This window comes from Carcharodon carcharias, chromosome 10 (assembly GCF_017639515.1).
Source record: "Carcharodon carcharias isolate sCarCar2 chromosome 10, sCarCar2.pri, whole genome shotgun sequence".
In the NCBI taxonomy this organism is placed as follows: Eukaryota; Metazoa; Chordata; class Chondrichthyes; order Lamniformes; family Lamnidae; genus Carcharodon; species Carcharodon carcharias.
The window spans coordinates 40,261,569-40,405,747 of NC_054476.1; the positions used below are offsets into that span (position 1 = coordinate 40,261,569).

Sequence of the window (144,179 nt, forward strand, 5' to 3'; positions counted from 1 at the left end):
TAATATAATTCTGCATTCTGATCCTATTTGAATCTTGCCTTTGCTTTGTCTGTCTCCTAATTTTGCTTACTACTTTTCCACTTCCTATTACCAGTTTTGCTTCCCTGCAATCTGAGCTCCCTTTCAGATTCCTACACCCCTGCTCATCTAGTCTAAACCCTCCCCAACAACAATAGCAAATATCCCAGCGAGGGTATTAGTCGCAGTCCTGCGAAATTGCAACCCATCCATCTTGAACAGGTACCACCTGCCCCAGAACCGATCCCAATGCCTCAGAAATCTGATGCTGCCCTCCTACACCATGTGTTTAATTGCACAAATCTGTTAGCAGGTAGGGCTGGGAGTAACCCTGAGGTTGCTACTTTTGATTTCTTGCTTTTGGACCACTGAGTCTGCTCTGCCATTCAATAAGTTCAATAAGATCACAGCCGATCTGAGAATGGCATTAAGTCAGTGCTTTCCACTGGGACCCCATTTCGAGGCTTCGAGATTGCCATGAGCCCTCAGTGGGAGTTGTGAGAAGAGGTTACAGAGGTTTAAATCTTCACATGTCTTTAAAAACTTACCTTTTCAGTTCTTGTTTTTGGAGCAGTGATCAGGTCTCAATCATTAGCCACTGAGGCCGCACCCACCATTTAAAAAAAAAGGGGATTTAAAAGAGGCCTGTTGAGATTCATCTGATGCTCCACAGCAGCACTTATGACCCTAGAATTTCCTCCCAGTTGGGAAGCTCTACCTTAACTCCACTTTTCTTCCTGACCCTCTTAACCCTTACACATTACCTTGTAAATCAACAATCTGTCTAGCTCAGCCATGGATATATTCAACTCAGCCTCCACTGCCCTCCAGGCAGCAAATTCCAAAATGGGAGACAAGAAATGAGTTATTTGCCAACAAATTCCCAGCCTCTGACCTCCTTTGGGAAGTCAGAGTATTTTTATGGCTGGACCAGTTCAGTTTCTGGTCAATGGCAATCATCAGGATGTTGATAGTGGGGGATTCAATGATGGTAATACCATTGAACGTCATGGGGAGATGGTTAGACTCTGTCTTGTTGGAGATGGTCATATCCTGGCACTTATATGGCATGAATGTTACTTGCCACTTATCAGCCCAAGCCTGTATGTTGTCCAGGTCTTGCTGCTTATGGACACGGGCTGCTGCTGTATCTGAGGAGTCATTAATGGTACTAAATACTGTGCAATCATCAGCAAGCATTCCCGCTTCTGATGGATGGAGGGTTATTAATGAAGCAACTGAAGATGGTACATCCTAAGATATTAACCTGAGGAACTCCTGTCACAATGTCCTGGGGTTGAGAGGATTGGCCTCCAACAACCAAATAGATTTCCTTTGTGCTTTATATGACTCCAACCAGTGGAAAGTTTTCCCCCTGATTTCCAGTGACTCCAGTTTTGTTAGGGCTCGTTGACACCACACTCAGTTGATGTCAAGGGCAGTCACTCTCGCCTCACCTCAAGTTCAAGGGGAGGGGGAGCAGGAGAGGGGGTGTCAATTTATTCTGAAACAGGAAACCAGATGCCAATCTTTTACTTAATACAAGATTTATTCACTGAATACAAGATAAAAAGTGTCTGCCTCCGCCTTAGCCAACACTCGGTGTCCCAGAAGACTTACTTTATACAGTTTAAAAGAAACCAATGAGAATGAAACAAATAATTAAAACAAATGATCAACACCTTAAAAGAATAGTCTTTATTATTTCAACAGAACATATAAAACTTTAACAGAAAATTGTCAAATTAAAATTTCACTTTGGGAGTTTTGATGCTCTCCAGCAAACCACACTGCCCCCTGCCCCACCCCCCAACTTCTGCTGCCACCCAGCAGACACCATGTGCACCATCTCCAAATACCCCAGGTATGGATGCAACCACGGAAGAAAGACAGGCATTCAGGATAAACAATACCCTCAACTGTCCACTGCCTAGACCTGTTCATGGACACCTTGGCCAGTCCCAAAGGTAGACTAATGAGGAGGTCCTCTAATCTGGCTGCCAACCCCACTCCCTTCGTGTGCACTGCGTGGCCAAAATCACATGTGTGGGACTAAAAGTGCAACCAAAGATTGAGAAGCAGCGCCTTTGGATAATGAAAAACCTCTGCCCTCAACATAAACATGGAACACAGATTTCAGAAGGCTGCAGAAAACACAGGCAGCCTGGGAATTTGTGAACCGATATAACTTTCTATCGTACAGGACTGTCACATGCAACATCCTCCATGCCAAATCCCTGTGAATCTCTCCCACTCCCCGAGAGTCTCATCCGCTCACCCAGACTCTCCCATTTACCACTTTCCTGCCCAACACTCCGACTTGCCGCTTCCCTGCCCAACTGTCCCACTCACAGCCCCTCTTGCACCCTTCTTCCCTCTAGCCACCTCTCTCGAATTCTCGCTTACAGGATGTGGGGGGTGCGGCCTGTGGGGAGTAAGCTTGCACAAGGGAGTTAGCCTGTGCAAGGCTAGTAGAAAAAGCTAGTCTATTTCATATTTTAAAATGTATTTTAAAAGTTATTTCATTTGCAAATGTAGGAATTTAGCAAAGTACTGAACAGTATTTCAGCTGACTGAGTATAATGTTTTAATGTTCCTTTCAGACAACAATAGTCCTACAGAACCTGACTACAGTTTTTACATTGGTTGCAATAGGAAAATCTTATTCACTTGAAGTTGTTTCACTTAAAGTTGCACTTTTCAGGAATGCATCTACAAATTTGAGAGGAATTACTGTATATCTACATTGCCACATCACTTCTTACTGCACTGCCTGTTTACCAAATTACATTATATATAATTATACATATATATTCTACCTCTCATGAAAGTGATGAGAGAAATTATGCATGATGCAAACTCCAGAATGTGTATCAAAAGTGTGATACATTTTGTAACTCTGGGAACCACTAGACATAACACAATTAAATTAAGTACCACTTAATTTGTAGGAGGGCTTCAGTTATTTTCAATGTTCATTCACAGACTGTAAGTGTCACCAAGAAGGCATGTATTCATTGCCTTGATGTGTTGGTGGTGGGCATTCTTACTGAACTACTACAATACCACTTAATGGTTTAGGCCATTTCAGATGGCACTTACAGGACTCACACTGGGACAGGATTTCTTCACTGAAGGATTCGGTAAGTATTTTTACAACATTCATGGTCATTTTTGTCCATACTGGCTTTTTTAGTACAATATATATTTTTTAAAAACTACTGAAAATAGCCTGAACTTATTTTGTTTGAAACTAAAAAATGGCACCACAGAAAGACAGTGGGCGGGGCTGGACTCGTAGACAAGAAAAAATATCCGTTTCCACACAAATAGACATATTGTTAATCACAAGGACTCACTATAGTATACACATGCAAACGTTCTAAAACTGCTTGTTTAAAGTATTCAATTCCCGAGAAGAATTATATGGAAAATACTTCTGGTGGGGTTTAAGACTCCATTTTATCAATCAGGTTTTCTTTTTTAATTACACAATTCACACGGGAGAACTCAGCACCGGTCAGTTTATTTACTTGTCGGAGAGCCACACCACACTGTGAGCAGAGCCCATACCAAGAATGAGCGCCCCCCAGCCCAAACCCCCGACTGACGATGGTTTATTTCGAGCACATTTGCTGCAGCCATTTCGCGAAATAAGAAAAGACAACTTCACTTTCGATTTCGCATTCTTAGTGATCACGTGGCCAATTAGAAGACCTGCTGCAAACATTTCCGCACTGCTTATATGTTTCAATACTGTCGCCTCTTCGCAATGGCAACCATAACATGTTCCTGTGATACTACATGAAGAACAAGCTGGTTTTAGACCAGGATGAAATATGATAGATCAATTGCTTATCAAACAGATTTTGGAGAAATTTATAAAATGCAATGTTAATTATTACAACAACTTGATAGATTTTAAGCAACAACAACATAGCGCCTTTAACTGAATAAAACAACCCAAGTTGCTTCACAGGAGTACTATCAAAAAAAGTCTGACACAACTACGTAAGGAGGCTTAGATGTAAAAATTGGTCCAAGGGTTTTAAGGAGACCTTACATGGTGCAAGCTGATAGGAGATAAGGAATGTCCTAAGGATGTATGGTCAGGCTGATAGAAAATGTATTGCACCAGTGAAGCTCAATGCAAACTGGAGGAACAGCATCTCATCTTCCGACTAGGCACTTTACGGCGTTCCGGACTGAATATTGAGTTCAACAATTTTAGATCATGAACTCTCTCCTCCATCCCCACCCCCTTTCCGATCTCCTTTTTTCCAAATATTTATATAGATTTTTCTTTTCCCACCTATTTCCGTTATTTTTAAATGTATTTCCATCCATTGTTTTATCTCTGCCTTTTAGCCTATTTCAATCGCTTCCCCCCACCCCACCCCCACTAGGGCTATCTGTACCTTTATTATCACATTCCTTAGATAATATCACCAGTTTGAACACCTCTTTGTCCTTTTGTCTATGACATCTTTTGGTTATCTCTACCTATCACTGGCCCTCTATCCAGCTCCACCTGTCCCACCCACCCCCCCTTAAACCAGCTTATATTTTACCTTTTTTCTATTTTTCCTTAGTTCTGTTGAAGAGTCATATGGACTTGAAACGTTAACTGTGTTCCTCTTCACAGATGCTGTCAGACCTGCTGCGTTTTTCCAGGTATTTTTGTTTTTGCTTTGGATTTCCAGCATCCACAGTTTTTTGCTTTTATTTTATAGAAAATGTATGTAACAAGTCACTGATTCTTCTCAGCGTGTATATGATTGTAAAGGAATTTATGTCAAGCTTTCACAAGCTTTGGTGTGAGTAGCTTCATCTTTGGGAGGTATGCAGATGAAATTGCCCAGTGTTGGTTTTGAAGTCTGATGCAAATAATTAATCATTTTCTTACCTACTTTTTAAAAACACATCATTTTTATTGTGTTTTATGTGCTTGTCCATCTGCGTATGTGTAAAAGAAATAAAAGGTTCGTGGCCACTGCTGCTGCTAAATTTACTTGGGCCTTCATCAAGGTTCATTACTGGATCCCTGGAGAAAGCTAGGTGACAGTGGAATGTGGTTCGCAGGTTGGGGTCACCGGCAAGGGGAGTTGGGTGTGGTCAGAGGAAAGGGCAAGGGGGTGGCTGGCAAGAGGCACACCTCTTCCCAAAGCCAGGACCCTCGATCAGGCACTGAGTGCCTCTGAACGAGGGACTGAGCCTCCTCCACAAGGCTTTTGGTGGGTTCGCTTGTTGGCCTCCCATATGGTGAGACCCCGCTCACTGTTTGGTATTAATTGGGGAGAGGCAGAAGGCTCTCCAACCAGCACCCTCCCGCCCGATCAAACAGCGCCTCTCGGCTCAGAACACAACTTGGTGGGGAGAGTGTGGAGGGAGGTGGACGTTAAATTCTGCACGTTAACTCTGTTTCTCTGCACAGATGCTGGTTGAGATACTGTGTGTTTCCAGCATTTTCTGTTTTTACTTCAGATTTCCAGCACCTGCAGTATTTTGCTTTTGGATTTATATCGTGGCTGTAATGTAATAAAACATCTCAGGATGCTTCACAGGGACAGATGAATGGAGTTTGAGGCCAGGACTGAAGACAATGGATTTGGTTTTCCCAACATTCAAGTGGAGCAAATTTCTGCTCTGCCTCGAGAACCAGAGGTACAGAATTAAGATAATTGGCAAAAGAAGCAATGGCAACATAAAGGAAAACTTTTTCACACAGTGATTGGTTAGAACCTGGATTGAACTGTTTGAGAGTGTGATGGAGGCAGAGTCAACTAAGATTTTCAAAAGAAGATTGGATCATTATCTGAAAAGAAGAAATATGCAGAGCTGCAGAGTGGCAGCTGGTGAACCGTTCCTTCAGAGGGCCTATGATGGACTGAATGTTCTCCTTCTGTGTTATCACCTTTCTACATTTCTATTTAATGCGCAGAATATATTTAACATTTACAAAGCTGGTCAACACCTCTCTACCTTTTAAACAGTGATAGGATTTCAGGCTGATTATTTGTCGATTCTCAGGGTAAAGAATAGAAAAAGCCAAATATGTGACCATTTAGAACAGACTAAAACTTAAAAGTATCCACTTTGAAATTCAGTATTGCTTTAATAACTCTTGCATATAATAACCTAGAGAATGATTTCCTTCAGAAAAATTAGCTCAGCCAACTGAGTGACTGGGCTGATTTACAGAGTTAATACTGATTCTCGAGAACCGCCTAGTTCCCATTTGATGTTGTCCTGAAATATCACTAAGAAAAAAGGCAGAAGTTGCATACAGGAACAACCCTTAAAGGGCTACAATCCGAACTTAAACAGATACAGCCATTTAAAGGACATGAATGTAATGTACAATGTGATCTTTTGCTACCAAAATGGAACTATGTGCCTTTAAGGATGCATCCACGCTATAATTGTAATGTTGCGTCACGTGGTTTCGACTGATCCAATTACCCTGACATTAGAGCAAAGAAGTAGATTCACACTGCTTCACTTCAAATTCAATTTGTCTCTTGACAACCAATTTACTCTCTAAGGAGTTGCTTTTGAGTACCTTCACCTTGCCATCAAAACCTCCCAGCTGAGGAAAGAGTGCTAACACTGAGCTAATAATAATAAATGATTTAAAATAAATTGTACAAAATAGCCAGTAAGGTCAGCCAATGAAGATCAGTCCTCAGCTTCTTGAGCAGCAGCAGAAAGTAGTGTTTCATGGCGAGATAACAGCTAGATTGACAGTCAGCAGAGTAATTTGGTGCATTTGAGATCTCTTGACATTCCTAAGTCCAACATGATCTTATGGTAGAAGAATGTTGCGTTCTTACACTTGATGTTTTGCTATGGACTTGGATTTTCTGTAGAAAGAAAGCAAAATTCAATTATTGCTCTCGAATAATTTAATTTTAGCATCCAAAGAATGTCACACCATTCAATGAAAAAGTGGGTAGTTGATTGAGTAATTTATATAGCCAATTATCGTTGTGCAAGTAGCCTGGGCATGAAGCATGAATGCTGTGACCACCATTCGTGCAAGTAAACAAACTCCATGCAGATTTCTCATGTTGGTGAATGTTTTACGTTGTAGGCCAAGAAAATAAATAGGGCAAATATTAGGGATGTATTGACTTAATTCAAAAGAATGAAATTCTAAAGATCTTGATTTATTTGTTCATGGGATGTGGATGTCACTGGCAAGACTAGTATTTATTGTCCATCCCTAATTGCCCTCAAGAAAATAGTGGTGAGTCACCACTTTGAACCGCTGAACCATTTAGTATAGGTACACTAAGAGTGTTGTTAGGTAGGGAGTTCCAAGATTTTAGCTCAGTTGCAGTTAAGGAACAGTGATTTTAGTTCCAAGTCAGCATGGTGTGTGACTTGGCAGGGAACATGCAGGTGGTGGTGTTGCCATGAGTCTGCAGTCCTTGTTCTTATAGGTGGTAGAGGTCATGGGTTTAGAAGGGGCCATCAAAGGAGCCTCAGTGAACTACTGCAGTGCATCTTGTAGATGGTAAACACTGCTGCCACTGTGCACTGAGAGTGAAGGAAGTGAATGTTTAAGGTGGTGGCTGAGATGCCAATCACTTGGATGCTTTGTCCTGGATGCTGTCAAGTTTCTTGAATGTTGTTGGAGCTGCACTGATTCAGGCAAGTGGAGACTATTCTGTTTAAATATATTACCAATAATATTCAATTACATTGATCAATTTTATTTGTATAATTAACTGAGTGATTGATCTTCAGTTTACATTTTGGTTTCAACATCCCAGGATTTTCAATAACATATTTCACCAACGTGCTCCAAACCTTCACTATTTACAATTTCAGTGAAAATCATTTCTGTTTTAACACATTACCCATTTAGTATGTTCATTATCCACTCTGTGTTCAGTTTTACTTTGTTTACTGCAGCTTTATTTACTACTGTAGACATACCTTCTTTTTCATTGGGAGCTTTAAGGCTATTTTCTTCTCCTTTGTCTTTTGGTTCTCCCATACTTGACTTGGAACCTGCATTAATGCGAAAGAAGGAGAACTGAAAATAGTGCAAACATGGTATGAAAGACAACAGAATTTAACTCTGATATGGATGATATAATTCATCGTGTATCATCTAATCCATTTGAGAAAAATTTATACCAGAAAACTGAATTTTAAACAGCATATTTGATAGTATCTATTCATTTATAAAATGAATTAACTAAAACGACCTTGTTAAAGAAAATACTGTTCTGTTCAAAGTGTTGCCTCTTTTCATAGAGGAAAGTCTTACCATAAATTTCTGTGACATTTTTCAAAGCACCAATGTTTTACCCATAGAGAGATACCAAGGTAGAGTCTTCCTCCACGTTAGGCCAATCCACCAACATGAATTATTAGAAGTATTTTAGAGCAGTGTGCAAACAAAACAAGAGAGGGAATACGTGTTCATATGTATTATTTCAAACTGGTATAAGAGCTTCTTTGAAACTGCTCAAGCTCAAGTAACCATTCGACAGATGGAGGATGAAAATGTTCCAGCTCGTATCAAGTTCCCCTGTGATCCAAAGGCTTTTTAACACCAAGTGGACATGTTTGAGGTTTTTGGCCTCCCTGATTACAAAGGAGCCACTCAAAGAAATAAGTGATGCACCCATAATTAATGGAGCTCCCTAACAGGCTGGGAAAGTATTCTTGAGAGTCTCCATGCCAGAAATAAAACTGATCTTTTCTAAATAGCATACTCAAAAAAAAATTCCCATGACACTATTGTTTCCTTGATATAAATCTAAATAATTTGAACTAAAAGTACCCCCCAGACTGCCCTTTGTTATATAGTGTAGAGTTGCATCACAGTACCCCTTTCCTGCATCTCTTTGACTTTAATTAAATAGCAAAGTATTTTCATTTGTCTAGAGACTTACTTTCTCTACTAATTTCAACTTCAGTTTCCCAATTATATTTTTCTTGCAACTCATCTTGCCTGAGGTGATTATTGGTGACTTGCATTGTTTCCTCAGTATTGCTTTCTTCTCCTGTGCAGGTTTTCTCTGCTTCTGCGTCAAAACAAAGTGAACAGCAGTGTAAACAGTGTGCACCCCATTGTGTAAAGACGAAGAAAGAACAGCAACAATTTTGTTGACCAATGTTGGAAGAAAAGACGTGTTCAACAGGACAAAACGTCACTTCATCAAACAAATACAATGACTTGCATTTATATAGCATTTTTAAAGTAGTAAAATGTCCTAAAGTGCTTCACAAGAGACTTGATAATCAAAATCTGACATCGAGCCACAGTAAACAAGATAGGTTTTAAGAAGCATCTTAAAAGGAAAAGAGATAGAGGCAAAGAGGTTTATGGAGGGAATTCTGGACTTTAGGGCCTAGGCAGCTGAAGGCACACCCCTCAATGGTGCAGCAATTAAAACGGGGGATATGCAAGACCCGAGATTGGAGGAGTGCAGAGATCTTAAAGACTCATGGGGCTATAAGAGGTTACAGACATAAGGAAAGGGTGTGGCCACTGAGGATTTGGAACCAAGGTTGAGAATTTTAAAATTAAGGTATTGCTAGGCTGGGAGCCAATGTAGAAGCAAGCACAGGGGCAATGGCAAACTGGGACTTGGTGAGGATTAGGATGAGGGAAGAGTTTTGCATGAGCTCAAGATTCTGGAGGCTGGAAGATAGGAAGCCAGCTAGAAGGTGCACTGGAATAATCAACCCAATAGGCAACAAAAGCATGGATGAGCTTCAGCTGCAGATGAGCTGAGGTAGGAGCACATTTGGGCAATGTTACAGAAGTGAAAGTAGATGGTCTTGGTGATGAAGCAGATATGTGATTGGAAGTTCCTTTGGTGTCAAATGCAATACTAAAGTTGTGAACAGTCTGATTTAGCCTGAGACAGTCACCAGAGAAATAGATGAAGGTGATGGCTAGGAAACAGGCGTCACAATTTTAAGTTGGGGAAAATTTCTGTTCATCCAGCACTGGCCAAACAGTGTAACAAAGCAGAGACAGTAGATGGGTGGAGAATGGTGGCGATTTCTAGCTGAGTGGCATGAGTGTACATGTAGAATGATGTGTCTTTGGATGAAGATTCTGAGGGGTAGCATGCACAGGAGAGATAGCAGGATAAAGATAGATCCTTGGCGAACTCCAGAAGTAACAGTATGGAAGCAAGAATAGAAGCTATTTTAGGTAACTCTCTAGCTATAACTGGATAGATAAGAATGAAGCCAGGTAAGGGCAGTTCCATTTAGGTAAATGATAGAGCAGAGACTATGGAGGAGGAGACTGTGGAGGAGGATAGTGTGTCCAACTATTTCAAAGGCTGAAGACAGGTCAAGAAGGATGAGGAAGGATAGTTCATCTTTGTCACAGTCATACGGATATTATTTGTGACTCAATTTCTGTGACAAAAATGTCTAAGAGCTTCTTGCAAATGTTCTTGAAGGCGAGGGTTAAGGAGGAAGGGGAAGGTTGTTTAAGAAGCCTGTTTGAAGTGAAGAGAACCCAGAGGTTATCTTTGCATTCTGGGTGATCCTGGAATAGAGCGCATTTTGTGCAGAGGAGAGCAAGACCTTATAGCGCTTTACATGGTCCAATTAGATCTGATGATTAATTGTTGAACCAGATGTCCATCATACCAATCGGCACCCTTAGGACTTAAGGGAGCAAAGGTGAGGGACACATCATGGGGGAGATAGAGTAATAGTTTTACTGGGGATAAAGACTCAAAGGTTGAGATGAGGGTAAGATTGAGAAGATTGTTAGTTGCAGAAATGTCATAATGAATGGAGCGTCGAAGGCTAGACAGATGTAAATTTGAAAATGCAGTTGGAAGTGACTTGAGGCAGGCAGAAAGAAGGATGGAAAGGGGGGGGCGATGTGAGTGGAGTAGGATACGATGAAATGATCAGAAATGGAATGATCTGTGATTGGCAAGATAAGAGTGGTGAAGGCGAGAGGTGGCTGTGAATGTGGGTAGGGCGGTTTATATTGGAGGATTAGGTGGCAATGAACTCAAGAGGGGAGCGAGAGCATAACAAGTTGAAATTAAAGTTCAAATCACCAAAGGTGAGAAGCTGCTCGATGGAAAAACTGATGGAGGAAAGCAGTGAGCATGTCACTGAGAAATAAGGCATGGTGCTTAGGCAGATAGCATGGAAAGTGGATTTTAAATGAAAGGTGAGAGGGTTGGTACAAGGTGAGATGCTCAAAAGAGCAGAACTTGCCAGAGGAGTACAGGTACAGACCAAGATGTGAATTTGTTGTGACTAGAGGCGGAATTGTCCCAGATTTGCTCTCAAGGTGGTAGCAACCAAGTAAAATGATGTTTTACCTGCCAGCCATGAGGTTGGGTTTTCACCCCAAACCCACCTCATTATTTATGTATTCTTGGCAAATGTGCCATGTCGAGCACGGGACGGGGGGTGAATGAATCTCATTTATCCGCCTGCCATCACCTCGCCGCTTCATCACACCAGGCACCATATTTAAAGTCCAGCTGTGTGCACCAGATCTCAGAGCTTCCAGCCCACACTGCTTCAGGGAAGATGTCCATGAAAGGCAAGAAGACTGCAGCCCCCAGGTTTAGCGATACATCACCAGAACGCCTTTTGGATGCACGGAGGCCTGCTGGGGTGTCCTCTACCTGCACTCTGGCCACAAAATGGGCAGCAGTGCATCCAATCAGGCTTGGGGGGAGTTGGTGGCAGGTCAGTGTCAACGCCCTTCAGAGGAGGACAGCCACCCAGTGTCACAAGAGGATGAATGATCTCCTCCGTTCCACCAGGGAAAGTCACTCTTTTCATCACTCTCAACTCACAAACACATCACACATCCACAGGGATCTCACTCATTAATAGTTCAAGTGACATCACCATTCACCCTCTCATATTCACTGTCATTATTCTCATCCCATCCATTGGATCACTCACCACCCACACATGCCAGGCATACTCATTATCTGGCTTGGCAGGCATCCTGCTTACACTCTCTCCATCTCTATTCCTGCAGGACAAACTGACACACAACAAGACTGAGAGGTCACAGACTGGTGGAGGAAAGTCTGAAATCAAAGTCCTCGTGGACTTTGAAAACAGAGCCATCCAGCGGGCCGGCGATGATCTAGACCGATCCTGTGCTGATGGTTAGGTCAGCGATGCTCTACCAAATAAGGATCCACCAATGCAACATCCATCAGACAACCAGGCTGTGAGTGATGTGTCCTGTTTCACAGGCCACTGCTATGCATTAATTATCTCCCCTTGCTTCCTCAGGCACATCTGGGAAACAGCCGATGGAGCCCATCATTCAGGGCTTGCAAACAAGCCCCAAAAAAACCTCTTAAGAGGGATCTGGAGGCACCCTCCCTGAAGTCCCGGAACAGAGCTCACCCACACCTTCCACCAACGCAGAGAGACACACCTCAGTGGGACCAAGCTTTAGAATAGCCTCGGGATCACAGACTGGTGAGCACAATGCACTGTCTGATCCACTGCAGGCTGCAGCAGGGACTTCCCAGTTGTCTGGCACTCGGAGGACTGCTGGAGGCTGGAAATTTACTAAGTCCGAGTCAGATGACGAGCCTCTGGTCTAGATCATATCACAGTTGCTGGAGCTGCAAAAGTAAAGTAAGCTTGGAAACATCAGGAAGGGACGTCCGCTGCATTCCTCAGATTGCAAGGCATGATGGAAGAGTCCATCTGCCTTAACTCTGACGCGATAGCACCGGCATGCCAATGCACCGAGGTCAACACTGGTAGGATGGCGGCCACCTCTGCTGTGTACCAAGACATAACGGCAGGGCTAGGAAAGTTAAGAAGAATTAGTTTCACAGCCTGGGCATGGGTACTAATCACTTGTACATACTGTTAACTATTGTCATTAAACTCCCAAGAATGTCTTTCTGCCTATGGCTCCTTGTTTTGATGAGCAGAGTTCATGTCACTCAGATGTGAAACCTTTCTGCACAAGATAAAGGCAGGTGGCCTTGGTACAGGACATCACTCCTGCACTGCTGCGCAGGCTTAACTCCATTGGTGATGCCATATTTGGCCTCCAACAGTGTGTACGTAAGAGGGGTGGCAGGCAGCTCGATCTCACTCCAACTACCCCTTCTGCTCATGGAGTCAGCCAGGGGCCCTTGGGAACCCATTGGGAGGAGGATCAGCAGGTGCACACCCTGGGGCCATCCATCCAGGTGACTTTAGGAGTGTCCAGCCCATCCAAATCCCATCTTCCTGTGACCTCAGCAGTTCCAGCTCCATCTCCACAGGTCGAGGAGGGTGCCACTGCCACACAGCAGGACCCTGAAAGCAGGCTGGGCCCCTCCAGGTCTCAGCCCTCCAGGGGCCACCCGCCAAGGTCTTCACAGACAGGGCATTGCAGTCAGCAGGCTGCCTCCACCTCTGCTGTGTACCAAGACATAACGGCAGGGCTAGGAAAGTTAAGAAGAATTAGTTTCACAGCCTGGGCATGGGTACTAATCACTTGTACATACTGTTAACTATTGTCATTAAACTCCCAAGAATGTCTTTCTGCCTATGGCTCCTTGTTTTGATGAGCAGAGTTCATGTCACTCAGATGTGAAACCTTTCTGCACAAGATAAAGGCAGGTGTTTCAGTCCAGGGCCTCTTCCCTCTGCTTTGTGCAGCCTTCAGACCAAAGTGATGGTCAGGCCTCACACTCCCTGGGCACATTACTGATGCCTGCACCTCAATGGTGCTTATCATTGCTGCCAGAATGTAATGGGCAAGCACCACAGAGTTCCATCATTCTCTCTGTGTGCTCTCAGCACCTTTTGGGATGGGGCTGGCCCCCATCTCTTCAGCATCTGTGACCAGTGATGCTGTGCTCCTGAAGGGCTGAAGTGTTGAAGGCAGACAGAGGATCCGATGCTTCTAAAGTTTCATGGCTGTGTCTCTATGATATGACCCTGATCACAGAGCGCAAGCGAGCTGCCCTCGGTCAGACAGAATTCAGACATTCTCAGAGGCTATGTGAAAACCTATGGCGTGTCTTCACTACATGTTGTCGTCATCCTGCACAAATTTAGCAGCTATGATGGCCACCCGAGCCTCGTCTAGCCAATGCAAGGGCCTCATCCCCGTCATCGTCACCTTTTGAGGACCTCTGCACCCTCATGCCCATCGGCGTTCTCATCTGAGGAGACCTCCAGCTCTTCCAACTCCTCCTCAGCCAACTCCTCTCCCCATTGCAGTGCTAGGTTGTAAAGGGTGCAGCAGGCGATGATGATGCATGACACCCTGTGGACTATATTGCAGGGCTCCATCAGACTGGTCCAGCCACCCAAACCTCATCTTCAGCATCCCTATGGTCTGCTCCACCAAGTTATGAGTTGCAGCATGAGCCTCATTATATCTTGGCTCTGCTGCAGTCTGAGCCCGCCGCACGGGTGTCATCAGCCATGTCGTCTGTGGGTAGCGTCGTCCCCGAGGAACATGCGTGTACTAAGAACCTGTCCTGGCTAAGATGAAGGCCCCTTAACGCTTCCCAGAGAGTGCTGGCCACCACTTGGATGGCCAAAGATTAGTGCTCTGTATGGTTGCCCAAGACCCCACCCACCTCCACCCCAATCCACCTGACCAATTGGTGGCAGCTTTGCTCATTGGACTGCAAGCTGTGCTCTCAGCTCAGGCGCAGGTATTCTTCTAACCCGCAATGCAAGGCTGCACTGTTAGCTTGATCCCTTAGGGAGACTGTCCCAAACTGGGATGCTGACATGGCAAGAGGCTGTTAGCAACTTCACTAATGACTGCTCCATGGCCAGCTTTAGCAAGGAGATTGTACAATGTGTGCAGTCGTCCAACTGTTCTGCAGTCCGTGCTGGAGGACATGAAAAACTCTGGAGCACTTGGTGGCACTTTGATGCCTCTGTGTTTCATGAGTGGGCAGATAAGCTAGAAGCCCAACTCCAATCATATCAATGGCTGCGCTTGAACTGTCTTAGTTGCAGAGGAATGGTTACTTTATATAAAGTGTCCCTAATGCATGGCCACTTCCCTAACCCCCATTCCGAGGGCTTGTGCATTTATATTCAACCGCAAGGCCCACCACCCCCCGCCCTTTGACAAGTCGTTTCAATTGCAAGACAGCCCTTGACCACCAACCCCACCCCCCCCACTAACACGCCCCAAGCTTGGTCCAACAGGTGACCCTGGCGAGCGCTACACATTGTTGCTGTGAACTGGCCTCTGAGTTCCCCTCAAAGTGCAACCCACCAAGTGCATACCTTTTATATGCTGTTGTGAAACACGTTGACGTGCTTTCCTGCCAACATGGACGGATGACCCAGCGGGTCACGCCTCACCATATGCGGAGAATTTTACTCTCGTCAGGTGGGCACGCTCCCAACCCATACGAACGTAAAATGACACGTGATGACATCGGGCAAGCATCCTGACGTCATTGCGCACTCACACAATATTTTGGTCGACGGACACACACGGGAGTCAGCTGCCCTATGTTTCCAATTCATATTGGCCTGCCTCCTTGCCTTGCCCCAAGCTTAATGCCCCTCAAGCTATATAACCGATTGTGTCTCTCTCTAACAGAGGTCCCTGTAGTCCTTTTTGACTACAGCTAATTATTATTCCCAAACCTCCTTTTCAGAAAGGTTGTTGAAGTGCACTTAAGGGCAGATGGAAAAGACACAGAGTGTGAATTTCAGTTGTATTGACTCCAGAATGGTATCCTCGGCGTGTGCACACTTCTGGTGTTAGCAATGTTGGTCGCCATTTTGGTGAGGATGCTGGTATGTACGCAGGAAGCATTAACTAGAAGTGTGCAGGGTTAGAAGATTGTGAGATCAATCAGCATGTAACACTCTCGCTTAACCTGAACACATATTCAACAGCAGGAAGGACCTTTCACTGGTGCTCTTTACAGAGATTATCAATGGTTTTCATGTTAGTCACTTATTGATTCTACTGGCTCTTGATGCAAGTGTTGGATGGTTTTCACTGTTGTTTAATGTTGCTGAAGACAACAAAAAATGGGATAGAAGATGCTGAAGGATGTTGTCCTGATTTCAAGAATTACAGAACAAACTACTTACTCCCAGACATGAGTGCAGTGGTTTTATCCTCTTTGGACTACAGCATGAGAGGAGAATGAGTAGAGGCAGCACAGCCCTGGGAAAGGGAGGAAGAGGAGGGGAGAAGAGCTCTCAAAAGGAGGCAAAATCCACCCAGAATGTTCAGAGAGAAATTTTTCTACCTTAACCTCAGCAAGGAACTGCATTGTCAGATGCCTTCACTCAGGAGGTTCTTATTGAAATCTGCTACTTGCTACAGCTACAACTGCAGCCTCAGAGCAGGGCATGGATGGCATTGCCAGTGGCTGTAACAATGACCACAGTCATGAATGTTTTTACCTTTGACTCTTTCCTTGCTGAAACAGTTGGTATTTTCAACATAGCTCAGCTTGTCATTCACTGTCGCGTGAAAGAGTTCACTGAGGTCCTGTATTGCAAGAGAGCTGAATACATTTAATTCCCTCTTTCCAGAGAGAAGCAGGTGGAGCGAACATGCAGTCTTGTGAGGATGCAGGGTTCCCCAGGGTGTCGGGTGCATTGACTGCATGCACACCACTTTGCTGTCATCACAGGTTGACTCTGAGACGTGCCACAACCTGAAGGGATTCCATTCCCTCGACTTCCAATTGGCGTGCAACAACATACGGTGTATCATGCAGATAAATGCCAGGTATCCTGGCAGTAGTTTATTCTGTCAGTCCGCTGTGCCATCTGCATTTGAGCCACCATGACAAGGGAAAAAGTGGCTATTTGATGCAAGGGCGAAATGCTGGTCACATTGATCCTGACTCTGGTGCGAAACCCATGTACATGTAGTCAGCATACATATAACAAAAGCCATGCTGCAACACAAAATGTGATAGAGGAGACCACTGGGGTGCTTATACAGCACTTCTGCCTGGGCCACTCTGTAGGAACCCTGCAATACTCAGCAGAGCGGGTGTAACAATTTGCCATGGTCTGCTTCATATTACACAACCTCACCATCATGAAGGAACATCACTTCCACCAGCTATACGACAACCAACTGACGAGGAGGAGGAGGAAGAGAAGTCAGTGGAAGAAGAGTCCGAGGAAGGGAGGAGGCAACCAACATAGCCCTTTCTAACTGGGCTGTCCATGATCAACTCACCTCACTGTGGTACCAGTGACTGCTACCCCAATTCCCCATTCACTAACAGTCCCACACTTCACCTGGCTTCTGTTACTGACTTTTACAAGTCCTTGTGGCCATCTTGCTAAAATATAAGCCATCACAAAACTAACATGTCAAACTAAATTTATAAACTGATCCATGCCATATTGCATACAAAAGTCAATTATTCACCCTTTTGCATTTCCTTCATGCCTGTCTTCCATGTAACTTTGCTTGCCCTAGTCTTCCTAGGCAGTGATTCAGCATAGCCAGTGGAAGGATATAGACCTGTAGTGAGAGGGACTGCAGGTACTGCCAGACCTGCTGAGTTTTTCCAGCATTTTCTGTTTTTATTTCAGATTTCCAGCATCCACAGCATTTTGCTTTTGTGACTGATAGAGATTGTTGGTAAGGGAGTAATGGGGACGTGGTGCATCGAGCAGTGCGCGAGGCTAGTGGAGCAGATTGCACTGGAAGCAACAAATGCAGATTAATTACACATTGTGAAACCCACGCCCATTTTCAATCCCTGTCCAATTTTACCGTAATTGTTTTCACTTCAAATCAGAATGGGTTCTTTAGTGACATTGCAGGTGATACAATTGTTTGATTAAATATTGGGCAGGACAGGCACAGTCCAGAGCAGAAGGTGCTCACATTGCTTATTGTAGTGACTAGCATCACTGTACCCACAAGAATATCTAAGGCAGACCTGCACTTGTGCCACAGTATTCTTTTGATCAAATGCTGAAAATAGAGGAAACAGAATTGTAAATGGAAAGCTACAGTACAGGAAGAGGTATTTCACCCATCATGTCTGTGCCAACTTTTTACTGAGGCAATGCTGGGCAAAGACAAACCACTGCAGTACTTTGCCAAGCATAAACATGCACCAATCCAATAGAATTCCATGGTTGGCAATGCCCTCTTATGGTATTGTATCCGAAGGAGGAGAAAGATACACACTCAAGCAGATTTCCTGTGACATTGCTCACGGATGTCTATCTGAGCCTCATGGTTGGGTTGGTGTCTTAGCTGTCACACCAGGATTAAGGGTTTCATTGGCCTTTTTATGTCTCATGTTTGTGACATCTGACTATAAGCATGTCATTGATAATAAAGGTGGTTATCATTGGCCAATTAAAAGGCAGTAGGAAAAATGTGAAATAGAAACTACATAAATCTGCAGAACAGAAGGAGGGACAGCCAATAATACACTTAGAAATTAATATCTACCGACTCTATTCATGTGAGTTTGTAGATACTAAATCCTTCATGTAGTCCCTAATTCCTTAAACTGTCAGTGCGACCAGTACTAACCACTACACCTGCTAAAACAGGCATTTTTGAGTCACTGGGCAGCATCCCACAGCGTATGCTGTAAGCATAAGAACAGGAGCAATAGGAGCAGGAATAGACCATGCAGCCCATTGAAACTGCTCCACCATGCGAGCTCTACTCAAGTTGACTTAGTTCTCTTTGTTCCATTAGTCAGCTGATGAACCATTGTTCGAGCCTCTTTGAGTGAGTGCTTTAATGTTGTTGGAAGCTTTGTAAATCCGGTTTGGGCCCACAGTGAACAGAAAATTCACTTGTAGATCAACCCTATGGGATCATAGACATTACTGTGTAGATACACACAATATTCTCTGCTTCAATGTTTACTGGACAGTTCTTACTGTCATATAATGAGAGCTCCTGAGGAAAATGATGCTCAGCAAACTAATGGCAAATGGAGTGTATTCACTGAGGCTTATCTACAGGGTCTTCAGTTAACTATTTGGCTCAGTTCATAGCATTTCTGCATACAATCCAGGTGACACTTCATTACTCTACTGAGGGAGTACTACAAAGTTGAAGATGTCAATTTCTAAAACCTTCATTAAACTATGGAGCCATCTGATTGCTTAGGTAGATGTAAGCGATCCCTTGGCATTATTACAAAGATGAAAAAGACAGTTATATTGAAAATTATTTCCCCTTCAACCAACACCACCAAAAAAGCCTAGAATAAACTAGCATTCTTTGTACCTGTTATTGGTGGGACAATATTGTGCATAACACTTGCCCCAGTACATGCGCAATTCTGTCACTCCAGGTTCTCTTCTGTGATGCTGTATCAAATTTTCACACTTCGAATCTTTATAATGAAAAGTTTGGAAAACCTCTCTCGCATTGACATCCACACTGAGATTATTTGTAAATTCATTCTATTAGAATATATGACTGAGCTCACTGATAAGAATGGGAATTATGTACTTGGCATAAGTATTTACCTCTTTCAACATGACAAATCATCTTCTCAACTGTTTGGCCACCATCATCTTCAGCTTCTTTTAGTTTTGGTGGCCCTTAAATAACAATGCAGACAAAATACATTAGCCAGCACACAAACTGACCTGAACCAATAACATTTGAATCCTGAATATGATTTTTTTTTGTAAGCAGATCATTCTAGATTTTTGCTTACTTCCTTCCACTAAGAATTTTTGATAATACTCCAACAAAACATTTGTCTCAACTCTTTCACTGCCCAATTATAAAGAAGCAGAACCAAACATCTGGTTATTGTGAATACTCAAGTCAAAACTGTCATAATAGTTATTAGTAGTTAGTTTCCAGCTGTTCAGTTATGTTTAATCTGTTTTATTGTGGAGAATGTCACTTGAAAGCTTGTTATTTTTTAAAGCAACAATATTAGCAGTGGAAACAGGGAGATAACAATTAGGTAGTTTCTTTAAACACAAACAGAGATTTATAATGAGATGGTTTAAGAGCTGCAGCAATATACACCATAATGAAGCCAGTAAATGTTAGTTAAAGTGATTGTCAGAGGATAATATCAATCCAAGCTTGAATTGTGATTCCTTGTTCAGAAATAATTTTTTTCCACAATTGTGAACAATGACCTAAGGCTGCAGCAGAAAAATAAGGAAGTGTTTCACTCACTCATTTAACTGATAGTTAGCTTGACTCCATGTGTCATGTGTATTTTGTATCACGTTACAAGTAAGGCTACAATGATCAGGAACAATTTCCATGATAGAGATGCAAGGGAACGGAGAATGACACAAATGGAGAGAATGTGTCACATTTCACAAAGTCTGCAAACGCTTTGTGGAACATTGTGATTGTGATGAAACCTCCACCCAGGGATGAATGCTACGTCAAATCCACTTCAGATTAATTCATGTTATTATATTGTTATTCATTTATAACAATACATAGGCCAGAATATTGCCTATGCATCCCGATGTCATTCGGCATCATTTTGATAGTGCGAATATTGCCGTCACCGTGTGGGGAGGGACCCAACACGCCATCGTGTAAAATGACGCGAGATGACGTTGGCATCATTTTGATATTGCTTTCAGTGTGCGCACGCTGGAGACACCTGCGTGCCCGCCGAACTGTCAAAGGCCTATTAAGGCCATTAAGAAAAAAAATGTACCTCATTAGCAACACTGCCTGTCCAACCTTAAGGTTGGTGGGCAGGTGAAGAGTCCAAGTGGCCTTCGCGCTTTCCAGGAAATCTCATCCACGGGCGGGGTGAGGCTTCCTGAAGGTTTTATAAAATTAGTAAATAGGTTTGGTAAACTTGACAAACATGTCCCAGCTCATGTGACACTGTCACATGAGGGGACATGCTTAAATAATTTTTTACTTGAATTTTAAAAAACTTTTATTGTCTATTCAATCACCCCGAGGCAGCTCTGTGCCTCAGGGAGATTGCTGCTCAAGCCTTGACTCTCCCTCCTCCCCTCCCCCACCTGCACAGATAGTGCTGAGTGCTACGGAACGCATATTACGTTGGCCGGGCCTTAATTGGCCCACCCATGTAAAATGGCAGCATGCAGCCAATCGCGGGCGGCAATCGGCTCCGCGCCCGCTCCTGCCCAGCCTGCCTGACATAGGTTACATTTAGTTTTTAGTTATTGCATTCATGTTCACGTGGAAGCAGACATCCTGTGACATTGCTTGTCTCATTTGGCTTCAGATTTGGTTAGAACCTAGTCATGAATCCAGGATTCAGGATTTCATTGGCCCCTTTGTCTTAAGTTTGTGGTACCTGTCTAGTTGCTGGGCATGCCATATATATGTAATCAACATTGGCTGGCTAAAAGACAGTATGACAAACTATAAAATATAAATGGCTCCAATCTACAGAACCACATCAAGAGAAGCCAAATAGCATTCATCCCTAGATGGAGGTTTCATCAAAATCACAATAATCCACAAAGTGCTTGCAGATCAGTCTTTGTGAAATTGTGGCACCATTTCTCTGCCTGTGTCATTCCCCATTCTCCTGCTTCTTTTCCCATGTTTTTGTTAGATAATAATGCTTACATGTGGTCATCAGTTTTGTAAACTGGTATTGAGATCAGTAATATTTACTACACATGCTGCAGTGGGCATATTTGAGACCCTGCACATGATCCCGCAGAGCATTAATGCAAAGTTGCAAAAGGGCTCTCAGCTCCATGATTCCTGCAGTCCTCATAGACTCATAGACGTTGACAGCATTGAAGGGGGCCATTCGGCCAATCATGTCCGCATTGGTCAGCAAAGATCTGACTACACTAATCCCATTTTTCAGCACTTGACCCATAGCCCTGGAGGCTATGGCAATGCAAGTGAATATCTAAATACTTCTTAAATATTACGAGAGTTTCTGACTCAACCACCCTTTCAGGCAGTGAGTTCCTGGCTCCCACCACCCTCTGGATGAAAACATTTCTCCTCTTAGCCTTCTACTTCTTGCTTGAAATCTATGGCCCCTGGTTATTGACCCCTCTACTAATGGAAAAAGTGCCTTCCTATCTATCCTGTCTATGTCCATCATAATCTTATACACCTTTATCAGGTCCCCTCTCAACCTTTGCTGCCCCAAGGAAAACAACTCCAGCCTATCCAATCTTTCCTCACACAGCTCAGATCCTCCAGCTCAGGTAGCAGCCTGGTAAATCTCCTCCGCACCCTCTCCAGTGCAATATGATTACCAGAACTGCACGCACTACTCTAGCTGTGGCCCATCCAGCGTTTTATACAGTTCCAGCATAACTTCCCTGCTCTTGTATTGTTTGCCTCAGCTAATAAAGGCAAGTATTCCATATGCCTTCTTAACCACCTTATCTACCTGCCTTGCCACCTTCAGGGATCTGTGGATATGCAGACCAAGGCCCCCAGATCTTCAGTACTTTCCAGGATCCTATTATTCACAGCGTAATCCCTTGCCTTGTTAGCCCTCCCCAGAGGGCTTCACCTCACACTTCTCTGAATTGAATTCCATTTGCCACTGCTCTGCCCGAACTGACCAGTCTGCTGATATCCTCCTGCAGTTTACAGCTTTCCTCCTATTTACCACTGTACCAATTTTCATGTCATCTGCGAACTTCTTGATCATGCTCCCTACATTTAAGTCCAAATCATTTATGTACACCACAAACAGCAAGAGCCCCAGCACCGAGCCCTGCGTAGCCCCACTGAAACAGACTTCCAGTCACAGAAACATCCTCCTACCATCACCCTCTGCTTCCTGCCTCTCAGCCAATTTTGGATCCAATGTGCCACTTTGCCTTGGATCCCATGGGCTCTTACTTTCTTGACTAGTCTGCCATGAGGGACCTTATCAAAAACCTTGCTAAAGGCTATGTAGACCACTTCAAATGCATTATCCTCATCAACACCCCTGGTTACATCCTCAAAAAATTCAATCAAATTTATCAAACATGGCCTTCCCTCAACAAATCCATGCTGACTATGCCTGATTAATCTGTGTCTGTCCAAGTATTCTGTCCCTCAGAATTCTTTCGAGTAACTTCCCACCACTGAGGTTAGACTGATGGCCTTTAATTTCCTGGTCTATCCCTTCCTCCCTTTTTTAATAATGGGACAACATTAGCAGTCCTCCAGTACTCAGGCATCTCACTTATGGCCAGAGAGGATTTGAAAATTACTACCAGGGCCCCTGATATCTCTCCCCTTGCCTCCCTGAACAGCCTGCGACACATCTCATTTGGTCCTGCAGATTTATCCACTTTTAAGACCATTAAACTCGTTAGTACCTCCTCTCTCTCAATGTTAATTTCCTCTAATATTTCACAGTCCTCTGCCCTGATGTCTCTACCTGTTTTGTCCTTTTCCATTGTGAAGACCAAAGCAAAGTATTCATTGAGAAATGTACCCACTTCTTCTGGGTCCACAGACACATTACCTCTGTGGCCCCTAATTGGCTTACTTTTTTCCTGGTTATTCTCTTGCTCATTATATATTTAAAAAAACCCTTTGGGTTTTCCTTTATTCTACCCACCAATGCTTTCTCATGCACTTGCTTAGCTTTCCTAATTTCCTTTTTAAGTCCCCCCACACCCTGCACTTTTTAAACTTGTCTAGGGGCTCAATACAGCAGAGTCCTCAGTATCCGCCATAAGCTTCTCTTTTTTTTAATCCTAACGTTCGTGTCCCTTGACATCCAGGGTTCTCCTGACTTGGTCCCCCCCTCCTTAGCTTTAAGGGAACATATTTGCCTTGTACTCTTGCTATTTCCTCCTTGAATGCCTCCCACTGCTCTGACACAGTTTCATTTGCAAATAGTTGCTCCCGGTCCACTTGGGCCAAATCGTATTTCATCTTAGTAAAATTAGCCTTTCCCCAGTTTATAATTTTTATTCCCGACCCAACCTTACCCTTTTCCATGACTATCCTAAATTTAACTGAGTTATGGTCACTAACCCCTACTGTTAAGCTCTCCCCACCTACCCAGGTTCATTTCCAAATATTAGGTCCAGAACTGCCCCCTCCCTTGTTGGGCTTTCTATGTACTGGCTAAAAGGTTCTCCTGGATGCAACTTAAGAATTTTGCTCCCTCCCTTCCTTGCACATTAAAACTATCCCAGTTAATATTTGGGTATATAAAATCCCCTACTATTACTGCCTTATTATTCTTACACTTCTCTGAAATATGATTACAGATTTGATCCCTTATCTCTGCCTCACTATCTGGGGCCTATTGTGCACATCCAACATGTTTGTCCCTTTTGCGTTTTTTATTTCTACCCATGTGACCTCATTTAATGATCATTCCAAGATATCATCCCTTCTCACTGCTGTAATTGATTCCTTAATCAATATTGCAACACCACCCCCTCTTCTATTCCAATCTCTATCTCATCTGAATACCCTATAACCAGGAATGTTGAGCTGCCAATCCTGCCCTTCTTTTAGCCAAGTCTCGTTAAAAACTATGATATTATACACCTATGTGCCTATCTGTGCCCTCAGCTCATCTTATTCCTCAGGCTCCTCACAATAAAATATGTTCCATTTAGCCTTGTTAAACTCACTTTCCCTGCTTTCCAGACTCACTTACTAGCGTTTTAATTTCGAATTCCATCTCAGCTTCTCTCCCCTCTGAACTCCTTTTCAGGATACCATCCCCCTGCCAATTTAGTTTAAATCCACCCCAACAGCATTAGCAAACCTCCCCGCGAGGATGTTGGTCCCGTTTCTGTTCAGATGTAACCAGTCCAATTTGTATAGGTCCCACCTCCCCCAGAAACAGTCCCAATGACCCAGGAATCTAAAGCCCTCCCTCCTGCACTCTCTCTCCTGCCACACATTCATCTGCTCTATCCTTCTATTCCTATATTCACTGCTGCGTGGCACCAGGAGTAATCCAAAGATTACTACCTTTGAAGTCCTGCTTTTCAATTTCCTACCTAACTCCCTAAAGTCTGCCTGCAGGACCTCATTACTTTTTCTTCCTATGTCATTGGTCCCAACATGGGCCATGACCTCTGGCTGTTCACCCTCCCCCTTCAGAATGTCCTGTAGCCGTTCCGTGACATCCTTGACCCTGGCACCCGGAAGGCAACTTACCATCCTGGCGTCACGTCCACGGCCGCAGAAGCGCCTGTCTACATCCCTCACTAACGAATCCGCTACCACTATTGCCCTTCCACACTTCTTCCTCCCCCCGAGCAGCTGGACCACCCACAGTGCCATGGCCTTGGCTCTGGTTGGCCCCCACAGAGGAATCGTTACTCTCACCATTTCCCAAGGCTGAAAAACGGCTTGCGGACGAGATGCACTTAAGGGATTCCCTCACTACCTGCCTGGTCCCCTTCTTCTCTCTGGCCGTCACCCATTCCCTCTCTGCTTGCACATTTTAAGCTATGGGGTGACAACATCCTGAAACGTGCTATCCACAAACCTCTTAGCCTCGTAATGCACCTCTGCAATACGCCCCCAGCTGCTGCTCAAGCTCTAAAACCCAGAGCTCGAGTGGCTGCAGTAGGAGGCAGCTCCTGCACACATGGTCACCCAGATCACCTGGAGCGTCTAGGATTTCCCACATAACGCAGGATGTGCAAATCACGGGACTGAGCTCCCAAGACATATCTTAACTAAATAGAATATGGAGTCCTGCTTTTATTTTACCCTTATTCCTACTTGAGTACAGACTAGCTGCTAGGTTCTCTAGATTGACTAGATTCTCTAGGTGCTGCTGACTGCCTGTTCCAGGATCCTCCTCTCGCACTATCCACTAGGTGCTGCTGACTGCCTGTTCCAGGGTCCTCCTCTTGCACTCTCCACTAGGTGCTGCTGACTGCCTGTCCCAGGTCCTCTTCTCGCATTCTCCTCTCCTGATATAAGACAGATCAGGTGGAGGCAGGGTCATTGAATGCTTTTAAGGCAGAGATAGATAGATTCTTGACTAACAAGGGAGTCAAAGGTTATCAGGGCTCGGCAGGAGTGTGGAGTTGGGGCTAAGATCAGATCAGCCATGATGTTATTGAATGATGGAACAGGCTCAAGGGGCTGAATGGCCTACTCCTCCTAATTCCTTTGCTAGTATGTATCACTTCTGAAGAAATCATTACACTGTGGTTCCATGTATCAGATCTGTGCAGAACTTGACACATTTCATCATAACATCAAAGGAATATAACATTTCAAATTATCTTTACGTTGGTGTCATGATTTCCAGCCGAAGGTTTTCACCATCATGAATACATTGCTGTGTGATGTACAAAATATAGAAATTATTGCTGTGACTTTCAGTACTGTGCTTTTTGTTCAGCTTCCTCAGTAGACTTCTGTTTAACTTCAATGATTAACCCAGCAGCATCATCCTTGGATATGTCACGACAGAGTGTGGAACACGGAATGTGGAAAGGCTTATCAGATATACGTTCTGGCACATCAGCACTGAAGGAATTATCATTTTCACACAAATCTGATACATTTGTGAAGGGAATAGATACATCCTGTGGACCTAGCAATTCTGGAATTTCCGCTGGAAATTCCCAATGAAATATCTTCTTTGCTTCCTGCTCCCCTTTCCTCTTCACGGATGTAACAACATTACCACCTCTCAACTGAACACAATAACTTCCCAACTCAAACTGGTTTGCTCACCATCTATAATTTCAAATGGTTTCTTGACATCACTAATTGTAGGTGGAACTACAAAACAAAAAAAATTAACATAAATCTCACGTTCTGACTTCCTCCTTTGCAATCTTGTTTAGACACAAATTAAATATTGAATTGACAGCAACATATATTGAACAATTAGATTATGATTAATTGGTCCTCTTTTGCTGCTGATTCTCTTTCTCTAAACTGCATGCGAGCTGTGCTCACATTGAGTGCTCTAAGTTCCCAACTGATAATTTATAACCTGATGAAACATTGTTTGAGCCTCTTTGAGTTTGAGGTTTGACATTACTCACTTGCTGGCAGCTTTGTAAGTAATGCTGGTTTGAGCCTGCAGGATTAGTGAACTAAAGGTTCACTTATAAATCAAACTTATGGAAATCAAAGGATTTCCTGTGTAGATACACACAAAGTGCTCTGCATTAATGTTGAGGCATCAGGATGGCCACACACTTAATGTTATTTGGTATGAAATTCTGAGGTGATTTCATACTCAGTAGTTATGTCAGGGCAAGTGGAACATATTCAGCATTGTGAGAATTTTCCTTAAATTTGTCACCGAGGCCTATATCTAGTTGGTAGTATTCTTGATTTTGGCTCATAGGATTTAGGGTTCAAGCTTCACTCCATGACTTGAGCACACAATTCAGCTGCCACTTGATTAATCTAATGAGTACTGCATAGTCGAAGGTCCCAATTTCTAAAACCTGCAATTAAACTAACATGAAATCTGCCTGCTTAAATGGCTGAAAAAGATGCCATGACACTATTTCAAGAACAGGCCGTTCTCTGCTCCTCCAAACAAGGCCGGAAAAAACTAATATTTATTTTATTCATTTTGGTGAGACAGTGCTGTGCATAACATGTTACTTTCTCCAGTACATCTACAATTCTGTTACACCTTGGAATCTCTTCTTACTTGCTAAACCATGTTTTGAAACTTTGGCCTGGATTTTCACGGAAGAGCTAGGGAGGTTGAATGCAGAAACTTCTTGACTCAGCAGACCCCATCTCCTTTAAATAGGTCACCAGCCATCAAATCTTTTTTCCGGGAAGGCAAGGGTGGGATGGATTCGGCCTGCCGCCTCCCGATCAGCCCCAAGGCGGCAATGGAGGCAGGAGGATGGCAAGGCAACCAGGCTGAAAGTTTTACACGTACTTACTGATACATCGACCCAGTTGTAGTAATGAGTGTCAGGCCCTCAAAGCTTACCCCTCATCCTCTGACATCTTCACCCACGTCACATGCCTTCCATGCTCCATAATACTTCACATACTGTTCAGGTCCCCTCATAACCCCATTCCCTCACATTATCACATACCCCCTCATTTACCCAATGCCCTCTCCACGCATCCCCCGCCCCCCCCCCCCCCCCCCCCCCCACCCTTCCCCCCCCAAGTATCCCCCATGTGCACTCACCCAGTATCCACTATGGACAGACTTCAGGAGCCATATCTTTGAAATGGACATGGAAAAAAAACTTCCACCAATCTAATAGAGTTCTCACGCAAACACACTTCATACTGAAAACTACACTCATTCAAAAAAAAACCATTCATAAAAAGTTAATTCCACTCAGGCACTTAACCTGTTGTAAAAACAAGCATCTATTCAGTAACCACATCAGAGACAGATAATCCTTTCATACCCTCTTAATACTGTCAGTAAAACTGCCTACGCAGCCCACTGCTGAGATATGTGGCAAGAATAAAGCAGCCCACTTGACTGACACCCCATCAACTACCTTAAACATTCACCACCTCGACAACCAATGCATAGTGGCAGCAGTGTGCACCATACATAAGATGCAATGTAACAATTTGCCAAACCTCCTTCAACAGCACCTTGCAAACCTGCAACCTCTATCACATATAGAAAGACAAGGGGAGAAGACACATGGCAATACCACCACCTGCAAATTCTCCTCCTAGCCACACACCATCCTGATTTGGAATGATACCGCCGTTCCTTCACTGTTGCTGGATCGAAATCCTGGAACATACTTCCTAACAGGGTTGTGGGCGGACCCACATCACATCAACTGCAGCAGTTCAAGAGGGCGGCTCACCACCACCTTCTCAAAGGCAACTAGAGATGGGCAACAAATGCTGGTCTTGCCAGAATTTAGGGTTTCATTGGCTCCTCTCTGTCACAAGTTTGTGGCATCTGATTGGTCGCTAAGTAAGCAATTAATAAATATATGCACATCATGAGGTAGTTAAAAGGCATTGTGGCAAAATGTAAGAAACAAGCTACTCAAATCTACAGGTCAGCAATTGGAAACATCAAGGACTACATGTAGAAATTAATATCTAATAACTCCACTTTGGTGTTTTTGGCAAATATTGGGCCGAATCTTCCAAGGAGTGGCAATCATCGTCAGATTGCCACTGCTCCTATTTTTTTGCACTTAAGGTGGAGCTCTGCAGTTCTGACCCAGGCTTCCAAACTGAGGCTGTTCAGCAATATGGAACGTACCTGTTCACGGAATCCTTCCTTGTACTGAAGGGTCGTTCAGAAAAGCCGAGCCACATCCCCCTTTCACAACACTAGCTACCATATTTTATTAAGCCTTCATGCACTAACACAGTGAAAAGCTTTGGGACATTTAAATAGCCTTTGGTGTGTGAGTGAAGGAGTGTGAGGAGTAGTAGGTGCTAGGGTGGCTGGTGGCAAGTTGTGGGTGGCAGGGTAGCAGATGGAAGACTGGTAGGTGGCAGGGTGGCAAGATGGGTAAATCTGTGTTGGTTTGGGTCAGGGAAAGTTGGAGGCCGGTGGGTGGGGTGGGGGGTGGGGAAGTCAGAGAATCAGGTGGGGGTTCAGAGGCTTAGAAGGGGTTGGGGTCAAGGTGCAGTTGGAAGGTCAGAGTGAAGTTGGGGGTGGAGGGGGTGGTGTCTGTTGTATGGTTACTCAGGTATTAGACTACAATTTTTCTGTTTTATATTTCCTGGGTGACTATCCAGGTAAGTAAGTCGTAACCCTCCAAAGTCTCCGACTCCAGCTCAGAATTGGAGATTTTTTTTTGAGAAATTCCCGTGGAGTCCTTAGACCATCCAGAGACTGGAAGACCTGGCCCATTATATTCCATATGTCACCTTTCTTAAACTGCTGCTGAGACCAGTAATAATTTCCACACCTGCTGTAGTGGACACATTTGAGGCTCTGCATAGGGTCCTACAAAATATTGATGTAAAGTGGCTTCCTGTTCAGTGATCACTACAGTGCTGATGTAAGACTGCAAATCACTCCTGACCAAAGTGTTTCCGCACTTCAATATAGGAATCGATGCAAGATTTGCCAAACTTTACTATAATTTCAAACTACCTTTAAGTTGGTGCCATGATTTCCAGCTGAAGGTTTTTACCATTGTAGTGCAGGTTTCATGTGATATGCAAATTGCAGCAATTACCTGCTGTGACTTGCAGTACTGTGCTTTTAGTCCAGACTTCCTCAGTAGAATTCTGTTTAATTTCAATAATTAATTCAGCAGCATCATCCTTGGATATATCAGGACACAGTGAAATGGAGCAGGGAATGCACAAAGACGCATCAGATGTACGTTGTAATTCTGGCACCTCAGCACTGAAAGAATCAACTTTCTCACATAAATCTGATAAACTTGTGATGGGAAAAGATAATGTCTGTGGTCCTGAAAATTTCTTTGCTGGCATTTCCCAGTGAAATAACTTCTTGGCTTCCTGCTCCGCTTTCCTCTTCACAGATGTTCAAATGCGCACCACCTCTGGACTGAACACAGTAACTTCCCAACTCTGATTTCATGCAGCTTCTTGATATCACTAATTGTAGGTGGAACTACAAAACAATTCATGCGATATTAACTTTTTGTTCCAACTTCCTCCTTCGCATTCTTGTTTAGAGACAAATTACAAACTGAACTGACAGCAACATTTATTGAACAATTAGATAATGATTAATTGGTTCTCATTTGCTGCTGTCTCGTTTTCTCTAAAGTGTATGTGAGCTGTGCTTGAATTGACTTAGTTCCCTTTGTTCCAAAATAGTTCATTGAGAAGCTGATGAGCTGCTGTTTGAGGCTCTTCAAGTGAGTGGTTTCACATTATTCACTTGGTGGCGGCTTCGTAAGTAGCCTGCAGAATTAGTGAACTGAGATTCACACAAAGTGCTCTTTGTGAACTGAACTAAGGATATCAGGATGGCCAGACAGTTCTTACCATTATATGGTGAGACACCCTGGTATAATTCGGTACTCAGCAACCCACAATGTAATGGTGACAGTGTATTCGCCATTGTGACTACTTAAACAAAATTTCTTAAAATGTAGACCCATGACAGTAGCACCTTCAAAATAGCATTTATCATCATTGTTACAAATTTTCTTTGAATAGAAGCATCAGCTAAATTATTATAATAATGTTTAACAATATAATATTCAAATTCAGCCATTGCATTAAACCAGTGGGTGAATTGAACGTTTCTGTCTTTGCTCTGAAAAACTAAATTAAGTTGATTTTTATGTGACTCTGCCCACAACTGATTTTGTCAATGTATGAATGGCTCTTTACACGAAAAGGTTCCCCACCCCTGCCTTAAATCAAAGTAGCCAAAAAGCTTAAAATAAACAAGCATTCTTTTTATAATAAAATGTAGCAAATGCTGGAAACATTAAGCAGGTCAGGCAGCAACTGTGCAGAGGAACAGAATTAATGTTTTAGACCGATGACCTTTCATTAGAACAGATGAAGTAAGGATGAGAACAGATGATGATCCAACAGAGGGCGGTAGTGAGAAGTCACTGAAGCATTCTGGGAGAGGTCACCACGGACACTGCGACTCAGAAGGAGATCGAGGAGAAGGATACTTGCACTCAACAGGAGGAAGAGCATCCAACAGAGGGCAGTATTGAGAAGTGACTGAAGCAGTCTGGGAGAACTCACCGCAGACACCGTGTCTCAGAAGGGGATCGAGGAGGACCCACTGTCAAAGAACAGAATAGCTCCAAACATTACATTGCTGTAGTGTTTCCATTCCTCCCTCCTCCTCTAACTGAAAAAAAAGGGAGGGAGAGGCAGTACTTTCAGGAGTGCACCAGACTTGCGAGGGACGCTCTTCTGAAAGTGGATTTTAAAAAAAGCAGCTGAGTGGTGAGTAAATCCTGGTGAGTATTTTTTTCAATCTACTAAAGTTATTCATTGCTTAAAACTGAGGTAGGAGCTTAAAAAAAAGTATAGAGTAGTACTGTGCACGTATAATTGGTCAGGAAACAAGGTTCCTGGCTAACATAAAGAAGGCCCTGAGCTAGCATATTTTTTAAGGGATTAACTAGCTTAGTCGAGAGGGACATCTTGACAGGATATCTCAGACCTGTGATATGCTCCTCCTGCAGGATGTGGGAAATGAGGGACGCTTCCAGCGACCATGTGTGCGGAAGGTGTGTCCAAATGCAGCTTCTAGCTAACCGGATTTCAGAGCTGGAGCTGCAGGTGGACTCATCGTGGAGCATCCGCGATGCTGAGCAAGTTGTGGATAGCACGATTAGCGAGGTGGTCACACCACAGGTGAAGATTACACAGGCAGAAAGGTAATAGGTGACCATCAGGAAGAGTAAAAGACTCAGGAAGGTAGTGCAGGATCCCCTGTGGTCATCCCCCTCTCTAACAGATATACCGCTTTGGATACTGTTGGGGGGGATGGCCTCTCAGGGGAAAGCAGCAACAGCCAAGTTCACGGCACCGCTCAGAGGGGGGGGGGGAGGAAAACAAGTGGCAGGGCTATAGTGATAGGGAATTCAATAGTTAGGGGCACAGACAGACGCTTCTGTGGCCATAAACGTGAATCAAGGGTGGTATGTTGCCTCCCTGGTGCCAGGGTCCGGGATGTCACGGAGCAGATGCAGGACATTCTGGGGAGGGAAGGTAAGCAGTCAGTGGTGGTGATACACATCGGTACCAACGACATAGGTAAAATAAGGGATGAGGACCTGCAAGCTCAGCACAGGGATTTAGGAGATAAATTAAAATGCAGGACCTCAAATGTAGTAATCTCAGGATTACTCCCAGTTCCACGTGCTAGCGAGAGCAGAAATAAGAGGATAGACCAAATGAACAGAGATGGTGTAGCCTGAGGGATTCATATTCTTGAGGCACTGGGACTGGTTCTGGGGAAGGTGGGACCTGTACAAACCGGACGGGCTGCACCCAGGCAGAGCTGGGACCAATGTCCTTGTGGGGGCTTTTGCTAGTTCTGTTGGGAAGTATTTAAATTAATGTGGTGGGGGATGGAATCTCAGGAGTAGGATCAGTTGGATCAGATTCAGATCAGAAAAATTGAGGTAGAACATTAGCTAGGGACGTTGTGATAGACATGGAGTTACAGGAGAAGCAAAGTTTAAGAAGGGTCCAGCAAGGGAAATTTATGGGGTTAAACTGTTTATACTTCAATGCAAGGAGTATTACAAACAAGGTAGATGAGTTAACAGCATAGGTAGACACATGGCAGCAGGATGTCATTACTATAATGGAGACCTGGCTAAAGGAGGGACAAAACTGGCAGCTAAATATCCTGGTTAATACAGTCTTCAGACACGATAGAGTAGGAGATAAAAAAGGAGGGGAGGTAGCACTAATGGTTAAAGAATCAATTCCAGTTGTGAGAAGGGATGATATACTAAATGGGTCAACAAAGGAGGCTTTATGGATTGAGCTTAGAAATAAGAAAGGAGCAGTCATACTACTGGGAGTATACTACAGACCCCCAAATAGTGAAAGGGAGATAGAAGAACAAATATGTAGGCAAATTTTTGCCTGCAAGAACAAGAGGGCAATAATAGGAGGAGACTCCAACTATCCTACTATCAACTGGGATTCAAGCAATATAAGGGACACTGAGGGAGAAAAATTCATGCAGTGTGTCCAGGAAAATATTTTCAACCAATTAGTGACAAACTCAATGAGTGGAGGTGCAATTCTAGACTTAGTCTTGAGGAACGAAGAAGGGCAAGTGGGTGAAGTGACAGTTGACGACCATATCGGGGACAGTGATCACAATTCAGTTAGATTTAGCATTACCATGGAAAAGGACAGAGAAAAGGCAGGAGTAAAAGTCTTGAACTGGGGGAAGGCAAATTTTGCAGAAATGAGAAGGGACTTGGCTGAGGTTGACTGGACAGCACTGCTGGAGGATAAAACAGTGGAAAACCAGTGGGAAGCACTAAAAAGTGAGATCCTAATTGTACAAACTAGACATGTCCCCAAGAAAATAAGAGTGGTACTGCCAAATCTAGACCCCCCTGGTTGTCTAGAGGAATACAGGGGAAGATAAAACCTAAAAAGAAAGTATATGATAGGCACAAAGAACTAAGCACTGCAGATAGCCTAGATGACTATAGGAAGTGCGGGGACAAAGTGAAAAAGGAAATAAGGAAATCAAAGAGAGGGCATGAGAAAAGATTAGCAAGTAAAGTTAAAGATAACCCAAAGATGTTTTACCAATACATTAATGCTAAAAGGTTAGTTAAGGAAAAAGTGGGACCTATCAGAGATGAAGATGGAAATTTGTGTGTAGAAGCAGAGGCTGTGGAAAGGGTTTAGAATGAATATTTTGTCTCCACGTTTACAAAGGAAAGGGAGGATGTAGATACAGTAGTCCAGGGGGAACACTGCGAGATATTGGATGGGATAGTCATAAAAAGAGAGGAAGTACTTGAAGGGTTGAAATCCTTGAAAATTGATAAGTCACCAGGGCCAGTATTGTTTCTGAGGCTGCTGAAGGAAGTCAGGGAGGAGATAGCAGAAGCTCTGAGGATGATTTTCCAATCTTCTCTAGATACAGGGGAGGTACCGGAGGACTGGAGAAATGCAAACGTAGTTCCATTGTTTAAAAAGGGATCAAAGGAAATGCCAAACAATTATAGGCCAGTTAGTCTTACATCGGTGATGAGCAAATTAGTAGAATCAATCCTGAGAGAAAGGATTAACTGTCATGTGGATAGGCATGGATTAGTCAGGGATGGTCAGCATGGATTTGTTAAAGGAAGGTCTTGCCTCAAAAATTTGATTGAATTCTTTGAGGAAGTGATAAGAAGGATTGATGAAGGTAGTGCAGCGGATGTTGTGTATATGGATTTTAGCAAGGCATTTGACAAGTTCCCACATGGCAGATTGGTCAGGAAAGTAAAAGCCTATGGGATTCAGGGTAATGTGGCAAACTGGATAAAAGGTTGGCTTTGTAACAGGAAACAAAGGGTTATGGTCGACGGATGCCTTTGCAAATGGAAAGTTGTCTCAAGTGGTGTTCCACAGGGCTTGGTGTTGGGACCCTTGCTGTTTGTGTTATATATTAGCGATTTGGACGTGAATGTGGGGGGCATGATTGGGAAATTTGCAGATGACTTAAAGATTGGCCGAGTAGCGGATAGTGTAGAGGATAGACATAATCTCCAAAATGATATAGATGGGGTTGGTGGAGTGGGCAGTAAAGTGGCAGATGGATTTTAACATAGAGAAGTGTGGGGTCATACATTTAGGGAGGTCAAACAGTTACAGGGATTACAAAATAAATGGGAATATACTAAGAGGGGTAGATGAAGTTAGAGATCTTGGTGTACAAGTACACAGATCCCTGAAGGCAGCAGTTCAAGTAGACAAGGTTGCAAAGGAGGCATATGGAATTCCCTCCTTCATTAGCAGAGGTATAGAATATAAAAGTAAGGATATAATGTTGGAATTATAAAAAACACTGGTGAGGCCACAACTGGAGTATTGTGTGCAGTTCTGGTCACCACATTACAGGAAGGATGTAATAGCTCTGGAGAGAGTGCAGAGGAGGTTTACAAGAATGTTGCCAGGGTTAGAAAAGTGTAGCTACAAGGAGAGATTAGATAGGTTGGGGTTATTTTCCTTAGAACAAAGAAAGCTGAGAGGAGACTTGATTGAGGTGTACAAAATTATGAGGAGAATAGATAGAGTGGACAGGATAAAATTGTTTCCCTTGATGGAGAATTCTAGAACCAGGGGACATAGATTCCAGATAAGTGGCAGAAGGTGTAGGGGGGACATGAGAAAGAACTTTTTTACGCAGAGGGTAGTAGGCGTCTGGAATTCGATGCCAAAGTTGGTGGCAGAGGCAGAAACTTTAAGCTCTTTTAAAAAGTATCTGGATCTGCACCTAAAGTGCTGTAAGCTGCAGGACTATGGGCCGGTGCAGGAACGTGGGATTAGAAAGTGCACCTGGGTGTCCTTGGGCTGACGTGGACAAGATGGACTGAATGGCCTCCTTCTGTACTGTTCCTTTTCTATGGTTCTAAGTATCACAACCTGAAATGTTAACTCTGTTTCTCTCTTCACAGTTGCTGCCTGACCTGCTGAGATTTTCCAGCAATTACTGTTTTTATTTCAGATTTCTAGCATCTGCAGTACTTTGCTTTTGGATTTGCACTCTTTTTACCTGTTATTGGTGGGACAATGCTGTGCATAACATGAACATTTCCCTCAGTACACCTGCAATTCTGTCACTGTCCTAGATTCTCTTCCACGATACTCTACCAACTTTTCAGACTTTATAAAGATTCAATGAAAAGTTTGGAAAGCCCCTCTTCCATTGAAATCCAGGCTGAGATTATTTGTGCTTTTATTTAAGAGAATATATACTGAGTGCCGAGTGATAAGAATGGAAGTTATGTACTTGGCATAAATATTTACCTCTTATATTGTGAGGAATCATCTCAACAACGGCACTACCAGTATCATCGTCACAAAAGTCACTTTCTTTAGACTTTGGTTGTCCTTAACCACAATGCAGAAAAAAATATATCAGCAGGCACACAAACTGACAGGCTTTGGGAGTCAGCAGGTAAGTTACTCGCCGCAGGCTTCCTGGCCTCCGACCTGTTCTTCTAGCCACAGTATTTACATGACTTGTCCAGTTCAATTTCCGGTCAATAGTAACCCCCAGGATGTTGATAGAGGGGTATTCAGTGATGGTAATGCCATTGAATGTTATGGGGCAATGGTTAGATTCTCTCTTATTGGAGATGGTCATTGCCTGGCACTTGTATGGCACAAATGTTACTTGCCTCTTGTCAGCCCAAGCCTGGATATTATTCAGGTCTTGCTGCATTTGGACATGGACTGCTTCAGTACTTGAGGAGTCGTGAATAGTGCTGAACATTGTGCAATCATCAGTGAACATCCCCACTTCTGACCTTATGATGGAAGGAAGGTCATTGATGAAGCAACTAAAGATGGTTGGGATAGGACAGTACCCTGAGGAACCCCTGTAATGTTGTCCTGGAGCTGAGATGATTGGCCTCCAACGACCACAACCATCATCCTTTGTGTGAAGTATGACTCAAAACCGGTGGAGAGCTTTCCCCCTAATTTCCATTGACTCCAGTTTTGTATTATGATCCCAGCTGATTTTACACTTGGACAAGCCTGATCCCAGGGTGGAACCCAGCTTAATAGATTCTAACTTTTATTTGTTTCTTTAGATACATGGAGAGCTACTGAACACAGTCACAGGAGTCAGCTGATGAACTTTTAACAAAAGAATAAAACATTTAGTCAACAAGGAAAGATGAACTATATTACAATACTCCTTCATCCACAGCTATACCTTTTCAGCTATATACAGATTTCTAAGCATAACACATTACAGAAACTATCTTATACTTTAATGTCCACAGTCCATGGAAACCTATGACAACCTGTGGACAGACACACCCCACTCTGAAACCAAGTGACCGATACCACCTCAACCAGATGCTATGAATCTTTCCTCACACCACGAGCCAAGTGGTCTCACTGCACTCTCTCTTTCACACGAGGGTTTCCAATCTACACTTTCCAAGACCTCACCTCGAAATCTCCCCCCCAACTGACGCTTTCTCTCAGATGCCTTCCACAAGGATTCACCTCCAAAGTTTCAAACTCTCCTCCTGATGTTCCTCTTCTCTGGGTTATCACATGCCTTCAAACTGTCTTCCACACACTGTCTTTCACCAACCCAGCCATCAACAGTACCACTGCTTCACATGCCCAGAGCAAAGAGTTACAGGCCTTCAGTTGTCTCTTTGGATCTCTTGCCTCTTGCAAGCTGTTGTCTTTTAATCTGCTTTCTGCGGTTTTTGTCATTTTGAATCTGAAGCTTGAAGCCTTCCTCTTTGCCTCTCACTCTTAAACTTCACTTAACAGGACCTTTTCCAGGTTCTTCTCCTTCCTTTAGACTAGAAGTCCTGCTTGGGACTTTCCCCCATTTCATGCCCCTGGATTTTGATGTCTTTTCTTTAGCTTGGGACTGGCTATCTGTCCCTTTTAGGTGGCTTCTCCTTGGCAGTTGTCTTCAAAACCAACTCAACTCCAACAGCTTCCAAAACAAACTGCTGTTTTTCTTCTTCTGTGTGTGTCTGGGAGGGATCTGCCTCTCAAAACCCCTGTTGCTAGGCAATAGCACTTTCTTTTTGTACTTCTGGTTTTTTGACTTACCTTACAATTGTAAAACTCATTAGCAATGCTTTTAAAATTAAGCTAAAACTCAATTTGACCTTTCTTAACACACTGAGACAGAAATACAAATCAAACAAACTTGAAAGCTAAAATTCATTCCTAACACCCAAAAAATACAAGTATAACTTACTTAAACTAACTCTAATTCCTAACACTTGATAGGGCTTCTTGATGCCATACTTGGTCAAATGCTGCCTTGCTGTCAAGGGCAGTCACTCTCACCTCCCCTTGGGAGTTCAGCTCTTTTGCCAAGTTTGCCCAAGGTTGTAATGAGGTCAGGAGTTGAGTGATCCTGACAGAACCCAAACTGAGCATCAGTGAGCAGGTTATTGCTAAGCAAGTCCACTTGATAGCGCTGTTGATGAACCCTTCCATCACTTTGCAATGATTAAAAGCAACTGATGACGTGGTAATTGACCGGATTGGATTTGTTCTGCTTTGTGTACAGGACCTACCTAGGCAATTTTCAAAGTTGCTGTGTAAATGCGAGTGTTATAACTGTATTGGAACAGCTTGGCTAGGGGCGCGGCAAGGTCTGGATCACAAGCCTTCAGCACTATTGCTGGAATATTGTCAGCTTTTGCAGTATCCAGTGCCTTCAGCTATTTCTTGATATCTCGTGGAGTGAATCAAATTGGCTGAAGACTGGCATCTGTGATGCTGGGTACCTCCAGAGGAGGCTGAGATGGATCATCCACTTGGCACTCCTGGCAGAAGATTGTTGCAAACGCTTCAGCCTTATCTTGTGCACAGATGTGTTGGGCTCCTCCATCGTTGAGGATGGGGATATTTGTGCAGTACCTCCTCCAGTGAGTTGTTTAGTTGCCCACTGGCATTCACGACTGGATATGGTAGGACTGCAGAGCTTAGATTTGATCTGTTGGTTATGGGAGTGCTTAGCTCTATCTATTGCATGCTGCTTATGTTGTTTGGCATGCAAGTAGTCCTGTGTCGTAGCTTCACTGTCATTGACTGAGGGAGAGTGCTGCATTGTTGAAGGTGCAAACTTCTAAAACATGCATTAAACTGAGGACCTACCTGACTGCACAGGTAGAAGTAACGGGTCCCTTTACACTATTACAAGGATGAACAGGGTGCTCGCTGGTGAAAGTGAAAATGCGTCTCTCTCAATAAACACCACCAAAAAAGCCCAGAATAAACTAGCGTTCTTTTTAATCATTATCGGTCGGACAATGCAGTGCATAACACATTGGGTGGAATCTTCTGCTCCAGGGCTAAATCAGGTAGCAGGAGCAGGAAGCCAAAATGATTTCCGATGGAGAGCGGGGCAGATGAACAGGTGCACTTATGCGTTGTTCAATTCATGAAATATGCAGACACAAGGTCCACGTTGAGTCTTGTGGGGGATGGGCAGGGAGTTGCCCATCCCACCGTCATGTCCATATTTAAAAGGCAATGATATTTAAACGGGTCAATGATTTCATCTGCTCTGCGGGCTGAAGAGCTGGCAGGGAGGACAGAGACTGAGACTGTGCCTGTGCCGAATGCGTGGTCGACCTCTCCCAACTATCCGAGTGAGGAAACATCCATTATTCAGAAAATTTTGGAAAATCAGGATGATTGATGCAGGCAATATTTGAGCCAATCCAGACTGTCACTCATTCTCTCTTTTCTCCATTCCAGCTGCCACCAGGAAGAGGGGGAGGCCACCGTCCTCCACAGTAGAAAGCCCCAGAGCCCAGGCCACCTCTGAGGTGGAAGAAGAGGATTTCACACCTTTAGAGCCGTCAGAGCATTCACCTGCACCCTTCACCAGTGCAGGAACAGGCTCATAGCTATAGTGTAGGCTTGGGGTCATACACTGGTGGTCACCTCAGGTGTCCACAGCAGGCAGAGGCAGTAACAGCCAAGGTCTCTGGCACTTGGAGGACTGCTGGAGACCAGGCCCCTGCAAAGTCTGAGTCAGATGATGAAGCTCAGCAAATCGGTCCTAGGTCAGATGTTGGAGATTCAAAGAAATGCAGGGGAACGTCAGGCAGGTGTCAGAGACCCTCAATGGAATAGCAAGAGAGGTTGAGAAGTCTGATCGTGTGCTCTCTCATGTTGTGGCTCTGGTAAGCGAGCACATGGAAGTCTCCATGGGAAGGTTAGTGGGCACATTGGAAACCCAGGTCCAGTAGAATGCACAGTTTCTGCCAGATATGCACGTGGACTCACACACCATCACTCTAGCAATGGGTGCATTTCAGCAGTGGCTAGGTGAGGGCGGGGGTTGGTGGGGGCAGGGCCCTTGACCTTTCTCCCAATGCCCTTTCTCTCAAGGAGTTAGTAAGGGGCTATCAGGCACAAAACAGAGGAACAGCATCAGTCGGACACCCAGGGCCATCCACCCAAGACAGTCCAAGGGTGTCCGGCCGTTCCAAATCCCCTTGGCCTGAGACCCCAACAACTCCAGTTGGTCAGGCAGAGGAGGGCGACCTGCCCCACAGCAGGTATGTATGGGTGACTTAACGTTACTCAGTTGGTGGCAGCTTCATAATTAAGGCGACCCTTAGCAGACCAGGGCCCTCCAGAGGACACCGACTAAATTCATCCCAGACAACAGGGCATAGCTGTCAGCAGGCGCCTGCACTTCTGCTGTGGTTGTCAGGGATTCACCCAGACCTAGTGGTATCATAAGAAAAATTAAAAAGTTCTGAATGCACATGAATGGCATGGGTGTACAATCATTTTATATAATTTGAGCACTTGTAAATATATGTTAACTTGCACTGTAGAAGTTTCCTGAATTCCTTCTTGCTGTTAGTTGCTTTAATGTTCACATGCACTCCACCCCTTTCAGGTGAAGGGCATCCTGGGAGATCTATGATGAGTGTTCCTCCCCTTAATACATGCCTGCACTTGGAGACATCATTCTTTGAGCAGGAGATGAGAACCATGTGCAAGAAGCCTCTCTCTCATATTATTCCACTAGCCCCCACTGCCCTCTGACTCTATTGAGAGAACTTTGTCTTGTCATAATGGAAAAACTAAGCAGAAGCCCTTGTCAGGCATGACCATTCATGCAGGAGGATAGAGGTTTGCAGCTGAGAGTTGGCTGCCATTCACCAGCATGCCCTTTGTAGGCATCCCCTTCTTTCTCCCCCTTCATCACTATCTCTGACTGCAGCCAATGGCAAATGGCTGAGAGTGAATGGCAGCTCTACAGCTTGCTGCAATCTCAATGTTATGAGAGCCCTCTGGACCAGACATGCTACTGTGTGGGCTTCAGCCGATAGTCCCCTTCAATGACCCATCTGATGAGCATGACAGCTGCCAAACACACACCCTGACCCTCCCTCCCATCCCTTCTTGCCATCAGCGCCCTCAGTTCTACCCCCAGAACATTGTCATCGACACTACTGACCACACCCTATAACACACTGTTCCCACTCCCTGCTCACTCCACCCACTTTGTAGCCTTCCACTGCCCCTCCTGCAGACTGACAACACCTTCATCTCTTCCAATCCCGCTTCATGCCCTCAACATCCCCTTCCTGTGCCTTCCACAAATTCTTTCCATGCGTACCATCTGTGATGGCAGCTCCCGTCACCCAAGAGAAGACTGGTCCTCCTCAATGGGGAAGGCAGCATCGTGTGCCTGCTAAGTTCTGGAAGTCACCCTCACAGGGCACTTGCCACGTTAGTTCAGTCATGAAACAGAATAGTATTAATTCCCGCTAACAGGGTGGTGGATTTGATGGGGGTGCAAGATTCTATTCATTTGGTCTGGTAATTTGCATTCTTGAGATGCAAAATGGGTTCCTGACGTTCACCAGCAGGAAAGTCGACCCACCATTTACCTGCCACGAAAGGTCGGGTGAACAAGATTCCAACCTGATCTCCCGATGTCGGAGAGCTGATCTTTGGACTCTCGCCACATCTTCTGCCCCCACGATTCTCCCCGGTGGTGGGAGGGGACAATTCTACCCAATGACTTTCTCCAGTATACCTGAAATTTTGACACTTTCCAACATTGTCTTCTAAACCAACTTTCCAACGATTTTATAATCCAGATTTAAAGTTTCAAAAGTTGTTCTCCCTTTGAAATCCATCCCAAGACTATCTGTATGCTTTTTTTAATAGACTTTTTGCTCCAGCAGATGTAGTGAACCGAAAGTTGATTTGGAAATCAAAGCTATGGGAATCATAGACTTCATTGTGTAGATACACACAAAGTGCTCTGCTTTAATGTTTACTGGGTTGAGTAGATCAGGATGGTCAGACAGTTCTAAGGTATAAGTTAAGAAATCCAGAAGTAATTTGGTACTCAGTAGACTATAATGTAATGCTGATGTGTAATACAAACCTATTAATTATACATATGAACTTATGGGGCAGAATTTTACGCTTGGCGTGTGGGATCAGAAGGGGCGGTCAGGAATCCGAATGACACCTGAGATTGGCAGCGCTCTGCCAATTAAGAGATCCTATTCTGATACTATCAAGATCTAAGAGTTCATTCAAGGACAGCATCTCAAAAGTTATAACCTGTGGATTATTTCCCAAGCCACATACAAATCGGCATTGGGATAAATAAAGTAGGGAGGTGAACACATTGTTGAATGGGTGGTGTGGGATAGAGGGCTTCTTGAAGGACATCTGGAGTCGCTTCAGAGCATGAGCCAGTTTCCTGGATCATATGTTCCTGGAGGTGGACAACTCATAGGCAGTAAGAGTTCAGGATAGTAGATGGGTGACCATCCAGAAGAATAGAATGGGAGAGGAAGTGCAGGCCTCTTCAGGGTATGTGCCACTCTGAAACTGGTACTCATCATTGGAGACTGCTGGGCAGCAATACCCTGAAAGAGTGCACTCCAGACCATGGCACCAATGGGCAAAGGATTGCATGGGGGGAACAACAGAATTTAGCAATGCAGTATAGGCGATTACATAGTTACGCAGGCAGACAAACGTTTCTGTTACCCTCATCTTGAGTTCCACATAGTGTGGGGTATTGGAACTAGATCTCAACAAGACTGGGACCAATGTCCTTGGGGGAAGGCTCTGTATCTTGGATAGGGAGGGCTCAAACATAATTGTGGGGGATAATGTGGGAGAGGAGCAGTGGGGAGTGTTGGCCACTAGAATTTCAAAGTAGAAAGGTGGAATAAAGGAGTGACAGTGTTGGATAGTACTGGAAAAGGAAATAGTAACATATTAGATAAGAGCAAGCTAAGAAGGACTATGAGGAACACAAAGATAGCTTGACAATGCATATATGTAAAGACACAAAGTATGGTGAAGAAGCTTTGTGAGCCACAAGCAAAATATCCGTGTGAGAACTTGATGTAGTGGCAATAATGGAAGCGTGACTTTAAAAAAATGAAAACTGGAGACTCAATGTTCACAGATCCAAAGTGGTCAGAAGAGATAGGGAAGGAATAAAGGAAGTTGGGTGGCAGTACTGATTAGAGAAGAGATTACAATGTTGGAAAGAAAGATTGTCCTTGAGAGGGTAAGCACAGAATTCAGTTGATTGGAGTTGCGAAGGAAAAAGTGTATGGCCTCCAAATAGTGAGTGAGATGGAGGGGCAATTCTGGAGGAAAATCTTATAGCTGTGTAAGAACTGTAGAATTGTTATATTGGGGTACTTTTGTTACACAAATATTCACAGGGGTATTGTTAGAGTAAAGGGTAAGGAGGGGGAGGACTTTTTGAAATGTGTCCAAGAGAATTTCCATGATTAGTATGTTTTTGGACCATTTAGAAATGAGGCATTGCTGGATCTGATGTTGGGGAATGAGGTTGGCCAATTCGATCAGACATCTGTGGGGGAGCAATTGCATAAGTGTGATCATTATATCATAAGTAATGGAAAAGAGCAAGGAACAATCTAATTTGGAACTTCTGATTTGGAAGAGGGCTAACTTCAATGGGATGAGAGGGGATTTTGACAAGGTAAAATGGAACCAAAGTTTGACAAAAAAAACGTAACTGCAACAGAACAATGGATTTTTTTAAAGGATGAGGTATCAGCTAGATATACTCCAACAAAAAGGAAAGGCAGGGGAAACAAACCAGGGCTTCTTGGATGGCCAGAGCAATAGAGAATATGATGAAACAAAAAAATAGGGTGTATGATGCATATCAGCTGAATTCCTCAAGTGAGAACCAGGCTAAATAAAATAAGCTGAGAAGAGAAATGAAGAGGTAAATAAGATTCACAAAGAGAGAACATGAGAATAGAATGGCAATTAACATGTACAATGACCCCAAAATTTTCTACATTATGTAAATAGTAAACAGGAAGAAGTGGGGTGGGGCCTTTTCGGGACAGAAGGGTGAATATACACTTAAAGGTGGAGGGCAAAGGCTAGGATACTTAATGAGTACTTTGTTTTGGGGTTTACTAAAGAAGAGGATGCTGAGTTAATGAGTGTGGTGAAAATTGATGGGTGGACATACTGGAAAGGCTGGCTGTGTTTAGAATGGATAGGGCGCTTGGTCTGGATGTCTTCAATCCCAGGTTATCGAAGGGAAGTGAAAATAGCAGAAGGGTTTGCCATAAGCTTCAAATCATCCTCAATGCAGACAAGGTGCTAGAGGATTGGAAAGCGGCAAATGTGACACCCTTGTTGAATGAAGGATGTAATGAGTAACCGCAGTCAGTCAGTTTGCATGTCAGTCAGCTCTGCTTTAATATTTACTGGGTTGAGTATATCAGGATGGCTGGGCAGTTCTTAGTTACATGATGAGAAATCCTGAAATAATTTGGTATTCAGCAGCCTCTAATGTAATGCTCAATGGGGTGTGTCACGCTCACGCTGTACAAACCTATTAATTAGAAATATGAACTTATGAAGTATGAATTGAAATGGACATTTCCCTGTAACACAAATGGAGCGAGAGGTCAACTAACCTTTTTCCTTGTCAATACTCACGGAACTGTAAGAAAACTGAACTAACTTTCATGTTTGGGGAAGGCTTGATCAAGTCAATAATCTTACTGTGATGATGACTATATTTCTCCAATCAAGTAAAAACACTGGGTTCACAATACGGTTGCAGCCTCTAGGACTTCACACTTGGAATCTAGAAACAACGGGGGTGCCATTTGGGACCGGAGATCTCCAGACAAAGTCAACAGACCTCTTGCTGGTCCGTCAAATTTTCCATCCCACCTGCAATGATTCCTACAGTTGACGGGACTGGAAAATCCTGCCCAATTGTCGTGAAAAGCTCTATTTTATCAAGATAATATGTGGATGAATTATATTTGGACTTCATTGTCTGATCTATGGCGGAGACAAGGTTTCTGATAAGGTTTTAATAAGCCATATTCTGGTCAGATAGGCAGATACATCTATGCCAATGAGGAGAAAAAACCTTGCCTAAGAACACCTGCTCTTAAGCCACATGTAGGCAGAGAATGAAGCTGACCTTGAACCCTACCTGAGGATCCATACCAGACCTCCATTGTTACTTGGTTTGAGTATAAGAGAAATTTGCTACCGGAAACATAAAACCACAGCAGATCCATCTGTAGAAACTGCCAGAGCTTTTCTTCAGTGTATAAAAAGGATCACAGACCTAGATCGTTTTAAGTCTTCACCCCAGGGAAAGAAAGTGTAACAAAGAACTCTTGAAATCCCAAGAAAAAAATCGCACGCTACTTTTGTAATCGCAATCTTTTCCTGAGGGTGTGTATAACTGTGACTGTGAGCGGGAGTGTAATTCTGCATATTGGAGTGTTGAACAATAAACATTGATCTTGTTTTTAAAACTTACAAAAACCTGTCTCTTGTCCGTTCTCAGGAGTTAAAACCATTTTTTAAACACATTGTTATTGGTCAGTGGATAGGTGAAGGAAAAAGGGAGTCCTGCTTATCATCTCTCCCCTGTCCATTATATGTGTATTTACAATTGTGAATATTTTATTTAAACTTGGCACTAATGCCAATAGCTATAAGGCCATCAGTTACCCAGTTAGTTCAATTTCCTCAATTCTTGAATTGCACAATTTTAATGATTCAGAACTAAAAATCTGTATTTCGTGAATATTCAAATGAAAACTGAAATAATTATTATCACTGGTTAGTTTCCACCTGTTCCGTTATGTTCAATCTGTCTTATTTGCACTAAAGAAGCAGAACATCATCTTAAAATGTGTTCTTCTTTAAAGTAACATTGAAAGCAGCAGAGGTCAGGAGATAACAGTCAGGGTAGATTATTCAAACTAAAATAGCAATTTGTAACAAAGAGGTTTAAGAATTGCAGCAATGTTCCACATGATGAAGCCAGTAAGACTGTCAGGGGATGAAGTCAATCCACATAAATTGCAATGGGCTTGGCCTAAATAGCCAAGTGGTTATGGTACTGGGCTTGTAACCCCAAGATCAAGAGTTCAAATCTCACAATGGCAAACTATGAAACAATGTAACTTCATCTGAAACAGATGGAAACAGGTTTACTCAAAAGAGTATCAAGAGTTCAAATCTCACAATGGCAAACTATGAAACAATGTAACTTCATCTGAAACAGATGGAAACAGGTTTGTACTTGAAAGAGTTACAATTCAAAAAGAACCACATAAATTGCGATGCCTTGTTAAGACATCATTAACTTTTGCCACAGTTGTGAACAATAACCTCAGGGTGGAGAACAGCAGAAATATCAGAACCAGTGTTTTACTTTCTCACTGAACTGATAGTTAGCTTGACTGCATGTATTATGGATGTTTTGTGTTAAATTACAAGGCTGTCAACAACAATCAGGAATAATTTCTACAGACAGAGAAGCAAGGCAATGGGAAATGACACAAATGGAGAGAAGATGTCAGAATTTAAGTCTGACCTGCAAACACTTTGTGGAACATCATGAGTATGATGAAACCTCCATTCATGGATGAATGCTATGAGGAATCAACTACAGTTTCGTTCAGGATTCATGCTTAGTCATGACATATATGTAAGCACACAATCAGATTGCTCATCCTAGTCTGGGTCTAGGTTTGTTAAGGATTCTAGAGGTGGCACCAGGATTCAGGATTTAATTTGTTCTTTTCTGTCTCAGGTTTGTGGCATTTAAATTGCTAAGCAAGCCATTGATAAATATCTGTTTATCAATGACCAGTTGACAAATTGGTACTGACTACTGACTTCTGTAATAATTATAGTGATGCCTATAGTACCAATATAAAAGAACAAATCACTTCTGACCAAATTATTACACTGTTGCTTGATAAATCATATCTATGCAGGAATTGCTAAATGGAAGGGAAATACCATTCCAAACTCTCTCTAAGTTGGTGTCATGATTTCCAGCTGAAGTTTTTCATAATCATATGTCCCATAAGTTTGTGTGATGTACAAAATGTAGAAATTACCTGCAATGACCTTCAGTACTGTGCTTTTAGAAGAAGTTTCCTCACTGGTGTCCTGTTTAACTTCAATAATTAACTCAGCACCATCATCCTTGGATACATCAGGACACAATGTAACAGAGCAGGGAATGCGGCCACTGTCAGATGTATGTTGCAATTCTGGCACCTCAGCACTGAAGGAATCATCTTTCTTGCTTAAATCTGAAAGATCCTTGAGCAGGACAGTTAGTCTCTTTGGTCCTGAGAAATTTTCTGCTGGCATTTCCCAGTGAAATAACTTCCTTGCTTTCTGCTCCCCTTTCCTCTTCACGGATGTAACAATGTTCACCATTCCTGGACTGAACAAGTTAACTTCCCAACTCAAATTGGTTTTCTCGCCAGCTATAATTTCATCCGGTTTCTGAATATCACTAATTGAAAGTGGAGCTAGAAAAAAAAAGGCATTAATATGATATAAACTCATATATTCTCTCCATGCATTCTTGTTTTGATACAAATTACAAACTGAACTGATAGCAGCATTAATTGAACATTAGATAATGATTAAAAATTGGTTCTCATTTGCTGCTGTGTCACTTTTCTAATGAGCATGTGAGCTGTGTTCAAATTGACTTAGTTCCAAAATAGTTTACTAATGGGCTGATGAACCACTGTTCAAGCATATTTGTATGAGTGACTTAACGTTACTCATTTGGTGGCAGCTTCATAATTAATGCTGATTTGAGCCTGCAGGATTTGTGAACTACAGATCAACCCTATGGGAATGATAGGCTTTACTGTGTCGATACACACAAAGTGCTGCTTTGGACATATGGTCAGACACTGCTTAGTGTGAGATGATAAGAAATCCTGAGGAAATTTGGCACTCAGTAGCCTATGATGTGATGGTGAGTGGAGTGTATTCACCATTGTGACTACTTTGTTTAAGCCTGTCACCAAGAGCTATCCACAGAGTCTTCAGTTATCCAGTTGGTTCAATTGGTTGAATTTTTGCTTTTCGGTCCCAGATTGTCGAACTAGATTCAATTCATGACTTGAGCTTGGAATCCAGGTGAAACGTCAGTGTTCTCCTGTTCTTCTATTCATTCATGTGGTGTGGGCATTGCTGGCTAGGCCAGAAATTAGTGCCCATCCCTAATTGCCCTAAAGAAGGTGGGGGTGAGCTGCATACATGAAGAGCTACACTCTATCTGATGTAGATACCACACCCACAGTGCTGTTAGGGAGGGAATTCCAGGATTTTTGACCCAATGACAGTGAAGGAACGGTGATGTATTTCCAAGTCAGGATGGTGTGTGACTTGTAGGGGAACTTCCAGGTGATGGTGTTCCCATCTGTCCGCTGCCCTTGTCCTTCTAGATTGTAGCGGTCGTGGGTTTTGATGGTGCTGCCTAAGGAACCGTGGTGAATTTCTACAATGCATCTTGTAGATGGTACACACTGATGCCACTGTGCGTCGGTGATGGAGGGACTGAATGTTGGGATGGGGTACCAATCAAGTGGGTTGCTTTGTGCTGGATGTTGTTGGAGCTGCACTCATCCAGGCAAGTGGAGAGTATTCCATCACAGTTCTGACTTGTGCCAGGCTTTGGGAGTCAGCAGGTGAGTTATTTGCCACAGGATTCCTTGCCTCTGACCTGCTCTTGTAGCCACAGTACTTATATGGCTAGTCCAGTTCAATTTCTGCTCAACGGTAATCGCCAGGATGTTGAAAGTGGGGGATTCAGCGATTGTAATGCCATTGAATGTTAAGGGGCAAAGGTTAGATTCTCTCTTGTTGGAGATGTTCATTGCCTGTCACTTGTATGTGGTACGCCTGACATGAATGTTACTTGCCACTTGTCAGCCAAAACCTGGATATTGTCCAAGCCTTGCTGCATTTGGACATGGACTGCTTCAGTATCTGAGGAGTTGCAAATAGTGCTGAACATTGTGCAATCATCAGCGAACATCCCCACTTCTGACCTTATGATGGAAGGAAGTTCATTGAAACAGCTAAAGATGGTTGGGAAACCTTTTCCATGGCCATAGCACTACCCTGAGGAACCCCTGCAGTGATGTCCTGGAGCTGCGATGATTGGCTTCCAACAACCACAACCATCTTCCTTTGTGTGAGGTATGACTATAAACCAGTGGGGAGCTTTCCCCCTAATTTCCATTGACTCCAGTTTTGTGTTATGGTCCCAGCTGAGTTTACCCCTGGACGAGCCTGATGTCAGGGTGGAACCCAGCTTGATAGATCCTAACTTTTATTTGTTTGTTTGGATATGTGGAGAGTAGCTACTGAACACAGTCACGGGAGTCAGCTGATGAACTTTTAACAAAAGAATAAAATGCTTATTCAACAAGGAGAGAACTATATTACAATACTCCTTCACCCATAGCTATATACAGATTTGTAAAGATAACACAAGTTACAAAAGCTATCTTATACTTTAATGTCCATAGTAAATACACAGTCCATGTAAATCTATGGTGACCTGTGGCCAGACGCACCCCACTCTGAAACCAAGTGACCGACATCACCCAAAACAGATACTATGGAACTTTCATCAACTGCCCCAGATGCTTGTCACACTGTGAGACAACTGGTCTCACTGCATCTTTCACACGAGAGTTTCCAATCTCCACTTTCCAGGAGCTCACCTCGGAATCTTTTCCCAAACCGATGCTTTCTCTCAGACGCCTTCCACAAGGTTCACCTCCAGGATTTCAAACTCTCCTGATGTTCTTCTTCCCTGGGTTATCACACGCCATCAACACTGTCACTGCTTCACATGGCCACAGCAAAGATTTACAGACCTTCAGTTGTCTTTTTGGACCTCTTGCCTCTTGCAAGCTGTTCTCGCTTTTAATCTGCTTTCTGCAGCTTTTGTCACTTTGAATCTGAAGCTTGGGACCTTTCTCTCTGCCTCTCACTCTTAACTTCACTTAAGAGGACCTTTTCCAGGTTCTTGTCCTTCCTTTTGACTAAAATGTCTGATTAGGACTTTCACAGAATCACACAGTGCAGAAGAGGCCCTTCGGCCCTTTGAGTCTGCACTGATGCATGAGAAACACCTGACCTACCTATCTAATCTCATTTACCAGGACTTGGCCCATAGCCTTGAATGTTATGACATGCCAAGTGCTCATTCAGGTACTTTTTAAAGGATGTGAGGCAACCCGCCTCCACCACCCTCCCAGGCAGTGCATTCCGGATCATCACCACCCTCTGGGTAAAAACGTTTTTCCTCACATCCCCCATAAACCTCCTGCCCCTCACCTTGAACTTATGTCCCCTCGTGACTGACCCTTCAACTAAGGGGAACAGCTGCTCCCTATCCACCCTGTCCACGCCCCTCATAATCTTGTACACCTCGATCTGGTCGCCCCTCAGTCTACGCTGCTCCGATGAAAACAACCCAAGTCTATCCGACCTCTCTTCATAACTTAAATGTTTCATCCCAGGCTACGTCCTGGTGAGTCTCCTCTGCACCTCCTACAGTGCAATCACATCCTTCCTATAATGTGACGACCAGAACTGCACACAGTACTCCAGCTGTGGCCTCACCAAGGTTCTATACAACTCCAACATGACCTCTCTACTTTTGTAATCTATGCCACGATTGACAAAGGCAAGTGTCCCATATGGCTTTCTCAGCACCCCACTAACATGCCCCTCCACCTGCAGAGATCTATGGACACACACGCCAAGGTCCCTTTGTTCCTCAGAACTTCCTAGTGTCATGCCGTTCATTGAATACTTCCTTGTTAATTTGCTCCTTCCTAAGTGTATCACCTCACACTTTTCAGGGTTAATGTCCCCTGTTTCACTCCCCTGGATTTTGGTGTCTTTTCTTTAGCTTGAGACTTGCTATCTGTCCTTTTTGCTCCAGTCTCTATCTGGGAGCTACTTTCAACCAATCTTAGCTTGAGACTGGCTATCTGTCCCTTTTAGGTGGCTTCTCTTTGGCAGCTGTATTCAAAACCAGCTCAACTCCAACAGCTTCCCAAACAAATTGCTTTTTTTCTTCTTCTGTGTGTGTCTGTGGGAGGGATCTGCCTCTCTAGACCCCTGTTGCTTGGCAATGGAATTTTTTTTCTACTTCTGTTTTTTTAATTAATAATTTAGCTTACAGTTGTAAAATTCTCCTCAGAAATGCAAGCACATTTTCAGGTGGAGCTAAAACTCAATTTGAATTTTCTTAACACACCCATATGGAAATGCAAATCAAATAAACTTTAAAGCTAAAACTCATTCCTCATACCCAAAAAATACAAATATAACTTACTTAAACTAACTCTAATTCCTAACACTTGCTTGGGCTCCTTGATGCCATACTTGGTCAAATTCTGCCTTGCTGTCAAGGGCAGTCACTTTCACCTCACCTCTGGAGTTCAGCTCTTATGTCCATGTTTGAACCAAGGTTGTAATGAGGTCAGGAGCTGAGTGATCCTGACAAAACCCAAACTGAGCATCAAGTTCACTTGATAGCATTGTTGATGAACCCTTCCATCACTTTGTGATGATTAAGAGCACACTGATGGTGTGGTAATTGACTGGATTGGTTTTGTTCTGCTTTGTGTACAGGACATACTTAGGAAATTTTCCACATTGCTGTGTAAATGCCAGTGTTGTAACTGTATTGGAATAACTGGGCTAGTGGGCAGCAAGTTCTGAAGCACAAGTCTTCAGTACTATTGCTGGAATATTGTCAGCTTTTGCAGTATCCAGTGCCTTCAGCCATTTCTTGATATCACGTGGAGTGAATCTAATTGGCTGAAGACTGGCATCTGTGATGCTGGGGGCTTCCGGAGGAGTCCAAGATGGATCATCCACTTGGCACTCCTGGCTGAAGATTGTTGTAAACGCTTCAATCTTATCTTTTGCACTGATGCGCTGGGCTCCTCCATCAGTGAGGATGGGGATATTTGTGGAGCTGTTGTTTAATTGTCCACCACCATTCACGACTGGATGTGGCAGGACTGCAGAGCTTAGATCTGATTTGTTGGCTACGGGATTGCTTAGTTCTGTCTATCGCATGCTACTTATGTTGTTTGGCATGCAAGTAGTCCTGTGTTGTAGCTTCACCAGGTTAAAACCTCATTTTTAGGTAAGATTGGTGTTGCTCCTGGCATGCCCAATGCTGCTCCTGACAAGCCCTCCTGCACTCTTCATTGAACCAGGGTTGATTCCCTTGCTTGGTGCTAATGGTAGAGTGGGAGATATGCCAGGCCACGAGGCTACAGACTGTGGTTGAGTACAATTCTGCTGCTGCTGAAGGCTCACAGTGCCTCATGGATGCCCTGCGGGGGCAGGGCCCTTGACCTTTCTCCAGATGCCCTTTCTCTCAAGGAGTCGGTGAGGGGCTGTCAGGCACAAAACAGAGGAGCAGTATCAGTCGGACACCCTGGGCCATCCAACCAAGACAGTCCAAGGGTGTGCGGCCATTCCAAATCCCCTCGGCCTGAGACCCCATCAACTCCAATTAGTCAGGCAGAGTAGGATGACCTGCCCCACAGCAGATGACCTTTAGCAGGACAGGGCCCTTCAGGCCTCCGCGCTCCAGAGCACACCAACTCAAGTCATCCCAGATAACAGCGTATAGCTGTCAGCAGGCTGCCTGCACTTCTGATGCAGTTGTCAGGGATTCACCCAGATGTAGTGGTTGCAAAAGAAAAATTAAAAAGTTATGAATGCACACTAGTGGCATGGGTGTATAATCATCGTATATAATTTGAGGATTTGTAAATATATGTTAACTTGCACTGTAGAAGTTTCCTGAATTCCTTCTTGCTGTTAGTTGCTTTAATGTTCACATGCACTCCACCCCTTTCAGGTGAAGGGCATCCTGGGAGATCTATGTTGAGTGTTCCTCCCCTTAATACTTGCCTATGCTTGGAGACATCGTTCTTTGATCAGAGGAATGAGAGCCATGTGCAAAAAGCCTCCCTCTCACATTATTCCACTAGCCCCCACTGCCCTTGAGATTCTGTTGAGAGAACTTTGTCTTGTCATAATGGAAAAACTAACCATAAGCCCTTGACAGGCATCTCCATTCACCCAGGAGGATAGAGGTTTGCAGCTGCGAGTTGACTGTCAGTCACCAGCATGCCCTTTGTAGGCATCCCCTTCTTTCTCTCCCTTCATCACTAGCTCTGACTGCAGCTGATGGCAAATGGCTGAGTGTGAATGGCAGCTCTGCAGCTTTCTGCGATCTCAATGTTATGAGAGCCCTCTGGGCCAGACATGCTACTGTGTGGGCCTCACCAGATAGTGAGGATTTCAAATGACCATAACTCTCATAGTTTTTCCATGATTTTTTGGGTGTTCCTTTCATTGTCCAGTTGTGCTGACCTTGACCTCCATCCAGCTGAGGAGAGCCTCTTCCCACCTGAATGTTTTGCAATTGGACATTGAGAGCATTGTCTTGCTATTAAGCTGCCTTTCTGTAGTGTTGGTTCAGGTTACTTTTCATACCCAGTCAACCACCTTTTACCCTCCCCCTGTCATCCTCTGACTTCCCCCCATCACCATCGACCCCCACAACGTAAATTTCACTCTCCCCTCTGTAACCCTTCAACCTCCCCATTACCCTGGACCCTATCATTATCAGTCGTCACATTCCTTTCCTCCCGGCAGAGCCTACACCCATTACTGCACCCATGCCCATTTGCCCACTCCCCTTTTTGGTGCCAGCTTTCTTGTCCCCTTCAATGACCCTACTGATGAGCACGACACCCGCCAAACACACACCCTGACCCTCCCACCCATCCCTTCTTGTCATCAGCACCCTCAGGTCTACCCCCAGAACATTGTCATCAACGCTACTGACCACACCCTATAACACACTGTTCCCCACTCCCTGCTCACTCCACCCACTTTGTAGTCTTCCACTGCCCCTCCTGCAGACTGACAACACCTTCATCTCTTCCAATCCCGCTTCATGCCCCCAACATCCCCTTCCTGTGCCTTCCACAACTTCTTTCCATGCGTACCATCTGTGATGGCGGCTCCCGTCACCCAAGAGAAGACTGATCCTCCTCAATGGGGAAGGCAGCATCGTGTGCCTGCTAAGTCCTGGAAGTCACCCTCGCTGGGCACTTGCCACATTAGTTCAGTTGTGAAACAGAACAGTATAAATTCCCACAACAGGGTGGTGGATTTGATGGGGGTACAAGATTCTATTCATTTGGTCTGGTAATTTGCATTCTTGAGATGCAAAATGGGTTCCTGATGTTCACCAGCGGGAAAGTCAACCCACCATTTACCTGCCACGAGAGGTCGGGTGAACAAGATTCCAACCTGATTTCCCGATGTCAGAAAACTGATCTTTGGACTCTCGCCACATCTCCTGCCCCCATCCACTACGATTCTCCCCGGTGGTGGGAGGGGACGATTCCGCCCAATGACTTTCTCCAGTATACCTGAAATTTTGACACTTTCCAACATTGTGTTCTAATCCAACATTCCAACGATTTTATAATCCAGATTTAAAGTTTCAGAAGCTGCTCTCCCATTGAAATCCATCCCGAGACTATCTGTATGCTTTTTGTAACAGACTATCTGACTGAGTGCACAATAAGGATAGAAATTATAGACTTGGCATAGTATTTATCTCTTTCAGAGGGAGCAGTCTTGTTTTCAGGAAGTACTCTTTCAGTATCACCTTCATTTTCTTTTGGTTTTTGTTGCCCTTAAATAACAACGAGGTCAATATATATTATCCAGCAGACAAATTGATCTGAATCAATACCATTTGAATCCTGAATGTGGCATTATCACAAGTAGATTATTCTAACTCTTGTTCAAGTTACTTCTACTTGGAATTTTTGAAAGCTGACAGGAACCCTTATATTCCAACTTTCTCTCTTGCACTCTTGGTTAAACACAATGATGAACTGATCTGATAGCAATATTTTTTGAACAATTATGATTGTTTGGTTCTCATTTGCTGCTGACTCACTTTCTCAAACTACTTGGGCGCTGTGCTCAAATTGTGTTCTCTTTGTTCCTAACTTTTTTATTAATAAGCTGCTGGACCACTGTTCCAGCCACTTTAAAGGATGATTTGACATCACACATTTGGTGCCAGCTTTGTAAGTAATGCTGGTTTTTGCTCCAGTAGAATTAATGAACTGAAAGTTCATTTGGAGATCAAAACTATGGGAATCATAAACTTTATTGTGTAGATACACACAAAGTGCTCTGCTTTAATGTTTACTGGGTTGAGTAGAAGAGGATGGCCAGATAGTTCTTAGTTATAAGATAAGAAATCCAGAAGTAATTTGGTACTCAGCAGCCTATAATGTAATGCTGAATGGGGTGTGTCACGCTCACGCTGTACAAACCTATTAATTATAAATATGAACTTATGGGGCAGAATTTTACCCTTGGTGTGCAGGGTCAGTGGGGCAGTCGGGAATCCGAATGCCACCTGAGATTGGCAGCGCTCTGCCAATTAAGGCCAGCCTAGTGTGATCCATGGCCTGGAACGTGTGCGAAGGAGCAGGTGGGGGCGGGGCCATGATGTCCACCAGATCCAATGGCGACCCGGCAGCGGATTCTAATGTGGCCTCGGCAGCCCCTGGAAGGCTGCCACCAAGGGACACGGAAATGTTGCCAATGGAGACCGTAGTGGGTGGACACGGCAGGAGGAAAGGCAGGAAGGTTGGGCAGTCGGCCCTGTGTTTTTCAGCCTTCCTGGAAAAGGTGGCAGTGAAGAAAGAAACCTTGTCCCCAGGGACAGGAGGAGGAAGCCCCCTCCCCTCAGTAAAAAGGCCTGGGAGGAGTTGACACTGAGGGTCAGCAGCCATGACGCGGTGAGATGCACATGAGTCCAGTGGTGTAAGCGCTTCAATGATCTGCCGCGATCGGGAAGGGTGAGCACCATGTTGGCATGGGTCACTTTGCAGAACAGGTAAGGGCTGGCCACCCCCAACACCCCTCCACCGTGGACCTCAGAGGTGCTTGAGTGTGAGTGGCAAATGTCAATGATGTGAGCCTCAAACCCGGAATCCCCATTGATAATCTGAAGACCAGGGCACCCATTCAAATCTCTGTCTTATCTGGGTGCCGGGCATGCACAGTGACAGTTTCATGATTTAAACTAATGACATCGCCTTCTTCCCCCTTTTAGGCTCACCAGCAGTTCCCTATGTGGAGCTTGAAGGCCCAGCCCTGACCCCTAAGGACCAGCATGCTGAGCACACACCAGCGTCACGCCCACTCTGTCAAGCTGGCACCAGTGTGATACCAGCACCTCGGTGGGCATAACATCACTGTGTAGTCTAACGGTGCATATTGGTGAGGGCACTTCACACTCACTTGAGGTGCAGGCGGAGGCAGAGAGTGCCCAGAGCGCAGGCAGTTGGAGGACTGCTGGGGACCAGGAACATGCTCAGTCAATGGCTAATGTGAGGCAGCAGATGCTGGATGTCCAGCAGGGTGTGTGGGAGGATCTGGCAGAGATACATGATGGAACATGTGCCATGGTGCCCATGACGTAGGAGTCCATGTGGTGCATAAGCACTGCGTTGGCCCTCATGGCCGAGCGTAGTGCCGCTTCGAATGAGAGAATGGCAACTCTCATGGAGAGGCTACTCCAAGGACTCAAACAGGGATTCCTGGGAATGTGCTCAGACCTGCAAGCCCTCACACTGGCAATGACCTCAGCTGGTCAGTGTCAGTGTGGGAGATGGATTGGGCACCCAGCTAGGTGCCCGTCCATCAGTTGTGAGCAGGGAGGTCCAAAGTGACCTAACGTTGCTGCACAAGCTGCCTGTCATTTCTGCAGGCTCCTCTCAGGGCACTCTGGATCATGGCAGCAGCTCCTCCACCCTTCTGCCAGTGGCTATGGCATCTGATGAGGCTGCGGCAACTGGGGAGATGCCAGCTGTGGCACTGGTCACTCCTTACCAGGCAGGGCCAGCCCAGGCTCCATAGGCCAGAGGATGCCTGCCAAGGTCATCAAGGCCAAAAGGACAGCAGAGCGAGCAGGATGTCTCCACTGCCAGTGCCAGCGAGGGGGTAGCACAGCTGATTCAGCTGCCGACCTGAAAATGGAAATGACGTGAGGTGACTTTGGGAGTTCCACCCGACGTCATCCCGCAGCATTTTACGCGTCGGCGAGCGGGCCCCGCCCCCACTAGCTGTCCTCAATATCCTGGCCACAGTGTTCTTCTATGCTCTGCTGAGGTCATCAAGTTGGTCAGTTAATGTTTGGCGTTATATGGTAAAAAAATCTGTTAATTTAGTAGTCAGCAGCTTCTATGCTGAATGGAATTAATCATTGCTAATAACTAACAGAATCCCATCACAGAGGCCTGTCTACAGGACCTTCAGCCTTCCAGTTGGCTCAGCTGGTAGCAATCTCGGTTTTAATTCATAATCTTGTGGGTTCCAGCTCCACTCTCAGACTTGAGCACAGAATCCAGGTGACACTTCAATGCTCGAGTGAGGGAGTGCTACATAGTTGAAGGTGCCAATTTCTCAAGCATGTATTAAACTAGGGACTATCTGATTGCTCAGGTGGATGTAAAAGATCCCTTGACACTTTTATAAGAAGAACAGATTGCTCTCTGATGATAGTAAGTCATTATTTTCTTTCAACCAATGCCACCAAAAAAGCCCAGAAAAGTCTACAACAATAAAGGTGGGCGGAGGTAATGTTTTTACCCATTTGTTAGTCTGTTTGTATGTCCATAAACATTATATTTTAAAAACTAATGGACAGATTTCAACAAAAATTAGTACACAGATAGGTGATGGTCCAGAAAAGAATGGATTAGTTTTTGGTGAAGATGCAGATCTGGATTCAGATCCAGTTTTTTTTTTTAAATGTATCCTTTAACATTGGGAGATAGGGAAAATTGTATTTTTTTAAATTTGTTGTGAATTCTGTCAGCTACTGTGGTCATATTTGGCACAGCTATCAAAATGTGAGCAGTGTTTTCAAAGCAGCTTGTTGGATGTGCATTGGCCTAAAGCCTCCTCAGTAAGAGGCTTTAAGCTCTTTATAAAAATATTGATATTTTCAGCTTTGTGGTTGCAGAGCATCAACCAGGCTGGAAAATGCCTCAAGGAAGAGCTGTATAATTGTAATAATGTTGAGCTCACACAGCGTGGCAGGAGTATGTGCTCTATTGAGTCCCCTCTTCATTTGTTATTTGTTGTTTTTGAGACATGGCTGAGCATATTTCAACAATGATCTCCGTTACTCCTGCATTTCAGTCATTGCCCCGGAATCTCTTCGATGATGCTGAACCAACTTTTGAATCTTTGCTAGAAATAGAGTTAATGTTTCGATTCTGTATGATTCTTCTTCAGTGCAAAACATTAACTCTGTTTCTCTCTCTTCACAGATGCTGCCAGACCTGCTGAATTTTTCCAGCATTTTCTGTCTTTATTTCAGATTTACCACATCCGCAGTATTTTGCTTTTGTTGTTGTTGAATATATGACTGAGTGTGTTCAAATTAAACTGATAAGAATGGAAATTATGTACTTAGCATAAGTATTTACCTCTTATCAAACATCTGGTTATTATAAAATTTCTACTAAGTTATAGCAGTGCGAGTTTTCTGTCCTGCAGTAGGTGGGCGTTTCTGGCCCGTGAGACCATCCCAAACGAACACAGCGACAGGACATGTATCCACCTCAAATTTCTCTGGTGCAGAATCATTGAGCTTTATTGTGAAGTGGAGACACTGTGACGCATAAGGGTGGAATCAATATCTGGTCAATTTTCTCTAGACTTTGGTGACAACTTATATAGAAGTACAGGCTCAGAATGCGGTTAGTGTGACCATTTATGTGCAGATTCGGGGGAACCCAGGTTAGGTAGAAACCGTAGAAATTGACCCCATTTAACAGGCACAGTATACCTGCTACCAGTGTGGATAGCCAGACAGATAGGCAGAATACAAATAATACTATCATTGGAGCAGCAGATTGTCAAAAGTGGGAGGAGGAGGAGGGAAAGCTTAGTGTGGTACTTGCACGAGATTCAATAATTAAGGGGACAGATAGAATTCTTTGTAAGCAGGATCGAGAGTTCTATATGGTTTGATGTCTAATTAGTGCTGGGGTGAGGGACGTCTCAAACTGGCATGAAATTATTTCAGAGATGGATGGGTGGATCCAATTACTGGAGTCCATGTTGGGACCAACAACATGGTAAAGAGTAGGAAAGAGATCCTATTCAGAGACTATCAGGATCTAGGAACTAATTAAAGGGCAGCATCTCAAAGGTTATAATCTCTGGATTATTTCCCAGGCCACATACAAATCGGTATTGGGATAAATAAACTAGGGAAGTGAACACATGGTTGAACAGGTGGTGTGGGAAAGAGGGCTTCTTGAAGGACATCTGGAGTCACTTCAGAGCATGAGCGAGTTTCCTGGATCATATGTTCCGGGAGGTGGCCACCTCATAGGCACTAAGAGTTCAGGATAGAAAATGGGTGACCATCTAGAAGCATAGGAAGAGACAGGAAGTGCAGGCATCTTCAGGATATGTGCCACACTGAAACTGGTACTCATCATTGGCGACTGCTGGGTGCCAACACCCAGAAAGAGTATAGTCCTAATCATGGCACCAATGGGCAAAGGATTGCATGGGGGGAACAGCAAAGTTTAGCAATGCAGTAGAGGAGATTCCATAGTTACGCAGGCAGACAGACGTTTCTGTTACCCTCATGGGTTCCACACAGTGTGGGGCATTGGAACTAGGTCTCAACAAGACAGGGACCAATGTCCTCAGGGGAAGGTTCACTATTTTGGTTAGGGAGGGTTCAAACTTAATTGGGAGGTGCTGGGCGGAGAAGAGCAGTTGGGAGCATTGAGCACCAGAGTATTGAAATAGAAAAGTGGAATAAAGGTGCTTAAAGGAGGGACAGTGTTCAATTGTACTAGAAAAGGAAGCATAACATATATAGGTAGCAGCAAGCTAAGAATGATTATGAGGAATATAAAGACAGGTTGAGAATGCATGTATGTAAACACACAAAGTGTGGCGAATAAGCTTTGTGAGCTACAAGCAAAATAATTGTGTGGGAACATGGAGTAGTGGCAATAATAGAAGTCTGGCTTAAAAATAATGAAAACTGGGTGCTTAAGGCTCACAGATCCAAAGTGGTCAGAAGAGATAGGGAAGGAATAAAGGAAGTTGGGTGGCAGTACTGATTAGAGAAGAGATTGTACTGTTGGAAAGAGAGAATGTCCTTAAGGGGGTAAGCACAGATCCCACTTGATTGGAGTTGAGAAGCAAAAAGTGTATGGCCTCCAAATAATGAGAGAAAGAGATGGAGGGGCAATTTTGGAGGAAAATCTTAGAGCTTTGTAGAAATGTAGAATAGTTATATTGGGGTATGTTTGTTACCCAGATATTGACTAGGATAATGTCAGAGGAAAGGGTAAGGAGAGGGAGAAATTTTTGAAACGTGTTCAGGAGAACTTCCTTGATAAGTAGGTTTTTGGTCCAATTAGAAATGAGGCATTGCTGGATCTGATGCTGGGGAATGAGGTTGGCCAATTAGATCAAACATCTGTGGCAGAGCAATTGGGTAAGAGTGATCATTGTATCATAAGTAATGGAGAAGAGCAGGAACAATCTAAAGTAGAACTTCTAATTTGGAAGAGGGCTAACTTCAATGGGATGACAGGGGATTTTGCCAGGGTAAAATGGAACCTAAGTTGGACAGAAAAAATGTAACTGTATCAGAACAGATGTTTCAAGCATAAACCAGGTGTACTCCATCAAAAGGGAAAGGCAGTGGAAACAAAACTAGGGCTTCTTAGATGGCAAGAGCAATCAAGAATATGATGAATCAAAAAATAGGGTGTATGATGCATATCTGGTGAATTCCTCAAGTAAGAACCAGACTAAATAAAATACGTTGAGAAGAGAAATAAAGAGGAAAACAAGATTTACAAAGAGAGAACATGAGAATAGAATGGCAACTAACATAGACTAAACTCAAAAATCTTCTACATTATGTAAATAATAAACAGGTGGTAGGAGGTGGGGTGAGGCCTGTTCGGGACAGTAGGGTGAATATCTGTTTAGAGGTGGCGGGCAAGGCTCGGATAATTAATGAGTACCCTTGTATTGGGGTTTACTAAAGAAGAGGATGCTGAGATAATGGATGTGCTGAAAATTGATAGGCAGGATGTACTGGAAAGGATGACTATGTTTAGAATGGATAGGGTGCTTCATCTGGATGTCTTCTTTCCCAGGTTATCGAAGGGGAGTGGAAATAGCAGAAAGGTTTGCCATAAGCTTCAAATCATTCCTCAATGTGGATGAGGTGCTAGAGGATTGGAAAATGGCAAAGGTGACACACTTGTTGATTCCTGGTAACCACAGTTGGTCAGTTTAACATCAGTGGTGGGTAAGATTTTAGAAACAATAATCAGAGAAAAATTTAATCAGGCACTTGGAGAGGTTTGATTTAATTAAGAAGATGCAGCATGGATTTGTAAAAAGCAGATCGTTCTTGACTAATTGAATCTTTTGATGAAGAGAATGCAGTAGATGTTGTCTATATTGATTTAAAGAAAATGACAAATGCCAATTAAATACTGGTTAACGAAAATTGGAGTTTCTGGGGCAGGATTTTGCAGCCCCCTCCATAGGATTGGTGGGGATTTACATAGCCTGCAGAATTAGTGAACTGAGATATACATAAAGTGCTCTTTGTGAACTGAACTGAGAACATCAGGATGGCCAGACAGTTCTTAGCATTATATGATGAGAGACCCTGTTGTAATGCGGTAATCAGCAACCTATAATGTAACGGTGACAGTGCATTTGCCATTGTGACTACTTAAACAAAATTTCCAAAAATATTGACCCATGAAAGTACCACCTTCAAAATAGCATTTATCATAGTTGTTACGAATTTGCTTTGGGTAGAAGCATCAGCTAAATTAATATAATAATAAATAACAATATAATATTCAAATTCAGCCATCGCATTAAAGCAGTGGGCGAGTTGAACGTTTCGGTCTTCGCTCTGAAAAACTAAATTAAGTTGATTTTTATGTGTTTGTGTCCACAACTGATTTTGTCCATGTATGAATGGCTCTTTACACAAAACGGTTTCCCACCACTGCCCTAAACCAAAGCCACCAAAAAGCTTCAAATAAACAAGCATGAAAGAACACACTCATCTTCCTGAGGAAAAATGTTGCCTCAGGGACATCAGCGACAAATTCAAAAATGGTAAATGCGCAAACATAAAATTTCCCTGACACGTCCCCTCATGTGACACGGTCACATGAGTTGGGACATGGCCAGCACTTTTTTCAAACTTTAAAAACAACTTTAAAAACCTTCATTAAACCTCATCCCGTCCGAGGACGAGGTTTCATGCTTTTTCTGAAGCCCGCCAAGGCTCCCGGTCTGACCGTCAACTTTAAGGTTGGACAGGCAAGTCCATTAACTACTTTAATTACTTTTTAAACAGCCTCAATCGGACATTGACAGGTCGGTGGGCGCACAGCTGATTCGGCTGTGACACCAAAGTAGCACCTTCAAAAGAGCATTTATCATAGTTGTTACGAATTTCCTTTGGGTAGAAGCATCAGCTAAATTACTATAATAATATTTGGCAATATAATATTCAAATTCAACCATCGCATTAAAGCAGTGGGTGAGTTGAACATTTCTGTCTTAGCTCTGAAAAACTAAATTAAGTTGATTTTTATGTGTCTGTGCCCACAATGATTTTGTCCATGTATGAATGGCTCTTTACACAAAAAGGTTCCCCACCCCTGCCCTAAACCAAAGGCACCAAAAAGCTTCAAATAAACAAGCATTCCTTTTATAATAAAAAGTAGCAAATGCTGGAAACATTAAGCAGGTCAGGCAACATCTATGTAAAGAAACAGATTTAATGTTTTAGACCGATGACCCTTCATTAGAACAGGTGAAGTATCACAACCTGAAATGTTAACTGTTTCTCTCTCCACAGATGCTGCCTGGCCTGCTGAGTGTTTCCAGCATTTTCTGTTTTTATTCTAGATTTCCAGCATCTGCAGTACTTTGCTTTTGTATTTGTATTCTTTTCACCTGTTATTGGTGGGACAATGCTGTGGTTAACATGAACATTTCCCTCAGTACACCAGCAATTCTGTCACGGTCCTTGATTCTCTTCTGAGTTACTCTACCAACTTTTCAGACTTTATAAGATTCAAAGAAAAGTTTGGAAAGCCCCTCTTACATTGAAATCCAGGCTGAGATTATATGTGTTTGTATTGTAAGAGAATATATACTGAGTGCCAAATGATAAGAATCAAAATTATGTACTTGGCATAAATATGTACCTCTTTTATTGTGAGGAATCATCTCAAGAACGGCACTACCAGTATCATCTTCACTTTCTTTTGATTTTTGTTGTCCTGAATCACAATGCAGAAAAAAATATATCAGTAGGCACACAAACTGACTTGAGTTGAATCCTGAATGTATCAATTTATGTGACATCATTCTAGATTCTCATTTAAATGCCTTGTATTAGACATTTTTGATACCACTTTGATGAAACATTTGTTTCATTGCTCTTTCATTGTTCAAGTATAATGAAGCAGAACCAAATGTTTGCTTATCGTGAATATCGAAGTGACAACTGTCATAATTGTTATTATTTGTTTAATTCCGGCTGTTCAATGATGTTTAATCTATTTATTTATAATCAATGTGCAGAATGTCACCCGAAAACATGGTAATCTATATTTAAAAGCAACAGAAACAGAATATTTGTCAGGCATGCTCAGCTGATGTCCACACGTTTTATTTAACACTTGCACATGCCCCACCTGCCAAGCTAAAAATTCTGACCATGAAGTACGAACTGAAAATGGACACTTTCCGGGAGCAGAAATGGAGCAAGAGGTCAGCCTGGAACTGTAAGCAAACTCAGCTAATTTTCATATCTAGACAAGGCTTCAGAAAATCATTAACCTTCCTGCACTAATGGCTATATTTCTCCAACTAAATAAAAACACTGGGTTCACAGGATTTGCTAAGTGGAAGTCAAATAGTATTTCAAACTCTCTCCAAGTTGGTGTCATGATTTCCAGCTGAAGCTTTTCATAATCATATGTCCATAAGTTTGTGTGATGTACAAAATGTAGAAATTACCTGCTGTGACCTTCAGTACTGTGCTTTCAGTACAGGTTCCCTCACTGGTATCCTGTTTAACTTCAACAATTAACTCAGCATCATCATCCTTGGATACATCAGGACATAGTGTAACGGAGCAGGGAATGAGGAAACCGTCAGATGTACGTTGAAATTCTGGCACCTCAGCACTGAAGGAATCATCTTTCTCACATAAATCGCACACATTTTTGAAGGGACTAGTTAACCTCTTTGGGCCTGATAACTGCCCTGCTGAAATTTCCCAGTGAAATAACTTCTTTGCCTTCTGCTCCCCTTTCCTCTTCACAGATGTAACAATGTTCACCACCTCTGGACTGAACACAGTAACTTCCCAACTCAGATTGGTTTCCTCACCATCTATGATTTCACAAAGTTTCTTGATATCACTAATTGAAGGTGGAGCTAGGAAACAAAAGACTTTATTGCGATATAAACTCTTATGGTCCAACTCTCTTCTATTTATTCTTATCTAGACACAAATTGGGAACTGAATTGACAGGAATGTCTATTGAACAACTAGATGGAGAATTAATAGGTTCTCAGTTGCAGATGCCTCACTTTCTCCAAGCTACATACAAGTTCTGCTCAAACTGAGTTCCCTTGATTACACTGGGCTATTAACAAGCTAATGGACCACTGTTTGAGCCTCTTCGAATGAATAATTTATTGTTACTCACCTTGAGGCAGCTTTATAAGTAAAGTTAGTTTCAGCCAGCAGGATTAATGAACTGCAAGCTCTAGTGTAGAGCCACCCTATGGGAATCATGAACCTTACAATGTAAACCAACATAGGGAAGAATCCCCACCACGCACCCCCGGTTCGGGGGGAGATGTTCAGGAGCATGTGCACACAGGTGGGCCTCCAGTCGGTGCCCCCAATCAGGGGTGTGCCACCATTTTACGTGGGTAGGCGAATTAAGTAATTAAGGCCCGCCCAGCGTGACATCCGCCAGGAAGCTCTATGCGCTCCCTGTGCAAGCGGAGGGAAATTTCCTAAGTCAGGAATGCGCTCTTACGTGCATGTGCATGAAAGAGCACACTCATCTCCCTGAGGAAAAATGCTGCCTCAGGGACATCAGTGACAAATTCAAAAATGGTAAATGCGCAAACATAAAATTTCCCTGACATGTCCCCTCTTGTGACACTGTCACATGAGTTGGGACACGGCCAGCACCTTTTTCAAACTTTAGAAACAATTTTAAAACCTTCATGAAACCTCATCCCGCCCAAGGACGAGGTTTCATGCTTTTTCGAAGCCCGCTAGGGCCCCCGGCCTGCCTGCCAACTTTAAGGTTGGACAGGCAAGTCCATTAAATACTTTAATTACTTTGTAAACAGCTTCAATCGGCCATTGACAGGTCGGTGGGCGCACAGCTGATTCGGCTGTGACCCCAAAGTAGCACCTTCAAAAGAGCATTTATCGTGGTTGTTACGAATTTGCTTTGGGTAGAAGCATCAGCTAAATTACTATAATAATATTTAACAATATAATATTCAAATTCAGCCATCGCATTAAAGCAGTGGGTGAGTTGAACATTTCTGTCTTAGCTCTGAAAAACTAAATTAAGTTGATTTTTATGTGTCTGTGCCCACAATGATTTTGTCCATGTATGAATGGCTCTTTACACAAAAAGGTTCCCCACCCCTGCCCTAAACCAAAGACACCAAAAAGCTTCAAATAAACAAGCATTCCTTTTATAATAAAAAGTAGCAAATGCTGGAAACATTAAGCAGGTCAGGCAACATCTATGTAAAGAAACAGATTTAATGTTTTAGACCGATGACCCTTCATTAGAACAGGTGAAGTATCACAACCTGAAATGTTAACTGTTTCTCTCTCCACAGATGCTGCCTGGCCTGCTGAGTGTTTCCAGCATTTTCTGTTTTTATTCTAGATTTCCAGCATCTGCAGTACTTTGCTTTTGTATTTGTATTCTTTTCACCTGTTATTGGTGGGACAATGCTGTGGTTAACATGAACATTTCCCTCAGTACACCAGCAATTCTGTCACTGTCCTTGATTCTCTTCTGAGTTACTCTACCAACTTTTCAGACTTTATAAGATTCAAAGAAAAGATTGGAAAGCCCCTCTTACATTGAAATCCAGGCTGAGATTATATGTGTTTGTATTGTAAGAGAATATATACTGAGTGCCAAATGATAAGAATCAAAATTATGTACTTGGCATAAATATGTACCTCTTTTATTGTGAGGAATCATCTCAAGAACGGCACTACCAGTATCATCTTCACTTTCTTTTGATTTTTGTTGTCCTGAACCACAATGCAGAAAAAAATATATCAGTAGGCACACAAACTGACTTGAGTTGAATCCTGAATGTATCAATTTATGTGACATCATTCTAGATTCTCATTTAAATGCCTTGTATTAGACATTTTTGATACCACTTTGATGAAACATTTGTTTCATTGCTCTTTCATTGTTCAAGTATAATGAAGCAGAACCAAATGTTTGCTTATTGTGAATATCCAAGTGACAACTGTCATAATTGTTATTATTTGTTTAATTCCGGCTGTTCAATGATGTTTAATCTATTTATTTATAATCAATGTGCAGAATGTCATCCGAAAACATGCTAATCTATATTTAAAAGCAACAGAAACAGAATATTTGTCAGGCACGCTCAGCTGATGATAACACTCGCACATGCCCCACCTGCCAAGCTAAATATTCCGACCATGACGTATGAACTGAAAATGGACACTTTCCGGGAGCAGAAATGGAGCAAGAGGTCAGCCTGGAACTGTAAGCAAACTCAGCTAATTTTCATATCTAGACAAGGCTTCAGAAAGTCATTAACCTTCCTGTACTAATGGCTATATTTCTCCAACTAAATAAAAACACTGGGTTCACAGGATTTGGTAAATGGAAGGCAAATAGTATCTCAAACTCTCTCTAAGTTGGTGTCATGATTTCCAGCTGAAGCTTTTCATCATCATATGTCCATAAGTTTGTGTGATGTACAAAATGTAGAAATTACCTGCTGTGACCTTCAGTACTGTGTTTTCAGTACAGGTTCTCTCACTGGTGTCCTGTTTAACTTCAACAATTAACTCAGCACCATCATCCTTGGATACATCAGGACACAGTGTAATGGAGCAGGGAATGAGGAAACCGTCAGATGTACGTTGTAATTCTGGCACCTCAGCACTGAAGGAATCATCTTTCTCACATAAATCGCATACATTTTTGAAGGGACTAGTTATCCTCTTTGGTCCTGATAACTGCCCTGCTGAAATTTCCCAGTGAAATAACTTCTTTGCCTTCTGCTCCCCTTTCCTCTTCACAGATGTAACAATGTTCACCACCTCTGGAATGAACACAGCAACTTCCCAACTCAGATTGGTTTCCTCACCATCTATGATTTCACAAGGTTTCTTGATATCACTAATTGAAGGTGGAGCTAGAAAAAAAAAGACTTTATTGCGATATAAACTCTTATGGTCCAACTCTCTTCTATTTATTCTTATCTAGACACAAATTGGGAACTGAATTGACAGGAATGTCTTTTGAACAACTAGATGGACAATTAATAGGTTCTCACTTGATGCCTCACTTTCTCCAAGCTACATACAAGTTCTGCTCAAACTGAGTTCCCTTTATCACACTTGGTTATTAACAAGCTAATGGACCACTGTTTGAGCCTCTTCGAGTGAATAATTTGTTGTTACTCACCTTGAGGCAGCTTTGTAAGTAAAGTGAGTTTCAGCCAGCAGGATTAGTGAACTGCAAGCTCTAGTGTAGAGCCACCCTATGGGAATCATGAACTTTACTATGTTAACACACCACACACAGGGAAGAATTTCACCCCCCGGCTCGGGGGGAGATGTTCAGGAGCAGGTGTGTGCAGGTGGGCCTCCAATCTGTGCCCCCAATCAGGGTTGTTCCGCCATTTTACGTGGGCAGGCCAATTAAGTAATTAAGGCACGCCCAGCGTGACATCCACCAGGAAGCAATATGCGCTCCCTGTGCAAGCGGAGGGAAATTTCCTAAGTTGGGAATGCGCTCTTACGTGCATGTGCATGAAAGAGCACACTCATCTCCCTGAGGAAAAATGCTGCCTCAGCGACATCAGCGACAAATTCAAAAATGGTAAATGCGCAAACATAAAATTTCCCTGACATGTCCCCTCATGTGATATTGTTGGGACATGGCCAGCACCTTTTTCAAACTTTAAAAACAATTTTAAAACCTTCATGAAACCTCATCCCACCCGAGGACGAGGTTTCATGCTTTTTCTGAAGCCCGCATGGGCTCCCAGCCTGCCTGCCAACTTTAAGGTTGGACAGGCAAGTCCATTAACTACTTTAATTACTTTTTAAATAGCCTCAATCGGCCATTGACAGGTCGGTGGGCACACAGCTGGTTCGGCTGTGACCCCAAAGTAGCACCTTCAAAAGAGCATTTATCATGGTTTTTACGAATTTGCTTTGGGTAGAAGCATCAGCTAAATTACTATAATAATATTTAACAATATAATATTCAAATTCAACCATCGCATTAAAGCAGTGGGTGAGTTGAACATTTCTGTCTTAGCTCTGAAAAACTAAATTACATTGATTTTTATGTGTCTGTGCCCACAATTGATTTTGTCCATGTATGAATGGCTCTTTACACAAAAAGGTTCCCCACCCCTGCCCTAAACCAAAGGCACCAAAAAGCTTCAAATAAACAAGCATTCCTTTTATAATAAAAAGTAGCAAATGCTGGAAACATTAAGCAGGTCAGGCAGCATCTGTGTAGAGAAACAGAGTTAATGTTTTAGACCGATGACCCTTCATTAGAACAGGTGAAGTATCACAACCTGAAATGTAAACTGTTTCTCTCTCCACAGATGCTGCCTGGTCTGCTGAGTGTTTCTAGCATTTTCTGTTTTTATTCTAGATTTCTAGCATCTGCTGTACTTTGCTTTTGTATTTGTATTCTTTTCACCTGTTATTGGTGGGACAATGCTGTGGTTAACATGAACATTTCCCTCAGTACACCTGCAATTCTGTCACTGTCCTCGATTCTCTTCTGAGGTACTCTAACGACTTTTCAGACTTTATAAGATTCAAAGAAAATTTTGGAAAGCCGCTCTTACATTGGAATCCAGGCTGAGATGATATGTGTTTGTATTGTAAGAGAATATATACTGAGTGCCGAATGATAAGAATCAAAATTATGTACTTGGCATAAATATTTACCTCTTTTATTGTGAGGAATCATCTCAAGAACGGCACTACCACTATCATCTTCACTTTCTTTTGATTTTTGTTGTCCTGAATCACAATGCAGAAAAAAATATATCAGTAGGCACACAAACTGACTTGAGTTGAATCCTGAATGTATCAATTTATGTGACATCATTCTAGATTCTCATTTAAATGCCTTGTATTAGACATTTTTGATACCACTTTGATGAAACATTTGTTTCATTGCTCTTTCATTGTTCAAGTATAATGAAGCAGAACCAAATGTTTGCTTATTGTGAATATCCAAGTGACAACTGTCATAATTGTTATTATTTGTTTAATTCCGGCTGTTCAATGATGTTTAATCTATTTATTTATAATCAATGTGCAGAATGTCACCCGAAAACATGCTAATCTATATTTAAAAGCAACAGAAACAGAATATTTGTCAGGCATGCTCAGCTGATGTCAACACGTTTTATTTAACACTTGCACATGCCCCACCCGCCAAGCTAAAAATTCTGACCATGAAGTACGAACTGAAAATGGACACTTTCCGGGAGCAGAAATGGAGCAAGAGGTCAGCCTGGAACTGTAAGCAAACTCAGCTAATTTTCATATCTAGACAAGGCTTCAGAAAATCATTAACCTTTCTGCACTAATGGCTATATTTCTCCAACTAAATAAAAACACTGGGTTCACAGGATTTGCTAAGTGGAAGTCAAATAGTATTTCAAACTCTCTCCAAGTTGGTGTCATGATTTCCAGCTGAAGCTTTTCATAATCATAAGTCCATAAGTTTGTGTGATGTACAAAATGTAGAAATTACCTGCTGTGACCTTCAGTACTGTGCTTTCAGTACAGGTTCCCTCACTGGTGTCCTGTTTAACTTCAACAATTAACTCAGCATCATCATCCTTGGATACATCAGGACATAGTGTAACGGAGCAGGGAATGAGGAAACCGTCAGATGTACGTTGAAATTCTGGCACCTCAGCACTGAAGGAATCATCTTTCTCACATAAATCGCACACATTTTTGAAGGGACTAGTTAACCTCTTTGGGCCTGATAACTGCCCTGCTGAAATTTCCCAGTGAAATAACTTCTTTGCCTTCTGCTCCCCTTTCCTCTTCACAGATGTAACAATGTTCACCACCTCTGGACTGAACACAGTAACTTCCCAACTCAGATTGGTTTCCTCACCATCTATGATTTCACAAAGTTTCTTGATATCACTAATTGAAGGTGGAGCTTGGAAACAAAAGACTTTATTGCGATATAAACTCTTGTGGTCCAACTCTCTTCTATTTATTCTTATCTAGACACAAATTGGGAACTGAATTGACAGGAATGTCTATTGAACAACTAGATGGAGAATTAATAGGTTCTCAGTTGCAGATGCCTCACTTTCTCCAAGCTACATACAAGTTCTGCTCAAACTGAGTTCCCTTGATTACACTGGGCTATTAACAAGCTAATGAACCACTGTTTGAGCCTCTTCGAATGAATAATTTATTGTTACTCACCTTGAGGCAGCTTTATAAGTAAAGTTAGTTTCAGCCAGCAGGATTAATGAACTGCAAGCTCTAGTGTAGAGCCACCCTATGGGAATCATGAACCTTACAATGTAAACCAACATAGGGAAGAATCCCCACCACGCACCCCCGGTTCGGGGGGAGATGTTCAGGAGCATGTGCACACAGGTGGGCCTCCAGTCGGTGCCCCCAATCAGGGGTGTGCCACCATTTTACGTGGGTAGGCGAATTAAGTAATTAAGGCCCGCCCAGCGTGACATCCGCCAGGAAGCTCTATGCGCTCCCTGTGCAAGCGGAGGGAAATTTCCTAAGTCAGGAATGCGCTCTTACGTGCATTTGCATGAAAGAGCACACTCATCTCCCTGAGGAAAAATGCTGCCTCAGGGACATCAGTGACAAATTCAAAAATGGTAAATGCGCAAACATAAAATTTCCCTGACATGTCCCCTCTTGTGACACTGTCACATGAGTTGGGACATGGCCAGCACATTTTTCACCTTTAGAAACAATTTTAAAACCTTCATGAAACCTCATCCCGCCCGAGGACGAGGTTTCATGCTTTTTCTGAAGCCCGCATGGGCTCCCAGCCTTCCCGCCAACTTTAAGGTTGGACAGGCAAGTCCATTAAATACTTTAATTACTTTTTAAACAGCTTCAATCGGCCATTGACAGGTCGGTGGGCACACAGCTGATTCGGCTGTGACCCCAAAGTAGCACCTTCAAAAGAGCATTTATCATGGTTGTTACGAATTTGCTTTGGGTAGAAGCATCAGCTAAATTACTATAATAATATTTAACAATATAATATTCAAATTCAGCCATCGCATTAAAGCAGTGGGTGAGTTGAACATTTCTGTATCAGCTCTGAAAAACTAAATTAAGTTGATTTTTATGTGTCTGTGCCCACAATGATTTTGTCCATGTATGAATGGCTCTTTACACAAAATGGTTCCCCACCCCTGCCCTAAACTAAAGGCACCAAAAAGCTTCAAATAAACAAGCATTCCTTTTATAATAAAAAGTAGCAAATGCTGGAAACATTAAGCAGATCAGGCAACATCTATGTAAAGAAACAGATTTAATGTTTTAGACCGATGACCCTTCATTAGAACAGGTGAAGTATCACAACCTGAAATGTTAACTGTTTCTCTCTCCACAGATGCTGCCTGGCCTGCTGAGTGTTTCCAGCATTTTCTGTTTTTATTCTAGATTTCCAGCATCTGCAGTACTTTGCTTTTGTATTTGTATTCTATTCACCTGTTATTGGTGGGACAATGCTGTGGTTAACATGAACATTTCCCTCAGTACACCAGCAATTCTGTCACTGTCCTTGATTCTCTTCTGAGTTACTCTACCAACTTTTCAGACTTTATAAGATTCAAAGAAAAGTTTGGAAAGCCCCTCTTACATTGAAATCCAGGCTGAGATTATATGTGTTTGTATTGTAAGAGAATATATACTGAGTGCCAAATGATAAGAATCAAAATTATGTACTTGGCATAAATATGTACCTCTTTTATTGTGAGGAATCATCTCAAGAACGGCACTACCAGTATCATCTTCACTTTCTTTTGATTTTTGTTGTCCTGAACCACAATGCAGAAAAAAATATATCAGTAGGCACACAAACTGACTTGAGTTGAATCCTGAATGTATCAATTTATGTGACATCATTCTAGATTCTCATTTAAATGCCTTGTATTAGACATTTTTGATACCACTTTGATGAAACATTTGTTTCATTGCTCTTTCATTGTTCAAGTATAATGAAGCAGAACCAAATGTTTGCTTATTGTGAATATCCAAGTGACAACTGTCATAATTGTTATTATTTGTTTAATTCCGGCTGTTCAATGATGTTTAATCTATTTATTTATAATCAATGTGCAGAATGTCACCCGAAAACATGCTAATCTATATTTAAAAGCAACAGAAACAGAATATTTGTCAGGCACGCTCAGCTGATGATAACACTCGCACATGCCCCACCTGCCAAGCTAAATATTCCGACCATGACGTATGAACTGAAAATGGACACTTTCCGGGAGCAGAAATGGAGCAAGAGGTCAGCCTGGAACTGTAAGCAAACTCAGCTAATTTTCATATCTAGACAAGGCTTCAGAAAGTCATTAACCTTCCTGTACTAATGGCTATATTTCTCCAACTAAATAAAAACACTGGGTTCACAGGATTTGGTAAATGGAAGGCAAATAGTATCTCAAACTCTCTCTAAGTTGGTGTCATGATTTCCAGCTGAAGCTTTTCATCATCATATGTCCATAAGTTTGTGTGATGTACAAAATGTAGAAATTACCTGCTGTGACCTTCAGTACTGTGTTTTCAGTACAGGTTCCCTCACTGGTGTCCTGTTTAACTTCAACAATTAACTCAGCACCATCATCCTTGGATACATCAGGACACAGTGTAACGGAGCAGGGAATGAGGAAACCGTCAGATGTACGTTGTAATTCTGGCACCTCAGCACTGAAGGAATCATCTTTCTCACATAAATCGCACACATTTTTGAAGGGACTAGTTATCCTCTTTGGTCCTGATAACTGCCCTGCTGAAATTTCCCAGTGAAATAACTTCTTTGCCTTCTGCTCCCCTTTCCTCTTCACAGATGTAACAATGTTCACCACCTCTGGACTGAACACAGTAACTTTCCAACTCAGATTGGTTTCCTCACCATCTATGATTTCAAAAGGTTTCTTGATATCACTAATTGAAGGTGGAGCTAGAAAAAAAAATACATTATTGCGATATAAACTCTTATGGTCCAACTCTCTTCTATGTATTCTTATCTAGACACAAATTGGGAACTGAATTGACAGGACTGTTTATTGAACAACTAGATGGACAATTAATAGGTTCTCATTTGATGCCTCACTTTCTCCAAGCTACATACAAGTTCTGCTCAAACTGAGTTCCCTTTATTACACTGGGTTATTAACAAGCTAATGGACCACTGTTTGAGCCTCTTCGAGTGAATAATTTGTTGTTACTCACCTTGAGGCAGCTTTGTAAGTAAAGTGAGTTTCAGCCAGCAGGATTAGTGAACTGCAAGCTCTAGTGTAGAGCCACCCTATGGGAATCATGAACTTTACTATGTTAACACACAGAGGGAAGAATTTCACCCCCCGGCTCGGGGGGAGATGTTCAGGAGCAGGTGCGTGCAGGTGGGCCTCCAATCTGTGCCCCCAATCAGGGTTGTGCCGCCATTTTACATGGGCAGGCCAATTAAGTAATTAAGGCACGCCCAGCGTGACATCCACCAGGAAGCAATATGCGCTCCCTGTGCAAGCGGAGGGAAATTTCCTAAGTCGGGAATGCGCTCTTACGTGCATGTGCATGAAAGAGCACACTCATCTCCCTGAGGAAAAATGCTGCCTCAGCGACATCAGCGACAAATTCAAAAATGGTAAATGCGCAAACATAAAATTCCCCTGACATGTCTCCTCAAGTGACACTGTCACATGAGTTGGGAAATGGCCAGCACCTTTATCAACTTTAAAAACAATTTTAAAACTTTCATGAAACCTCATCCCGCCCGAGGACGAGGTTTCATGCTTTTTCTGAAGCCCGCCAGGGTTCCCGGCCTGCCCGCCAACTTTAAGGTTGGACAGGCAAGTCCATTAACTACTTTAATTACTTTTTAAACAGCCGCAATCGGCCATTGACAGGTCAGTGGATGCACAGCTGATTCGGCTGTGACCCCAAAGTAGCACCTTCAAAAGAGCAGTTATCATGGTTGTTACGAATTTGCTTTGGGTAGAAGCATCAGCTAAGTTACTATAATAATATTTAACAATATAATATTCAAATTCCGCCATCGCATTAAAGCAGTGGGTGAGTTGAACGTTTCTGTCTTCGCTCTGAAAAACTAAATTAAGTTGATTTTTATGTGTCTGTGCCAACAACTGATTTTGTCCATGTATGAATGGCTCTTTACACAAAAAGGTTCCCCACCCCTGCCCTAAACCAAAGCCACCAAAAAGCTGCAAATAAACAAGCATTCCTTTTATAATAAAAAAGTAGCAAATGCTGGAAACATTAAGCAGGTCAGGCAGCATCTGTGTAGAGAAACAAAGTTAATGTTTTAGACCGATGACCCTTCATTAGAACAGATGAAGTATCACTACCTGAAATGTTAACTGTTTCTCTCTTCACAGATGCTGCCTGGCCTGCTGAGTGTTTCCAGCATTTTCTGTTTTTATTCTAGATTTCTAGCATCTGCTGTACTTTGCTTTTGTATTTGTATTCTTTGCACCTGTGGGACAATGCTGTGGTTAACATGAACATTTCCCTCAGTACACCTGCAATTCTGTCACTGACCTCGATTCTCTTCCGAGATACTCTACCAATTTTTCAGACTTTATAGGATTCAAAGAAAAGTTTGGAAAGCCCCTCCTACATTGAAATCCAGGCTGAGATTATATTTGTTTTTATTGTAAGAGAATATATACTGAGTGCCGAATGATAAGAATCAAAATTATGTACTTGGCATAAATATTTACCTCTTTTATTGTGAGGAATCATCTCAAGAACGGCACTACCAGTATCATCTTCACTTTCTTTTGATTTTTGTTGTCCTGAACCACAATGCAGAAAAAAATATATCAGCAGGCACACAAACTGACCTGAGTTGAATCCTGAATGTATCAATTTATGTGACATCTTTCTAGATTCTCCTTTAAATGCCTTGTATTAGACATTTTTGATACCACTTTGATGAAACATTTGTTTCATTGCTCTTTCATTGTTCAAGTATAATGAAGCAGAACCAAATATTTGCTTATTGTGAATATCGAAGTGACAACAGTCATAATTGTTATTATTTGTATAATTCCGGCTGTTCAATGATGTTTAATCTATTTATTTACAATCAATGTGCAGAATGTCACCCGAAAACATGCTAATCTATATTTAAAAGCAACAGAAACAGAATATTTGTCAGGCATGCTCAGCTGATGTCAACACGTTTTACTTAACTCGCACATGCCCCACCTGCCAAGCTAAAAATTCTGACCATGAAGTATGAACTGAAAATGGACACTTTCCGGGAGCAGAAATGGAGCAAGAGGTCAGCCTGGAACTGTAAGCAAACTCAGCTAATTTTCATATCTAGACAAGGCTTCAGAAAATCATTAACCTTCCTGCACTAATGGCTATATTTCTCCAACTAAATAAAAACACTGGGTTCACAGGATTTGGTAAGTGGAAGTCAAATAGTATTTCAAACTCTCTCCAAGTTGGTGTCATGATTTCCAGCTGAAGGTTTTCATAATCATATGTCCATAAGTTTGTGTGATGTACAAAATGTAGAAATTACCTGCAGTGACCTTCAGTACTGTGCTTTCAGTACAGGTTCCCTCACTGGTGTCCTGTTTAACTTCAACAATTAACTCAGCATCATCATCCTTGGATACATCAGGACATAGTGTAACGGAGCAGGGAATGAGGAAACCGTCAGATGTACGTTGTAATTCTGGCACCTCAGCACTGAAGGAATCATCTTTCTCACATAAATCGCACACATTTTTGAAGGGACTAGTTACCCTCTTTGGGCCTGATAACTGCCCTGCTGAAATTTCCCAGTGAAATAACTTCTTTGCCTTCTGCTCCCCTTTCCTCTTCACAGATGTAACAATGTTCACCACCTCTGGAATGAACACAGTAACTTCCCAACTCAGATTGGTTTCCTCACCATCTATGATTTCAAAAGGTTTCTTGATATCACTAATTGAAGGTGGAGCTAGAAAAAAAAAGACTTTATTGCGATATAAACTCTTATGGTCCAACTCTCTTCTATTTATTCTTATCTAGACACAAATTGGGAACTGAATTGACAGGAATGTCTTTTGAACAACTAGATGGACAATTAATAGGTTCTCACTTGATGCCTCACTTTCTCCAAGCTACATACAAGTTCTGCTCAAACTGAGTTCCCTTTATTACACTGGGTTATTAACAAGCTAATGGACCACTGTTTGAGCCTCTTCGAGTGAATAATTTGTTGTTACTCACCTTGAGGCAGCTTTGTAAGTAAAGTGAGTTTCAGCCAGCAGGATTAGTGAACTGCAAGCTCTAGTGTAGAGCCACCCTATGGGAATCATGAACTTTACTATGTTAACACACCACACACAGGGAAGAATTTCACCCCCCGGCTCGGTGGGAGATGTTCAGGAGCAGGTGCGTGCAGGTGGGCCTCCAATCTGTGCCCCCAATCAGGGTTGTGCCGCCATTTTACGTGGGCAGGCCAATTAAGTAATTAAGGCACGCCCAGCGTGACATCCACCAGGAAGCAATATGCGCTCCCTGTGCAAGCGGAGGGAAATTTCCTAAGTCGGGAATGCGCTCTTACGTGCATGTGCATGAAAGAGCACACTCATCTCCCTGAGGAAAAATGCTGCCTCAGCGACATCAGCGACAAATTCAAAAATGGTAAATGCGCAAACATAAAATTTCCCTGACATGTCCCCTCATGTGACATTGTTGGGACATGGCCAGCACCTTTTTCAAACTTTAAAAACAATTTTAAAACCTTCATGAAACCTCATCCCGCCCGAGGACGAGGTTTCATGCTTTTTCTGAAGCCCGCATGGGCTCCCAGCCTTCCCGCCAGCTTTAAGGTTGGACAGGCAAGTCCATTAACTACTTTAATTACTTTTTAAACAGCCTCAATCGGCCATTGACAGGTCGGTGGGCGCACAGCTGGTTTGGCTGTGACCCCAAAGTAGCACCTTCAAAAGAGCATTTATCATGGTTGTTACGAATCTGCTTTGGGTAGAAGCCTCAGCTAAATTACTATAATAATATTTAACAATATAATATTCAAATTCAACCATCGCATTAAAGCAGTGGGTGAGTTGAACATTTCTGTCTTAGCTCTGAAAAACTAAATTAAGTTGAGTTTTATGTGTCTGTGCCCACAATTGATTTTGTCCATGTATGAATGGCTCTTTACACAAAAAGGTTCCCCACCCCTAAACCAAAGGCACCAAAAAGCTTCAAATAAACAAGCATTCCTTTTATAATAAAAAGTAGCAAATGCTGGAAACATTAAGCATGTCAGGCAGCATCTGTGTAGAGAAACAGAGTTAATGTTTTAGAACAATGGCCCTTCATTAGAACAGATGAAGTATCACAACCTGAAATGTTAACTGTTTCTCTCTCCACAGATGCTGCCTGGCCTGCTGAGTGTTTCCAGCATTTTCTGTTTTTATTCTAGATTTCTAGCATCTGCTGTACTTTGCTTTTGTATTTGTATTCTTTTCACCTGTTATTGGTGGGACAATGCTGTGGTTAACATGAACATTTCCCTCAGTACACCAGCAATTCTGTCACTGTCCTTGATTCTCTTCTGAGTTACTCTACCAACTTTTCAGACTTTATAAGATTCAAAGAAAAGTTTGGAAAGCCCCTCTTACATTGAAATCCAGGCTGAGATTATATGTGTTTGTATTGTAAGAGAATATATACTGAGTGCCAAATGATAAGAATCAAAATTATGTACTTGGCATAAATATGTACCTCTTTTATTGTGAGGAATCATCTCAAGAACGGCACTACCAGTATCATCTTCACTTTCTTTTGATTTTTGTTGTCCTGAACCACAATGCAGAAAAAAATATATCAGTAGGCACACAAACTGACTTGAGTTGAATCCTGAATGTATCAATTTATGTGACATCATTCTAGATTCTCATTTAAATGCCTTGTATTAGACATTTTTGATACCACTTTGATGAAACATTTGTTTCATTGCTCTTTCATTGTTCAAGTATAATGAAGCAGAACCAAATGTTTGCTTATTGTGAATATCCAAGTGACAACTGTCATAATTGTTATTATTTGTTTAATTCCGGCTGTTCAATGATGTTTAATCTATTTATTTATAATCAATGTGCAGAATGTCACCCGAAAACATGCTAATCTATATTTAAAAGCAACAGAAACAGAATATTTGTAAGGCACGCTCAGCTGATGATAACACTCGCACATGCCCCACCTGCCAAGCTAAATATTCCGACCATGACGTATGAACTGAAAATGGACACTTTCCGGGAGCAGAAATGGAGCAAGAGGTCAGCCTGGAACTGTAAGCAAACTCAGCTAATTTTCATATCTAGACAAGGCTTCAGAAAGTCATTAACCTTCCTGTACTAATGGCTATATTTCTCCAACTAAATAAAAACACTGGGTTCACAGGATTTGGTAAATGGAAGGCAAATAGTATCTCAAACTCTCTCTAAGTTGGTGTTGTGATTTCCAGCTGAAGGTTTTCATCATCATATGTCCATAAGTTTGTGTGATGTACAAAATGTAGAAATTACCTGCTGTGACCTTCAGTACTGTGTTTTCAGTACAGGTTCCCTCACTGGTGTCCTGTTTAACTTCAACAATTAACTCAGCACCATCATCCTTGGATACATCAGGACACAGTGTAACGGAGCAGGGAATGAGGAAACCGTCAGATGTACGTTGTAATTCTGGCACCTCAGCACTGAAGGAATCATCTTTCTCACATAAATCGCATACATTTTTGAAGGGACTAGTTATCCTCTTTCGTCCTGATAACTGCCCTGCTGAAATTTCCCAGTGAAATAACTTCTTTGCCTTCTGCTCCCCTTTCCTCTTCACAGATGTAACAATGTTCACCACCTCTGGACTGAACACAGTAACTTTCCAACTCAGATTGGTTTCCTCACCATCTATGATTTCAAAAGGTTTCTTGATATCACTAATTGAAGGTGGAGCTAGAAAAAAAAAGACATTATTGCGATATAAACTCTTATGTTCCAACTCTCTTCTCTGTATTCTTATCTAGACACAAATTGGGAACTGAATTGACAGGACTGTTTATTGAACAACTAGATGGACAATTAATAGGTTCTCACTTGATGCCTCACTTTCTCCAAGCTACATACAAGTTCTGCTCAAACTGAGTTCCCTTTATTACACTGGGTTATTAACAAGCTAATGGACCACTGTTTGAGCCTCTTCGAGTGAATAATTTGTTGTTACTCACCTTGAGGCAGCTTTGTAAGTAAAGTGAGTTTCAGCCAGCAGGATTAGTGAACTGCAAGCTCTAGTGTAGAGCCACCCTATGGGAATCATGAACTTTACTATGTTAACACACCACACACAGGGAAGAATTTCACCCCCCGGCTCGGGGGGAGATGTTCAGGAGCAGGTGCGTGCAGGTGGGCCTCCAATCTGTGCCCCCAATCAGGGTTGTGCCGCCATTTTACGTGGGCAGGCCAATTAAGTAATTAAGGCACGCCCAGCGTGACATCCACCAGGAAGCAATATGCGCTCCCTGTGCAAGCGGAGGGAAATTTCCTAAGTCGGGAATGTGCTCTTACGTGCATGTGCATGAAAGAGCACACTCATCTCCCTGAGGAAAAATGCTGCCTCAGCGACATCAGCGACAAATTCAAAAATGGTAAATGCGCAAACATAAAATTTCCCTGACATGTCTCCTCATGTGACACTGTCACATGAGTTGGGAAATGGCCAGCACCTTTATCAACTTTAAAAACAATTTTAAAACTTTCATGAAACCCCATCCCGCCCGAGGACGAGGTTTCATGCTTTTTCTGAAGCCCGCCAGGGTTCCCGGCCTGCCTGCCAACTTTAAGGTTGGACAGGCAAGTCCATTAACTACTTTAATTACTTTTTAAACAGCCGCAATCGGCCATTGACAGGTCAGTGGATGCACAGCTGATTCGGCTGTGACCCCAAAGTAGCACCTTCAAAAGAGCAGTTATCATGGTTGTTACGAATTTGCTTTGGGTAGAAGCATCAGCTAAGTTACTATAATAATATTTAACAATATAATATTCAAATTCCGCCATCGCATTAAAGCAGTGGGTGAGTTGAACGTTTCTGTCTTCGCTCTGAAAAACTAAATTAAGTTGATTTTTATGTGTCTGTGCCAACAACTGATTTTGTCCATGTATGAATGGCTCTTTACACAAAAAGGTTCCCCACCCCTGCCCTAAACCAAAGCCACCAAAAAGCTGCAAATAAACAAGCATTCCTTTTATAATAAAAAAGTAGCAAATGCTGGAAACATTAAGCAGGTCAGGCAGCATCTGTGTAGAGAAACAAAGTTAATGTTTTAGACCGATGACCCTTCATTAGAACAGATGAAGTATCACTACCTGAAATGTTAACTGTTTCTCTCTTCACAGATGCTGCCTGGCCTGCTGAGTGTTTCCAGCATTTTCTGTTTTTATTCTAGATTTCTAGCATCTGCTGTACTTTGCTTTTGTATTTGTATTCTTTGCACCTGTGGGACAATGCTGTGGTTAACATGAACATTTCCCTCAGTACACCTGCAATTCTGTCACTGACCTCGATTCTCTTCCGAGATACTCTACCAATTTTTCAGACTTTATAGGATTCAAAGAAAAGTTTGGAAAGCCCCTCCTACATTGAAATCCAGGCTGAGATTATATTTGTTTTTATTGTAAGAGAATATATACTGAGTGCCGAATGATAAGAATCAAAATTATGTACTTGGCATAAATATGTACCTCTTTTATTGTGAGGAATCATCTCAAGAACGGCACTACCAGTATCATCTTCACTTTCTTTTGATTTTTGTTGTCCTGAACCACAATGCAGAAAAAAATATATCAGCAGGCACACAAACTGACCTGAGTTGAATCCTGAATGTATCAATTTATGTGACATCTTTCTAGATTCTCCTTTAAATGCCTTGTATTAGACATTTTTGATACCACTTTGATGAAACATTTGTTTCATTGCTCTTTCATTGTTCAAGTATAATGAAGCAGAACCAAATGTTTGCTTATTGTGAATATCGAAGTGACAACAGTCATAATTGTTATTATTTGTATAATTCCGGCTGTTCAATGATGTTTAATCTATTTATTTACAATCAATGTGCAGAATGTCACCCGAAAACATGCTAATCTATATTTAAAAGCAACAGAAACAGAATATTTGTCAGGCATGCTCAGCTGATGTCAACACGTTTTACTTAACTCGCACATGCCACACCTGCCAAGCTAAAAATTCTGACCATGAAGTATGAACTGAAAGTGGACACTTTCCGGGAGCAGAAATGGAGCAAGAGGTCAGCCTGGAACTGTAAGCAAACTCAGCTAATTTTCATATCTAGACAATGCTTCAGAAAATCATTAACCTTCCTGCACTAATGGCTATATTTCTCCAACTAAATAAAAACACTGGGTTCACAGGATTTGGTAAGTGGAAGTCAAATAGTATTTCAAACTCTCTCCAAGTTGGTGTCATGATTTCCAGCTGAAGGTTTTCATAATCATATGTCCATAAGTTTGTGTGATGTACAAAATGTAGAAATTACCTGCAGTGACCTTCAGTACTGTGCTTTCAGTACAGGTTCCCTCACTGGTGTCCTGTTTAACTTCAACAATTAACTCAGCATCATCATCCTTGGATACATCAGGACATAGTGTAACGGAGCAGGGAATGAGGAAACCGTCAGATGTACGTTGTAATTCTGGCACCTCAGCACTGAAGGAATCATCTTTCTCACATAAATCGCACACATTTTTGAAGGGACTAGTTACCCTCTTTGGGCCTGATAACTGCCCTGCTGAAATTTCCCAGTGAAATAACTTCTTTGCCTTCTGCTCCCCTTTCCTCTTCACAGATGTAACAATGTTCACCACCTCTGGAATGAACACAGTAACTTCCCAACTCAGATTGGTTTCCTCACCATCTATGATTTCACAAGGTTTCTTGATATCACTAATTGAAGGTGGAGCTAGAAAAAAAAAGACTTTATTGCGATATAAACTCTTATGGTCCAACTCTCTTCTATTTATTCTTATCTAGACACAAATTGGGAACTGAATTGACAGGAATGTCTTTTGAACAACTAGATGGACAATTAATAGGTTCTCACTTGATGCCTCACTTTCTCCAAGCTACATACAAGTTCTGCTCAAACTGAGTTCCCTTTATTACACTGGGTTATTAACAAGCTAATGGACCACTGTTTGAGCCTCTTCGAGTGAATAATTTGTTGTTACTCACCTTGAGGCAGCTTTGTAAGTAAAGTGAGTTTCAGCCAGCAGGATTAGTGAACTGCAAGCTCTAGTGTAGAGCCACCCTATGGGAATCATGAACTTTACTATGTTAACACACCACACACAGGGAAGAATTTCACCCCCCGGCTCGGTGGGAGATGTTCAGGAGCAGGTGCGTGCAGGTGGGCCTCCAATCTGTGCCCCCAATCAGGGTTGTGCCGCCATTTTACGTGGGCAGGCCAATTAAGTAATTAAGGCACGCCCAGCGTGACATCCACCAGGAAGCAATATGCGCTCCCTGTGCAAGCGGAGGGAAATTTCCTAAGTCGGGAATGCGCTCTTACGTGCATGTGCATGAAAGAGCACACTCATCTCCCTGAGGAAAAATGCTGCCTCAGCGACATCAGCGACAAATTCAAAAATGGTAAATGCGCAAACATAAAATTTCCCTGACATGTCCCCTCATGTGACATTGTTGGGACATGGCCAGCACCTTTTTCAAACTTTAAAAACAATTTTAAAACCTTCATGAAACCTCATCCCGCCCGAGGACGAGGTTTCATGCTTTTTCTGAAGCCCGCATGGGCTCCCAGCCTTCCCGCCAACTTTAAGGTTGGACAGGCAAGTCCATTAACTACTTTAATTACTTTTTAAACAGCCTCAATCGGCCATTGACAGGTCGGTGGGCGCACAGCTGGTTTGGCTGTGACCCCAAAGTAGCACCTTCAAAAGAGCATTTATCATGGTTGTTACGAATCTGCTTTGGGTAGAAGCCTCAGCTAAATTACTATAATAATATTTAACAATATAATATTCAAATTCAACCATCGCATTAAAGCAGTGGGTGAGTTGAACATTTCTGTCTTAGCTCTGAAAAACTAAATTAAGTTGAGTTTTATGTGTCTGTGCCCACAATTGATTTTGTCCATGTATGAATGGCTCTTTACACAAAAAGGTTCCCCACCCCTAAACCAAAGGCACCAAAAAGCTTCAAATAAACAAGCATTCCTTTTATAATAAAAAGTAGCAAATGCTGGAAACATTAAGCATGTCAGGCAGCATCTGTGTAAAGAAACAGAGTTAATGTTTTAGACCAATGGCCCTTCATTAGAACAGATGAAGTATCACAACCTGAAATGTTAACTGTTTCTCTCTCCACAGATGCTGCCTGGCCTGCTGAGTGTTTCCAGCATTTTCTGTTTTTATTCTAGATTTCTAGCATCTGCTGTACTTTGCTTTTGTATTTGTATTCTTTTCACCTGTTATTGGTGGGACAATGCTGTGGTTAACATGAACATTTCCCTCAGTACACCAGCAATTCTGTCACTGTCCTTGATTCTCTTCTGAGTTACTCTACCAACTTTTCAGACTTTATAAGATTCAAAGAAAAGTTTGGAAAGCCCCTCTTACATTGAAATCCAGGCTGAGATTATATGTGTTTGTATTGTAAGAGAATATATACTGAGTGCCAAATGATAAGAATCAAAATTATGTACTTGGCATAAATATGTACCTCTTTTATTGTGAGGAATCATCTCAAGAACGGCACTACCAGTATCATCTTCACTTTCTTTTGATGTTTGTTGTCCTGAACCACAATGCAGAAAAAAGTATATCAGTAGGCACACAAACTGACTTGAGTTGAATCCTGAATGTATCAATTTATGTGACATCATTCTAGATTCTCATTTAAATGCCTTGTATTAGACATTTTTGATACCACTTTGATGAAACATTTGTTTCATTGCTCTTTCATTGTTCAAGTACAATGAAGCAGAACCAAATGTTTGCTTATTGTGAATATCGAAGTGACAACTGTCATAATTGTTATTATTTGTTTAATTCCGGCTGTTCAATGATGTTTAATCTATTTATTTATAATCAATGTGCAGAATGTCACCCGAAAACATGCTAATCTATATTTAAAAGCAACAGAAACAGAATATTTGTCAGGCACGCTCAGCTGATGATAACACTCGCACATGCCCCACCTGCCAAGCTAAATATTCCGACCATGACGTATGAACTGAAAATGGACACTTTCCGGGAGCAGAAATGGAGCAAGAGGTCAGCCTGGAACTGTAAGCAAACTCAGCTAATTTTCACACCTAGACAAGGCTTCAGAAAGTCATTAACCTTCCTGTACTAATGGCTATATTTCTCCAACTAAATAAAAACACTGGGTTCACAGGATTTGGTAAATGGAAGGCAAATAGTATCTCAAACTCTCTCTAAGTTGGTGTCATGATTTCCAGCTGAAGCTTTTCATCATCATATGTCCATAAGTTTGTGTGATGTACAAAATGTAGAAATTACCTGCTGTGACCTTCAGTACTGTGTTTTCAGTACAGGTTCCCTCACTGGTGTCCTGTTTAACTTCAACAATTAACTCAGCACCATCATCCTTGGATACATCAGGACACAGTGTAACGGAGCAGGGAATGAGGAAACCGTCAGATGTACGTTGTAATTCTGGCACCTCAGCACTGAAGGAATCATCTTTCTCACATAAATCGCATACATTTTTGAAGGGACTAGTTATCCTCTTTGGTCCTGATAACTGCCCTGCTGAAATTTCCCAGTGAAATAACTTCTTTGCCTTCTGCTCCCCTTTCCTCTTCACAGATGTAACAATGTTCACCACCTCTGGACTGAACACAGTAACTTTCCAACTCAGATTGGTTTCCTCACCATCTATGATTTCAAAAGATTTCTTGATATCACTAATTGAAGGTGGAGCTAGAAAAAAAAAGACATTATTGCGATATAAACTCTTATGTTCCAACTCTCTTCTCTGTATTCTTATCTAGACACAAATTGGGAACTGAATTGACAGGACTGTTTATTGAACAACTAGATGGACAATTAATAGGTTCTCACTTGATGCCTCACTTTCTCCAAGCTACATACAAGTTCTGCTCAAACTGAGTTCCCTTTATTACACTGGGTTATTAACAAGCTAATGGACCACTGTTTGAGCCTCTTCGAGTGAATAATTTGTTGTTACTCACCTTGAGGCAGCTTTGTAAGTAAAGTGAGTTTCAGCCAGCAGGATTAGTGAACTGCAAGCTCTAGTGTAGAGCCACCCTATGGGAATCATGAACTTTACTATGTTAACACACCACACACAGGGAAGAATTTCACCCCCCGGCTCGGGGGGAGATGTTCAGGAGCAGGTGCGTGCAGGTGGGCCTCCAATCTGTGCCCCCAATCAGGGTTGTGCCGCCATTTTACGTGGGCAGGCCAATTAAGTAATTAAGGCACGCCCAGCGTGACATCCACCAGGAAGCAATATGCGCTCCCTGTGCAAGCGGAGGGAAATTTCCTAAGTCGGGAATGCGCTCTTACGTGCATGTGCATGAAAGAGCACACTCATCTCCCTGAGGAAAAATGCTGCCTCAGCGACATCAGCGACAAATTCAAAAATGGTAAATGCGCAAACATAAAATTTCCCTGACATGTCTCCTCATGTGACACTGTCACATGAGTTGGGAAATGGCCAGCACCTTTATCAACTTTAAAAACAATTTTAAAACTTTCATGAAACCCCATCCCGCCCGAGGACGAGGTTTCATGCTTTTTCTGAAGCCCGCCAGGGTTCCCGGCCTGCCTGCCAACTTTAAGGTTGGACAGGCAAGTCCATTAACTACTTTAATTACTTTTTAAACAGCCTCAATCGGCCATTGACAGGTCAGTGGATGCACAGCTGATTCGGCTGTGACCCCAAAGTAGCACCTTCAAAAGAGCAGTTATCATGGTTGTTACGAATTTGCTTTGGGTAGAAGCATCAGCTAAATTACTATAATAATATTTAACAATATAATATTCAAATTCCGCCATCGCATTAAAGCAGTGGGTGAGTTGAACGTTTCTGTCTTCGCTCTGAAAAACTAAATTAAGTTGATTTTTATGTGTCTGTGCCAACAACTGATTTTGTCCATGTATGAATGGCTCTTTACACAAAAAGGTTCCCCACCCCTGCCCTAAACCAAAGCCACCAAAAAGCTGCAAATAAACAAGCATTCCTTTTATAATAAAAAAGTAGCAAATGCTGGAAACATTAAGCAGGTCAGGCAGCATCTGTGTAGAGAAACAAAGTTAATGTTTTAGACCGATGACCCTTCATTAGAACAGATGAAGTATCACTACCTGAAATGTTAACTGTTTCTCTCTCCACAGATGCTGCCTGGCCTGCTGAGTGTTTCCAGCATTTTCTGTTTTTATTCTAGATTTCTAGCATCTGCTGTACTTTGCTTTTGTATTTGTATTCTTTGCACCTGTGGGACAATGCTGTGGTTAACATGAACATTTCCCTCAGTACACCTGCAATTCTGTCACTGTCCTTGATTCTCTTCTGAGGTACTCTAACGACTTTTCAGACTTTATAAGATTCAAAGAAAAGTTTGGAAAGCCCCTCTTACATTGAAATCCAGGCTGAGATTATATGTGTTTGTATTGTAAGAGAATATATACTGAGTGCCGAATGATAAGAATCAAAATTATGTACTTGGCATAAATATTTACCTCTTTTATTGTGAGGAATCATCTCAAGAACGGCACTACCAGTATCATCTTCACTTTCTTTTGATTTTTGTTGTCCTGAACCACAATGCAGAAAAAAATATATCAGCAGGCACATGAACTGACCTGAGTTGAATCCTGAATGTATCAATTTATGTGACATCATTCTAGATTCTCATTTAAATGCCTTGTTTTAGACATTTTTGATACCACTTTGATGAAACATTTGTTTCATTGCTCTTTCATTGTTCAAGTATAATGAAGCAGAACCAAATGTTTGCTTATTGTGAATATTGAAGTGAGAACTGTCATAATTATTATTATTTGATCATTTCCAGCTGTTCAATGATGTTTAATCTGTTTATTTATAATCAATGTGCAGAATGTCACCCAAAAACATGGTAATCTATATTTAAAAGCAACAGAAACAGAATATTTGTCAGGCATGCTCAGCTGATGTCAACACGTTGTATTTAACATTCGCACATGCCCCACCTGCCAAGCTAAAAATTCTGACCATGAAGTACGAACTGAAAATGGACACTTTCCGGGAGCAGAAATGGAGCAAGAGGTCAGCCTGGAACTGTAAGCAAACTCAGCTAATTTTCATATCTAGACAAGGCTTCAGAAAATCATTAACCTTCCTGCACTAATGGCTATATTTCTCTAATTAAATAAAAACACTGGGTTCACAGGATTTGGTAAGTGGAAGTCAAATAGTATTTCAAACTCTCTCCAAGTTGGTGTCATGATTTCCAGCTGAAGGTTTTCATAATCATATGTCCATAAGTTTGTGTGATGTACAAAATGTAGAAATTACCTGCTGTGACCTTCAGTACTGTGCTTTCAGTACAGGTTCCCTCACTGGTGTCCTGTTTAACTTCAACAATTAAGTCAGCATCATCATCCTTGGATACATCAGGACATAGTGTAACGGAGCAGGGAATGAGGAAACCGTCAGATGTACGTTGTAATTCTGGCACCTCAGCACTGAAGGAATCATCTTTCTCACATAAATCGCACATATTTTTGAAGGGAGTAGTTACCCTCTTTGGGCCTGATAATTGCCCTGCTGAAATTTCCCAGTGAAATAACTTCTTTGCCTTCTGCTCCCCTTTCCTCTTCACAGACGTAACAATTTTCACCACCTCTGGACTGAACACAGTAACTTCCCAACTCAGATTGGTTTCCTCACCATCTATGATTTCACAAGGTTTCTTGATATCATTAATTGAAGGTGGAGCTAGGAAAAAAAAGACATTATTGCGATATAAACTCTTATGTTCCAACTCTCTTCTATGTATTCTTATCTAGACACAAATTGGGAACTGAATTGACAGGAATGTCTGTTGAACAACTAGATGGACAATTAATAGGTTCTCAGTTGCAGATGTCCCTCTTTCTCCAGGCTACATACAGGTTATGCTCAAACTGAGTTCCCTTGATTACAGTGGGTTATTAACAAGCTAATGGAGCACTGTTTGAGCCTCTTCATGTGAATAATTTGTTGTTACTCAGCTTGAGGCAGCTCAAAAAAGTGAGTTTCAGCCAGCAGGATTAGTGAACTGCAAGATCTAGTGTAGAGCCACCCAATGGGAATCGTGAACTTTACTATGTAAACACACACAGGGAAGAATTTCCCCCCGGTTCGGGGCAAGATGTTCAGGACCATGTGCGTGCAGGTGGGCCTCCAGTCAGTGCCCACAATCAGGGCTGCGCTGCCATTTTACATGGGCAAGCCAATTAAGTAATTAAGGCCCACCCAGCGTAACATCTGCCAGCAAGCGCTATGCGCTCCCTGTGGAAGCGGGGGGAAATCTCCTAAGTCGGGAATGCGCTCTTACGTGCATGTGCATGAAAGAGCACACTCATCTCCCTGAGGCAAAATGCTGCCTCAGGGACATCAGCGACAAATTCAAAAATGGTAAATGCGCAAACATAAAATCTCCCTGACATGTCCCCTCATGTGACACTGTCACATGAGTTGGGACATGGCCATCACTTTTTTCAAACTTTAAAAACAATTTTAAAACCTTGATGAAACCTCATCCCACCCAAGGACGAGGTTTTATGCTTTTTCTGAAGCCCGCCATGGTTCCCGGCCTGACCGCCAACTTTAAGGTTGGACAGGCAAGTCCATTAACTACTTTAATTACTTTTTAAACAGCCTCAATCGGCCATTGACAGGTCGGCGGGCACAAAGCTGATTCGGCTGCGACCCCACCGACTTGAAAATAGAAATGATGCGGGGTGACTTTGGGAGTTCCGCCTGACATCATCCCACGTCATTTTCCATGTCGGGCCCCGACCCTTGCTCGCCAACCTCAATATCCTGGCCATAGTGTTCTTCTATGCTCAGCTGAGGTCATCAAGTTGGTCAGATAATATTTGGCGTTATATGGTAATAAAACTCTGTTAATTTAGTATTCAGCATCTTATAGGCTAAATGGAATGTATTAATCATTGCTAATATCTAACAGAATCCCATCACAGAGGCCTGTCTACAGGACCTTCAGTCTTCCAGTTGGCTTAGCTGGTAGCAATCTCGGTTTTAATTCATAATCTTATGGGTTCGAGCTCCACTCTCAGGCTTGAGCACAGAATCCAGGTGACACTTCAGTGCTCGAGTGAGGGAGTGCTACATAGTTGAAGGTGCCAATTTCTCAAGCATGTATTAAACTAGGGACTATCTGATTGCTCAGGTGGATGTAAAAGATCCCTTGACACTTTTATAAGTAGAACAGATTGCTCTCTGATTATAGTAAGTCATTATTTTCTCTCAACCAATGCCACCAAAAAAGCCCAGAATAGTCTACAATATTAAAGGTGGGTGGAGGTAATGTTTTTACCCATTTGTTAGTCTGTTTGTATGTCCGTAAACATTATATTTTAAAAACTAATCGACAGATTTCAACGAAAATTAGTACACAGATAGGTGGTGGTTCAAGAAAGAATGGATTAGTTTTTGGTGAAGATGCAGATCTGGATTCAGATCATCTTTTTAAAAAAAATGTATCCTTTAACATTGGGAGATAGGGAAAATTGTATTTTTTTAAAGGATGTTGTGAATTCTGTTCGCTACTGTAGTCATATTTGTCATAGCTATCAAAATGTGAGCAGTGTTTTCAGAGCAGCTTGTTGTGCATTGGCCTAAAGCCTCCTCAGTAAGAGGCTTTAAGCTCTTAATAAAAATATTGATATTTTCAGCTTTGTGGTTGCAGAGCATCAACCAGGCTGGAAAATGCCTCAAGGAAGAGCTGTATAATTATAATAATGTTGAGTTCACAGAGCGTGGCAGGGGTATGTGCTCTATTGAGTCCCCTCTTCGTTTGTTATTTGCTGTTTTTGGGACCTTGCTGAGCATATTTCAACAATGATCTCCATTACTCCTGCATTTCAGTCACTGCCCCAGAATCTCTCCTGTGATGCTGAACCAACTTTTGAATCTTTGAGAGAATCAGAGTTAATATTTCGATTTTGTATGACTCTTCTTCAGTGCAAAACGTTAACTCTGTTTCTCTCTCTATACAGATGCTGCCAGACCTACTGAGTTTTTCCAGCATTTTCTGTTTTTATTTCAGGTTTACCACATCCGCAATATTTTGCTTTTATTTTGAAACTTGCAGTCTGGATAATGAAAAGTTTGGACTGACCCTGTCCCATTGAAATTTACCTGAAATTATCTGTCTCCTAATTGTTGTTGAATATATGACTGAGTGTGTTCAGATTAAATTGATAAGAACGGAAATTATGTACTCAGCATAAAGATTTACCTCTTGGAGATTGAGAACTCTGCTTCTCAATAAGAGCTCTGCCAGTATCATCTTCAATTTCCTTTGCTTTGCCTTGTCCTTAAACAACATAAAGCAGAACCAAACATCTGGTTATTATCAAATTTATACTAAGTTATAGCAGTGCGAGTTTTCTGTCCTGCAGTAGGATTTTGGCCCGTCAGACCATCCCAAAAGAACGCATCTACAGGACATGTATCCACCTCAAATTTCTCTGGTGCAGAATCATTGAGCTATATTGTGAAGTGGAGACACTGTGACACATAAGGGTGGAAACAGTATCTGGCCAATTTTCTCTGGACTTTGGTGACATCTTATATAGAAGTACAGGCTCAGAATGCATTAGTGTGACCATTTATGTGCAGAATCGGGGGAATCCAGGTTAGGTAGAAACCATAGAAATTGATCCCATTTAACAGGTACCGTATACCTGCTACCAGTGTGGATAGCCAGACAGATAGGCAGAATACGAATAATACCATCATTGAAGCAGTAGATTGTCAAAAGTGGGAGGAGGAGGAGGGAAAGGTTAGTGTGGTATTTGTAAGAGATTCAATAATTAAGGGGACAGATAGCATTCTTTGTAAGCAGGATCAAGAGTTCTATATGGTTTGATGTCTAATTAGTGCTGGGGTGAGGGACATCTCAAACTGGCATGAAATTATTTCAGAGATGGATGGGTGGATCCAATTATTGGAGTCCACGTTGGGATCAACAACATGGTAAAGAGTAGGAAAGAAATCCTATTCAGAGACTATCAGAATCTAGGAGCTAAATAAAGGGCAGCATTTCAAAGATTATTATCTCTGGATTATTTCCCAGGCCACATACAAATCAACATTGGGATAAATAGACTAGGGAGGTGAACACATCATTGAACAGGTGGTGTGGGAAAGAGGGCTTCTTGAAGGACATCTGGAGTCACTTCAGAGCATGAGCCAGTTTCCTGGATCATATGTTCCAGGAGGTGGCCACCTCATAGGCACTAAGAGTTCAGGATAGCAAATGAGTGACCATCTGGAAGCGTAGGAAGAGCAGGAAGTGCAGGCGTCTTCAGGATGTGTGCCAACCTGAAACTGGTACTCATCATTGGCGACTGCTGGATGCCAACACCCAGAAAGAGTGCAGTCCTAATCATGGCACCAATGGGTAAATGATTGCATGGGGGGAACAGCAAAGTTTAGCAATGCAGTAGGAGGAGATTCCATAGTTACGCAGGCAGACAAACATTTCTGTTACCCTCATCTTGAGTTCCAGATGGTGTGGGGCATTGGAACTAGGTCTCAACAAGACTGGGACCAATGTCCTCAGGGGAAGGTTCATTATTTTGGTTAGGGAGGGTTCAAACTTAATTGTGGGGTGCTATAGGGAGAGGAACAGTTGGGAACATTGAGCACCAGAGTATTGAAGTAGAAAAGTGGAATAAAGGTGCTTAAAGGAGGCATAGTGTTCAATTATACTAGAAAAGGAAGTAGTATCATATTAGGTAGCAGCAAGCTAAGAAGGATTATGAGGAATACAAAGACAGGTTGAGAATGCATGTATGTAAACGCACAAAGTGTGGTGAATAAGCTTTGTGAGCCACAAGCAAAATAGCTGTGTGCAAACATGGAGTAGTGGCAATAATAGAAGTCTGGCTTAAAAATAATGAAAACTGGGTACTTAATGTTCATAGATCCAAAGTGGTCAGAAGAGGTGGGGAAGGAATAAAGGAAGATGGGTGGCAGTACTGATTACAGAAGAGATTGTAGTGTTGGAAAGAGACAATGTCCTTAAGGGATTAAGGCAGATTCCACATGATTGGAGTTGAAACTCAAAAAGTGTATGGCCTCCAAATAGTGAGAGAAAGAGATGGAGGGGCAATTCTGGAGGAAAATCTTAGAGCTTTGTAAGAAAAGTAGAATAGTTATATTGGGGTATGCTTGTTACCCAGATATTGACTAGGATAATGTTAGAGGAACAGGTATGGAGGAGGAGGACTTTTTGAAATGTGTTCAGGAGAACTTCCTTGATTAGTATGTTTTTGGTCCAATTAGAAATGAGGCATTGCTGGATCTGATGCTGGGGAATGAGGTTGGCCAATTAGATCAATCATCTGTGGTGGAGTAACTGGGTAAGAGTGATCATTGTATCATAAGTAATGGAGAAGAGAAAGGAACAATCTACTTAGAACTTCTAATTTGGAAGAGGGCTAACTTCAATGGGATGAGAGGGGATTTTGCCTAAGTTGGACAAAAAAATGTACCTCTAACAGAACAATGGGTGACCTTTAAAGAACAGATGTTTCAAGCATAAGCCAGGTATACTCCATCAAAAGGGAAAGGCAGGAGAAACAAAACTAGGGCTTCTTAGATGGCAAGAGCAATCAAGAATATGAAGAATCAAAAAGGGTGTATGATGCATATCAGTTGAATTCCTCAAGTAAGAACCAGGCTAAATATAATATGTTGAGAAGAGAAGTAAAGAGGAAAATAAGATTTGCAAAGAGAGAGCATGAGAATAGAATGGCAACTAACATATACTAAACTCAAAAATCTTCTACATTATGTAAATAATAAACAGGTGGTAGGAGGTGGGGCGAAGCCTGTTCGGGACAGTAGGGTGAATATCTGTTTAGAGGTGGCGGGCAAGGCTCGGATACTTAATGAGTACCCTTGTATTGGGGTTTACTAAAGAAGAGGATGCTGAGGTAATGGATGTGCTGAAAATTGATGGGCAGGATGTACTGGAAAGGATGACTATGTTTAGAATGGATAGGAGGCTTCATCTGGATGTCTTCTATCTCAGGTTATCGAAGGGGAGTGGAAATAGCTGAAGGGTTTGCCATAAGCTTCAAATCATTCCTCAATGTGGATGAGGTGCTAGAGGATTGGAAAATGGCAAAGGTGACACCCTTGTTGATTCCTGGTAACCACAGTTGGTCAGTTTAACATCAGCGGTGGGTAAGATTTTAGAAACAATAATCAGAGAAAAATTTAAACAGGCACTTGGAGAGGTTTGAATTAATTAAGAAGATGCAGCATGGATTTGTAAAAGGCAGATCATTTTTGACTAATTGAATCTTTTGATGAAGAGAATGCAGTGATTGTTGTCTATGTGGATTTAAAGAAAATGACAAATGCCAATTAAAAGACTGGTTAACGAAAATTGGAGTTTCTGGGGCAGGATTTTGCAGCCCCCTCCATAGGATAGTGTTGGTGGGGACTTGCAGTCAGGTGAGGTCCCGTAAAATTCTGTAGGCAACCTTCCCATTGCCTAACAGCCCAGTCCCGACCTCACTGCAATATTTGGGGCAGGGGAGGGGGAGCAAGGCCTAGGGTGCTTGCCCACCTTCATCCCAATTCAGGCCCTTAAGTGGCTAGCCCGCTAGGCTTAACGTAAATCTGGGTCCTGACTCTCCTTCACAAGGACTGATTGCAGTGGTGCTGCTGGGACCAGAGAGCTGCCGATCATCAGATGGCCAGCAGCTGTCCGAGGCAGGCCTTCCTCCTCCAAGCATTAAATAGCTGTCGGGCTACCTCAGAAAGCAGAGAGGAGTTCCTCACAAAACTTTTCTGTGCAGGTGGGAAACTGCACCATCTATTAAAGGCTACCGATGGAATTGGAGGGTCGGTGTCAGCTTGGAGAAAAAATTGGCTTAAGGATATAAAACTGCAAGTCATGGTAAATGGTTGTTTTTCAGAATGGAAGATGGTAGACAGTCATGTTCCCCAAGGGTCAGTGGTAGAACCATTGCTTTTTCTGATATATATAAATAACTTGGATAAAAATAAAAATACAAACAAAAAAGCTGCGGATGCTGGAAATCCAAAACAAAAACAGAATTACCTGGAAAAACTCAGCAGGTCTGGCAGCATCGGCGAAGAAGAAAAGAGTTGACGTTTTGAGTCCTCATGACCCTTCGACAGAACTTGAGTTCAAGTCCAGGAAAGAGTTGAAATATAAGCTGGTTTAAGGTGTGTTTGGCGGGGGAGGGGGGGGGGGGTGCGAGGAGAGAGAGAGAGAAGTGGAGGGGGGTGGTGTGGTTGTAGGGACAAACAAGCAGTGATAGAAGCAGATCATCAAAAGATGTCACCAACAACAGAACAAAAGAACACATAGGTGTTAAAGTTGGTGATATTGTCTAAACGAATGTGCTAATTAAGAATGGATGGTAGGGCACTCAAGGTATAGCTCTAGTGGGGGTGGGGAGAGCATAAAAGATTTAAAAATATTTAAAAATAATGGAAATAGGTGGGAAAAGAAAAATCTATATAATTTATTGGAAAAAAACAGAAGGAAGGGGGAAACAGAAAGGGGGTGGGGATGGGGGAGGCAGCTCAAGACCTAAAGTTGTTGAATTCAATATTCAGTCCGGAAGGCTGTAAAGTGCCTAGTCGGAAGTTGAGGTGTTGTTCCTTCAGTTTGCGTTGGGCTTCACTGGCAAACTGGAGGAACAACACCTCATCTTCCGACTAGGCACTTTACAGCATCCACAGTTTTTTTGTTTTTATCTCTGTGCTTAATTGACTGCCACTGCTCTTCAAGAAATGCCTACCTCCTTGAAGAAGTTCTGTTCTTCTCTGCGACAAGATTTCCGTATCTCTCTTTTGCATTGCTCACCTTCATTGCTTTCCATTTCCCTCCTGGTGTTTGACAAGGTGTTTACTAAAACCCGCTTTCACAGCCATATCTCCTTTCTCAGTGACTGTCTCCGTCTCCGACTTACCCCACGTGGATTTCAACTGAAATTCCACCCCTCATGTTTCGAACCCACCCAGGATTACAGGTATCTCCGGGACATAAAACGTTTCTCGGACTGCTGTTCCCGTCACATTCTGAAATCCACACTCAGTGCCATGCGCCGCCATATGAACACACTCGACCTCTCCCTCCAGCAGCACCGCCGTACCCTTTCTCAAAGCTGCACGTGCCCCCAGTTTCATTTTATTATTCGGCTCATCCGACGCCTCAACAAAAAACCTTTTCTCTTTCTCTCAAGTGCTAAGGAACGCAAGCTCCAACTCATCGACACCAACACCCATCTAGGACCCTCCACCCCTGCCTGTCCCTCCGTCCCCACCCCATCTTCCAATCCCAGCCCCAGCCATGTATTCACTATACCCCCTGACCTTCCCCTCTCCGATGCTGAACGTTCAGTGCTCAGCAAAGGACTTAGTTTCATACCCTTACGCCCTCACCTCAATGAATTTCGGGCTCGGCATGATGCTGAACTCTTCTTCCACCGTCTTCGTCTCCGGGCTCACTTCTTTGGGCAGGAGTCCTCTCCCCATTCAACGGATCCTTTCACCCACCTCCAATATTCTCCCTCCACCTGGACCCCTCCCTCTGGATTCTTACCTTCTCTTGATCTTTTCATTGAGAACTGTCAGCGCGACATTAGTCGTCTCAATTTCTCTGCTCCTCTCACCCATTCTAATCTCTCTTTCTCTGCAATCCATTCTCTCAGGTCCAACCCTGACATTGTCATCAAACCCGCTGACAAGGGTGGTGCTGTTGTTGTCTGCAGCACTGACCTCTACCTCGCGGAGGCTGAGCGTCAACTCGCAGACACTTCCTCCTACCTCTCCCTGGACCATGACCCCACCACTGAACATCAAGCCATTGTTTCCAGGACTGTCACTGACCTCATCTCCTCTGGGGATCTTCCTCCCACAGCTTCCAACCTGATAGTCGCCCAACCTCGGACGGCCCGCTTCTATCTCCTACCCAAAATCCACAAACAGAACTGCCCCGGTAGACCGATCGTCTCAGCTTGCTCCTGCCCCACAGAACTCATTTCTCGTTATCTTGACTCCCTTCTCTCTCCCCTTGTCCAGTCCCTTCCCACCTACATCTGTGATTCCTTTAACACCTTACGTCACATCAACAATTTCCAGTTCCCTGGCCCCAACCGCTTCCTTTTCACCATGGACGTCCAATCCCTCTACACCTCCATCCCCCACCAGGATGGTCTGATGGCCCTTAGCTTCTTCCTCGAACAGAGGCCCGAACAATCCCCATCCACCACTACTCTCCTCCGTCTGGCTGAACTTGTTCTCACACTGAACAATTTCTCCTTCAACTCCTCTCACTTCCTCCAAATAAAAGGTGTGGCTATGGGTACCCGCATGGGCCCCAGCTATGCCTGTCTCTTTATGGGGTATGTGGAACATTCCTTGTTCCAGTCCTACTCTGGCCCTCTTCCACAACTCTTTCTCTGGTACATCGATGATTACTTCGGTGCTGCTTCATGCTCTTGTCGGGACTTGGAAAAATTTATTAATTTTGCTTCCAATCTCCACCCCTCCATCATTTTCACATGGTCCATCTCTGACACTTCCCTTCCCTTCCTTGACCTCTCTGTGTCAATCTCTGGTGATAAACTGTCCACCAATATCCATTACAAACCCACCAACTCCCACTGCTACCTCGACTACAGCTCCTCACACCCCGCTTCCTGTAAGGACTCCATCCCATTCTCTCAGTTCCTTCGCCTCCGTCGCATCTGTTCCGAAGATGCTACCTTCAAAAACAGTTCCTCTGACATGTCCTCCTTCTTCCTTAACCGAGGTTTTCCACCCACGGTCATTGACAGGGCCCTCAACCGTGTCCGGCCCATCTCCTGCGCATCCACCCTCACGCCTTGTCCTCCCTCCCAGAAACATGATAGGGTCCCCCTTGTCCTCACATATCACCCCACCAGCCTCCGCATTCAAAGGATCATCCTCCGCCATTTCCGCCAACTCCAGCATGATGCCACCACCAAACACATCTTCCCTTCACCCCCCCCCTATCGGCATTCCATAGGGATCGCTCCCTCCGGGGCACCCTGGTCCACTCCTCCATCACCCCCTACTCCTCAACCCCCTCCTATGGCACCACCCCATGCCCACACAAAAGATGCAACACCTGCCCCTTCACTTCCTCTCTCCTCACCGTCCAAGGACCCAAACACTCCTTTCAAGTGAAGCAGCATTTCACTTGCATTTCCCCAAACTTAGTCTACTGCATTTGTTGCTCCCAATGTGGTCTCCTCTACATTGGAGAGACCAAACGTAAACTGGGCGACTGCTTTGCAGAACACCTGCGGTCTGTCCGCAAGAATGACCCAAACCTCCCTGTCGCTTGCCATTTTAACACTCCACCCTGCTCTCTTGCCCACATGTCTGTCCTTGGCTTGCTGCATTGTTCCAGTGAAGCCCAACGCAAACTGGAGGAACAACACCTCATTTTCCGACTAGGCACTTTACAGCCTTCCGGATTGAATATTGAATTCAACAACTTTAGGTCTTGAGCTCCCTCCTCCATCCCCACCCCCTTTCTGTTTCCCCCTTCCTTTTGTTTTTTTCCAATAAATTATATAGATTTTTCTTTTCCCACCTATTTCCATTATTTTTAAATATTTTTAATATGCTCTCCCCACCCCCACTAGAGCTATACCTTGAGTGCCCTACCATCCATTCTTAATTAGCACATTCGTTTAGATAATATCACCAACTTTAACACCTATGTGTTCTTTTGTTCTGTTGTTGGTGACATCTTTTGATGATCTGCTTCTATCACTGCTTGTTTGTCGCTACACCACACCAACCCCCTCCACTTCTCTCTCTCTCTCTGTCTCCTCACCCCCTCCCCCCCACCAACACACCTTAAACCAGCTTATATTTCAACTCTTTCTTGGACTCGATATCAAGTTCTGTCGAAGGGTCATGAGGACTCGAAACGTCAACTCTTTTCTTCTTCGCCGATGCTGCCAGACCTGCTGAGTTTTTCCAGGTAATTCTGTTTTTGTTTTAAATAACCTGGATATTGGAATATAGGGTAAAATTTCAAATTTTGCTAATGATACCGAGTGTGGGGATGTGGCAAACACTGAAAATGTTACAAAGGAACTGCAAGAGGATATGGATAGACTAGTAGAATGGGCATTCAGGAGGCAAAGGGACACTAATGCACTGAAGTGCTAGGTGATGCATTTTGCTGAAGGGATAAGGAGAGACAATCTATGGCAAAGCTAGTTCCAAAGAGTGTGCAGGGACAGAGGTTCTCATGCATAGATTTTTAAAGGTGGCAGGACATATCAAAAGAGGAGTTAGCAAATCAAATGGGATCACAGGCATCATAAGGAAAGATATTGAGTACAAGAGCTAGGAAGTTATGCTGAACTGTTATGAAACTCTAGTTAGGCCACAATTAGAGAGATTTGCGAAAGGTGTGGAAGATTAAGACAAATCTAGTTAAGGTAGATTAAAAAGGCTGATGGTCCAAGGACTAGATGACACAGATTTAAGATTTTGGGCAAGAGATGCAGGGGGGGATGTGAAGAAGAACTTATTTTACGCGGGGAGTGATGATGACCTGGAACTCCCTGCCTTGCATGGTGGTGTGGGAGTGGAAGTAGTCAATGATTTCAAAAGGAAATTGGATGGGAACAAGGGAAATGAACATGCAGGGGATACAACAGACAAGTGATACTGACTGGATTGCTCCACAGAGAGCCAGCATGGACTCGATAGACTGAATAGCATCCTTTTGTGCTGCAAGGACAGAACTTGTGATGAAAGGATTAACAGTCCCGTGGTGAAACCAATGATTATCATAATGAGGCCAACTAATGCTAGTCAAAACCAGTATTAGAGAAAACAAAGCAAATCCACAAATTGTGATTCCTTGCCAAGAAATCTTTCTGTAGTTCAATACATTAACAAATATTCAATATCTTTAATTAAATTTCCAAGCAAAAAGTCCAATAATCAAGTAGTTCTCACTTTATCATTTGTAGTTTTTCCTTATGAAAATGAAAAGGACCTTACTTTTATGTTTTTTGTTCCAGAAATAAAATCCCAAACATACTGCACAAAGCACAACAAAGCCACAGATGGTTCCAATAATTGGTCCTATTGGTATTTGTTCTGTTAAAGTAGAAAACACAGACAACAGTTGAAAATTTGACAATAAATAAGTTGTATCATTTTCATATATATTCATTAGAAGCCATAACTGTCCTGTTTTTTATTAATCATGTCTGTTTATTTTCTAGAAGATGTGGTAGAAATGGGTACATATTGAAGTGAAATGGATGCAATCTTGATAAACTTAGCAGTGGTAGTCTGAAGCCAATCTCGTGTGCATTTGGTCTTATGCTAAATTATTCAGGCTTACTTTTTAGTCATCCTGGAAAATGTCCTTACAATGGGCAGAATTTTCTGTTTTTCAGACTAAGGGGGAATTTTCCGTGCCCGCTGGCATCTGGCATGTTTGGGGGCCTGAGCAGACAATATGGCGAGAAGACCAAAATCGGTTTCAAGACGTCATGAAAATGCGTTGTAATACATCTGCATATCATTATAAGCCCAGCTCGCCAGGATCATTCTCCCATACTGGATCATCCGGTCACACCGGCATGTGTTTGTTTCACAACTGAACATAAGTGACATGCACCAGGCGAGTTGCACTTCACTCGGGACTTTGAGGCTTGTTTGCCTACCTTGCTTCCAGCAGCATTCGCGGTCATCAGCACCAGGCTTCACAGACACAACCACATCACTTATAGGGGAGGTTAAGCCAGGTCTCTAATTACCAGACAAGCCATAAGGCTTTTCAATGGCATCAGGACTAGGGCTTGCTTGGCAAAGGGGGAAAAGTGGTCTCAGGCAAGGGAAGAGGTTGCAGGGCTGTACTGTGGAAGGAGGGTACCCAGGGTGTGTGTGGGGACACATGATGATCTGTGCAAGTGGCCTCAAGAGGGTGAGGGCTGAGGAGGCAGTCTCCAGAGGAGGTGAGGCCAGGTTGAGATGTGAGGGTCTGTGTGAGAGAGTGAGTAGTGATGTCCCTTGAGCCAGCAGTGAGTAAGATGCCAGTGAATGTGTGATGGGCTTGTGAGTGTGTGAGTTTACAGTGATGAAATGGCTGCCTTACTCGGGCGGCATGGATAAGATCATTCATCCTTTTTCTGCACTGGATGACCAACCTTTTCTCTGCAGCATTGGCACTGACCAACACTGTCACCACCTCCCAAGCCGGAGTGGTGACAACGATGGGCCTCCTGCAGCCAGACCGGGGGTAGAGGACATCGCAATGCACTCCAATGGTGTCCAGACGGCATCCCAGTGATGCGCCACGGAATTGGGAAGCTGCACTCTTCATGGCTTTTGGGGCCACTTTTACACCGGTGCCCTCCAGGGCTGGAAGCACTGAGATGTGTGCCCGTGGCTGCACTTTAAGTATGTTGTCCGGCATGAGTAAATGACAAGGTGAGGGTGAATCGGAGGCTGCCCACCAGCGAAGCAGCGTGTTTGCAGGGAATGCATGATTAATGAGGCTGGATTGGTATGCTACAGCATGAAAAGCTATCATTTTGGCCGGTGGATAAAACGTCCTTCTTCCTGCCTGCTACCACACTCAATGTGAATCTGGGATGATTCTGCCCTAAGTGCAGTGGCAGGTGGGATAGTCGGAGGCCGGATTTTCTGCTCAAAAGCTCATTAGTTATGCATCAGAGAGCTGCTCACCGAATCACTTGGTGGGGTGGGCAGTAATTCGCCCATCTGCCATTACCTCATGGGGTACCTCAGGTGCCATATTTAAGAGGAGTCCAAACACACATTCACTCTCTGCAGGCGCACTGTATGCTGTCACCAAACACAATATCTGCTGGGAGAAGAAAGCCCCATGTGCTACAATTCAGCCATGACTCCCTGGTGACTGTCATCCAGGCCGTGTGCGAACGCCATGATGTCCTCTTCCCGAGGGGTGGCACCAGGAGGGCAACCATCCTGATCTTGCCGGACTGGGAGGAGTTCGCCAGGGAGGCCTGTGCCCATGGCCCACAGAAAAGAAATGCGCTGCAGTGCAGGAAGAGGATGAATGTTCTCATTCGCTCCACCAGGGTAAGTCTACCTTCCATTCACTCTAGACTCACACTCTTAAAAGGGCATCGGGCACTCTAAGGGTCACAGTCCACAGGGATTCAAACACTATTAGCATAAGGGTCATCTTGACTGAATGTCTCACACACACTTTAACATCACCACAATCTCATGTATCATCTTGCACACTCAACATTTTCTGCTCTTACTGGGGAAGGCACAGCACACACGGCAGCAATGTATGCTTCCCAACCTCTCTTCCATCTGTTCCATCACATTCCATTCCATCTGTCTTCATATAGGAAAAGCTAGCCCACAACAAGAGGGGAGATCCCAGGCTGGTGGAGGAACCCCTGAGATCCAGGATCTGACTCCCTTTGAGGAGGAGGCAGGTATGTTGGCAGGGGAGGACAGGGATCGCTCCTGTGGCAAAGGTGAGAGTGGCTTCCCCCAGTTGGGTTAACCCTCCATTAGTTGGATACATCATGACCTTCACAGTGAGTTAAATGTAATGTTGGATTCTGCCTACTCAGGAACTAATTCTACCTTTTCCCTCTTTCAGCTCCCAGCAGGAGCTGGCCAGGACATATCTACAACCAGCCCCTCAACCCAGCCCCCAGCCCACATCAGACGATGATGCTGAGGACCCACTAGACGTAGAGCCATCACTGCGTTCACCTCCACCCTCCACCAGCACAGAGACACACACCTCAGTGGGTCCTATATCTAGATTAGGGTTGGGTTCACTCTCTAAAGAACATCTCATTGATAAATCTCCCCAGCAGTCGGAAGCAATGACAGCCCAGGCCCCTGGCACTCGGAGGCTGTTGGAGAACAGGCCCCTGCTGAGTCCGAGTCTGATGATCAGCCTCTGCAATAGGCCACTGTACACATGCTAGAGATGCAAAGGCAGACAGGGGAACATCAGGCAGAGCTGCCAGAGGCAGTCACCAGACTAGAACAAAGGATGGAGGACTCTGTCTGCATTCTCTCTGATGTCGTGGTTCCAGCATGTGATCGCCTCGAGGTCTCCATGGGAAGGTGGCGGCTGCCATGGACACCACAGTCCAGGTGTTTTTGCCTGATTTGTGTTCAGATCATCACTCCATCACTCTAGGCATGGATGGGATCCATCAGGGGCTTGGCAAGAAGGGTACAGGGCACCTCAAGATCACTTCAGGTGCCTTTTTCCTCAAGGAGCCAGAGAAGAGCCCTTGGGGACACAAAGGGAGGAGGAGCGTCGGCTGGACACCCGAACCATCCACACAGGACACTTCAAGGGTGTTCAGCCATTCCCAATCCCCTCTGCCTGTGACCCCATCAGCTCTAGCTGCTCAGGCCGAGGAGGGTGCACCTGCCCCACAGCAGGAGGCCCAAAGCAGGCTGGGGCCCTCCAATGTCACCTCAGGCAATATGACATGGTAGTCATACCCTTCCTGCAGATAACCGTCTCCCACAGTGATGTGTCTGTATGCACCCCTTCCCTCTCATGCTCTAATAAACCACCCCAGTTCCTCCACCCCTAGTCATTCCTCTGCAGCCCTTCCCACCCTTGTTCCTCATAATTGTACCCACCCTCAGTCATTTCTCTGCCTGCCATCCCTCACTCCCTTCCTTGGTCATCTGAAACCTATACACCCCCTCGCCCACCCCGGCATGACTGTCTATTCCCCCACATCCTCCTTCCCCAGTCTGGTCTCTTCTGGTAGAGGACAGCCATGCCTGTGCCCCACACCAGTTCCTGCAGGTAGAGTGCAGCCCTGCCAGCACTCCCCACACTAGTCTTGCCTGAGAGCAGCTTTGCCAGCGGTCAGGAGTCAGAGCAGCAGCAAGAGATGGCAGCAGTGGTGCAGCAGGCAGGCTTACAATGTTGTACTCACCTTGAAGTTGTGAGTCAAGTGAAGGCGGGCAGGTGCACAGAGGGTGAATGTGATTCCGGTGAGTTGTGATTTTAATAAGTATTCATGATATGCTAATACATGCAAACTGGGCTCCGGACATGGATCAGCAGGAAAGTCGACCTGCCATTAGACCGCCATGAAAGTCCTGTGGGGAAAATTCATTCCAACTTATTTTCCCGCTGGCGGATATCCCACTTTTGGCCTCATGCCCAATTTTGCGTTTCTGCCCACCACGATTCCCACCTCTGGCGGGAGTGGAAAATTCCACCCAATCAGTGGAACCGCTGCCAGCTCTGCCCTGCTTCAGAATTCTTCAATAACCCCTTCAGCTGCCAACAAAAGGCCATTTTTAAAATTTACTTTTTTTTTAAACAACTTCCTATGAGGTTGGGAGGGACACAATGACATTCAAACTCTAACCACACCCAATGTTCAATGATTAACTCCAGCCTGGAGTCCAGAGTTCAGGCATTGTAGCTGCATGGCTGTCCTTGACACTCCCTATTTGTCTGCACTTTGTTAAGTCAAGATGTGGTATATAAACTATCCCTAAACTTGTTATATACAAAGTAGGGGTCTGCATTTGGCTGATACCAATCTTCTCAAGAGCTGGGTGAGGAAAATAGAAAAATTGAGATTCAAATAAAGGGGAAAATACTAGAACAACAGAAAAATCGAAGGGTAATTTTTTTGACTTCAGTTTGACATGTCCATACCAATAACAAATGCTACAAGGTGGACAAGACAAGGTTTATATCCTGATTTCAATCAAACCAATTCTCCTATAAATTAATTTCAACTATCCTGAATATAGAACACAAAATATCAGCCTCATTTTTGAAAAGGATTTAAAAAAAAACATTCTATCTCATAGCAGTGTTCTCTTGTGATGGGAAGACCTATTAAAGTTAAAATCTGCTGACAAATATATTGGATGCCTGCCCCATTCACGCTGTTTGCAGGGTTGGAGAAAAACACTGTGCATCACAGTAGAATATACCATGAGGCAAGTTCAATCGGTCACAGATCAGCTGCTTTCACAGCACCCACAGGAACAGTATAACTGGGGGCTTGAGAAGCTAATATAATGCCTGTGCCAAAAGCAGATGATTTGTAACTATAGATGTTATGTGTGTGAAAGGTAATGAGAGCTTCACTACTGTAAAGAAATAAATGATAACCATAACCTGTACTCTTCTCTAACCAGATCTTACCTTCAACTGAGTCAGCATCCAGCGTAAAATTGCGAAGAAGGGTTTTATGCTTCACCACACATCTATAGTTAGTGCCGTCACCCAATGTTGGTTCAATTCTTATTTTACTGGAAACACTGAATGTTCCATCACTGTTTGTAACTAAGTCATCAGTGGACTGGCTTTGTGTAACGTATTCCATTTTTCCATTTGATAATATGAACCAACTAATATTGAGCTGTTTAGGAAAAAATTCCTGAACATCACACACCAGAAAGTGCTCTGCACCATTTACACTTGTAATTTCTTGTCTGGACATGCTGACTTTTGGTTGGGCTGCGTAAAAGAGAACAGTTGTTAGTTGTAAGTTGTTAATACATCATCATATATCAAACTAGACTTTACTGATTCTTGCTCTGGGAAACTTGAAAAATCCATCCTAGCTGTGGTATCCAAAAATCTACTGCATTGTTGCCATTTTCTTGTGTTTTTTGTTAACTTGCAGGATGATCCTTGAATATGGAGGCTGATGGGGTGGACGATGAGGATGAGGGGAACCCTATCATGATTGTGGGAGGGAGAGGAAGGGGTAAGAGCAGAAGTGTGTGAAGATCTGACACGGTTGAGGGTCCTGTCAAGCATGCTGTGTGGGGGTTGGGGAAGGAAAAAGGAAAATATATTGGAAATGCTAGTATGGCAGATTGCATCATCTGAACAGATGTGGCAGAGAAAATGGGAGAAAGGAATAGGGGCGTTACAGGAAGCAGGAGGTGAGGAAGTGTAGTTCAGATAATCTATTTCTACAATCTCCAGCATAATGCTATCAACAAACACATCTTCCCTAGCCCTCCCCTTTCAGCAGTCCAAAGGAATTGTTCCCTCTGTGACACCCTGGTCTAATTGTCAGTCATCCCCACCACCCCATTTCTATGGCACCTTTCCCTGCAAGCACAGGAGATGCAACACCTGCCCTATTACCTCCTCCCTTCTCACCATCCAAGGCTCAAAACACTCCTTCCAAGTGAAACAGTCATTTGCTTGTATTTCTTTCAATTTAGTATACTGTATTCACTGCTGACCATGTGGTCTCCTCTGCACTGGGGAGACTGAACACAGACTGGGTTAACACTTTGTGAAATACCTTTATTAAGTCTGCAAGCATGACCCTGACATTCCTGTCACTTATTTCAATTCTCCAGCTTGCTCTCACTCTAGGCTTTCTGCCTTTGGCCCGCTGTGGTGTCCTAATGAAACTCAATACAAGGAACAGCACCTCCTCTTTTGACTGGGCACTCGAAAGCCTCCTGGACTTAACAATGAGCTCAAACATTTTAGATCATAACCTCTGCCTCTATTTTTTTTCTTTATTTTTGCTGGTTCATTTTTTTTCATTTGTTTTTCCATTTGTTCACTTTGCATTTGGACCACTGCTAGCTAACCATTCACACCTCACCTGAACACATTTTTTGTTTCTTTTTATTATCCATTACCACAAAACCTTTTGTCACTTATTCTCTCGTACCCTCCATCCTATCACAGACCTTCCCCTTTGTTCTTCCTCCACTTCCAACCTTTCGCTTGCTCAAAACCAATTATATTTCTACCTTTCTTCAGTTCTGATGAAAGGCCATCATTGACCTTAGATGAGTTTCGAGACAGGGGGTATTTAATCAGGTAGGAGTGCTTGATCGTGGGATCCGGCACTGGAAGGATTGAGGGAACTGAGAGGGCTGAAAGTCACCCCAAGTTCTTGCCTCCAACCCATTCCCCCCCTTCTTCCTGACCTCTTCCCCACCCTGTAATCACTCACCTCTGGTCTGGGGTCCCTTGCTGATCCTGATCCTTGGGTGAGTACATTCTTTGCAGTGCCACCACTCCTAGTGCTGCTGACAGCAATGGAGTGCTGCCAGCCTCTGACTGGTTGGCATCACTCGGAGGGTCGGATTGTTCTCCCCACCAGGGTCTTTAATCCAGAAGAAGTCCCAACACTGACTACTTAAGTGGTTTAGTTCTTAGAAGAGTCATACAGTCTCAAAATGTTAACTCTGTCTTTCTGTCCACAGATGCTGTCAGACCTGCTGAGTCTTTCCAGCAATTTTTGTTTTTGTTTCGGATTTCCAGCATCCGCAGTATTTTGCTTTTATTTTTACTTAAGTGCATGATGGGCACTTAATACTGGTGGGGACATTCACCAATGGAAGCAACACGAGGCTCCTGCCCATTCTCCAGCCAGCAACAGAGACCGCCTTGGCAAGGATTAGATTCCACCATTAACTCTATTTCTTCCATTAATGCTGACCTGCTCAATATTTCCAACTTTTTTTTTCTGTTTTTATTCCATTTGCCTTTTTCTGTTCCCATTCATAACATTTTAATTACCTTTTTACAGACACCTAAGACTCTTGGAACCTCCACTGTTTCAAGCTTTTCACCATTTAGAAAATAATCTGACCTCTCCTTTCGTAGGTCCAAAGTGAATGACCTCACATTTGCCTACATTGAAATCCAATTGCCACAGATTTGCCCATTTACTTAATCTATTAATTTGATGCTTCAATCCAAACTGCTTACAATGGTATCTTTCTTTGTGTTGTCAGCAAACTTGGATATGTGGCTTTCTATTCTATCTTCATAGTCATTAATGTAGCAAATAGGTGAAGTCCTGTGGAACACCACTCGTCACATTCTGCCAATTAGAGTACTTACCCATTACCTTACTCTCTCTGTCTCCTGCTACTCAGTCAATGTATTCGCAAGGAATAATTTACCTTCAATTCCATGAGTTTCAACTTTAGCATTAATTTTGTTAAGTCCCTGTCCCTAATTCAGTATTTGTTTCCTCGGGATGTCTGACAGGCTATTGTCTTCCTCTACTACAAAGACTGTTGCAAAATAATTATTCAACATTTCCGCTATTTCATTATTTTTATTTACAATATCACCATTATCAGTTTTCAAGTGTCAAATTGCTCTCGAGCACTTCTTTAATTGTTATTTTTTTTAATTCATTTTGATAGCTCTTCCAAGTTTGTTTTCGTACTTCCTTCTTATAGTTCTTACTGTTGCTGTCCCACCCAATGTCAGTTAACTATGTGAAAACTGCAATCTTTGTGATTTTGTCACTAACTGGTAAGCTCACTGAATCAGGAGAGCCAGAAGTTTAATATTTGGAATATATAGTTATCTTATGTACATTGCAAACAAATATTATTGCATATAGCAGTAAATGCCCTGTTTTGAGTGTAACAGATATTTTTATAGCATATCAGAAAATGATTTAGTCTCTCTTACCTGACACTTGCATCACTGAACTCTTTTCTTCTTTATGGGGAGTAACAAAAACAATGCAGGTGTATTTTCCTTCTTCGTTGAGTTGTACATTTGGAAGGTAAAGTGAAGCATTTCCTTTCCGTAAAGCCTCATCAAAGATCTTTGCTCCTTCTCTCTTTGGAGAATGTTCTCCTCCGTCAAATACATAAACGTCTTTCTGGTTTGATTGTGATGTCAAAACCCATCGAACAGCTATGTGTGTGAGGTCAGATTCCGGTTTATTAAATTTACACATTAGAAGAGCATCTTGGTTTGCTGAAATTTCCAATGGTGAGGGGAATATCTCCAGTTCTAAAGTTTCTTTAAAATAATTTAAAGTTTTAAAACATTAATTGACATAAAAATAAATAATATCACATATAGATGAGGAGCTATTGTTAGGATCTTGGTAGAGATCAGTAACTTTGTTTTAGAGAAAGAGGAAATCCAAAATCCCAGTTATTTGCTAACACTAAATACGATCTTAGGTCACCTGCTATACTCTCAAACCTAGAATCAACATCAGTTAAATATGAATTAACAGGTCAATTACGATTGATTATAATTTATAAATTACACATTACATGGCAAATAGAACTAAGACTGATCTTAGGAACTGGTGGGGCAGCCCATTCAGCATGTAAGACATCACTCTTAGTCACAAAGTAATAAGGAAGGATACATTTGAATTGGAGGCAGAGAGCAAAGTCTCACTAGATCTATCCCTGGGGTGTCCTGTGATGAGAGGATTAGTAAATTGGGTTTATATTCTCAGGAGTTTAGAAGAATCAGAAGTAATCTATTGCATCGTCTTGCAATAAAGGCCAACATGCCATTTGCTTTCCTAATTGCTTGTTGTACCTGCATGCTAACTTTCAGTATTCCTTGTATGAATGCAGCCAAGTCCCTATGTACATCAACATTTACAAGTTTCTCACCTTTTAAAAAATATTCTGTTTTTTTATTTTTATAACCAAAGTGAATAACCTCACACAACCTGATATTATACTCCATCTGCCATCTCAGTGCCCACTCACTTAACCTATCTATCTCACTTTGCAGTCTCTTTCTGTTCTCCTCACAGCTTCATATTTCCACCTAGCTTTGTATCATCAGCAAACTTAAATGTTACTCTCTGTCTCTTTTTCTTAGTCATTAATATAGATTGTAAATAACTGAGGCTCCAGCATTGATCCTTGTGGCACTCCACTTGCCAACTTGAAAATACCTTACTATCCCTATTCTTTGCTTCCGATCCGTTAACTAATCCTATATCCATGCTATTACCCCCAACTCCACGAGTCCTTGTCTTGCTTATTAAGCTTTTGTGTGTCACTTAATTGAGTGACTTTTCGAAATCCAAGTACACTACATCTACTGGTTCCTTTTTATCTAACCTATTAGTTACGTCCTTAAAAAATGCTAATAAATTTGTCAAACCTGACTTCTCTTTCATAAAACCATGTTGACTTTTTTAAATGCATTGCTAAGACTTCCCTAATCATAGAGTCCAGCTCTATCCTGATAACTGATGTCAGACTAATTGGCCTGTACTACCCTGTTTTCTCTCTCCCTCCTTTGCTGTTACATTTGCTAACTTACAATCTGCTGGGATCATTGCAGAATCTCGAGAGTTTGGAAAATCATGAACGGGTAAAGATCTGGCAACTGGAGTATAATGTGGGCAAATGTGAAATTGTCTATTTTGGCAGGAAGAATAAAAAAAGAAGCATATTATCTAAATGGTGAGAGACTGCAGAGTTCTGAGATTCACAGGGATCTGGGTGTTCTAGTGTATGAATCACAAAAGGCTGGTATGCAGATACAGCAAGTAATTAGGAAAACTAGTAGAATGTTATCATTTATTACGAGGGGAATTGAATGCAAAAGTAGGGAGCTTATGTTTCAGTTGTACAGGCACTGGTGAGACCACATATGGAGCATTGAGTACAGTACTGGTCTCCTTATTTAAGGAAAGATGTAAAAGTGTTAGAAGCAGTTCAGAGAAAGTTTACTAGACTATTCCAGGAATGGGTGGGTTGTCTTATGAGGAAAGATTGGACAGGTTAGGCTTGTATCCACTGGAGTTTAGAAGAGTAAGAGGTGACTTGATCAAAACGATTAAGATCCTAAGGAGTCTTGACAGACTGCATGTGGAGAGGATGTTTCCTCTTGTGGAAGAATCTAAAACTAGGGGTCACAGTTTAAAAATAAGGAGCTACTGATTTAAACCAGTTGACGATAATTTTTTTCTCTGAGGGTTGAGAGTCTTTGGAACTTTTCCTCAGAAGGTGGTGGAGACAGGGTCGTTGAATATTTTTATGGCAGAGCTAGATAGATTCTTCATTAACAAGGGGGTGAAAGGTTATTGGGGATAGGCAGGTTACAATCAGATTAGCCATGATCTTATTCAGTAGTGTAGCAGGCTTGAGGGGTGAGTGGCCTACCCCTGCTTTATGTTCATATGTTTCTCTGTGGCTATCTCTTTTAGAACCCAAGGACATATGTCACCAGGTAATGGGGATTTGTCAAATTTTAGTCTTGCATGCTTCTTTAGTACTTTTTCTCTGCTGACATTAATTATCTTAATTTCCTCACTCTTTTTAGTCCCTAGGTCATCCTTTCTTTCTGGCACGTAAATTGTGTCTTCTACTGTGAATGCAGACATTAACTATTGACCAGTGCCCCGGCCATTTCCTCATCCCTGAGATAAGTTCTCCTGTCTCTGCTTCTAAGGGGCTAATGTTTACTTCAGCCACTCTTCCTTTTTATATATGTATAAAAGTTCTTCCAATCTGTCTTTACATTTCTGGCTAGTTTATACTCATTATTTCTCCCTGCTGCTTTCTGAAACACCCCAAATTTTCATTCTTTGTAAGATTATAAGCCTCTTATTCTAATCTAATACTCTGCTTAACCTTCTTAGTAAATCACAGATGGATCTTTCTTGCGGAGTTTTTGTTTTTCAAGCAAATTTTTTTTAACCTTTTGAATTGTTTCTTTAAATGTTTCCAATCGTTTATTTACCATCATATCTTTTGGTCTACTTATCCAATCAACCTTATTCCTACGAACTAGCTTTACGATTCTTATTTGGGGCTCGAATGTCAATCTCAAATTTTATATAGAATTCAATTGTATAATCTTTTACTACAAGGTTACTAATTAACCCAGCTTCATTACAGGACTAGATACAACTTAACAATGGTTTCATCACCAAAAGTAAGTGTAGGGCTGCACCAGGTTACCACTCTTAAATACATTAGAGAATACATTTAAATGGAAAATGAAAAAACAAACAATTATGATCTATTAGGATGCCCAATTATGCTGGTTGCAGATGAATTTTAGCAGAAACTTGAAGCCTAACTGAAGAAGTGCAATTTCAAGTGTATTTTGGGTGTAACATCTTTGATTGTGACCAAAGCAGATGCCACTGCACTTAATTTTACAAAGGTAAGTTTGGCCTAGGTTTTGCAGTAGTGATGATGCCAAAACTGTCAACATTCACCAACACTGAAATTGATAGCAACTTCTGGAGTCCACACATGTGCAGTTAAGTGCAAAAATCCAGAAGTTGCTGTCAATGATCCCACACATTCTCACTCACTGTGCTGAAGAAGCCCCAACAGACTGAAGTCACTGAACTGGCGAAAACTTGCCCTTTTGCTCTATTAGGCTCACCATTAAAACGCTTTGCCATTGAATAAGGTGCAGCTGGGTTTTTAACAGCATACTAAGTTCATAACTACTGCTGAACAGCCTCATTGTCACTAAAAAGACTAATTTTGTATTAGTAAAATGTCAAATTTATCTACTATAATTGCCCGGATTTTGTGGTCAATGGTAAAGCAAGGATGCCATTGACTTCAAGAGGCCGTCCGCAAAGATCGAGCACTCTTTGTAGTGCAGGCTTCCCTCTTCTGATGACAGTTTAAATCTGACACCACGTTAAGGGAATCTCCAGGCATCCAAAAACAGTGATGCCATCAAGGAGGGTAAGTAGCCAATCACCTTGAAATATTTTCACAAATTGCAACCCAGGCAGTAAAAGTCACTGAATCCTTTCACTTTTAATTTTTTTTAATTTTACTGTTAAAAATAAATGATTAGGACACACAGATGCGATTAAAGTAAAAAAATAAAATATTATAAACATACTTTAAAATATCATTAAAATATATGGAATTTCTTATCTCAATGGAGAAACTTCAACAAATTCAACAAATAAAACATTATTGTTTTAAGACCAGGGAGGTTTTTTTTAGCAGTAATTATGAACGTGGTACGGCACTAAAAGCTCAGTTACACCTCATTCAAGGTGTAACTTTTTCTATGGTTCTTACAGCAAGAGTTGAAGATCTTGTCGGTTCAATGATTTTCCTATTGATTGCACTCCTGGGGAACCTCGACAGTGCATCGTCACGAGAAGCGCAAAATCACTCGTTTTCCATGTTTAACTGTGCATGTGAAGGCTCCAAAAGTTTCTGTAACTTTCGGGGAAGTATTTATGGTGAACGCTTACAGTTTCACCGTAAGTACTATCGCCCATTGAACGACATTAAAAACTTAGCACAGCAACTTCATGATTGAAAGAGTACTCATAATGGCAATAACCTTTACGTTTTTAAAAACATTCTCAATTAAGAGTAAAATGGCAAAATATACATAAAAGTATGAGTTTAGATGGGCAAAATTCTTAAGTATCAAAAATGTAAATTAAATATGATTCTGTACTATTATATCATATTATAAGTGGTTTGTGACTTGTGCGCAAGGCAGACTAAACTCCAACATTAAGTGATTTTCTTGCTAACTGTTGAAGTTACAATGCAGTTACAGATGGTGCTTTCCTCAACAGAAACAAGAGAAGCTGAGAGCAAAAACAAAAACAAAAATACCTGGAAAAACTCAGCAGGTCTGGCATCATCGGTGGAGAAGAGCACAGTTGGCGTTTCGAGTCCTCATGACCTTACAACAGAAGGATTCTGTTCTCCACTCTTCTCCGCCGATGCTGCCAGACCTGCTGAGTTTTTCCAGGTATTTCTGTTTTTGTTTTTGTTTTGGATTTCCAGCATCCGCAGTTCTTTGCTTTTACCGCATTTACCCTTTCGTATTTGGGGATCAAATAAAAATCATGATTACAAGTACCATTACTGAAAACGCTTCGATAAATCACCATTAAAAGATAAATCCATGCAGCACAACAGGGGGATTAAACGTTTTGTGCGGGGTCGGAAAATTGCCTGAAGCAAACTAAAGGTCGAATTTATAATCCAGAACCTAATGGGTGACACGCTGTTTGTTTGGGGTTTTCACGCACAACCAAGAACCGCTTATCTTACCGGTTAATGAAATGGAGGATACGATAACACACAAAGCTAAGATCCCCATCTTTCAACTGGAAAATACAACCTTTTTATCCCGGGAATAGATTCTTGAAGGTCACTTGCAAACTATTTGAATGGTGTATTTCACTTTCGTTTTCTTAATAACGCCCACGTCGGTTTATGAAGTGATTTATAGGAGAACAAGTTGCAAAAAAAACCTAATGGAATTGCTGCACACTGACATTTTATTCGCTTTAACGTTAAATGCAAGGGGGTGTTTATTCTCTAGCGAAGACATTTTGACACAAGACCGTTTTTTGAACCGACTCTCAACACATGCCCGGATTCATTACAAACATTTCTCGGCACAAACTTCACTGCAATATTTATACCATGTTGTCCAATGTGAAGCCTGGGAGGAGGGCGTGCCGGGGAAACAAGAATATGCTAAAATGGAGTTGTTAAATCCAGCCTCAGAGAAATAGCAGCAGCAGCCCGTGTGACCTGACGGTACTCATTCAAGGGGTCACCTGGTACAGCACAAGTTACACAATCTGGTTTGGCTTGGCATCGACTGTTTAGTCAAAGAGAAGGAAGGCAGCTTTTACAGATCGTGTTGACTTGGCCTAAATAGCCAAGTGGTTATGGTGATAAAAACAAAAAAACTGCGGATGCTGGAAATCCAAAACAAAAACAGAATTACCTGGAAAAACTCAGCAGGTCTGGCAGCATCGGCGGAGAAGAAAAGAGTTGACGTTTCGAGTCCTCATGACCCTTCGACAGAACTTGAGTTCGAGTCCAGGAAAGAGCTAAAATATAAGCTGGTTTAAGGTGTGTGTGTGGGGGGGCGGAGAGATAGAGAGACAGAGAGGTGGAGGGGGGGTGGTGTGGTTGTAGGGACAAACAAGCAGTGATAGAAGCAGATCATCAAAAGATGTCAACGACAATAGTACAATAGAACACATAGGTGTTAAAGTTAAATTTGGTGATATTATCTAAACGAATGTGCTAATTAAGAATGGATGGTAGGGCACTCAAAGTATAGCTCTAGTGGGGGTTTTTTTTATAATGGAAATAGGTGGGAAAAGGAAAATCTTTATAATTTATTGGAAAAAAAAAGGAAGGGGGAAACAGAAAGGGGGTGGGGATGGGGGAGGGAGCTCACGACCTAAAGTTGTTGAATTCAATATTCAGTCCGGAAGGCTGTAAAGTCCCTAGTCGGAAGATGAGGTGTTGTTCCTCCAGTTTGCGTTGGGCTTCACTGGAACAATGCAGCAAGCCAAGGACAGACATGTGGGCAAGAGAGCAGGGTGGAGTGTTAAAATGGCAAGCGACAGGGAGGTTTGGGTCATTCTTGCGGACAGACCGTAGGTGTTCTGCAAAGCGGTCGCCCAGTTTACGTTTGGTCTCTCCAATGTAGAGGAGACCATATTGGGAGCAACGAAAGCAGTAGACTAAGTTGGGGGAAATGCAAGTGAAATGCTGCTTCACTTGAAAGGAGTGTTTGGGTCCTTGGACGGTGAGGAGAGAGGAAGTGAAGGGGCAGGTGTTGCATCTTTTGTGTGGGCATGGGGTTGAGCCATAGGAGGGGGTTGAGGAGTAGGGGGTGATGGAGGAGTGGACCAGGGTGTCCCGGAGGGAGTGATCCCTACGGAATGCCGATAGGGGGGGTGAAGGGAAGATGTGTTTGGTGGTGGCATCATGCTGGAGTTGGCGGAAATGGCGGAGGATGATCCTTTGAATGCGGAGGCTGGTGGGGTGATAAGTGAGGACAAGGGGGACCCTATCGTGTTTCTGGGAGGGAGGAGAAGGCGTGAGGGCGGATGCGCGGGAGATGGGCCGGACACGGTTGAGGGCCCTGTCAACGACCGTGGGTGGAAAGCCTCGGTTAAGGAAGAAGGAGGACATGTCAGAGGAACTGTTTTTGAATGTAGCATCATCGGAACAGATGCGACGGAGGCGAAGGAACTGAGAGAATGGGATGGAGTCCTTACAGGAAGCGGGGTGTGAGGAGCTGTAGTCGAGATAGCTGTGGGAGTCGGTGGATTTGTAATGGATATTGGTGGACAGTCTATCACCAGAGATTGAGACAGAGAGGTCAAGGAAGGGAAGGGAAGTGTCAGAGATGGACCACGTATATTTCAGCTCTTTCCTGGACTCGAACTCAAGTTCTGTCGAAGGGTCATGAGGACTCGAAACGTCAACTCTTTTCTTCTCCGCCGATGCTGCCAGACCTGCTGAGTTTTTCCAGGTAATTCTGTTTTTGAAGTGGTTATGGTACTGGGTTTGTAACCCCAAGATCAAGAGTTCAAATCTCACAATGGCAAACTATGAAACAATGTAACTTCATCAGAAACAGATGGAAATGGGTTTGTACTCGAAAGAGTTACAGATCATGCTGATAGTGTTAGTTTTTTATTGACAAGAGTGTCAAATGTTTTGGGGGTTTGGGCAAGCAAAGAGAGTGGCATTAAGGCCACAGTGGGATTAGATCTTATTAGATCTTATTGAATGGCACAGCAGGCTCAATGGGCCAAATGGCCCACTGCTGCTTCTATTTCTTATGATCTTACATAAGTCATGCAGGTCTGCAGGTTCACAGTTACTGGCACAAATTAGTGCCATGCAGCCAGAGGGGCCTGGCTTTCCTGACTGCACAATTTACATAGTTACTTAATCCACCTCATCTGTTTGGTCAGTGCTCAGCCAAGGAAGTAGCTACTGTCTGTGCCTCATCCTAGCCTCAGAACTAGGTTTGTGTCTCCTCACAGGGTTCTCTTTGTGTCATGGTATGTGGCACTTGAACTATTACTATGCACATCTGGTGGGCAAGGGACACAATCCTGTGAGAATTACTGTAAAACTTTTACAAATCAATGGCCATTTCTCAACAAGATGCAGGGAAACAGTGTGATACTGAAGATTGCCTCAACTGCACAGTGAACCAGTTTATTTGTTCAAAACAAAAACAGAAATACCTGGAAAAACTCAGCAGGTCTGGCAGCATCGGCGGAGAAGAGCAAAGTTGATGTTTCGAGTCCTCATGACCCTTCAACAGAACTGAGTAGAAATAGGAAAGGGGTGAAATATAAGCTGGTTTAAGGGGAGGGTTGTTGGGACAAGCAAGCAGTGATAGGAGGAGATAACCAAAAGATGTCACAGACAAAAGAACAAAGAGGTATTGAAGGTGTTGATATTATCTAAAAGAATGTGCTAATTAAGAGTGGAGAGCAGGACAAGAAGGTACAGATAGCTTTAGTGGGGGTGGGGTGAAATAAATGATGGGTGGAATACATTTAAAAATAATGGAAATAGGTGGGAAAAGAAAAATCTATATAAATTATTGGAAAAAAAAACAAAAGGGAGGGGGAAGAAACGGAAAGGGGGTGGGGATGGAGGAGGGAGTTCAAGATCTAAAGTTGTTGAACTCAATATTCAGCCCGGTAGGCTGTAAAGTGCCTAGTCAGAAGATGAGGCGCTGTTCCTCCAGTTTGCGTTGAGCTTCACTGGAACGATGCAGCAAGCCAAGGACAGACATGTGGGCAAGAGAGCAGGGTGGAGTGTTAAAATGGCAAGTGACAGGGAGGTCTGGGTAATGCTTACAGACAGACCGAAGGTGTTCTGCAAAACAGTCACCCAGTCTGCATTTGGTCTCTCCAATGTAGAGGAAACCACATTGGGAGCAACGAATGCAGTAGACTAAGTTGGGGGAAATGCAAATGAAAGGCTGCTTCACTTGAAAAGAGTGTTTGGGCCCTTGGACAGTGAGGAGAGAGGAAGTGAAGGGGCAGGTGTTGAATATTTTGCGTTTGCATGGGGAGGTGCCGTAGGTGGGGGTTGAGGAGTAGGAGATGATGGAGGAGTGGACCAGGGTGGCACGGAGGGAATGATCCCTACGGAATGCCGCCGGTGGGGGTGAAGGGAAGATGTGTTTTGTGGTGGCATCATGCTGGAGTTGGCGGAAATGGCAGAGGATGATCCTTTGAATGCAGAGGCTGGTGGGGTGATAAGTGAGGACAAGGGGGACCCTATCATGTTTCTGGAAGGGAGGAGAAGGCGTAAGGGCGGATGCGCGGGAGATGGGCCAGACACGGTTGAGGGCCCTGTCAACGACCATGGGTGGAAAACCTTGGTTAAGGAAGAAGGAGGACATGTCAGAGGAACTGTTTTTGAAGGTAGCATCATCAGAACAGATGCGATGGAGGCAAAGGAACTGAGAGAATGGGATAGAGTCCTTACAGGAAGTGGGGTGTGAAGAGCTGTAGTCGAGGTAGCTGTGGGAGTCAGTAGGCTTGTAATGGATATTGATGGAGAGTCTATCACCAGAAATTGAGACAGAGAGGTCAAGGAACGGAAGGGAAGTGTCAGAGATGGACCACATGAAAATGATGGAGGGGTGGAGATTGGAAGCAAAATTAATAAATTTTTCCAGGTCCAGGAGAGAGCAAGAAGCAGCACCAAAGTAATCATTGATGTACCGGAGAAAGAGTTGTGGGAGGGGGCCGCAGTAGGACTCAAACAAGGAATGTTCCACATACCCCATAAAGAGACAGGCATAGCTGGGGCCCATGCAGGTACCCATAGCCACACCTATTTGGAGTAAGTGAGAGGAGTTAAAGGAGAAATTGTTCAGTGTGAGAACAAGTTCAGCCAGAGGGAGGAGAGTAGTGGTGGATGGGAATTGTTTGGGCCTCTGTTCGAGGAAGAAGCTGAGAGCCCTCAGACCATCCCGGTGTGGGATGGAGGTGTAGAGGAATTGGACGTCACTGGAGGAACAGCACCTCATCTTCCGACTAGGCACTTTACAGCCTACCGGACTGAATATTGAGTTCAACAACTTTAGATCTTGAACTCCCTCCTCCATCCCCACCCCCTTTCCGTTTCTTACCCTCCCTTTTGTTTTTTCCAATAATTTATATAGATTTTTCTTTTCTCACCTATTTCCATTATTTTTAAACGTATTCCACCCATGGTGTATTTCACCCCACCCCCACTAGAGCTACCTTGCTTGTCCTGTTCTCCACTCTTAATTAGCACATTCTTTTAGATAATATCACCATCTTCAATACCTCTTTGTTCTTTTGTCTGTGACATCTTTTGGTTATCTCCTCCTATCACTGCTTGCTTGTCCAAACAACCTTTCCCCCGTCTTAGACCAGCTTATATTTCACCCCTTTCCTATTTCTACTTAGTTCTGTTGAAGGGTCATGAGGACTCGATGCTGCCAGACCTGCTGAGTTTTTCCAGGTATTTCTGTTTTTGTTTTGGATTTCCAGCATCCGCAGTTTTTTGTTTTTATCAGTTAATTTGTTCTTTTCACCCCTCAAAAATGCTGAATGCTTAGAGAAAGAAACATCAGAGTAGTTTGCTGCCTCTAGAAGGACCTTTCTTGCATCTGATTCACTCATTCTATCATGGTGTTGATTTTACTCAAGCAAGTGCTGTGATAGGCCCTTTCAGGGAAAGGTCGTACTGACAAAGCATAGATTTTACTCAGTTGATCCCTGAGCAGCAGTGAACAGGGGGAGTTGGTCATCAAATTTAAAGAGATGTCTCCTTGATCTCCACAGAGGTGACAATCGTTAGAGTCCACAACTGAGGATTCCAAGGCCAAGATCTCAGTGTTCTAGGCTGTTAAAGAGTAATGATTCAGGAGCATCAGTCTCACATGCAGGTTGTAGAGACAGGCTCATGGTTCATGATGCTGGTGACAGGAAATTTGGAGGGGTTGAGAATCTACATTCCACCTACTCCACATTAAGGGGAGACAGTGGCATAGTGGTATTGTCACTTGACTAGTAATCCAGAGATGCAGCGTAATGCTCTGGGGACCTGAGTTTGAATTCAATTCAATAAAAATCTGGAATTAAAAATCTAATGATGACCTTGAACCATGCCTCAGGAAGGAAAACTGCTGCCCTCACCTGGTCTGGCCTTCACGTGATTCTTAAACGCCCTCTGAATCGGCCCAACAAGCCACTCAGTTGCATCAAACTGCTAAAAAGTCTCAAAGGAATGATACCGAATGGACCACCCAGCATCGACCTCAGCACCGGAAACGACAACGGCAAACTCAGACCTGCCCTCCATACTAACATCTGGGGGCTTGTGCCAAAATTGGGAAAGCGTTCTCATAGACTAGAGTAGTCATGCAACAGCCTGCCATAGTCATCCTCACGGAATTATACCTTACAAATAATGTCCTAAATACCATCATCCCTGGGCATGTCCTGTCCCACTGGCAGGACAGACCCAGCAGAGGTGGCAGCACAGTGGTATACAGTTGGGACGGAGTTGCCCTGGGAGTCCTCAAAATCGACTCTGGACACTATGAAGTTACATGGCATCAGGTCAAACATGGGCAAGGAAACTTCCCCACCATGGCTGATGAGTCAGTACTCCTCCATGTTGAACACCATTTGGAGGTAGCACTGAGGGTGGCAAGGGCACAGAATGCACTCTGGAGGCGGTGGGTGGTGGTGGTGGAGACTTCAATGTCGATCACCAAGAGTGGCTCGGTAACACCACTAATGACCGAGCTGGTCGAGTCCTATAGGATGTATTTGCTCGACTGGGTTTGCGGCAAGTAGTGAGAGAAGCAACAAGAGGGAAAAACATAATTGGCCTCATCCTCAACAAACTGCCACAAATGCAGCTGTCCATGGCATAATTGGTAGGAGTGACCATCACACAGTCCTAGTGGTGGTGAAGTCCCATATTCTCCTCCATCATGTTTTGTGGCCCTACCACCATACTAAATGGGATAGATTTTGAACAGATCCAGCAGCTCAAGAATGGGCGAACGTGAGGCACCATGGGCCATCAGCAGCAGCATTGTACTCAACCACAATCTAACCTTATATCCCGGCATATCCCCACTCTACCATTACCACCAAGCCAGGGGATCAACCCTGATTCAATGAAGAGTGCAGGAGGGCATGTCAGGAGCAGCATTAGGCTACCTAAAAATGAGGTGTCAACGTGGTGAAGCTATAACACAGAACTACTTGTGTGCTAAACAGCATAAGCAATAAGTGATGGACAAAGCTAAGTGATTCCACAATCAACGGATTGGATCAAAGCTCTGCAGTCCTGCCACATCCAGTCATGAATGATGGGCTCCACAAATATCCCCATCTTCAATGATGGAGGAGCTGAACACAACAGCACAGAAGATAAGGCCGAAGCATTCGCAACAATCTCCAGCCAGAAAAACTGAGTGGATGATCCATCTCGGCTTCCTCCAGAGGTCCCCAGCATCACAGATGTCAGTCTTCAGTCAATTGGATTCACTCCATGTGATATCAAGAAACGGCTGAAGGCACTAAAGGCTGAAAAGGCTATGGGCCCTGACAATATTCCAGCAATAGTACTGAAGATTTGTGCTCCAGAATTAGCCGTGCCCCTAGCTAGGCTGTCCCTTGAATGAGCACTGCCAGGTCACACAGGGTGCTGTCACTGTTTCTCTGAGGTGGATTTAACAACTCCATTTTAACAAATCTTCGTTTCCCCAGCACGCCCTCCTTCAGATGCTATACACAAACAGCAGGACAAATCCAAACCCCATCAATTGCTGCCGCATCAGTCTACTCTCCATCATCAGTAAAGTAATGGTCATCAATGGTGCTATCAAGCAACACTTGCTTAGCAATAACCTGCTTACTGATGCCCAGTTTGGGTTTCACCAGGGTCACTCAGCTCCTGACCTCATTACAGCCATTGTTCAAACATGGATAAAGGAGCTGAACTGCAGAAATGAGGTGAGAGTGACTGCCCTTGATATCAAGGCAACATTTGACAGGGTGTAGCATTAAGGAGCCCTAGCAAAACTGGAGTCAATGGGAATAAGGAGGAAAACTCTCTGCTGGTTGGAGTTATACCTAGCACCAAGGAAGATGGTTGTGGCTGTCGGAGGCCAGTCATCTCAGCTCTAGGACATCACTGCAGGAGTTCCTCAGGATAGTGTCTTCAGCCCAACCATCTTCAGCTGCTTCATCATAATGTCAAAGCGGGGATGTTCGCTGATGATTGCACATTTTTCAACATCATTCGCAATTCCTCAGATACTGAAGCAGTCCATGTCCAAACGCAGCAAGACCTGGATACTATCCAGACTTGGCCTGATAAGTGGCAAGGAACATTTGCGCCTCACAAGTGTCAGGCAAAGACCATCTCCAACAAGGGAGAATCTAACTATCTCCCCCTGACATTCAATGGCTTTAACATTGCTGAATCCCCCACTATCACAGCCTTGGGGTTACCATTGACCAGAAACTGAACTGGACTAATGATATAAATACTGTGGCCAGAGGTTAGGAATCCTGTGGCAAGTAGCTCACCTCCTGACTCTCCAAAGCCTGCCCATAATCTGCAAGGCACAAGTCAGGAGTGTGATGGAATACTCTCCACTTGCCTGGATGGGTGCAGCTCCAACACTCACAATGCTTGACACCAACAAGGACAAAGCAACCTGCTCGATTAGCACCCCATCCAGAAACATTCGCTCCCTCAACCACTTACGTACAGTGGCAGCATCTACAAGATGCACTGCAGGAATTCACCAAGGCTCCTTAGACAGCACATTCCAAACCCACGGCCACTACCATACAGAAAGACAAGGGCAACAGATAGACGGGAACACCACCACCTGGAAATTCCCCTTCAAGCCACTCACCGTCCTGACTTGGAAATATATCGCCATTCATTCATTGTCACTGGGTCAAAATCCTGGAACTCCCTCCCTAACAGCACTGGGGGTGTACCTATACCACATGGATTCCAGCAGTTCAAGAAGGCAGCTCACCACCACCTTCAGAAGGGCAATTAGGAATGGGCAATAAATGCTAACCTAGGTAATGATGCCTGTATCACATGAACAGCTAAAAAAAACCCTGCAAAGCAATGAGGAAGGCAGGACAGGAAGTGTGGAAAATCCTGCTGACTCATAGTCCAGGAGATTAACGTGGCCATTGGCCAAAATTAGGATATAAGAGCTGTTGCCATTTCTGTACTGGCAGCAGTTACTGAATCAAAAGATTGCAACACTGAGTGTTCAGAAACTGCAATTTCAACAAAGGAGCCATGATTCCAAGTCAAATCTATGCTTTAGAAACACATCCTGTGCACTTGCATTTAGACATTTCTCAACCCCTCCCCCCAACTCCCCCACCCACCGTGCTCAGTTGATTCTGGTGGGTGTGCTTCCATCAAAATTATTAAGGTCACAGAGGGATCATGACGGAAATCAATGTGGCCGATTCAGGTGCAGAGCTTTAGCTGAGGGGCCTCCCCTAATTGACTTGCCAGATTCAAAATGGGTGGTTTTCTTAAGGAAAGTCCAGGCCTTTATATCAGAGGAAGTTGTGAAGAGTCTGCTGTTCAGACTACATCTTGACCTCCTCCGCATTACTGGTCACCTGGTTACGAGAGAGCTCCTGACGTGCTGTGGCAGTGCAGAGGGAAGTCAAAAGGAGGATCACGAGTATAGGAGAAAACAAAACAGACTCAAAAGTAGGAATGGTATCAGGAGATCATTCGTCACACAAGGTGACCCATATTGCCCAGCTCAGTCATTACCATCTTTTTCATCAGTGAGGAAGAGAATTATTGGAAGGGGGATGAGCAGCATTCATAGGTACACATAATACAACTAAAGTTGCAAGACTGAAGTGGAGACACTGTACAATTTGTGTCGCCTACAATTCCAAACAATTATTGTCTGTATTTCAAAAGATATGTTATGCACAAGGCAATACTGTTCTCTGTTGACCCCATACATGTCTGCCATATTTCCCACTGTCCCACATTTGAAACTCTGATCAAGTTTCAGCCCTAATCAGAAATAATTTTTAGCAGTAGCCCTTTATCTCCCCACTGGGAGGGCCAGGTGACTTAATTTACCTTTAATGTTTATTGTAAAACTTTAATAATTTATTTATTAATTTTGTAGCTGTTAAATTCATAAGCATTTCCTTTTAGATCATGTATTTCTGCATTTGGCTGATCAGATCATGGTGGGAATAATTATGCAACTCGAGTTGTGAAGCAGCAACACCAATATTAATAAAATGGCAGAAAAGCTGGCTGTACAGAACCCGTTCTTGGGTGTTCTACAGAACAGGCTTGTCTGCAATAATATCAAAGTTCCTTCCATTTTGCGTGCATTGCTACAGTATGGACATGGACGCGCAGCAAAGAACGAGTTAACCAGTTGCCTAAGTGCTTCAACTTGAGCCTCGGTCAACCTGTAACGAAAATGCAAGTAATTAGTTCATGGAATGTACAGATGGGTCATCCACTCAGTGTGGAGTTTTGCAAGACTGCCATTTTGTTACGTCACCTTGACCTGCTCAGCTGGTTTTCTGCGGTGATGGTACCTGAAATGCCAAACAAGATAACCCTCCTTTCATCCAATTTGTATACTTTTGAAATTTAATCACCGGTCCAATATAGCAAACATGGCAGTCAATGTGCAGGCTGCAAATTTCCATAGCAACTTGATAAATGGCCAGACAATCTTTATTTTCATGTTAGTGTTTGAGAGACATATATTGGTCAAAACATTAGGATATCTTCTCTGCTTTGTTCCGAGTAATGCCATGTAATCTTTTATATCCAGCTGAGAGAGAGACAGGGCTTCAGTTTATCTGATGGTACCTCTGACAGTGGCAGCCTAGTTTATGTGCTAAAGGCTATGGAGTGGGGCTACCGACCTCAGGCACAGACAGACATCCCATTGATGAATCTCCTGGAACTTCCCCTTGTTCTCAATCTCTCTGGAGAGAAGAAGCATTCTAAAGAGATGTCCATCCTATTTGTGAGGGAAGATACAATGAAGCTACCTTTACTGGTGGGTGTTAATAGGAAAATTAAAATAATTATTAAACTTAAAAATGTTCCCAAATAAATAAAGGAAAATTAAAATTTTTAAAAATCAAAACAATTCCAGCCCTTGGGAGATACAGCTTTAAGAGGCACAGTGATGCAGTTTGCTGACAGGTACTTTGTCCATCATACTGTGATGACCTCACACGACCACTGAATTTTGAGGCTTGATTTTAAATACAGTTTGGAATTTAATGAAATTCATGCCATGAAGCAATGGGAGTAGTTTCTCCAGTGCTGTCTATCAGAAAACCTCAGGCACACCTCACAAACACACTTCCACTGCCAGGTTTGTGCCCCACAATTTCTAGCATCTGGTGCCTAACAGCCAAATTACAGCCCCCCATGAATGTTAGCTATCGGAGGGACTGTAATTTGTTTTAAATAAATACACACAACTTCTATACTTCTACAATTTTTTAAATCAACATTTGTTTGATATGACATCCTGATAAAATTAGTTTATAATCTGAGTTAAAGAGATACAACTTGCACCTATACATAGCTTAGAGTGATTTACAAGGCTGTCTCATTCACCATCACCATCAGGTGAATTAATTGCTCAGTGGCCCCAGCCCAATACCTCGGTCAATCAGAGTCAATTGGCCAACCAATCAGCACTCTCTTATCCTGCAGTATAAATTGTTGGGATTGTTTGAAATGTGGCATTCTTGTGCTTGTCCTGATGAGGGCAAGGTGACTCTCTTTTTTGCAATGTAACTTAAAGTGACAACACTTTCCAATCATTTCGTGAAGCCTTAACTTGCATTGGGAAAGACGCACCTTTCACTGAAACATTTGCAAATGAGGTGGAAATGAGTATTGTCATTATTAATCACAGAAAATGGTTTGTCTTCAAGAACTAAGAACATGCTGGAAGAATTTGTGTCTTAAAAGACACTGTTGGCCAGTTGAAGGGTAAATGCAAGGACTCTGCTATTCCTGGAAAATACATCCTTTGACAAGAAAAGGTAATTAAGCCATTTTATAGAAGCTGGAAATCTCTTGACCCCGATGGACTGTGTACACAGGGGTTCATGTGGTGGTTGAGGCCTTTGAAAAACATGCCTGGAAAACTGTGTTTACATGCTAGTTTTGGTTTCTGCTTGGAGAAAAAGGATCAACTGCTTGTGTAAAAAAGTCCACAGCTCTTTATAGTCCAGAGTGAGTCCACAGCCAGAATTAAATAGAAGCTGCTCCTAGGTAGCTCTACATGCTGGAATTGAGTACCTGCAAGTATTCCTTGCATCCACCTGAAAAGCAGTGCAAGGGTAATCAATTGTTTCGCAGACAGTGCTGAGACCAACTTTATAACCTAGACACCATTTCAAGGACTCCACCATCTATCCTTTCCCCTTAAACCACTGATTTTTTTTATCTTTGGCAGAATCCTCTATTAAGTTTTGGTGTATGTGTGTGTGTGAGCGAGTTAGTGAGTGAGTTAGAATATTTAAAAAGAGTCATTAATATACTTTCATATTTCATACTGTATGTTAATAGGCTTTGCCTTGCTAATTGACAAGGCTAGTTTTAAATAAATTAATAGCTCTGTTGGTTATTGAAGAAACCTGGTCATGGGTGGTCATTCTGAGACTAATAGGTAAAGCACATACTTGGCTGTATAACTAGCTGGAAACATCATTTAAATACATGTTGTGACCTGTGTAGGATAGAGACAGACAGTGCATTCTTCCCATCTCGGGGGTAACAGTATTCTACAAAAGTTATAAGTGGATGAACACATGCAACTGCATAATACAGTCACAAACAACAAAGTGATATGAATAGTACATGAATAATAAAAAAGTTGAATTTCAGTGTTGTAGTATGGCAAGAAGTTCAATATTTTCAAAAGTAACTGCAAGATTACAGCACCTTGGCATCTCAACAGCAGTTTTAAAATGTAAGAATTCAGCTGTGACTCCTAAACAATCTCTGAACATTCTCTTTCACTGATGCTGTGAGGTAAAAGTTAGGAATGTAGTCATGACAAAATATGTTTAAATTCCTTTATGTTATAGTGTTTTAAATTCCTTTATTAATATAGTGGCCCAAACATCAGCCTCTGAATTATGATTGCTATCAGATTGTAGATTCTAGTGATTAAAAGTTGTGTTGGAGGTATGCAATATTAAGGTTTTTGAAACTGGCATCTTAGCACAAGACTTCCAAACATCTGGAGTCATATCCAAGGGGAATAGTTGGTCCCTAAAATGAATGTTGTAAAATGGCCATGATTGTAAAAGTCCATGTACTCTCCCCCACTTTTCTTATTTGAATACATTAAAATGCACACCCCCCAAGATTATTATTTTTATACAATATGCTTTGCTTTCACTTGTAAAGATTGAATTGAATTGCTGGTTAACACATGAACACAAAAACAGACCCTCTTTGTCATGTAAATAGTGTATAATTCTTTCTTGATAAAGGATCAATAGGAAAGCGCAGAAAATGTAACTATCTAACAATTCTTCAGCAGGACACAGTAGAAGAGCTCAAGGAAACATTTCAATCAAAATTTGGCCACCAACCATTCAATTAGGCACAATGAAAATATACTCTATTTTGCCAGTCCGGATATAGAGAGTTTTGATTATCCAAACTTCAACAACTCTGTTGAATCCTATTCCAAAAATTGAGGAAATGCTGTACCAAATAATTCCACAAAGCTTCCTCCTAAACAATGGCCAGCAGCAGAAACCTGGAATACATATTATAATATCAGTGTTTTGCCATTATACAGTTACAGTGTTTTGTTTTAAGGTAGAGTTGGTGAGCGTGTCCACCACATTTCCTCGTACTCAGGAGTCTTTCTTCTGGACTATGTTTGTGTTAACTTGGATCATTGACTGTGGGAAGAAACAAGATATGAACAGGTATCCTCAAATTTTAAAATAAAAATGCAATGGAAAGAACTAAACTTCATATTTGACAATTTGATATTTTAACGACCTCCCACTCCGCTGGATGGGTGGGAGAGGAGGGCAAAGAATGTCAAAAATTGGAAACCTCACCCAATCCATCTCCAATACACGCACTTCCGGCTTTAACAGTGGCGGGTAGGAGGGCAGTCAACTAACCTGCTTGCCAGAGGTGGGTCCATAATTTAAATATTATAATAAGGCTGTGTGCTTCAAATTTTAGCAAGCTTTTAGATTTAACACCTGTGGGCCGGTTTTCCTCGGGCTGAGGAGTCCTGACAGCTGGAGGAAGTTGAGAATGGCCAATCCCAACAGGCTGGTTGCCCTCAAAGACATGTAAGCTAGGTTGGGGGATGCCAGGGTCTGCTAGGCAGGCCCCGGTAATCGGTGGGGTGAGTTTGCACTGAGCGTTGGCACCATCATTGCTGTGAGGGTGGCCACTGCCACCAAGGAGCCCCTCCTTGGGCAAAGAAGTACCAATATATAAGGACATCCTGCTCCCCTGTAGAACAAGTTAGAAAGTCATCAAATGTCACAGTGCGGTCTTCCCTCACAGTGGCATGCCCTCCCAACTTGGGAAAAATGTCCACGGGGCAGAAAATGGCCTTTAATTGACCATTTAAGTGACTCAATTAATCTCCAGTGGGTAGCCAATTTGCCAAATTTGCCGCCACTGGCAAAATTGCATAGTGCTAGGAAGACGATAGGCTCCCCTCCTGACATCTTCCTGCACATTTCTTCAGCCTTCCTACCTCCCAGCCCATCTCCAAAGGGCCCAGAAGATTCTGGCCAGGAGAACTTTCTTCATCAGATGAGGGGCAAGTATGTGACTGATAAGTGGCAAGTATCATTCACGCCACGTAAGTGCCATGCAATGACCATCTCCAACAAGAGAGAATCTAACCATCTTTCCTTGATATTCAATGGCATTAACATTGCTGAGTACCCCACTATCCACATTCTGGGTGTTACCATTGACCAGAAACTGAACTACACTAGATATATAAATGCTGTGGCTAAATAAGCAGGTCAGAGGCTAAGAATCCTGCGATAGGTAACTCAACTCCTGACTCCCCAAAGCCTGTCTACCATCTACAAGGCACAAGTCAGGAGTGTGATGGAATACTCTCCACTTGCTTGAATGAGTGCAGCTCCAACAACACTCAGTAAGCTTGATACCATCCAGGACTAAGCAGCCCACTTGATTGGCACCCCATCCACTACCTTGAACATCCACTCCTTCCACCACTGATGCACAGTGGCAGTAGTGAGTACCATCTGCAAAATCCACAGCAGCAACTCACCAAGGCTCCTGTATCAACACCTTCCAGACCCACAACCTCTATCACCTAGAAGGGAAAGGGCAACAAATGCATGGGAACACCACCACCTGCAAGATCCCCTCCAAGCCACACACCATCCTGACTTGGTACTATATGGCTGTTCCTTCACTGTCGCTGGGGCAAAATCCTGGAACTCCCTCCCTAACTGCACTGTGATTGTACCTACACCACACGGACTGCAGCAGTTCAAGAAGATGGCTAAATGCAGGCCTAGCCAGCGATGTCCATGTCCCATGAAAGAATTTTTAAAAATGAGTATGCTTCCATCCTAATAAGGAAGCAGGTGTTGTTGGATCTGCTTCTGGAGAATCAGGTGGGTCAAATGGATCAGTAGGGGAATATTTAGGGAACAGAAATATCATAACAGCACAAGGAGCATTCTAGAGTAAAAATACTTCGTTGGAGGAGGGTCAATTTCACTTGGTTGGGAATACACCTGTTCCAGCTAAATTGGAGTCAAAGTTTGATAGGCAAAGCTTCAATTGAACAATGGGCTTCATTTAAAGAGGAGATGGTTTGGGTACTGTTAAGATACATTTCCAAAAGGGGTGCAACCATCCACTTTCGGGATGCCGAAAGAGAAGAAGCAAGATGAAGCAGAAAATAGGTATATATGACAGATGTCAAGCTGCTAATACAAATGAGAACCATGTCAACTGCAGAAAGAGGGTAAAGGGAAAAGGAAAGGCAGAGAGAGAGAAAGAGAAGAGTCTGGCAGCTAACATAAAAAGAAATCCATAAGTTTTCTATAGACATAGGCAGTAAAAGTGTAGTAAGAGGGGTGTGAGGTCAATTAGGGACAAAAAAGGACATCTATGCATGAAGGCATAGGGTATGCCTGAGGTATTACATGAGTTGTTGGCATCTGTCTTTACTGAGGAACGAGTTGCAGCAAAAACCATATTGTAAGGTGAGGTAGTTGAGACATTGGATGGGCTAAAAATTGATAATGAGGAGGTACAAGAAAGGCTGGCTGTAATAAAAGTTGATAATTCACCAGGACCGGATGGTTTGCACCTAAGGATGCTGTGGGAAGTGAGCGTGGAAGCTGGGGAAGTACAGGACATAATCTTCCAATTCTCCTCAGATTCAAGGAGCTGGTGCCAGAAAACTGGAGAATTGGAAATGATACACCCTTGTTCAAAAAAGGTGTAAGAATAAACCCAGTAATTAAATGTCAGTAAGCTTGACCTCACTGGTGGGAAAGCTATTACAAGCAATAATCCAGGACAAAATAGAACGGCAACAAAGGAGAGTGAAGGGTTGTCAAAATTCCCATATCTTTCATATCATCAACAAGGATATGAATTTTGGACTTTTATGGCAGAGGACCCAACTGCTGAATTAAGTGTAGAACCCTGCAGACAGGAGGCTAGGCCCATGAAGGCCTGGGACTGGACATGCCCGGGCTTGTTGAGAGCACTGTGGATTGGTGCCTGAAACCAGACAACGAGAGGAGACAGAATACGCATTCTTCCCTTTAAAACAATCAACCCAGAGAAAGACTTCATCTTACACAAAATAAAGCCCATCAAAATCTTGCATAAATATTCGCTACTAACCACTAAGGAAGGAAGGCAGCAATCAATGTAATTATGCGAACCTATCAATACTCCACATACACAATGGCTTTCAGGTCAAGACTAGTTACGGGGACAGGAAGACAACGATAAACATCATGCAAGCCCATTAAAAATAACAAGACAACAATCACCTGAAGAAGCCCACCAAAATCAGACAAAGAATTAACCTTGATTTGGATTGAGTTAAGAAATTCGAAAAACAGTATAACTGGGCCACCAGTTACCAAGGAGAGGGTGAGCAGTTTTTGGAGCGGTTGAAGCAGAGCTTAAGCAGGAGAAGCGGAGGAAGGAAATCTGGAGGTTTGCAGGCCTGCAGGCAACATCATGGCGAGGGGCACGGTGTGGCAGGCTCAACCGAAGTCAACAAGGCCGCAACCGCAGCCCTCCACGAAGATTGACCACCCACAACCGCGCCCTCCACCCAACGGAAGAACCTTCGCAGATTCCACAGACCAGGGCCACGTGGGGACGGCAGGCCCCAGAGGACACAAAGAGCGTACCCCAAAACTGCAACTGGCTTACCTGGCTAGATTTCGAACTATCAAGGAACCCTGGTTGGTGAGCATGATCCCTGACCTCTCCTCATTCAATTTAGTTAGGTTTTTGGGGGTGGGACAAGGATGAGGAGATTAGTAGCATGATTTTCCCTCATTATGCCATGTGTTCCCCATTCTTAGCTAAGTGTACTTTGTAGGTCTGTATAATCTCAGTGTAATCCTAATGTTATAAGTTCATTTGTGCAACAGGGACCAATAGCCACCCTTGTGAACTCTCCACTGTGGCCGGTTAGAAAACCAGACAACTCCTGGAGGGTCACAGTGAACTATCGGGTGCTCAACAGTAACATCCCAGCCTGTACACCCACGGTAGCAGCAGTTGCCAACCTGATAGGAAGTATCCCAGCATTCGCGACCACTTTCAGGGTGCTGGATATCTCCAGCGGGTTTTGGTCCATCCCTTTAAGGAGAGAGGATCAGAACAAGTTTGCCTTTACCTTTAAAGGGCAACAGTACACCTGGAACTGTCTGCCTCAGGGCTTCCACAATAGCCCCAGCATTTTCCACCAATGCATGGCAAACAGTTTAAAGGGCTTCAGCCAGCCCAGGTGGCTGGTACAATACGTGGATGACCTGCTCCGATTTACCAATTCGAGAGAGGAGCATGGCCCACTTCTGGCCAAACTGCTGGAACTGCTCAGGCAGGAAGGTTTTAAAGTGAACCCAAAGAAAGCACAGATCGGCCAGCAAGAGGTGAAATTCCTGGGCCTGACAATACGTGCTGGGGAAAGGGCCACGGATAAAGCTAGACGGGAAGCAGTACAGGAGTTACCAGTCCCCAACACAGTCACGGGAGTGAGATTGTTTCTAGGGCTAACCAGGTACTGCAGAGACTTCATTGAGGACTATGCGGCCACAGCAGCCCCACTGCTCTGACTCCTGCATAAGGGAGTGGAGTGGGTTTGGGATGAGGGGTTCCAGGCAGCATTTGTCAGGCTCAAGAAAGATCTGCAGATTGCACCAGTTCTAGGGGCCATAAAAGGAGAGAAAGATTTCTTCCTGGAGGCACAGCCAGCGGACAGCCTGAGTGCTGTGCTCCTCCAAGAGCGGCATGGCAAGCTGAGACGGTGGTCTGCTCCTCCAGGATACTCACAGATGTGGAGAAGAGCTACTCCAATTGTGAAAGGCACCTCTTGACCACACATTGGGCTGTGAAAAGATCGCTGATCTTCACAGGCACCTCTCCCATCACCCTCCTCACCCATCACACACCCACCCAGATGCTCCTGGATGGGAGAATCAAGGATGGGACAGTGAGCAGTGCCCGCATAGCTCACTGGACCTGCTTCTCTCACAGATGGACCTAAAAGTAAAAGGGCTCTGCAGCCAAAGCTCGCAGCTAACCTGGTATATCCTGGAACAGCCCACCGGTGTTCCATAGAAGGGGTTTGGGAAGTAGACATAGGTTTACAGGCCGGGATACATCCTACAGGCCTTGAAATCTATGTGGATGGCTCCAGAACAGTATCTGCTGGTGAGTGACTCATGGCGTGTGGAGTTTATGGCCCTGCGGCAAACCTTGCCCTGGCAATTTAAGCTCCACAGCATCATGAGTGCCCAGCAGGCTGAACTGTCCGTGGTAGTGTATGTGGTTACACACCCCGAGATCTTCCCCACCCCATACACGATTTGCTCAGACAGCATGTTCACATGCAATTCGTGTACGGAGCACCTGGCCATCTGGTCCCACCGCGGATACACCTCCCCTGATGGGAGATCCCTCAGAGTGAAACCCTTGCTGGAGAAAATCTTAGCAGCAGTGGGAGAGGAAAGGGAGGTTTTCATCCATAAGGTGAAAGCCCATTCTTCCGCAGAACCCAGGAGTGAGGGCAACAGGACAAGCTAAGGAGGGTGCCCACACAGGCATTTTCTGGGACCCATATGGGTCCCGTCCTATAGTAGCAGTCTCGGGTAGGAATGGGACATGGGGGGAATGCAGGGGTAGCTTTAACCCCGGATCTTAAGACGGTCCAAATCCAAGACCTCGTCCTCAAGGCAGCCCTCAGTGCAGTGGCAGAAGAGAAAAGGGTAGAGTGCCCTTACAGCACAGCAGCCCTCTCTGTAAAGGGACACATGCTGTTTAAGGGAGAGCAATGGGTAGGACTGTAGCAGCACAGGAGGGAATTCCTTCAACTGGCCCATGACGGTCCAGGAGCGGGGCATCCTGGGCCTGAGAGCACCTGGCAGCGGGTGGAACAGGCAGGATTGTGGCCAGGACTCAGGGATGATGTCCGCGAGTTCTGTGCCAGCTGTTTGGTATGTGCTGCTAAAGGCCCTGACCCACACAAAAGGAAGCTACCTATGGGACACATCAGGAGGGTAGAGGGACCATGGCAGTCGATCCAGGTCGACTACATCAGGCCCCTACCCACCATCCAGGGAGGCTATAAGTACTACCTAGTCCTAGTAGATGTGTTCACAAAGTGGCTAGAAGCCTTCCCCTGCCGAACAGCTACAGCTCTGAATACAGCCAGGATCCTGGTCAGGGAGATGTTGTCACTATGGGGACTACCACAGTACGTGGAGTCTGACCAAGGGAGCCACTTTACCAGGCAGGTCATGCAGAAAACCCTTATGGTACTCGGCATAGAGGGGAAATGGCACGTTGCACACAACCCACAGTCCTCAAGGATTGTAGAGAGAATGAACAGAACCTTGAAAGAAAGGCTGAGGAACGAGACAATAAACTCATCTAGAAAGTGGGTAGAAGTCTTACCGTTGGTCCTAATAGGGATCCTAGCCAGAGAGTCAAAAAGCACAGGGTATTCCCCACACAAGCTCATGACTGGTAGGGTTATGTGGACCCCCACCCATTTGCTAGCCCCGGTGCTCACGGAGGGTCAGCTCAGAGAGGTGAACCGGGACAGCTTCTTCAAGAATCTGCTTGAACACCTTAAACAGGTTCACTGGCAGGCTGCTAGCAACATGGGAAAACTACATCGGAGTAACCAACTGCTGCTAGAACCCCGTACACACCACAAGTGGGAGATAGGGGATCAGGTTATGGTTAGGAATTTTGCTTGGATAGGCAGTCTAGAACCATTATACATGGGGCCCTACAGCATTATAGATAAGGCAAGCCCCATGGTATACACCATAAAGCTGCCTCGGAGCACCAAATAGTTCCACATTAACCAATATAAGTTGTTTAAATCCGAGAGAAAGGAACAGCCAGTTGGGGCAAGGACTCAGGATAAAAATTCTCAGCCTGCAGCAGGAGCAAACTCTCAGACTGCACAAGCTGGTGCAGTGGCTTGTTTTAAGGGAAGGGCCATCCCACCCACTGTTTGGGACACTCCCCCGCTCATCTGGGACTCAGACAAGGTGGCACCTGAGGGCAGAGAGTTACCTGCCCCTGACACAGGTTTAAAAGAGGTACAGCCTGAGGATAGAAATCCCCAGCCAGCGGCAGTGGAGATTCCACAGACCGCACAAGAGGGGACAGTGGCTCAGGTTGAAGACCTACCAGCCAGAAAACCCCCACCAGCCAGAGTCCCTAGAAGGTCCCCACGAACGCCACAGCCAAAGAAACCGTGGTCTCCGGCTCCCCAGCTTAAAAGGGCAGCCACTCAAGTCGGGGATTGATCTGAGGACAGAGGTCCCCAGCCAGCAGCCACAGGCTGTGAGGGACCAAAGTTACAGGATAGGGGGGCCACACCGAAGGGAGTAGTGTGCTATAAGCCGAACAGGGATTAACCTGGCCGCCCGGGGATGGGCAGTGGATGTACATAGCTTCTGTTAATTAATTTTGAGATTGTTAAGTTTGGGTGTTTTAGTTCAATTTTAAATAAGATTGTTGGTAGTTTAAGTATTATTGTTTAAGAGTGTTTGAATCGAGGTCGCAAGACTCGACTATGCTTTACTCAAGCCAGCGAATCCGTTCAGGACCTGGCTATATGCTCTTATGGCTCCCTACAGAAAGGATTTCAATAGGCTGGGGGGCATAGTCCTACTCACCCTGATAGGAATGGCTGCTGAGAGGCGAGGTGACATGGACGACTCCCACATTATTGGGTTCTCAGGGGAGAGAGCACCAGTTGTGACTGTGAGGGGCAGCGAAGGTAATGTGGAGGAGATCACTATCTATTCCCATGTGGGAAGATGGCCAGGGTGGCTGAGATCTAACTCCACCCAATACTCCAGTCAGACCGGGTTCACCTACAGGGAGGCTTCCCTCCCCTGCACCAGCATATAGATTGTGGCCACACAGTTCGGGGTCACTGAGGGGAAACGTGTGTGCCTGATCTGCAGAGGACAGATTCCCCTGGGAAGGTGGTGGTGGCTCAAGAAGCTGAGCAGAGACATGGGGGACGGTACAGCTGACTGGCAGCGACTGGGGAATGACACCCATCGGACCATTACCAGGAACCATGGAGGAGTGAGCGTGTGCTGGGACAATTGGTGGAAATCGGAACAGGGAATCTATGTCTGCATGTGGGGATCACGGAAGACCTGCCCCACGGGCGTATCCATTATCTTTTCCGCAGCATGGCTGGACAAGGGGAAGGGGGTGGAATGGGATTCCCACCTACACACTTGCATAACCCCATCCTCTCCAGCCTCAGTTAAGGCCACTGAACTCGTGGCACGTGCTCAAAAGCCCCTGCCCACGGCCCCGACAGTAAGGACACATATGGAGAAGTGCCCTGCCACCACCAAGGGACCAGGGAATGGGCTGGTACTAGTGCCGACCAAAAAGGTGCTATACCAGGGGGTACACTACACGGTAGCTTCCGTGATTCCAAACCTCACAGAGGTACACTTACCTGAGTGGTGCCCCAAGGAGACAGAACAGCTACACCAGGCCCTGTTAAGAGAAATGTTCAGGAAATTCTACGAGTTCAATTTTGCCAATGTAGACAAAACAGAAATGTACACTACCCACACTGAGTACTTTAGCAATGCGGGGAGACAAAGAAGGGGAACCTGGAATGATGTTTTCACAGCATATAATACAGGATCCTCTGTGATAAATAGTCTGGATGACATAGAATTACAGGCACAAATAAACAGCTTAAAAACACAATTGCGAAAAATCTTAACAGAGGAGAACACAGTGATAGGCTCAGAGCTACACGAGGACCAGGCCATGATGGTCCATTTAAAGGAGATGATTGCTGAGTTGGAAAGGCACGCCAAAACAGTGAATGCACTCATTCGAGAGGATAGGAATGCATCAGACCAGGCTGCACAGAATGAGGTGTGCGTGTTGTTTGGGGCATGGTTGCTGGGTGAGGACTGCAGTAACCTGGAGGATTTAAAGCAAGGTGGATCAGCAACAAGGATCGCAGCCCTCCACCCATTTGAGAATTCACTAAGCCCGTGTCAGTTCCGCCTAGCTTCTGAAGCTATCCTGTCCCAGTAGATTGTGGGCGCTCCAACCACACCATCATGGGTATAGTAATGAGGACGCCGGTCATGGGTGGGACGGCCCGTCCTGCATCAGTATATAAGGTGGAGAACATTGGAGTCATTCAAGGGGGTGCACACATCCATTTTGCAGTGGTCCCACCTTACATCATAAAGTGGGAGCACATGATGACAGGTGCAGACCTCTCTGAGTGCCAGAGCTGGGGTGCACCCCAGCAATTGAATGACTATGCCAGGCCACAGTGCGTGTTTAAAACTGCTGGTGCATGGCCTATAAACTGTACCATGGAGGTAATGGTACAAGGCCATGTTACCCCACAGATAGCATATATAGGGGGTGGGACATATTGTGACACAACAAGTGCGCTCCACTACCAGCTTGGACAGCACATCCGGTGTCCGGTAAATGACAGCAGTTTTTAGTTTAAACCCAAGGCAGAAGTTCAAGTGGCCCAGGAACGGGATTGTCCCCTTTCCTGAACCCTCCACTGTTCACCTCGCTGTTAGGGAAAACATTACCAACCTGCAGAGCCCTGTCACACATTTCGGTTATGAAATTCCCCCTCTACCAGAACATCTTACTAAACTACTAAAAGCTGTAGAGTTATCACAAAAGTATTTCTATACTTTGGAACAGAAAATACACGAGATAGAGGGAGAAATTCAAGGTATCACAGTCCCACCCTGGTGGGACATTTTTGAAAACATAGAGGTCCCTTCATGGGTCAGAATGGCTTCCCACATCCTCGTGGTTTGCCAGCTGGGAATAGTGTTGCACCTGTTGTGCTCTCAAGGGAAAAGGTTCCAAAATGAAAGGACCTGGAAGAAGCATTTTGCTAAGGTGGAGAGAGATACACCTGTTTGAACCTTTCATATCTTTTTTGTGTTCCTGAATAAAGATTGTTGGTATTTTTTGTTCGGTTATTTTTAAGAAAGACTTTTACGTGTTGTTTTCTTTTAATAAAAATGTATGTGCACCAAGTGGGGTGTTGAACCCCATAAATGTTTGAATGTATGTAAATAACTATTTTGCCTGTGCATGCTTACGTACACCACATTTTAAAGAATGGGGAATATATGTGTCATGACATCTTAGATAGGTAATTACAGGGGAAGATTGACTATGGAGGGTCAGGAATTTTGTTTTTTTTCCCAGTATGATACTTGACGCAAAGTTTAAGTATCACGGTGGGGGGTGCTGAAGGGTTGTCAAAATTCCCACATTTTTCATATCATCAACAAGGATATGACTTTTGGACTTTTATGGCAGAGGACCCAACTGCTGAGTTAAGTGTAGAGCCCTGCAGACAGGAGGCTAGGGCCTGGGACTGGACATGCCCAGGCTTGTTGAGTGCAGTGTGGATTGTGGCCTGAACCTAGACAACGAGAGGAGACAGAATACGCATTCTACCCTTTAAAACAATCGACCCAGAGAAAGACTTCATCTTACACAAAACTAAAGCCCATTAAAATCTTGCATAAATAATCACTACTCACCACTAAAGCAGGAAGGCAGCAATCAATGCATTTATATGAACCTATCAATACTCCACATACACAATGGCTTTCAGGTCAAGACTAGTTATGGGGACAGGAAGAAAATGATAAACATCATTGCAAGCCCATTAAAAATAACAAGACAACAATCACCTGAAGAAGCCCACCAAAAATCAGACAAAGAACTAACCTTGATTTCAATTGAGTTAAAAAATTAGAAAAACAGTATAACTGGGTCACCAGTTATGAAGGAAAGGGTGAGCAGTTTTTGGAGCAGTTGAAGCTGAGTTTAAGCAGGGAGAAGCAGAGGAAGGAAATCTGGAGGTTTGCAGGCCCGCAGGCAACATCATGGTGAGGGGCACGGTGTGGCAGGCTTAACTGAAGTCAACAAGGCCGCAACTGCAGCCCTCCATGATGATCGACCACCCACAACTGCGCCCTCCACCCAACTGAAAAACCTTCGCAGATTCCACAGACCAGGACCATGTGGGGATGGCAGGCCCCAGAAGACACAAAGAACGTACCCCAAAACTGCAACCGGCTTAACTGGCTGGATTTCGAACTGTCAAGGAACCCTCGTTGGTGAGCATGATCCCTGACCCCACCTAGTTCAGTTTAGTTAGGTTTTGGGGGTGAGAAGAGGGTAAGGAGATTAGTAGTGTGATTTTCCTTCATTATGCTGTGTGTTCCCCATTCTTAATTAAGTGTGCTTTGTAGGTCTGTATAATCTCAGTGTAATCCTAATGTTATAAATTCATTTGTGACTACAATAAATTTTCTTGCACCAAAACCAGTTGTCTGCTGCACTTTATCACAACCCCCAAATAAGTCCAAGGTCTAGAACCCAGGGAGTGGAAGTGATTTGGATCACTCAGAAGTCAGGGATGAAGCTGACACACACCACCACCCCCTACAAGAGGGGTGATTACATTTTTAGATTACAGATGGACAGCCAAGACGCGTTCCTTGCAATTCCTGCTTCATTAGTGTCATTAGTGTTTGGAATTCTCAACCCCAGCGAGCAATGGAAGCTGGGTCACTGAATACATTCAAGGCTGAGTTAGACAGATTTTGATTGACAAGGGAGTCAAGGGTTATGAGGGATAGGCAGGAAAGTGGAGTTAAGGCCATATCAGATTAACCATGATCTTATTGACTGATGGAGCAGACTCGAGGGGCCAAATGACGACCCCTGCTCTTGTTTCTTTTGTTCTGATGTCATGTGTGAACCACGGGACACTCTTGTTCTTGGGGAACCACGTGTGTAGGAAGCATATCCAGTTGCTTGAGCTTGAACGTAGGTTGTTCGGCCTTGAGGGGCAACAGGAGCCATCGTGAAGGAGGCTGAGAGTTTCCAGGACCATACGTTCCAGGGACTGGTCACCCCACTGGTGCTAGGACAAAGGGCATAATGGAGAGGGTGCAGAATCTTCTGCAGGGGGAAGGGAGTGAGCCAGAAGTTGTGGTACACATTGGTCCCAACGACAGAGAGAGCGCAGTTATTCAGGTCCTGTGGTCAGACTTTTAATAGCTAGAGGGGAAATTAAAAATTACGACCTCAAAGTTGGATTACTCCCAGTGGAATGCACAAGTGCAAATGTAGAAAAATGAATTTAGGAAGGAACAATGGATGCATGGCTTGAGACAAGGAGTAGGAGGGTAAGTTTCAGATTCTTGGGGTATTGGAACAAGTTCTTAACAAGTCCTGGGACTAATGTCCAGGGTGTGAGATTCACTATTTTGGAAAGGGAGGGTTCGAAATAAATTGGCACCTGCATATTGAAGGGGATATGGAGTGAGAGTGTTGGCCAGTACTACAAATGAAGTGGTACTGTATTAGATAGGAGAAAATGAAGAAGAACTTAAAGAATACAAAGTCAGGTGAGAATCCATGTATGTAAACAAAATGTGTGGTGAATACAGTTTGTGAACTATAAGTGTAAATAGTACCATGTGGAAATATGATGTTGTGATAAGAACAAAACTGTGGTTTGAAAATAGTGAGGATTGGGAATATTCACAAATACAAAGTGGTCAGAAAAGTTAGGGAGCCAACATGGATTGGTAAATGGCAGATTGTGTTTAACTAATTTAATTGAATATTTTGATGAAGAGAATGCAGCAGATGTTGACTATATGCATTTTAAAAAGTGCTTGACAAATAACCAATTAAAAAGCTGTTGAACAAACTTAAGGCTCATAGGATAGGAGGATCAGTGTCAGCTTGGTGAAAGAAATGGGAAGTAACATTTGCTTAAGGCCAGAACAGAGTGATTCGTGGGAAGTGGTTGCTTTTCAGATAGTAGACCACAATGTCCCCCAAGGGTCAGTGGTAGAACTGCTGCTTTTTGATATTGCTAATGACGCCAAACTTGGAGGAGTGGCAAACAGTGAAAATGATACAAATCGACCCCAACAGTATAGAGATTGGCCAGCAGGATGGGATGACAAGAAGACACATGAAATTTAATACAGTGAAATGTGAGATGAAGTAATGAACAGTTCCAAAGAGCGTGCAAGGGCAGAGGGATCTGCTTTGGCCTTTGAAGAAGGCAGGACATATTGAGAGAATGGTCAGCAAAGCATAGGGAACTTGGGCTTCATAAATACAAGTATGGAGTGCAAAAGCAGGGAAGGTATGCTGAACATTTATAAAACTCTGATTAGGCCACAATTTAAGGACTGTATGCAGGTTTGGTCACAACACTTTAAGAAGGAGGTGAAGAATCTTGAGAGAATGCAAAGGAGATTGACCAGAATAGTTCCAGGGATGATGTACTGTAGGAACAGGGTTAGGTTGGGGAAGATATGGTTGTTGTTCAAGAGCAAAGGAAATTGAGAGGAGATTTGCTAGAAGTGAACAAGATTAAGATAGGTTGACAGAAGGTAGACAAGGAAAAACTGTTCCCATTATCTGATAGGGTAAGGACTGTGGGACATAGATCAAAGGTTTTAGGCAAGAAATTCAGGGGGGCAGGGGTTAATAGGAAGAACTTTTTTACACAGCGAACATTAATGGCTTGGAACTCGTTGCCCATGAGCATGATGGAAGCAAATCAATGATTTCAAAAGGAAATTAGAAGGACACAAGAAGGAAATAAACTTGAAGGGAAGTAGTGACAAAGTGGGAGAATGGGGCTGTTCCAGTGATGCTACATCAGGCTTGTCCAACTCATGACCTGCAGGCCAGATGTAGCCCACCAAGCCTCTCTATCCTGGTCCATGGACCCAGTGCTTGAAATGCTGGTGAGTGAAGTTGAAGATTCTTCAAGGAGCTGCTCCTGCAATCACAGGCTGTTTCTCTCCCACATTTACTGCTGCTAGGCTCTGCCTGGCAAGGGGATTGGGGAGGACGGGGGGGAGGAGTGGCTGCCGGGCTGGGAGAGGGGGTGGCAGTGAAAAGAGTGGCTGCCAGGCAGAGGGGGGGGGTGGCTGTCAGGCCAGGGTGGGGTGGGGTTGGAAAGAGTGGCTGCTGCGGGGGTGGAGAGGGGGTGGTGAAGAGTGGGAGCCGGGTGCTGGTGGCGGTAGATGGGGGTAAGGGGGATCCGGGGGGTGGTTGGGGAAGACTGGCTACCAGGTTGGGGGAGGAGGAAAGAGTGGCCGTGGGGCAGGAAGGAGGGAGTGGCTGCCTGACGGAGAGGGGAGAGTGGCTGCCGAGCAATGGGGGGTTGGGGTGCCAGGTCAGGAGAGGGGGAAGGATGGCTGCCGGGCATGGAGTGGGGAGTGGCTGCCAGATGGAGGGGGTTGGAAGGAGTGACTGAGCTTGTGAGAGAGAGAGAGAGATAATGTGTGAGTGTGTTTGTGTGTATGAGTGTGTGCATGAGAGAGAAAGACAGTGAGTGTGAGAGAGTGTGTGTGGGAGAAAGAGAGAGGATTTGTGCAGGAGAGAGAATGTGTGTGCAAATGTTTGAGAAAGAAGAGAGTGTGTGTGTGTCTGTGTGAGAGAATATGTTTGTGTGGACTCATGTCTGCGTGTGAGTGCATGTGCGAGTGAGAGAGAATGTGGGGGAGAGAGAGAGAATGTATGCGGGGAGGGAGTGTGTGTGTATGGGGGAGACATAGAGAGCATGTGGGAACAGAGAGTGTGTGCGCGAGAGAGAGAGTGTGTGTGTGAGAGAGAAAGAATGAGTGTGTATGTGTGTGTGTATGTATGTGTGAGAGTAATGTGTGTGTGCATGTGTGAGAGAGAGAGAGAGAGAATGTGTGTGTGGGGGAGAGAGGGAGAGTGTGTGGGGGGAAGAGAAAGAGAGAGAGAGAGTGGGCTGGTGAGAAAGGCATATGCCTTTATCAATCGAGGCATAGATTACAAAAGTAGGGAGATTATGTTGGAGTTGTATAGAACATTGGTGAGGCCACAGCTGGAGTACTGTGTGCAGTTCTGGTCGCCACATTATAGGAAGGCTGTGATTGCACTGGAGGGGGTGCAGAGGAGATTCACCACGACTGGGATGAAACATTTAAGTTATGAAGAGAGGTTGGATAGACCTGGGTTGTTTTCATTGGGGCAGACTGAGGGGCGACCTGATCAAGGTGTACAAGATTATGAGGGACATGGACAGGGTGGATAGGGAGCAACTGTTCTCCTTAGTTGAAGGGGTCAGTCATGAGGGGACATAAGTTCCAGGTGAGGGGCAGGAGATTTGGGGGGTACGTGGGAAAAACCTTTTTACCCAGAGGGTGGTGACAGTCTCGAATCCGCTGCCTGGGAGGGTGGTGGAGGCATCCTTTGAAAAGTACCTGGATGAGCACTTGGCACATAATAACATTCAAGGCTATGAGCCAAGTGCTGGTAAATGGGATTAGGTAGGTAGGTCAGGTGTTTCTCACGTGTCGTTGCAGATTCAATGTGCCGAAGGACCTTTTCTGCACTGTGGTTCTGTGAACCGTCGAAAATTTGACAATAAATAAATTGTATCTTTTTCATATATATTCATTAGAAGCCATATCTATTCTGTTCTGTTAATTATGTTTGTTTATTTTCTGAAAAATGTGGTAGAAATGGGTACATATCCATGTGAAATGGATGCAATCTTGACAAATTTAGCAATGGGAGCCTGAACCCAATCTCGTGTGCATTTAGTCTTATGGTAAATTAATCAGGCTTACTTTTTAGTCATTCCAGGAGGTTACCCCAAACAGGCATCGGGGCCTTTGAATACGCTGCGTGGGGGGGGTCTAACCTCTGTTGAGGGGCTCACCCTGGAAAATGTCTTTACAACGGGCAGAATTTGCTGTTTTTCAGACTAAGGAACTAATTCTACCTCTTCCCTCTTTCAGCTCCCAGCAGGAGCTGGCCGGGACATATCTACAACCAGCCCCTCAACCCAGCCCCCAGCCCACATCAGACGATGATGCTGAGGACCCACTAGACGTAGAGCCATCACAGCGTTCACCTCCACCCTCCACCAGCACAGAGACACACACCTCAGTGGGTCCTATATCTAGATTAGGGTTGGGTTCACTCTCTAAAGAACACCTCACTGACACACCTCCCCAGCAGTCGGAAGCAATGACAGCCCAGGCCCCTGGCACTCGGAGACTGTTGGAGAACAGGCCCCTGCTGAGTCCGAGTCTGATGGTCAGCCTCTGCAATAGGCCACTGTACACATACTAGAGATGCAAAGGCAGGCAGGGGAACATCAGGCAGAGCTGCCAGAGGCAGTCACCAGACTAGAGCGAAGGATGGAGAACTCTGTCTGCATTCTCTCTGATGTCGTGGTTCCAGCATGTGATCACCTCGAGGTCT

At 43.5% G+C, this 144,179-nt stretch overlaps 1 protein-coding gene across 14 annotated transcripts; it reads right to left on the bottom strand.

Annotated features, from left to right (window-relative positions):
- Positions 1-6,116: 6,116 nt before the first annotated feature.
- Positions 6,117-117,278, bottom strand: LOC121283378. Of its 14 annotated transcripts, XM_041197886.1 has the most exons (27): positions 117,254-117,278; positions 113,292-113,486; positions 108,928-109,266; positions 105,658-105,972; positions 100,488-100,586; positions 91,675-91,752; positions 88,722-89,144; positions 87,905-87,979; positions 85,697-86,119; positions 84,894-84,968; positions 82,693-83,115; positions 81,878-81,952; positions 79,670-80,092; positions 78,867-78,941; positions 76,666-77,088; positions 75,851-75,925; positions 73,648-74,070; positions 72,845-72,919; positions 69,810-69,884; positions 67,604-68,026; positions 66,801-66,875; positions 63,766-63,840; positions 47,458-47,880; positions 19,480-19,554; positions 8,931-9,062; positions 7,963-8,037; positions 6,117-6,881 (listed from the first exon to the last, which is right to left on the bottom strand). In XM_041197886.1, the coding sequence occupies exons 3-27, from the start codon at positions 109,199-109,201 to the stop codon at positions 6,865-6,867; spliced, it is 5,124 nt and encodes a 1,707-aa protein (XP_041053820.1). In that variant the 5' UTR covers positions 109,202-109,266; positions 113,292-113,486; positions 117,254-117,278; the 3' UTR covers positions 6,117-6,864. The 14 variants fall into 14 exon arrangements, with proteins under 14 accessions (XP_041053820.1, XP_041053816.1, XP_041053817.1 ...); XM_041197882.1 differs by lacking the exons at positions 113,292-113,486; positions 117,254-117,278 and adding an exon at positions 114,291-114,382 and having other exon boundaries at positions 85,697-86,074; XM_041197883.1 differs by lacking the exons at positions 113,292-113,486; positions 117,254-117,278 and adding an exon at positions 114,291-114,382 and having other exon boundaries at positions 76,666-77,043.
- Between the last annotated feature and the right edge of the window lie 26,901 nt (positions 117,279-144,179).

Coding starts and splice junctions, on each gene's coding strand:
- LOC121283378 (XM_041197881.1), bottom strand. CDS start 114,339: ATGGGGATCTTAGCTTTGTGTGTTATCGTATCCTCCATTTCATTAACC. Junction 89,145..91,674: donor GAGTTCTCAATCTCCAAGAG/GTAAATCTTTAT, acceptor TTTTTTTCCTAG/CTCCACCTTCAATTAATGAT. Junction 83,116..84,893: donor GATTCCTCACAATAAAAGAG/GTACATATTTAT, acceptor TTTTTTTTCTAG/CTCCACCTTCAATTAGTGAT.